The 141,666-nt window shown below is 37.9% G+C and overlaps 4 protein-coding genes and 3 non-coding genes across 9 annotated transcripts; 3 read left to right on the top strand and 4 right to left on the bottom strand.

The window, feature by feature from the left end:
• The first annotated feature begins 27,738 nt into the window (after nt 1–27,738).
• On the top strand, nt 27,739–98,228 carry LOC108680319 (lachesin). Of its 2 annotated transcripts, none has more exons than XM_047879858.1 (10): nt 27,739–27,966; nt 66,689–66,807; nt 67,506–67,713; nt 78,888–79,049; nt 86,144–86,272; nt 87,947–88,149; nt 88,668–88,749; nt 90,738–90,800; nt 91,256–91,495; nt 97,534–98,228. In XM_047879858.1, exons 1-10 carry the CDS (start codon nt 27,864–27,866, stop codon nt 97,641–97,643), a joined length of 1,419 nt encoding a protein of 472 aa, XP_047735814.1. In that variant the 5' UTR covers nt 27,739–27,863; the 3' UTR covers nt 97,644–98,228. The 2 variants fall into 2 exon arrangements, with proteins under 2 accessions (XP_047735814.1, XP_047735813.1); XM_047879857.1 differs by having other exon boundaries at nt 91,253–91,495.
• Nucleotides 81,573–81,645, top strand: Trnav-cac. The gene has a single exon. It is a non-coding gene; the product is annotated as a tRNA-Val (tRNA).
• On the bottom strand, nt 82,350–82,420 carry Trnag-gcc. Its single transcript has one exon. It is a non-coding gene; the product is annotated as a tRNA-Gly (tRNA).
• On the bottom strand, nt 84,115–84,185 carry Trnag-gcc. Its single transcript has one exon. It is a non-coding gene; the product is annotated as a tRNA-Gly (tRNA).
• Nucleotides 98,229–110,514: 12,286 nt separating the features above from the next.
• Nucleotides 110,515–121,394, bottom strand: LOC108680323 (activin receptor type-1). Of its 2 annotated transcripts, XM_047879856.1 has the most exons (13): nt 121,249–121,394; nt 118,946–119,046; nt 118,383–118,586; nt 117,905–118,115; nt 117,211–117,423; nt 116,827–116,897; nt 116,153–116,260; nt 115,455–115,564; nt 113,826–114,105; nt 113,317–113,489; nt 113,247–113,285; nt 112,586–112,811; nt 110,515–112,321 (listed from the first exon to the last, which is right to left on the bottom strand). In XM_047879856.1, exons 1-13 carry the CDS (start codon nt 121,313–121,315, stop codon nt 112,175–112,177), a joined length of 1,950 nt encoding a protein of 649 aa, XP_047735812.1. In that variant the 5' UTR covers nt 121,316–121,394; the 3' UTR covers nt 110,515–112,174. The 2 variants fall into 2 exon arrangements, with proteins under 2 accessions (XP_047735812.1, XP_018024616.1); XM_018169127.2 differs by lacking the exon at nt 113,247–113,285 and having other exon boundaries at nt 113,356–113,489.
• Nucleotides 121,395–128,790: 7,396 nt separating this feature from the next.
• On the top strand, nt 128,791–132,651 carry LOC108680321. Its single transcript, XM_018169125.2, has 2 exons — nt 128,791–129,020; nt 130,540–132,651. Exons 1-2 carry the CDS (start codon nt 128,850–128,852, stop codon nt 131,710–131,712), a joined length of 1,344 nt encoding a protein of 447 aa, XP_018024614.1. The 5' UTR covers nt 128,791–128,849; the 3' UTR covers nt 131,713–132,651.
• A 2,776-nt stretch (nt 132,652–135,427) lies between these two features.
• On the bottom strand, nt 135,428–139,644 carry LOC108680324 (N-alpha-acetyltransferase 30). Its single transcript, XM_018169128.2, has 4 exons — nt 138,356–139,644; nt 137,948–138,071; nt 137,224–137,365; nt 135,428–136,820 (listed from the first exon to the last, which is right to left on the bottom strand). The coding sequence occupies exons 1-4, from the start codon at nt 139,496–139,498 to the stop codon at nt 136,769–136,771; spliced, it is 1,461 nt and encodes a 486-aa protein (XP_018024617.1). The 5' UTR covers nt 139,499–139,644; the 3' UTR covers nt 135,428–136,768.
• Nucleotides 139,645–141,666: the final 2,022 nt, after the last annotated feature.

Raw genomic sequence — 141,666 nt, 5'->3', positions numbered from 1 at the left:
GGTCTTCATTTAAATTTGGCGCTCGGCAGCTGCAAGATCTGTTATAGTGCGGAAGCTGTGGCTCCCGCGGGGGTCGTTGACGCTCACGAAAAAAAAACACGAATTTGCGGAGTGCGCGACGAACGAAATGAGCGTCCGTGATCAAGTATATGCCATTAAATTATTCCTAAGTATCTTATGTATATTTGTCAAAGTTTGTATTAATAACACGCTGCGCATCCTAAATACGCAGCGTGACAGAGGGCCATGCAGATGGCAGAACATAGATAGCGTCAATACAAAGAAAGTCAGCATAACATACGAGGCCAATAATCAAAACACGCACTGTGAGTAGATTATTATTTACTATAAAGACATTTTAAGCAATACCACGTGGCATATGTTCCTCCATGCAGCCGCAAACGCAGTCACGTTTGCCTCGAGACGGCCGACGGTTATATGGAAACATCGGTATTACATGATAAATTTGAAATATGTTTGTCACCGCTTAGATAGGGATCGATGAAACGTATATATACGACTAGAAAGCCATCATTTTCACTGTGATCAGTAGAAATCTAAGGCTGAGGGTATGTATATGCAATAGCGATTTATTATGTTCAATTGTTTCGCCTAAATTTGAGCACCTGTGGTCCTGTACACAGAAGCAGGCTCAAGGAAAATTGTGTTTTAGCAGAGTTCGGTAGAGATGACGTAGAGCTAGCAAGTTTGGCAGCACTGCCTTGTGGCAGTGACAATAGACATGCACTGCAGAATACGAATGGACTATGTGAGCGACATCTGTGGTCTGACATTGAGAAACTCCTCGGAAAATACCGCTACTCTACAACACGCATAAATAACTCAGTCAGTGATGCATGACTTACATGGGAACAGGATTTTCTTTCGAGACAAGAATCAAGAAAAGGCAACGTTCATTCATTAAAATAAATTAATTTTTTTTTGTAAATAACTTGAACGTGTGGATACACTTTACCTAGTGAGCATTAACTCATATGTCTTGGAACTTGATGTGCCAATACCTTCTAAGATGTTCTCATAACTCTGGGAACGTAATAAAAAACATAAGTACGTTATTTCTATGTTTTATCTTTGATCTGATGTTGATACGCACTTGTGATCTTATTGTGTGAGACAGCGATTTTTTCTTATTTCTTCGATTTAGTTTGTTTAAATATTTTTTCAAATAATTGTACTTCTGCAAATGTAATAGATGAGACAAGTGTGCAGCCGCTAACGAAGAGAACGTTCGAATAGATAAGGACTTGCTTACAAAAGCATACAGTGGATATTTTACGCGCTCTATCGTCTTTACTCTCGAAATAAATTATTAATTGCCATTTGAACCTTACATTTCAGTGTTGTGAAATACATCATTGGTGAGTGTATCTTAGAGTTTATCGAAGATTAATCAATGAATTCAGCGAATTAATGGGGGAAAGTTTAATTGCTTGTAATTTACAGCCTACTACATTAAATCGTACATTACTACAACTAATGAATGAGATCTCTTGCTAATCTTACACCAAGGCGATGCTCAGGAACCTGCTGACACGCCATCTGGCTTTGCAATAGTTGATCATGAAATTAAACAACTGACGTGAAAGCGATGATTTATTTTGAGACGCACGGTGTCCTCATCGCTTCATTTCACAAAATGTGAACTTTTATAAGGTGTTTTCACCAGACATTGTCGTTTGACATACGCCATAGCTCAGAAGTCCTGATCGCCATTCTATCACGTGGTCGATCTCCAGCGTCTGAAAATAGATCTTTTGAATGACTGATTGTTTTTTATAATTGAATAATTTACCTAAATATCTATTATACATATATGTGATAGTAATCGTCTGTGTGCGTGTGTTTGTTTGATGCATCACGATCTAAGTGCAGTGCATATCATGAAACGATATTTATTTACTACTTTGGCTTAACGTCGATTCTACTATGTTTAAGAGATTGATTATAACATATATTCACGTCTTAAAATAGAACTGCTGTGACTTGATAAAATAGTAGTAGTGTTAAATGGAATACTGTTCTATTTTCATTCCCCTAATATGATTTCTATCTCTGAAGATCTCTCTGATGTACATGCTCGCTCACAGGGCAATTACAATCTATTGTTAAGGTTATTTTATTAATCGAAAAAAAATTATTGTTAAAATCAAGTTGACTGCAGCGGCACATGGCACTGTGCACGCGGGTAGTCACATGCAAGTTAGACACGCAAACATTTCTTCCATAAAATCATCGGGGGCGCAATCTTGTATGGAACATTTTCGAATTAAGGTTTTAATTGCTAAGAATACATCAACTACTAAAAACAAAACTACCCAAATTCCCCATTTTAATTTCAAATATCATGTTAATATAATAAAACACGCTTCCTCAACCTACCAAGTGTACACACAATGCGCGCTGTTGTTATTTCGAAAATGGTGAGATTTTTGCTGAATTTTGGAACACGATAAATAAATTATTAGCTGCATAATATATTGGTTATGACCGAAGTAATTGCTGAAATACTATAGCTATTCAATAGAAAGTTAATCAATTTATGCAAATGTTGTATATTAGATGTCCTATAAACGAAAAAAGATGAAAATTTGTATGGTTATTATATATTAGCCATCTAGGCGACTCGTAAGAATTTTTCCTTGTCGATTTATGCAGCGTAGCGACTAAATCCTGATACCGTGAGCTGGCTCGCTCACACTGTGTTCCTCTACAACGGCCAACGTTCATGTGTCATGGTGGCGCCGGTCAGTGTCGTTTGTAGACAAGCTCAGGTAGAACCTGTATATAGCTCGGTTGCGAGATGTGCATATGGAGTTGCTCCGTGTGCCGGCATCCGGCCGCGTGCACGACGGTACTGCCGCAATACTGCCGTGCTCAGCGAGTGATGACGGCAGCTAACGGCAGTATTGCGGCAGTGACGGCCCGAATTATCGTCGACGTGGATGGCAACTGTTAACAGGATGTGTTAGTCGATACCATATAATATAAAATAGGCTTATTTTTTACTCAGCAGTAGAAGATTGGGCGACCCATTAATTATCATAAATTCACTGTTGGTGATACAAAGCGTTAATTTATTCTTAATGAGCGAAACGTAACGTTATATTTTTTAAACTTAAAAGTCGGGCATTCGAAATTTATTCCGTCTTAGTGGTAGAATTTCTTTCTACTACTAGCATAGTATTTTTCATGTTACAAATGTACTTTCAAACGTATTTTTACAGTGATTTTGTTCTATTATAGCATTTAGTACTATTATAAACTGGGCTGCAATGCAATTTGTTTGTTCGTTTGCAATGACATTTTATTTTTAGGAATGACAGAAAGGGTCCACTTATCATAACACCCTTCTCGTCAATGCATGGTTGCGGTTAATTTCTTTGTAACATTATCTGAAGTACCAAATCTTGCCTGATTTTCAAAATTGAAATATGAAGCTTGTTTACTCGTACCTGTAATATTTTTATTGGAATAACTAAATTTAAAAAATTCCAGCTCTTCCCAGATTGAAATTATTTCGGGAATGAATTATTAGTTAAATTCAAATTCGATTTCGATTCAAAATATTAGTCATACTTATAGGAACTAAGCAAATGGTTCTAGCTAAAAAAATATTTCGTTAAGTAATTAGCAGTCGAAGTCGAGGAGAGCAATCTAATGTATTGTGTTCCGTGTGCAATTCCTCTGTGTTTGAGAAAATGAATCGCTTGTCTTGTTTTTGTCCCTTTTTTAACGCGTGCAACCGAATCTTTACGATTACGAAGGCTTTTGTGTAATGGTTGCCACGTGCAAACAGCGGCAGAGTGTGCGACACTACAATATATTCCACGAGTTCAAAAAAAAAAAATAAAAAATTTGCAATGCAACTCGATCATCCTTGCAAGAATACTTCTTCTCGCTTCGCGTCGCCGACATTTGGAACAGCCTCCCTTATTACATCGTTGACGCTCCGAGTATGTACGCGTTCAATAACAGACCAGAAAATGTCATGCATGAGCATATATATGTTCAGTCGTGAAATGCCTAGCACCTTACGGACCCTAATAAGTCTATAGTAGCTATCTCAAACCAAAGTCAGATCTGAAAATATCTGGTCAAAAGGCCGTTTTTAGATGTCTTGTGAATAGGTCACGACGAGTATAGGAATCGGCAACAGGCCATTTCTTCAGCGCCGACTATGTTTTGTTATATTAATATAATAATGAAATGCCGCGATACCATATTTATTTTTTTACAGTACTCAGAGGATATGAAAGTTTACTTTAAGAGCCAGTTTAACATAACTTATTACTTCTGAGTCATTGCGCGTCATGCAATTAAAAACGATGAATCTACATATAAACCTTGATGCAAATAAAATATGTACATTACACTTCGACAGGAAGAAATGACTGAAGGCCGGAAATTTTACCACAAATTCTCATTGCTAGTCATACGGACAGGGAGGTAAAAGATAAAAAACATGATAAATTTACAATTCAAGCAATCAACTGATCTTGATACTTTTAGAAAATCTGGTAAAAAATTGGGGAACTTGATACGCACGTTGGGTAACATGACATGACAATAGTAGAAAGTGATTTGTCTATTTTATAATATGCTTGCAAATTGCGCAATGTTGAACTTGAAATTGTGAAACTTGAATTTTAAAACGTAGCACGTAATTATGGTAAATGCTACGAATATTTTTGACCATAGATCCAGCAAGAGGATCGCTGGTACGCGCCTGCCACTTAAGGCAGCGGCGCGCGTGTTGCCTCACACAACACGGAGACGCCGGCTCTGCCCGCCGGCTGCGCGCACTTTCTCGCCTCCCTAAAAGCCACGAATGAATACCTAAAAGACTCATAACAAGAATCTTTGCCTTTGAGCTAAGATTTTCTCAGTGCCATTAAGTCTTTTATCTTAAACTGCACATAGTTTGCAGCAGGACATATTAAGTTTGAATCTTATCGATATCATATTTGCCTTTAACAAAAACATTTGATATTTGAATTCTCAAATTTTAAAGCATTCATTTCCTAGCTTTACTAGACAAGGTCATCATTCTATAGGTAGTAGTAGGATATTAAACTGTGCAACTGGAATCATCTTCGCATATTTTTTGGTTTATTATATTTACATTAATGAGATGACTAGGACAATTTTTGCAAGTTACATCGACACATTTCTTTTTGCAGTTATGTGCAGTTATAGATAGAAGACAGACTTTGCGAAGTAAAATTTGAAATGGTTCTTCAGTAATCCAGTTCTGTGTTCGTTTTGTTTGTGTTTGAGAAAAATATTAGAATATTTTTCTAATTCTAATATTTTCTTGAAATAAAAAAAAAATTATTTCAAGTGGAATTGTTTTAAATGATTATTCGAACTTCCTTTGAAATTCCTTTGTCTCAATAAATATTTAATAGAAAAACTGAAAAGGAAAATGCTGCAGTGTTCGGTACGTAGAACGATACTGATATCAAGGAAGCAGCTTATTTTTTTCATTTTATTCCGCGGAAGTCATTTCTTCAAAGAACTTTTGTCTCTCAAATTATGAATAAATTCTGAATGAATAACAAATTGATAACAAATGGCCTGTGGCCATCTGACGTTACAGTCTAGATTCTAATTTTCAATTTGTACATCAGACTAGAGTTTGTCGGGGACGTGTAGAGGCATCCAGCATTTGTATGCATTACGTGGCCAACATTAAATGCTACAGCGATCTCTCGTCCAACCCAGCAGGCCCCCACTATTGCACTCAACGATCACTCGTCCGACCCAACACTATTGCACTCAACGATCATTCATCCCACGACCCAACAGCTACCCACCTTTACACTCGAGGACCACTGTTCCGATCCAGCAGCCCTCATTATTGTACTCAATGATCACTCGTCTGATCCAGCAGCTACTTCCACTTAGCTACACCCAGCGATCATTCGTCCGATCCACCAGCCTCGCACTCGTACACTCAACGATCACTCGTCCGATCCACCAGCCTCACACTCGCACACTTAAGGATCACTCGTCCGATCCAGCTGCCTCTCACCCGCACACTCAGCGATCACTCGTCCGATCCACCAGCCTCACACTCGCACACTCAAGGATCACTCGTCCGATCCAGCTGCCCCTCACCCGCACACTCAAGGATCACTCGTCCGATCCAGCTGCCTCTCACCCGCACACTCAGCGATCACTCGTCCGATCCACCAGCCTCGCACTCGATCGTACACTCAACGATCACTCGCCGACCCAACTGGCACTCACTCTTGCACACATCGCTCAGTCGTCTGATGCAGCAAGGCTCTCAGTCTTGCCAACGAAGTGACCTCTTTTATGCAAGTCTGCGATATTCTTGTGAACTAAACAATCTTGACAATTGCCGCATAACAAACACGTTTCAATTTTTTCCCTGCTGTTATGTGTAACGGGACAACCGCTTCTAATTGAATGTTCCGTTAATAGGAATGGCAAATAAAAATACTGCTATAGCCTATTTGTTGTACATGCGGGAATATTTTATAAGGGATAATTCTCACAAAAATAGGTCAGAAGGTCCACAAATGCAGAGTTTTATAATTCTCATTGTTACGATATTCAAGTACCAGCAAACCTAAAGCCAGGTGTATTTCTGTGTTCAGAAGGAATTCTTTAAATAACTTGGAGTTTTTACACCTCATGCATGTGACGAAAATTACACTAAATATTGTATATGGTCTGTTGTTCGGTTATCACGTTAGTTCCTTTCTTTGAGTTGTGAGGCTGGAGATAAAGATTCAAAATAGAGTCAGATTGTGTTACCAAACTTTCCACCTTCAGGTAGCAAATGCTTAAATAAAGATATTTCTGCAAACAGATATAGCTCGAGTGATTCCATTCATACGTTATCCTATTATTGCTAGATCGAGCTATTAAAAAAGTCTCAGAGAACCTCGCAACCGATTCGCTGAATAGCTGTTTCGATCCAATCGGGGATTCTTCAGACTGCATATTGAACAAATATTGAATGTTATTGATTTGACAAAATATCTGATGACAAGATCGGCTAGAGGTCCGATTAAAAAAAAACTTTACAATTGATTAACAATTACCAAATGTTCATTTGCAATCACAAGAACGAATTTTTCCTCCTATTGATAGTATTTTTTCCGAAGTTTGTTCCTTGGGCGGAGTTTCACTTGCGTGGGCAAAATAGAGCCATACCTCCCCCGCAGCCACACATTGTTATGCTCAGGCCTCGGAGGCTGGCACCTAAAGCTCTCAAAGAGCCAAAGCGTCCCTTGAAGGCTTCCAGGACTTTGATCTGCGCCCAGAGGAAGGTGTAAGTGACACTGTAATATAGCGCCTCAAATGACTCCTTGTGCAAACGATCTCAGCCGCAAAACGGGAATCACGTTTATTACAATGCTATAGTGTTTGTTGCTGAATATTAAGAAGAGGATTTAAAGTTAATTCGTAAGTATATATTGAAAAAATTAGTAAAGTCTTTCCTAAATTAATATTTATTCTTTCTTAACTCCATATAATCCTGATAACTGGAGCTTACTTATCATAAGACACTTCCATATAGGTCTCTGACTTTATTAAAGATGCTCGGCCCTAAAATTGTTTTAAATTTCGAAGACTGCAACTCGCCTACCATGGAATTTGTTTGATAGGTGTTTTTATCAAAGATTTATCTTTTGTTCTTCTCCACGATGGTCATATTTGTTCCATTTCATATATTCATAAGTTTTAAGGGCTGAAGCACTAAGCACTGAACTGAAACTCTGCTATTAAAATAAAATCTTCATAGCTAGTGTGACTTAACTAAGTGATTTTGATAGCCTTCTTTTCTTTTATATATAAATAAGGTTGTTTTTTATTTATTATCAACCAAATTTAAATTTTTTGACAGATAATTAATGTTTCCTGACTATTAGACCCATAAACCGAACTATTTCCGCAACCCTCGCTTACCTCAGCATGTCCTGAGTCAATAGTTCTCGTGAAACCTTTTTTCATTTTATTCTTAATCCCTTGAGGAAAAAGTTGAAACTTTTAGCAATTTAATAACGGAAACTTTTGCCTTGTAAAACCTCAATAATCAATTTTAAAGCCATTATTCAATAATCAGTAAATGTTGAGTAACTACTAATAACTAATAATAATAACTAATGCTGGCACATGTGATTGCGTTTCATTGACGGTGCACTAGGTATATTTCACTGCTCGTGTAAATAACTATTTGTTGGCCTAATAAGCTGCATTGAATAAGATCTGATGCTGAAATCAAGTCTTTCACTTGATATCGCCATTATCAGAAACAAGATTTTTTCTATAATGATTTTTCTGGAATTTAGTATACAAGCTCTAAGTATGCTCATTTATTTTTGAATTTCAGTGTTCAGTTGGGACAGGTCATACTCGCTGTCAGCCGGGTTAGTGAGCTGAATTATGGTCATACTGAATGTCAGCCAAGTGATTGAACTTAATTATGGTCATGCTGACTGTCAGCCAAATGAGTGAGCTGAATTATGGTCATACTGAATGTCAGCCAAGTGATTGAACTTAATTATGGTCATGCTGACTGTCAGCCAAATGAGTGAGCTGAATTATGGCCATGCTGCCAGCATAGTTCGTCAACTGAACTATGATCATGCTAACTGTCAGCCAGATGCGTGAACTGAACCATGATCATGCTGACTGTCAGCCGTGTGAGTGAGCCGAATAAGCTGAATTAGGCACAGTCAGAGAGCTGAGTGAGCTGAACCGATGCCATGTGAGGGAGCTGAATTATGCACTGTGAGTGTCTAGGCCTCCACGCAGCATAGGTTCCAAGTGTCCGTCATAATTTGGCTCGAGTGGAGTACGGCTGCTTCGTTGAATTTTTTTTTTTTTTGAAGTGGAGGTCCTTTGTTGTTTTCCAAAATATTTCTTTGTCGAAAATCCTTCATACAGAAAAAAAGTTGTAACAAATACAATCGTTAAACTTACCAACGTGCTGCAAAATGTTCTATTGGTTTAATTTCATAATAATGTTATCCTGAGTTTTTCTAACCTTCAACAATGTTTTTAATGGATGAGACCTAATGGTTGAAATTTAGACGCAAAATACTCATTAAAGGCCGTCAGTAGACTATAAAAAATCACCTTGGAATTAATTTTGCACCCGCTTATCATCTTACAGACATTTATGCACCCGGTAACTTCTAAGACAATGTTTATACAGCAATTTTATGTGTAATCTGCTATTTCTTTTCGAATATATTGCACAAAAAAATTTGAGATGATATTGTCGATGAAGGATATACCGACGATTGTTGCACAAATAAATGATTTCAATACAGAAATTTCACTCAAAATGCATGCTCTCTACTCGAAGAAGAGGCAGCAGCGTGGGATGGAAAAGTACAACCTGAACGGCAGGGTTGCGGGTGTAGGGAAGCGCATCGATTAGGACTAGGAGGCTCGCTACACTCACAGCAACGGTCATGTGGAGCGGGGCTCGGAGGCGCCCTTGGGGCTCAAACAGGAAGCCAAATCAACGAAAAACTTAGCTCCTCCGCGACCATCTGCTCCTGCCAAGGTCTAGAGACGTCAGAGCTGGTCAAACGAGCCTTTGCACGTGAAATGTTCATGTTAAAGGTTTTGAAAATTCTAAATTCAGGTTTCATCTACGAAAGAATAATTCGGTTATTTTTTAGCTTGTACAATCGAAATTTCATTTAAATTCAATGTTTTTCACTGAAATTGTAGTAAGAATTCTGTAAAGTCATTGCATCTGCTGAATTTCCACAGCCGTGTTTAAGGTGGCACAAAAATGCTATTGTGCCACAACTGAAGTAATGAATGCTCAACCGTTTTCCTCGTAATATATTTCCTTATTTTAACACCGTTTTGGTGCGAACAACTGGAAAAATCTTTTGAATTTGCTTTTTCATTTTATACATGACTTATTTTCTTACTTTCCTATGAATTGAATTTCCTAACTTACTACTGCTCCACAGGTTTGGTTGGTTTTCAAATTTTGCCAGTTGTCAGGCCAAGTCATCTATATAAAACACACAGGGTTAGAACATATCAGAAAATACACCGAGACAAATGATCTTTCCATGTGAGTATCTCATTTTTAAAATTTGCTAAATCAATAGGATATTTTTTGAGGAGATATTTTCGAAGTAAATGTATATATGCGATTCCCTAAATTCTGACATAAAGCTCCGAAATTTCCTAACAATTAAAGTCGGCAATCGGACCCTAACTTGGCTAATGTGCTTACGAAATCAAGCAGGAATAATACAGCTCCCAAAGCGAGTCGATTGGCCTTGCCAAAAGCTTTTCAACGCTATCGAGTGAAAATTATAAATGCTAGCTTAGACTGACTCTTGTTAATTATCAACCTTTAACGAATATGTATCCAGTGAACTAATATTTGTATGGTTCACTGGATGCAATATCTTTAAAAGCTGAATATCTTTGGAGCAGAACTGGCTGCCAGAAGTGAAGTAGCGGTGGCGGTGCAGGTGGCCGGCGGTGCTCAGCTGGTGTTGAGGTGGTAATGGCCGTAGTGCAATTCTCCTCAGTTAATAGACGTCCAATTTAAGAGAGCAACTTAGAGTGAAGTACAACTGGCTGAGCGGTCCTGCATGGAGAGCTCTTGATGTCATTAAACTGAGTGACTTCCAGATACTGAGAACAGCAAAGAGAGGAAGAATGAGAAGTGTATCACAGGTGAGACCAGGGGAAGATTAAAGCAATGATTAAAAATTAAAAGATGATTTAAGTGAGCATTAAAGAGTAAGCGAGAGAGCGAGTTGAGAGAGATCAACGTGTACGGGAGATCATGCATTGTTATTTTAGAACGAAGAAAAAAAGATTGTTGATCGAGTTCAGTACACAGATGAAAACTTGATGTGACGAATATAAAAAATCTGTATAGAGCAAAGATGAGAAGTCAGTCAAAATTAAAAGATATGAAGTTTATTTTCAAACTATTTCTGTATTTTATGCTACGTTATTCTAATTTGACATTAATCTATCTTATCATAAGAATATCATAAGCACAGCATAATTCCTTTTTCAAAAAGGATTCATAACGGGCGTGAAGACCACAAAGCCAATCACAAGACGTTCATCACATTTTCGTCCAAGCATCTCGACTCTTGCAACAAAAATCAAAGAGCAGGCCGACTTTATTGCAATTAAGTGCATGCCGAGCGCAGCTCGAGACTCAATGAAGCCTCTAGATTTGAAGCTCAGAACAAAACAAGGTATCGCTGGTTCCAAAAAAATGTCATCGAGATGCACTCTATACATGTTCTTCACGTGGTAAATATCACAGAATGTATGCGGTACAGTTGGAATTATATGGTGGTAGATATAAGAGGAACAGTTCACGGTTATATCTACCAACATATTTTATGTGAGTCATCATTTTGCTAATTTAATGCTAAGTAGTATGTGAGTAATACGCATGAAAGTAGATGATTGCCGGATTTTCTAATATATTAAAGTAGAGTTTGAGTTTAAACAACAATGATAATTGATTGATTTTGAATATTCCTTGAATAAACTTCTCAACGGATAAATTAATTTAGTAGTCAAAGGTACGTAATAGCTAATTTTCAAAAAGGGTTACTAATAAATCATTTAACTTATAACTAAGAAATCATTATTACGTGATTCTTTGGATTTAACGATTTTCATGATAAAATTGTTCAAATAGGCATTTTCCATGCGGATCCAAACAGCTTTTGTACAAGTAATAACGATCTTGACTCGATATCAATAACTCCTGTAGAATATATTTCTTATTTGCCCTAATGAATCAGATGAATTACAGTTTCATGAATTACATTTTGAGATTCTGTTTCATGAGATTTATATTAACAAAGAGATCGGGGAAGGGAACAGATTAGGGCAGCAAGAAAACAAGTTAATTCACCAAGTGATACGGTGCTTCTAATTGAATATCCTAACTTCGACCTAATTACTCGACAAAAATGAACCAAGCTTCGGAATTTTTGACGAAATTCGCTATTGTGAATTGGACATCATGTAACACGAGACACGTTCCATTGAAAGCCAAGCAGAAACTTGTCCGATCTTCTTCATGCAAGGGAAGTTTAAATTGGAGCCGCAGCCTGCGTCCGTTTCCTTGCTTCGAATATTCAAACAGGAGCCGACAATGTGCGGACGGAAGATAATATTGCAATAAAATTTATAAATATCCTGATGACTTTCCGTAGCTAGGCAAATTGTAACTAAATATTAAAAAAATTTTGCAAACATGTTAATATCTGTCTCAATATTTTTTAAACAGTATTTCTCCGCTGTCACAGTAAAGGCAGATACGTATGATAACTCAAACCCGAGCATGTTTGAATTTTCTGAAACGTTTTTAGCTCATTTCCTCACTTATGGAAAAAATGCACTATTGTGCTCGCCATGTCCGTCTGTCTGTCTGTCTGTCCGTCCGTCTGTCCGTCCGTGACCTCAAGTTTTCGTCGACGAGAAAATGCGCTCTCTGTCACTCACTGCAGTGAGTACTGAATTATGTTTTTTATTGATAACGTAAGGTGCTTTCCGTGGAAGTGATTTAAAGTTGTCGCAGTGTCGAACGTCGCGAAACGCCAAGAGACGAAGCGCAGTGTCGATCACTTAGCACCATAAATAATGATGAATAACTGTGAATGCTGGTCTATTATCGCAGAAACCTTAACTCATTCTATATAAATTTGAAGTTCGATTCTATTTTGTTGCTTTCAATTTTTGGGGGATCAAAAAATTGGTTTATTTAAGAGATTTTTAATCAATTTAGGCATATTTATTTTCCCCTTATTGGGTACATATATTGGACGAGCGGCGAAAAAGAATTATTTAAACGATGCGACTGAAAACACAACTATGAGTCTCACGTTTTAAAAAGCACTTATATGAACACAGATTCTTTTTATATCTTAATCAAGTTTCAATATCACGACATTTCAGGTGGAATTTTATGACTGCTCTTCATTCCTCAAGAAGTCCGCTGGCTCCTGGCTCCTGACTCTGAATTCCTATAATAATGATATTAGATATCATCGGGATTATTAAATTTCTAACCTGAGATGAAATTGAGTCCATCGAATGTGAAAGAATCGCACGTTGATCTTGAGCAGTCCGTAGAAAACCTAATATCCGAAGAAGGATGATCTTCCAATCGCGTTATTCCGAATAATTTGGAACGAACGAAACGTGACAGTGAAGTGCAGCCGGCATGATTACTTGCCAGATATGAAATTCAATAACCAATCTCTACCAGGCAGGGCCTCAAATTCTTAGGTGCATATAAGCGTTTAAGATTTTAAACTTATTTTGACAGCAACTTGTAATATTCATTTTTACAATCTTCTACTTATATTGAGAAAAGTAGAAACGTAATTGAGTGCTAATCCAAAATTTCGCTCGCCTTCTGCAGCTTCAAAACCGGATTATGGATTTATTTGTATAATATTTAAAATTTTATAATAATATTGTAATGATTTTAATACCTAATAATAATCTAGGCGTAGTAATTTTGATTGGCTGTATTTTTCTGCTATGAAAAATCTCATCTCTAATTATTTTCTGGGTCACCAATGCGGGATACTTTCGACGAGTACAAACAAAAGGTTTTAAGATTTAAGATAGCTATACAGCTCGTAATGTTTACATTGATTGCGTGCAGCTGTAAGGCCGCTTATGAGCAGTATCAGCTAGAATACCTTACTGAAAGCACCTTCTACTGCTGAAGCAGAAGAGCGAGCGCCGGCATTAATATCAGACTGGGATAATTTGACAGCGTTCACGAGGGAAAAATTGGAGCGACCAAGCACAAAAGCGCCACAAAAATCTCTCTTCTGAGGAAATTTCACGCCTCGCCAACATGGAACCCAAAAATTACTATGGTGAGCTTTGAACCTTCAAGAAAAATTATCCACAACCTCTCAGGGCCTGCAAATTCAAAATAAATAAAATAAATGAACTAAAATTGTTACAGTAGGTAAATGAAACGAAGAAAGCAAACATGGAAGATCAATCGTGTCATGAGCTAAATCAGAGCCTTCAAGAAATTGCCATCATATTGTCATGAAAATACATATTGTCATCATTGCAAACCACCATAACTCTCTTCTGCGTGGTCTGCGGTATTAACATTTTAGTCCTTTTCTTTTTACACCTCTCATTAATGTGGTATATTGACCGTTAATTCTATTTTGTACATGATGTACAGTATAAACATTTCGGGAGCGCAGCCGTGCACCACCAATTTTGTGCACCAATAAGCCCTGAATCGAACGCCTTGGATATCTCCGTACATCCACCAATCCTCCCGGAAACCACTCGGCTTTGTCCTCCTCCAGCCTTGCATAAAACCTGCCGTGCACCACCAGGCCGCGGATTGAATGTGACTTCCAGGCATCGTTAAATTACGTAATTTTACGTTCACCGCATCTGAGGTTAGGATTCTGATAGCATAGTTCAGTTCCAAAATTTATCGTCCTTCGACGAGTGGCCGTTCGACCGAGGGCTGGTTCGACGCACGGCCTATATATGATTGTCCAGAAGTGTTGAAGGTTCCGTTCCGGAAGGCAAGAATCATGATGAACCATGACATCCAGGGCAGTGGTGGTCTTCGGCAGGCGACCCAACATTTCTGTACGTGGTGGCTTACTGATATTATTATCTCTCTTACAGTCTCCTACCACCTCCTCGCATCTTGACGGCCTGCAAGCTGAATTTTCTTTCCATAAGTGGTCAAAACCGACTACCTAATTAGTAATAATCTTTCTCAATTGGTGCGATCTACTCCGACTTTCTGTTTGTCCTTCTACTGCCTATAGTTATAATCTTCCACTTTTCTGTAGTCTGTCAATCGTTTATTTTTTATTTTCATTGGATATCTTTTTTCTTATTTCCACTTCGCGGGGTCTATGCTTATCAGCCACAAGACCCCATCTCCCTCAGCCGGTGTCGGTGCCAGCTCTGTGCCTTGTCTCCTTAATGCGGCGTATGCGGTCGTCCGCTCGTTTACGGCCGGAGCAGCCGGTCCGCACAGTGCTCCTCTCCGCGCCAAATGAAGTGCCCACTGACCGATAGATTCCTTCTGCTGAGTCCATGCAGATTGAACCTAACTGTGACTCGGGCCACCAGCGTCCAACTACTTTAAGGTTATAGTTGTTTATTTGCGAAATTATTAATATTTAATATTATACAACCTAATATATTCACATTAAATGCTGGATCCGCTCGGAAGTGCCATCACCGTAAAAGGATCGCCAGATTGATTTTTGTGGCGCTTTTATATTGATTAGCTCTTGCTAAAACTCTCATGTTATTTAACTTATTTTATCTTTAACACAACTTTAGCTCTAATAACTCATATATATATTCCATTATTCTGACTGATAATAGAAAAAAATGTGGTATTTGATTTCAAAGCAATAATTTCAGTTCATTAATTTTGTTCAGTTGATTGAACTCTAATGAACAGAAATCGATAATCTTACGGGATTATAATTCTTGCAATAAGAAATTTGCCTGTTATTTTTCTAAATACATGTGACTTAATCTGTTAGGGTCACATTTTAACGCGGCCGTTGAAGCTGCCTTAAACTTAAATTAAACGCAACTTAAATTAAAAAGAAACCCACACCAAATTGAGTGCCTACAAACTATATAATAATAATAGTTATACTAATAAAATTGGTCTTTAGTCACCATGTTTAATCCTGAATTGAAGTTCATCATAAATCTTATGCTTAATATAAATATTACTCGATCTTGTGTTTACAAAAGATAAGCGTTTTGTTTGCTGGCAAGAGTGTTGTATTTACAACTCTATTTTGTAAAATAAAATGTGGAGTAAGTATCCCCGATAATGGCCAACAAAGATATTTATATTAGATCTATTCAGAACATTTATCTTTTCGGAATATTATTTCAAATGCGTCTTAAGACTATTTAGCTGACCGAATTGGAAACATGTCATGAGGAATGCACAAAATTGAAGGAATGCACATGAGGAATGCGCAGGGAATGCACAAAAATAAACAGGATTTTTAAAATAATCGAGTTGCTCTCTACACTTAATATTTCAAGAAAATCGACGATTCTACCTCTATTTATGGTCTCCGATTTACGAACAATATTCTCATGAATTTTTCAATACCCTCGACCCATTAGAAGTACACAACAACGTGCGAATGAAGGCACACTCAAGCTTCAGAGCGTCGTAGTGACTGTAGCACAAATAAAAGCCCGCAGTGACAAATATGAGAGTCCCCCCGGCCTAGTTGTGGCACACTCCACACAGTTTTGGTCCCGAAACAAAAGCGTCATTGGGCCAGCGCAGCTGCGACCTCGTACGGCTGCCACATCTGCTCCTGCTGTTGCTATCTTTTCAGATGCACGAGTTACGGCTGCTGCAGCTACTGTTGTTGCCGTTATGGGTATTAAAGTTAAGGATGCTGTATTAATGTTGTTGTCGTTGTAGCAGCTCTAGTTACGGCAAATGTTGCTATATAGTGTAGTTGTCGTTGTGGCTTTAAGAGTCATGGTTGCTGATATAACTGTTGTTGTCATTACAGCATCTAGCGCTATCGCTACTGCTGCAGCTATTGTTGCCGTTGCAGCAACTGAAGTTATGGCTGCTGCATGAATTGTTGTCAATTCAGTAGCTGAATTCAGGTTGTTGTTGCATGTGTTGTTGTTGCAGCAGCTAGAGTTGCTGTAGGTGCTATACATACGTTCTTCTCGCTGCTGTACTTGCAGTTTTTGTTGTTGTTGCAGGTATTGCTGCTGAATCTGGAGTTGCGAATGTAGCTACAAACGTTATTGTCGCTACAGGGCCTGCAGTTATTGAATTGCTGTTGTAAGTATTGTTGCCACTGCAGAAAATGGACTTTCGGCTGATGTTGCGAATCTTGTCGTTTCTGTTTAATGCGTTGTCGTTGCAGTAGCAGGTATAGTTGTCATTGCAGCATCTTTTTTTACGGTTGCTGTTGCAGGTTTTTCCGTCACTGCAGCACATGTAGTTACGGCTGCTGCTACAAGTTTTTCTGCAGCAGCTCGAGTTACGGCTGCTACTACAATTGTTGTCTGCACGGTTCCTGACATAAACCGTCTTTCGTAAGCATGGCCGCCACCGTCTCATCGAAAGCCAAGCAGCATCTGGCAGTAAAGAGCCCACTTTGGTGGCGTCGAAGGACCAGTCATTGTTTTCTTGGGTAACTAGGGTAAAACTGTGCTTTGATAGCTAGGATAGCTAGGGTAAAACGGTGTTTTGATAACTAGAGTAAAACTTTGTTGAAATAACTGGGATAAAACTGTGCAGTTGTAACTAGGGTAAAACTTTGCCGTTGTAGCTAGGGCAAAACTGAGCTTTGGTAACTAGGGTAAACTGTGCAATGGTGACATATCGGTTTTAGTGAATCGGCTGGTCATTATTGGTAAGCCGAAGAAACAACTATAAATACTCTTTCTGTTTTATTCACGTTTAAGAATGTAGTATTAATTATATATTAAAAATATTCTTACATTAATGTTCATGATTGACGTTCGAATGTGCTTTTAATAATGCATTATTATCATTGGCTCTAATGGTAGGTCGCTGTAGAACCTTTGACGTTTCACGAAGGTTGGATTCATCACTCAGGAATAACAGTTCTTTTCAGAATAATTGCCTAAGATGCTTCGAAAAGCTCAGTCCACAAATACTAAAAGTGAAGTTATTAATTTCCAATCTATAGGGTTTAATTAATTAATTATATTATAAAAAGCGTTTTGTTCGTTTATCGAAAGTACCATAGCAAGTAATCGGACCCACTATAACGGCAGTTTTCACTGTCGATATCCGCGAGGAAGCATCTACTCTGAACTGCTGCAGAGACGTAAATGCATAGGCACCTTCAATGATGCATGTGTTTCACAACGTCGCCTGTAGGCATCATTTTCCCAAGAAGCTTCTTATTGTTTTCAGGGGCCATACTTTCAAAAATCGCTAAGTGAACGTAAGTACTTACGCTCTATTTTATTGTCTATAATTGGTGGATTTTGCTTGAAAGGCCGCCAATGATTGGCTGATGAACTTACGATCTCTTAACATTTTTTGAAAGTATAAGCCCTGGCAGAACTGTAAACTATACAAAATTTTTAACATTTTTGCAAGACTTCTCTTTAACTTCTCTTCTTGTTTGTTTGTTTGTTTGTTTGTTTGTTTGTCGGCTACAAACCTCAAATTCGATATTTGACCCAATTCTATCTGTCCAATCGACCTGAAATTTCGCACATTTGCGTGAAGTCGGAGACAATGCATGAATCTATTGACAGAATAAATAATTTAGAAAGCTAAAAAAAAATTCATGCATTAGAAAAAGTATTACATTTTTTTATATATTTAGTAATAAAAAGAAGAAATTCATTTTATAATAGTAACATCGGTGACACTGGCCTCTTTAGGAGTGTTTTCTATGAAAAGTAATTTTTAAACGCGTATAATTTACTTTGATATAAATATGACACCCATTCGGTTCGGAATTCATTTTATTCCTGCAACGAAACACTGAAATTGTATGCTATGTCAAATACGCGAGTAAAAATAATAATTCTACCCAAAAAACAGCATGCGATTGTTATATTGAAAAAATTTAACGTTCGCATGGCAAAATATACGTTAAAAGGCACACGAATCTTTAAACATATATTGCCTAGCACAAATAAAGCATGTGCTCTACCGAGTTTACGACGATATTGTATAGTTTAGGCCGTTGTATATTCTTGACACAGCGAAAGCAATGGCGTCACGTGCATGGAATATGTTATAAAATTCAGGCTATAATGGCTCACCTTCATCACTTGTCGCCAATCTGGCCTCATGGCTGCTTTAAAATGCAGCCCTTGCATTTCTTCTTAAAACCATAAATTCCCAACAACTGGCAATAGCTGTAAGCACGAATTTATGGACGATTTGAACGCGTCGATGACAGAACGGACGATCGCATCTGACATGGTTTGAACGAGCCTCGCCGGAGCAATGGACGATCCGATACCATGTTTCTTCCGATGAGAGCGCATCGTGGTGGTTACGAGCACCTGTTGCCTGTTGCTCTGAATTATTAGCAGGCATTTTCATAAGTTTTTATTGTTCTTCGAACGGTATTTGTTGAAACATGATCAAATTTTCATTTGATCGTTTATCTTACCCGATTAAGTTTCCATAGGAATTAACACAAAGATAGTGATAGTGCTAACTTAATGGTTCAAAATAATGAATGTAATAGTGCAAACTTAATGGTTCAAAATGTTTATTTTTTACGTATTTTCGTTTGAATATATAAGTTAAATTTAGAATTTTTAAAGTTTTAAATACCTAGCTCATATTTCCTGTTCTTTGCACAGTGTAGCAACTCGTGAAGAACTGTGTGACACTCAATTATTTTTTATAAATCCCAATTATGGTTGGTCATTGTTCCGGTGCAACTCTAACTGTCGCGTTAGGCCTATTGAACATATCACAGACCGAGTGCTCGGTCCGTTAGCCGGCTGAGGTCGCTGGTTTTTAACTTTAACAAAACCCTCCACGTTAATTACCTGACGCCATCTAAATGCAAATGACCTCTCACTTCGTCGCTCCTACTCCATCACCTCTTCCCTCCGCAGAGTCGATACACGCCTCGAATGACGTAAATCCGTGACGTCTTAAACTATAAGTCCATAGCATGTTATAACCAATTTCGGTCTATTTTCAGTCAAATTTCTTCTTTAAAAGTCACCGTTTCACATTTCAATGCATTTTAAAATCTAATATCTGAAACAAGGGATTTGTTCCACAATGTTGCTTAACATTCATTATGTTGATTTACTTCTATTCCATATCTCCCGTATCCATGACTATACTTTTACGTGAGAGAACATTAATTGCAAATCACGGCGGTTATCCGCCAAATTCTCTGTCTCTACATATCCCTCTCTACATATCCCTTATCATCACGCATCCAATACCTGTGCTCTTTATCTTTCCTTAATAATTTCTCTATCATTCATAGTTTTCCTCCTTATCCCTTCATTTACACATCGCCTCATCCCCTTGGGGTTTACCGACGCAACTCCTCAGCTTCACTCCCGCAGTCCCACTCGCTTACGAGCGTCCCTAATCGAAATTTACAGCGGAGCGATCGGCCGAACGTCCATAAAGTCCCAATATTAGCTCATCGCGGCTTTCACGTGGATTAGGCCCTGGGCTCCGCGGTTGCCGAGACGTCCTCTCCTTCAGACCATCTGTCCCGGCCGCTGCTTGTCTCTACGTCGTGATGTGTGAGGCTGGCCTTCAGATCTCGTGCTTGGTGACATTATTTGGAACTGATCTGATGTCATGTGTGGGATTAATTTACTACTAATTAATATGTTGAATTGAAAAAAAACGCCGGTAGACATGCACTTAATATACTGTTTGGAGATTACGATTTATGCCTCTTTATCTGGTTTTGTGTAATGATCAATCGCTGGAATGACAATTTTATGTTACATCAGATGCCAATCTACGTCAGTTATATTTATCTAATGTTGTATCCTGACTCAGTATAAATGTGCCGTTAAATTGCAGAAGGGCAAGACGACTTAACTGAAACGTGGCTTACCTGCTTCTCTATAAGATGCTATGAGAAAAAAATATGGAATCAATTAAATTAAATCATTCATTATGGTGAAATTAGAGATGATAAAGGAGTTCGTACTATTTTATTTTTATTGATTTGCTCCAGTGAGAACCTTTTGGCCCATATCTTGAATTTAATTGCGAAAGAATATGGATTGGTTGGAAAAATTTGTATGATCGTAAATTCTAAGTTTGAGTGCAAGACCGTGCAAAACATAGAATTAGATAGCTATTTTTTTCAAACCGTTCGTTTAATTGTGTAGAGGCAGAATGGAAGTTGCATTCATTGCGCGAAATTTCTTCTCATTCAACCATCGCCGGAAGAGATTTAATAATCAAAACGTGAACTCATTTTCTGTCATCAATAAATTTTTGTCGACAGTGCCAGTAATTTGAAGCATTGAGTTCATTTTCCTATTTGTATTAAATAATAAAAATTTACCATTGAGTCATTCATTTGTATTTCTTTTCTTCTTGTAATGTAATCATAGCTCGTAATGAATGATGATAATAACATTTTTTATAGCATTTCAAACTTTTCCTGTTCAAAGTGTTTCGCATTTTTCAGAGAGAAGACTACGTCAAAGTATGATAGCTATTGTTGCTGCTGGTGCACTCCGTCACTAAGTTTCTAAAGCCTCTTTGTCAACATTATTGATCAGCAACACGTACGCGTGTGACACGCATGACAGATGATGAGCAAGGGTCACGCTTGTGCGCGTTCGTTCGGTAGGATAACTGCCGTGCACTTCACTATCACCTCATTATGCCTGGGCTGTAACAGTAGAATTTGTCAATGTCAACTTGACGTTCATTTATTGTCTGCCGAACGTGATGCACTGTGGTGTGTATCACCACTACTAATGCAGTAATTTTACTCATGCTGCTGGTTTCATCATTGTTAAGTTATAATCATTTCTTGGAAGCCTTAAAATTTTTAAAACTTATATTCAGTCAAGTTAATTCTATATATTCCGACTAGTACTAGTAAAATTTTACCCTAAAACTGAACTATGAGATATAAAGATGCTAAACAAATTCGATCATCAACAATTGACGTTCACTGTTTTATGTCGCAAGTGATTGCGTTTCCATCTTCGTTTCAATTTTAGTCTTTTTTGCTTATCTCCATCGGTATTTTTTCTTTTGTCATATGGAGTGAAGAACTGGAAGGAAATCTGGATTTTTATTTATTGCAATGGAAAATTGGAGAGAGCACGGAATTCATCCCGGAAATCTACGGAGATTACTACCAAGATTTAATTTACTTTACTTCACTTTTACGATGGTTCAAAAATATTCAGCACTCAAAGAAGGCTTCTAACATGATTAGATTATTTATATTCTTGATTATTAAGAATATTATTTACTACAAAATCGCGGCAGCGTTGATATCTATAGTGAACTAAAACTTTTATACATGTCTGGGTTGACCATGAGTTCATTATAACAGCCGTAGTGAAAACGTGTAAGACTCATCTGGCAGACAGTTATCCTTTTTGGAACTTTGTACTGTTACTGTATGAATGCATAGATTTTAGAAGTGTGAAATCGTTTAAAGATACAAAGAAATTGACAAGAAGGACTTTACATGATGACTCGTGATGATAGGGCAGTATTTGGCCTATGTACCACTGTGATCTATGATAAAATATAAACTCAAGTTTTTCTATTAAACGCTTCACTCAAGGTAAAGCAACGTCAAGAACGAGTCGAATTCACCGCCCTTTAGTTTGGGACAAAGTATTGATATTGAGAAGTAAGCGCCCAAACAGATCTTTGGTAACCCCTACAGAAGCAGCCACCAGGGCGAAGAGTCCACTAAACGTCCTACGAATGCGTGCTAAGGTGCATCCCTTCGGCGCAGGTCTTTCACTTACAGCTCGCTCAATGAGCGCCGCTTAGCCGCGTCGTCGGAGCCGCTCCATCGCGTACTATTACTGCCGGCTGAGAAGTATAACTTCTGCTGAACGCTTCTACGGTCACCAGTCCATGATTTTTTAAAAATTGCAGGATCTCGTATAAAATATCATTTTTGGGTTCAAGGCTTCACTGTTGCTTCTCAGCAAAACATATTTTGATGCAATATTTACTTCGGATAATCGCATTGTATATCATGCATATTGACATTAACTTTTATTTTTACCATTGGACGCCATTCTAATGACCCAATCAATTTTTCAAATGATTTGGATACAAAATTTGTAGATCCAATGTTTTTTGTAATACAACCTAATTGATTTGATTTGACAAGAGAATGAACTTGCCAACATAACTTACAAAAAACTAAGCCAAATTTATTAATAATAATTACAAATTTTCAAACTGTAATACTTTTTGAACTGTTAAAAACCACCACATTATTTCTTTAACAATTCTCTAATAGATCTGAACTTAACGTGAATTTCGATAAGTATGCGCCAAGTTTAAGGCTATGCACGGAGGATGTCCGGTGAACAGCTCCTTGTTGAAGACGATTGGCGTTTTAGGAACCTTGGGCTGCGGCAATCCTGTTCCGTTATTGGCAATAAGGCGAGAGTGCAGAGATCGCCGTGTCGAGGGTGAAGAAGTTATTTCAAGTGCTTCTAGGGAGATCTTTGGGATCTTTGGACAAGGTCTTTAGACTTCACTTAGGTTAACACGAGTCGTAACGGTGCGGCCAAGCTTGTCTAACAGAGCGCTTTGCCCATGATGCTCATGCGAAAAACATTTCTCCTGCTCTTAGTGTTAGGTTAACTCGATTTGCACTATCACAATTTCTGAAAATTGTCATTGTTATCTAACTTTCTGGTTGTTAAGTTCACCCTAGAAATACCATGCCGGAACAAATCGTGCACATTATAACGGCTAATATGAAACGCCGCACATTATAACGCCAGGTGCGGCGTTTCAGTCACCTGCATTTTGAAATTACCTAAATGGTAGAAGAATACCACAATCTAGCGGCCGGTGGACTTAAAAAAACTGCTTATGTCAAGTTTCTTTTAGAAAGCAACTTTGGCTACCCATTACTACAATCACAATGCATAGTTACGAATATCTGAGCGTGAGTTAGGGATCGATAATTGGAATTCGTATAAGATGGAAATAAAATGAAATATGCTCAAGTCTAACCTAATGCCAAAAAAGTAATCGAACAATGATGCGTAAAAAAATGCATGTGCAAATCTGAAACAGCCTTCTTCGCGGAAACAGAAATAAATGGTTAGAACTTTGATAGGAACCTTTCAGTTCAGCCTTAGAACGCATGTTAAACATAGCGTCTGAATATAAAGCTTTTTAGTTTAAAGTTAATAATTCCCTCATGATTTGCCTTGGTTTTCAAGTTAGAAGTTTAATTGCAATAAGTTTTCACCGAATTGAAGTGCGGTTATCGTTACAATGGAATTTGTCACATTGAAACTCTCTTTAACTTGTGCTAACGATTTTCGGAAACCAATGTCATGCAATAACCATCGCATGTTGAGCGACATGATTCTGCGCCATGGAGCTCTGGATTTCTTGGCTTTGACCGACACCGCCACGCCAGTCGGCGCCGAGCCGTCGCGCGCGGTGGGTGGTTGTCATAGCACCCGTCACAATACGGCGCTAGAGGAGCGTTCAAACCGGCGTGAAATTTCCCTCAAGCCGGGCACAAACGACTGCTTGAGAAATTGTGCTCACTCTTGTTCTGGCTTGGAAATGGGGAGTAATCGCTGTTCGTAAGAAGCAAAACTTGAACCCAAACGTCGTATTTTCCTTAGCAGTAAAACGCGAGGAGTTTTACGGCTAAATTCCGTCCCGAAGCAAGTTACTGCTTGAGCTTGATTTATTTAATATAACTTTAATAAGTTTGACTAAAATCATATAATAAAAGCTCATTTCCAGAACCCACCAACGCTGAAAATTTTCCAGTTTGGGAAATAAATTTAAATCAATCGAATGAAATCAATCAATGTAATCAACTTTTTCCTCACGAGACAAACGCTCTAAGTCGGAATCGTAAATCGTGTCCCAAAAAGTCCGCGATTTTTCCATGTGTTTTTCTTGTAACGTTAATTGCTTTTTATATCGCTTCTTGGCGTCAGCACTCAGTCTCCATGGTTACCATTAATTTGGATATCGCAATTTGGCCTACAATTTCATTGATGGAGCGTCATCACCGCACACTAACTGGTGCTATGCATTCGTTATCCAATGAACTTCAACTGCATAAACGCACATGAACTGAACCGAACTTCATCTCATATTGAAGAAATTAGAGTTATGTGTCGAGCTGCTCCTTGAAGAAATGAGCGCCTCGTTAACAAGGAAAGTGACGAAACAGAAGTTAATACTCGTTGGAAACAACCAGACCTGGACAATTCACTACAATATCCAGTACAATATATTTATCATTGTCAAACTTTGAACTCCGTACGGCCGCAAATCGCAATCTCCAGGGACCACAATGCAATCGAAAGCGCGGAAAAGATTGATAGCCTCGGGTAACTCATACCGACCATATTATCCAGGTAAAAATGTTTGCCCTCAATGTATTGTGAAATTATTCAGCCATCCAAGCTGAACTTGCTCATGAACTTAACTGCCTTTAGTGTGCGTGGAAGATATAAAAAGATTTTCCAATTTTGTGAAGAAAAAGAGGCGTCACAAATATTCTCCGCCAACAACAATTCGGTGTCGTAAGAAATGTACTGTGTTTTTTTAAATTGAACTTATATTAATTTTTCTGCTAGAAGGATAGCGCAGAATGTAGTAAGTAGTAGCCACGTGGAGCCTCAACATGGCCGCCTCCAGCGACCTGAACTCGGCGCTGCTGTAGCCTGTGCTCACTTTGACTGCAGCGTGCAATCATGTTTGAGATCTTATTAAATTGTCTTAAAATCCAATTTATGATCATTCTAAACCGAAACGTTAAAATTCTTTCTGATAATGGCAAAAATTCCGAATCAATTTTATAATTGGTTGTAATATAATAAAAATTGCCTATTTACTGAATTTTTTAACCACCACCTTCGTTTGACTTCTTACTTAGTATCATAAATTTGTGGCATCGAGGTAAAAGGGGCAAAATTGGCTACAAATTTGTCAAGCAGTCTCGTAAATATTTTCCTCATTTAAAATAATATTCCTGTTCAGTGAGAGGTGATTCAATTTTGAATTTTTTGCTTACCAATTCTTGATTACCTTTCGCATTAAATAAACGTAAAATGCTCTTCTTATGACAGAGGAAGGTATTTGCCGCAAACTTTACTAAAATTCAACATTTTTGCCAGTCTGATTTTACTAAAATTTAACATTTTTCTAGTCGTTGACTCAAAATCACGACCACATGTCACCTATTTTTCTTAACAGATGAAATGAGAATTAGGATGCAGTATCCAAGTAAGCTGCAATTTACTGTGAGAATAATTTTGCCTCGACCAATGGCAGTGAAAAAATTTGGCAATCATTCCGAATAACAATAGTCAATAAAATCTAGAATACACCAACGCTGTAGCAGAATGGTTATCTTTAAACTATTGAAAGTATTTTTAAAATGATAAAAGCTTCCACTAAACTCCGATAACTAGTCAAAATATAAGACTTTTTGTTTTCTGTTCGAATTTTTGCCATCTGAAGTTTTACTTATCAAATATCAGTCCCTTCCTTGCCAGTAGTTCGATATTGAGTGTATAACTAAGTAAAATTGGCAGTTTTTGAAATGACCGTTAGAAACTGGCACAAAATTCTGTGCCCGCTAGCTGTGCAACGTGGCATCTCTTGCTCTCTTCACTTCGGAGGCGAAATTAAACGTCAAATCCTTCATTTCAATAACTCTACCCCAAACATCACTGTTATATGTTATTAAATGAATACCCTTGCTTAAAATACTATCAATTATACTCATGTTTTAAATTGAACTTTTCATTTAAATCCGATATTTCACTGCACATCACATGATGGATGTATTGAAAGCTTCATTGTGTTTCGGAAAAATATTTGTTCAAAGAGACACAAGCACCCTTTTGTCCAGCGATGCAGAATGTTGTTATAGAATTCTTCCGTTAAACTCCGAGGTCTTTCATGCGCAAAGTCGTGTGCTCCCCCAAGAAAATATAGATATTCAATTCGATGAATAGCAGCGAAGTTTCTGAAAAGACTCGCTCTTGATTGGCTCAAGCTCAAAAAGATGGCAATTGTTTGCGATATTTATGAAAATTCTTAGGGAGTAAAAAATCCCTTTTATTTAAGAAGCTACAGTTTTTCATCTTATATTTACGAGCTTCCATTTGACAACAAGGCTGTTGTAGCAAATGTCATTTACATAGTCTCCTCAGTCGCAGCTCGGAACGGCGTAGGGACACGGTCAAACTGCAAGATACATTTTAATCGAAAAATATTCGTTTTACTTAGAATTCTGGTGCATAATACTTAAATGGATAGATAAATTTAGATGAAGTAAAATTATAATCATTGTCAATTTTTATCATTCTCAATCTGCTATATCACTTGAGAGGATCATGAGAGTTCAAGTGTAAGTGGCAAGCCATGTTGAGCTTTTTTAACGTATCGGTAATTCTTGATCTCAAAATTAACAAAACATTAATATGCATCACAAGCCGCTAAAATATATATACCGATTTTCTAGGCTTCAGATTGGAATTAGTTGAACATTCATTTCGTCATTTCGATGATTCCTAACGTCATCCAATACAACATGCAACTCAATAAAATTTTGCACTGCAGATGAATTTATGGAGTCGTAATTTATTTGCCGGAACAACGTATTGCCGGAACAACATTGATCAGGACCTGCATTTTGGCACTACAGTATATGAACTTGTGGAATGTTCCGCTCGAATGACCTGTTGAATGTTGAAATATAGTATATCAAAGAGTTAAAAAGAAATTATTATACTATCGTTGAAAATCTTCGAATATTCTTAGCGTGGTTTTTTCTTGACTGATATGATACGCTGACTCCCGTTCCTTGCTTCCGACTGAACTAACATTCCATCTATGACATTTTTTGGGAAATTCATATCCACGATCCTTCTGATATTTGTCTATATTTGCTACACGCTATCACGAAAACTAAAAGAAAAACTGTGATTGGTTTGAAAATTTGAGATATGTAGAGTTTTTCTACTCGCAAATCTCGTGGAAGTAGAACGAGTTACCTTATCACTAGCAGCGCCGCTGGTTTAAGTCAGCAAGATTGCTAACGAACAATTGCAAGATGCAGCGCAGAGGCTCTCCGAATCTTTTCTTGCTTCTTTGGCTTCTAAGTTCGACAGCTTTTGGAACTGATGCAAAAGGAGTGACTTCTGCGTCTCCAAATGGTAAGTTTTGTTCTCATTAATATACTATATCTCATTTATTTTCTATTGATTGTTAAAGATTAGTGTTTGTTTCTTTATATAGGTCCGAAGTCTGTCAAATAATTAATTTTATATCCATTAATGAGCATAGAGAATTAATCCACGATGTTTCTTCTGTTTCATTGAAAAACAATTTGAAAAAAATTATTACTAAATTATTTCCGCAAATATTCTATTAACAAGCATGCCGTAAAAATGATCTCATATTTAATTATTCAGTAAATCTGGAAGAGAAAAAATTAGATCTGAGCCCTCTGCAGTGAGTGACAGAGAGCGCATTTTCTCGTCCGTCCGTGACGTGAAGTCACGGACGGACGGCATGACGAGCACAATAGAGCCTTTTTTACCATAAATGAGAAAATGCGCTAAAAATAAAGAAGTAATGAGAGAAAATGAATAAGTAATTCGATTAATTAACTGTACGCTTCATTCGAAGAGAAGTCATGCATTGGCTACAGTCAAAACATTATGCCCTTCATATAAACATGCAATATTTATGATATGAAGCTGGGCTTCATCGTGAAGAAGCAGAAAATATTAACTCGGTATCATCAAACTGCAAGTAAAATATCAGAAGAGTTCAAGACAGAGAGAGGATGCATCGTAAATTGCTCAGCGCAAGTGGCCGTGTCAAGCACAGAGAACATGGGACACTTTTGACACTGTAAGAATCGCTTACAGTTTCATCTAGAAAATCGATCGCGAAAAAAGTGAACAAAAACAAGAAATTCGTCGATAACTTGGATACACCAAACTGTGAAATAGAAAGAAAATTAATTCTTAATTTATAGCGTTCGATCGAGAATTTTTCATCATCATGACGCTCTTCACTGATTTGAAAATACGTAATCTTTTCTCTGTCCTTTAAGGAACTCTCATTATCAGTAGTATGTTATGTGAGCGTTTGTGTTATCGAGGATATTACGCGTTCATGTTTGGTTGAATAAAAACGTGAGATTTGTGTCAGTAAATAATATAAAATCACTCATTTATTGGGTTCCTAGTGTTAGGCTTACGTAATCGTTGTTCTTTTAGGCGATAAATAAATTACAGAGCCGTGAGCCGTTTTCGTTGAAGCTCGAAATACTACAATAGGACTGTTTGCTAATAACGTTTCGCAGCTGTCGTTTATATTTATTAAATCAATCAATCTGAAATAATAATGCACTTGTAAGAGCCTTTCATATATTTGATTCTAGCATCAATCGATTCTTGGTGTATCATCGAAAACAAGTGTATATTTAAAGAAAATGACTTGTAGTTCGTTCAGGTGGTTCAGAATGGATGCTCGTTTATTATTTATACAGATTTCTGGAAATAAAATAATTAACAACTGATTAAGTAGGTGAAATAACATTCGAAAATGTGTATAAAATATTTAAGAACCTAATCGAAGAGCAAGCAAAAGTGTATAAAGAAAATGTATGAAATAGCCAAACCATCTAGAGGTTGTGTCGCATACGGAATGAGTATATAAGAGCAGTTGCCTGCAGTTGCCCCCTTCATTTGCAGTTGCGGTCCAACCAAGAGGGTCTAAATTGTATGTTCACAAGGGAAGCATCCTTTAATAGAAAAATTTCTTCGTAGCTGTGCCGTTATTATTATAAAATGTATCAATCTATGTCTTCATTCTTGATTCCTATATCTTCCTCAGATTTTTTAAATAATTCATAAGACTAATCATTCCTTAATAGATGCTCAGGTTATATATAAGGAATAAGGTTACACCGAGACTAATTTTGACCACATGAAAAATATCAGAAATGCTATTTCATGTCGAATTGGCTCTAAATCAATAAAAGTAGAAGAAAAGTCGCATCGACCAGTGGTACAAAAATTGGCGATTCGGTGACAGACGAGCATGGCGATCAGTAGTCGTGTTTGGCGGTGCTAAAGAGGTCATAAAATCCTAAAGGGGCGTTGGGCCCCCGAAATATCGGCACATTGGCCTCTTTTAGAACGTATTGCCCGCTTAACTTGGTTAGGGCCTACGTAGTAAAATTGCTTTCCAAATGCCACAGAGTGTCGTAACTTCTCAAACTTGCGTCATAAGAACGCGTTGCTCGACGATTTTAGAAGTGCATTGCTGGAGAATTTTGCTGACATCGTGCTAAAATTGTACTTCCGTACACCTGCAGCGTATCAGTAACCGATCGTCTATATATGTACGTTTCCGTGAATCAATGTATTTTTGTCTTCTTTGTATTTATGGGCGACAAAGCTGCGCTTCGATGCACTGCAAAACATTAATCGCAGCCTATTTTATCTTGATGATCGATGACGAGCCATAAATACAGTAGGTGATGTCGCTCTCACCATACACTTGTATAAATACTTGTGTAGAAGTGTGCACTATTCAGCTCTGCGGGCATTATTCCCATTACATAACTCCTTGCAAATGAGCAGTGGTGTAAAAAAATGTGCTACGAATTGCCTTTCTTTGGTGAAAAAACTGGATCTATTGTTTTATATTATTTTTATTGCTATCAAAATTTCGGTATAATATTTCTTAGATCCGTGAATAAGGAGATGTATTATTGGTTATGAAAATTAATTAAAGCAGACTAATATCATACAAAATTCTACTTACACGCAATTAATATTCTATTTGCAATTGAGTGCAGTGCATTCAAGTGGCTATCAAACATCGAAAAATAAAAGTGATGATATCGTACATGCAGTATAATTATAGATTAAACTTGCTTGTGTGTCTCTTCATTTTTGTGAACGTATGGATAAATGTTTGTACGATAGTAGCAGTCGTGAACACATACTGTTAGGAGTGATAACGGGGGCGCTGGGTGTGAATAGACATACAAATATAGGGAAAGAGAGGGAAAAGGATGAGGGTTATGCCCCTATACGTTTGGTTGGGGTGTGAAAGGGACTCTAGAGCATCAGATGATTGAATGTGAGTGGGAGAGAAGGATGTGTTATAATGGACGTGACTCTGAACATGGGATATGTGAGTAATGACGTGAGGTTTTAGAGAACATGTGTGAACTGGATTACAGTGGACATGCGTTTGTCTTAAGGAGCAACTGTGGCTAGGATTGAAAAAGTGAAAAGATATTTGGAGAGCGCCGCTCGGAGGCCAAGAAAGTGGAGGACGACCTGAATTAACCTAATGATTTAGGACATGTAAAAAAACTATTAATGGAATACTAACTATTACGAATATCTAAACTTGTATTTGTATTTTCGCACGTTTTTACCTTTTTTGGTCATTTGGCTCCTAGTAAGTTAGCATTTCTTTAAAATCTTTAATAAAAATCCATATTATTCGTTAAGTATTATTCAGCCCTCTGAGAGGTGAGCTGACAATACTTTTTTATGCATGACAATGCGCTGCATGGCTGACCAATGCATAGGCCTGACCTGAGGTTTCCACGCCTCCCGATTCCAATTTGCTTGCTGGACGCTGCGATGATGTGCACCAGCAGGGCCTATACTTTCAAAACAAGTTAAGGGATCGTAAGTTCATCCGCCTATCGTTGACGGCCTTTCAAGCCAAATCCACCAATCATAGAAAAAATAGAGCGTAACTACTTACGTTCACTTAGCTAGTTTTGAAAGTATGGCCCAGGAAACTGAAACACGGCGAGCCACGCACAACAAAACCCTGGCACAGATCTGCCCAGTGCACCGCTGGTGCATCGTACGGTCAGGCGCGATGGCCGCGTGAGAACGGCGCAACATAAAGCGCTGGTGCCTCAACGTCCACACAGAGTCTCTGAGGGCGCTGATGGATGATGTGGATCCGTATTAATTACTTGAGAATAACAGCGCTTGCCTCGCCTGTTATTGAGCGCATACTCGAGCGGCAGCAGGCACAGTCGCCACCCTCGTAACAATAACCAACCTGCCGGCTCGCTGCCTGCCGGGGTTCGTTCCGATCATATACCAGCCAAAGTATTGACCACATGTAGCAGATAATTAAAAATAACAAAAAAAATAAAGAACTACATGTAGCAGATAGCTTCTTTTAAATAATAACTTGATGATTACCATGCCATACATTCAATACTAGAGAGGCAGCGGAAATATTATATACACTACATGATTGTCATGCAGTATTCTCTTTCGGCTGCTTGAGGGATCATTAACTAACACGCTTTTATCGTGATTATCGAGAGAGATAATCATTGTAACTTCGATATTTCGTTCTTCCCAATACCGTCATCCCAAATCCCAAACAATACAGTCAGCCCGAATTCAATGAATCATTTTACAATTTAAGTGCGAAAATTGATGTGAAGACCGTTCAAACTTACATTTAGCACGTATTGTGCTAAATGAGTAGCACAGTATATTATCATTCACATCATTGAGCACGTGTTGTGGCTTCTGGATCGATTAACCCTGGCTCTTAACTATCGAGCCAGTATTCAACATAAAATTACATATGTAAATAATTTTTGAACTATTATTTATTTTCTGGTAATATTTTTAGCGATGCAATAATTCGCCTTCGTTGTTTGTTAATCTTGTAGTTTATTATACTGAGCTTAGGCATCAAAAAAATATTCATAGTCGTGCGTATCTGAGAATGAGTTGTTCCAACACTTATTCAACCAAGACTCGTCGCATGGAAATCCTCTACAAATTTCTATGAAATAATAGTTATTATTATTCAGTAAACTTTCATACTATGATATGATCATAATTGCGTTAAATTCCTTATTTTAACCCCGTTTCAAAGAGCTCCAAGATGGAATACATGACATTGTGATGCACAACAACCAAATAAGTTTTTACGTTAGCTGCTCACAGAGGGCAGGGTAGAATGATTGACGCAGAAAAATAATTCGATCATATTGTTCAAATAGTGACACACTTTCTGCCCGTATCACTGATACGCCCACTTGCCGTCAAAACTGGGCCAGTAACCCAAACAATTTTGGGAAAGTAAGCGCATCGCTAATGGGATAAAGTTTACCTTCCGGGATAAAGCTTACCTTTTTTACCTTCCGTTTTTCAGAGTGAAACACGGAAGGTAAGCTTTCAACACACAAAAAACTAATGACATATCATTCAAAAATATATTAACAAATTTAGGATTCGAGAGATTATTCACTTTAAATTGTCAGCTTAATTAAAGAACTCACTTTTGGTTTTCATTCCATCTTACTTTTCACAGTTGATAATTTGCTAGTGGAAAAAAATACACAACAAGGACAACAGTTCTTTGCAGGAGTTGAAGAGTCGTGCGATGCACTGATAAATGTCACCAGAAAATCCCTGCTAACCATTTGCTACGTATGTCTGCGCAGGCTAAAAATATCAGGGACTCGGCAAGGTACCAATAATTTTCATTTAACGGTAGAAAATAAATCATGAATAGTTAATTTAATACCGGCTGATAATTTTTTTCTGAAATTACTCAGTAATTTATACTGATTTACACTTTTCAGCAGAATGCGTTTCTTGAATTTGATTTATGAAGCAGGCAAAGCTTATAATAAACTAAATAAACAAACCATATCCATGATCTGCCTATCCTCTCAATACATATTGCCTTTGAAATGACGTCATTCGATCGAACACAAGCGTTTGCTTCCAGGAGCTAACACACTACGATCGTAAGATCTGTCCGCATAATTGAAAATCTTTTCCATTCCAATATAAATGCGTCCTATTTCATTTCTAGAATAAGATCCATCTTTTTTCAATATTTACTCATTTTACTCCAGGTTGAACCACTCACAAGTTCGTTGCAGTAAAAACTGAAGAGAAGCCATGACACGGCTGCATTTCTTTGTCAACCAAACTTGAAGCCCGAAATTCTCGCTAACCTTCCGATTTCCAGTCACAGTCCTCCTTTTGGTGAAAATAACGGAAAATAAAGAACTTCACATCGAATGCAAGCAGCTCGTTTTAACAAACATTTGTGTCTGTGCTACAGGTGCCAGTTGAGAGCAACTGGTGTTCGAACTCAGGTTAAAAAGAGCCTCAGAAGGAAGAGCTTCTGTCGTCCTGCATCTGATAGCGTCCGCACAACCGACAGTTCGGCCTCCCCGCGCTCTGCACGTCGAGGCTGCAAGACGAAATTACGAAATGCTCTTCTGAAACTGCGAGAAGTTGTGATTGAAAATTTGGGAGATAAGATAGGCGTAAATAACCAATCGGTTTCTAGAATTCCCTGTGTACTATCATATCACGTGAAAATATATTATTAGGCCAAAGCACGTTATCAGTCTAAAAGTTTGCTTTTGTTTTAGTTGTCGTCGAGAAAATGTTGCTTCTGCGAGCGCATTGCTGGAGAATGGAAATGGTAAAAAGAATTAACCTCCAAGACCGACGAGGCTCTTAAAAGGAAAAATTTGTTTCGATATTAGTTGAGACCGTTAGACAGCAATAATATTAATCGTAACTACACGTGATTGTGCGTATATATTGAGTGAATATTTCTTGTCAGCGAGAGTGGTCGCTTACAAGTGGAGCGCTGCAGTTATATAATGTAGTATTCAACGAGATAAATTCAGTTTTAAGGGAACGGGGTGACAGATTATGTTTGAGGTTCTTTTGAAATGTGTGTTATAAGCGCAATATCAGCTACACATATAAGCGTAAAAATTACTCGCTAAACCTCTCACTCCACTTTTCCAAAAGCATAATTCCTGATTGCCTAATTAAAGCCTACAAATCCATTGATCTTCTTGCACTTCTGCATCTAGACTATCTCATGCCGTTTAATCATCTAATTTGATTTTACCTTTACCAGACTAGAGCTCCACACACTTTCATTATAAAGCCACCTCACTCCTTTCACTTCTTGATCTCCTCACACCTCCCCAACTAAACCTCCCTTCACTTGTGTTATTGCACCACTTCACTCCTTTATCTCCCCACATCTCCCCCATAACACCACTTCACTCCTCTCACTCCTTCATCTCCTAACACCTCCCCCAGTAGACCTCCCATCACTTGTGTTATTGCACCACTTCACTTCTTCATCTCCCGACATGTCCCCCATTACACCACTTCACTCCTCTCAGTCCTTGATCCCCTCACACCTCCCCACTAACACTCCCCGCTCTTCTGTTATTAGGCCTCCTCATTCCCCCAATCACTCGATCTCCTCACACCTCAGTCTTGAACACCGTGGCCCTCGCCCCTCTTCTGCCCTCTTCCCTCACGAGGTAATACCCTCGTTGAATATGCATAGGCCTGTGAAGGTGCTGCAGAGCCTCAGCCGACTAATTTCGGATGTGAATTGTTCCAAGTCAGGTTTACGAGGCGGCAAGCCAGTTTAGCACATCCTCAAACCTGCAATAGCTTCGCCGAATACGAATTTTAGGCCTTCCTCTTTGCGTACAGTACGGTTTCAAAACTTTTAAACGATTTGTGATTTCTTCCGTGATATTTTTAGCCTCTCTGCTTTTTTCATTGTAATTTGATTTTTTTATTCAATTCGTTTTACATGTGGAATAGAACTTAGCATAAATTTGGCAGTGCTGCTTTCAAAGTATATGTTTATGTAAATTTTAGTTCAGAAGTGATGCGGCAGTAAACGTACAGCAACCACATGAAAAGGTTCGAGGCTAGAACCTAGATTCGAATTCGAACATTGTCTGCACTTACATTCTTTCGTGGTGCTGATTGTGCAAATCCTCATTGATCAATTATCCGAATAGATCTGATGCAGATAGTGTAACATTGTAAGAAATTACAATGGTAGTGTTTCGTCTCGAAAATTCGCTTGCTTGCGGATCTTGGGTTATGAAGGGATTTTATTTCTGCTGGTCCTTGAAAAAATTATTGTCTCTCAATCAAAGATTGACAACCATACATACATCGCAGGATAAAGATCATTCGTTGCAAGACAATTAGAACATAGATACCAAGGACGTTCCTTTGAAATTAAAATATTAGTGTTAACATAATCTTCATGGAAACGTTTCATCGACGTTTCCATTCAAAAGTTGTTGAGAGAATTCAAATACAATCAGAAGTGAAAATCCAAATATGCACAGGAAAGAGAAAAACTTTAGTGACGAGAAAACAACGATAGAACATAAAAACTAATCGTTTAATAATTATCAGGGGATAAGTATTGTACTAGTTATTGAGACAAGGTTTCCGTGGGAAATATTTGCAGCAATTCTAAAATCCTTGAATCCGAACTATAAAAAGGTGGCACAGAGAATCGAGAAATCGCTCTCCGACTCATTTAAGTCGTAATGTTCAGCGTGGAGGAGCAGTGCAGAGTGAGAAGGCTTAAAAAGTAGTATGTTCGGAAAGCGCCTGCCGCGGTGTTCAGAAAACTGCATGTGAAAGTTATGCGACGTTATTTCGACGTAAGCTGATGCGCAGCGCGCACAGCAGTATTCACAAAACAGGTTAGACCGCCATGCAAATTCACCCTTTCTTCATTGAAATCGTTTCGGAGACCGGCTCCATTGTTAGCTTAGAAAAACTTAGACTAGAAGTACAATCAGCAGTGAAAATCTGAGTATACGCGAAAAAGACTAAAACCTAAGCAACGAAAAAAATGAATAATCGTTACATTCTATTCTCGGTGAATGGAAACTAGCGTAGCAATAAATTGGCACTTTTTTTGAAGTCGGCAGTACATACAAAAGTTGCGACTCTTCGGATCCTTCTGTGCCGACAACATAATAACGCTTGCATGAATAGTGAAGCCCAGAATTTTTTTTACCTGGTTGAAAACTGCGGTGCTGAAATTGAGTAACAACTGCTAGACTACTTCTACGCAATTCTTCAATTGTGGCTTCATTTATAATGCAGTTCACGTACATTGTAAACTCTGCTTTAATTCTGCAGTGCATTAAGGATGTAAAGCCTGCTTTCATTCAGCAGTGCATTTACTATAAAATGATTGCTCGCATTTAGCGGAGCATTAAGTGTTTGACACCTGCTTTCATTCTGCAAAGCATTAATAAGCATTTAGCTAATGCTTTGCATTTGGTATTGCATTAAGTATGTAACATCTGCTTATACTGTGCAGTGCATTATAACTCTTATTTGAACCTCGTAGAGCATAAATAGAGTAAGACAATCACGCCGTGCTGCACACTGCCTGCATCTGTCATGTAGTGCAAGTAAAACTTGATGTGAGCATGAATACTGAAGATGATTAGTTTTGATGATGTAATATGTCCTAAAATACGACCGCGCATTAGTTGTGAAATGCCTAATCCAAAATAACGGGAAAATTGAAACAAATGTTTGAATGTTGACGTCCAATAACATTATTATGACTGCCTGAAAATCAGGTATTAGAATGATGATACTCAGTCAATATGGCATATCAAACTTCTTTCGATAAATATGATGTCTGTATCTTTATTGTAATGGTTTACTTTTCACGGTGTTCGTTCTCGGGCAGAGATTTATCAAACAAAACACGCAAAGAGAGATAGGTTTGATTAATTAGAAATCATAAATTATTTCATCCAATATTTATTTTAGAAAATGGTGCTTAGTATTATAAAATCTAAGTAATTTCATGATAATTTCTAGTTGGAGTTTGTAGAAATGTGCATTGTATCATGAGAACAAACTGTTAAGCAGAGGAGAAACAATATTCTTAAGATCAAGTGTAGAACTCGACATCTAGAATCATAAAAGTTACACAGCACAGCAACCAATTTTTACAACAATAAATATTTCACTTCAAATGAATAATGTACTTCGCTGCATAATAATTAAGTTTTCACATTATATATCTCAATTACAACTGCATCAGTCCTCATTTACCGCTACGATGCATGAATGGCCGGTCTGACGGCGTCCATGAAACGCATCATCTATGAGTTTCTCACGCATCTGAGGCCGTACAATTACAAATAGTCAAGAGTTCGTAACTCCATTCACCAATTGCAGCCAAAAAATCGGCCGCTACGTACACTTAGGACACGACGTACCTAAGGGAATTATGATACACAGCGAATTTGATCCATGCCAGGTCATTACTTAGTGTACCTCAGAGGTAATTCATACATGTTATTACGGAGCTTGCTGCAAGACGTCAGCCTTGGTAGTAAATCGTTATAACAGCTTATCACGTGTCCACTGTAATTCAAGATGTATGTTTTGCAACCAAACTTGTCATAGACTAGAACCAAATTATTATGCACAGAGTATATATATTATACAGAGATTAATAAATTATACAGAGAAATGAAACTTGTCATCTAAATTTGTACTCTGACGACATTTTTCAGTGTATTTATTCAGTGTCATAGTACAAATTTATTTATTCACTTTTTCAGTGTATTTATTTTCAGCCAGTTCTATCCGTAATATATTCAGGTTGTCATCATATTCATGCCCGCTTTAAATACGTTTTTCTATTTGGTCAAATTATTCTACAGTAAGTTGAAATTATCGCATTATTCGAAAAAATGTTTCATCACTTTCTGTCGTTGCACTCAAATTTGGAAATCACAACACAAAAAATTCAGCACAATTTCATGTGTAAATGTTGCTTGCACGAGCTGTAAAAATTAAGAGGCTGAGTCTATTTATGCATTATTTTTCTATATCAAAAACAAAATTTCTCAAATTCCTACTCGTCTAAATAAAATATTTATCAATACGGATTAAATATGGATAAATTTTAAAGCAGTGCATTTTTACCCATTTTTCCGGTATTAAAGTCTAATTTTATGAATGTTTAACTCAGTCGCAGCGAGCACTGGCCGAAAATTTTTTCTTATCTCATCGCGAGCAAAGAATTACATTACTGTGTTCCTGATGAATATTTGATGATTAAAGACGAAGGAAAAGGCGCGGGCGCGTCTGCCTGGAAGCCTTAATGCACTTCTCCACGATATTGGAAAGCGCCACTCGAGACCACCGCCACGATCGCCTCTTTGAATGCTGGTGTCATTTGGCTAAAAGTAACTTGTTTCATTACATCAATGATAATATAATCTATTAAATATTCTTAAGCTATTATATCTTAGGATTCAAGAAAATAAATTTTATTTATGAAAGCAATACTCGTAATTCCAGGATAATAGTTTCAGCAATCATGCTCGGAATGCAATTTCCGTTTCAATTCCTGTAAAATGTAACATGTCGATTATCGCGTGCTATCAATAATCTGTATCAAGTTAAGTTTTAGTTTAGAGTAAAAATTATTCTGGAGATATATTCCGAAGATCGAATAATAACTCAAATCCTTCATGCCGGAAATTGGTGTACGTACATAAAACTAGTGCAATACATTTTTAGTTACAGCTTCATTAAAGTCATCGTCCTTATCATTGATACTTTTGATATAACACGAAATTAAGAGAGCGAAAAAATTCGTGACAATTCATTTTTCCTGCGTCTATCTATGAAGCTGTAAAATAATACATGCCCTAAAACTTAGCAACTGTATTGAGACTGGAAAAAATTGTATGAACAAAATAAATTCTTTCTCAGCACGAGTATAAATAAAGTTCACGTGTACAGAGCCTCTTCTCCGTACTCTCCTCCACTGTAACCGTATAGGAAGAAGACGTCTTGAAGTCTTCGCTTTTATATGAAGTTGAAAACAAGTTGAAGGCCGAGCGGCAAGCGCGGGCTCTCCGACTGCGAGGCATTCCTTGCCCAGGAATAGTTTATTACATTCCTGCTAACTTAGAATATGCGGCGAGCCCAAAGAAAAACGACTTCAAATATTTCCTTTGGAGCTAATATGAAGGGATGGAAAACAGGCGCTGATGTGGAGAAGGTCACTCCGAAGTTGGAATCGGAAGCAGATTTTGCCGCAATGGTTCGAGATTGGATCTACGGCTGAATATAACACTGTCAGCCTTGTTCTGCGCTATTGTTGATGAATATATCGCAACACACATATGATCAATATATTTTTATGATTAGTATATTTCTATGCAAAATTTCAGGGATGGTTTACCAGACCTGAAGACGGACTAAAATCTAAGCAAATGCTTGATCCATGATCAATTATATGAATTTAAGCTATTGGTACAGATCTTATATAAAATTTTATTATCCTTGTATTTATCATCGAAGCTTCTACGAATTATCTACATTAGTAAATCTACAAAAGTATTTATTTTATTCATTATTTTAATTTATTTAAAATTTAGAGCCCTAGCTAGTACATTTTTAGACAGAAGTTTAGTTTGAATATTGCCTCCAGTTCTTAATTAGATGAAACCGTCAATGCGTAGATAGGTCTGTTTGCTATGATGATTTCCCTGAAGCTAGTTTTTCATGTTGTTAATTAAAGTATTAATTTCCGCACTATTTAATTTCATTGTGCAAATTGAATGCGCTTGTATTTTTCTGTTACGAACTGAGGAGCGAGCTGGATTCAAAAAAATTTTTGACAATAATGTAACGAACTTTTGAGGCGTGTTCATGGCTTTAACTTCTAGTTGATTTAATCAAAGTAATCTACTCATTTAATAAGTAAATTCAAACAACGTTGATTAAAAACATAAAGTTTTTGTAAGTTTTTTTACCATGATTGAACTCATCGCTAATTACTATTCATTTCATGTGATCCTTTCTTAATAACAGCTGAAATGATTCAGTGAAATATTTACTTTTCGACCAACTCATTATGATTATGTTCGTTTCCTTCTGGCCCGAAAAAAATTCTCGACACAACAGAAAAATTTCTCGTCATCACTTATAGAAGCAGCCAAGCAGGGAAGAAAAGCCAACATCGCCGACTCTCTTTGTCGTCGATTCAATTTTCACGACAATTCCCATCAGCTGGTGTGTCAGCTGACGATTTTTCCCTGCAAAAGTCGAGGTAAAAGACAAAGACTTGAAACACTTCGTCTTTAGGCGGGCATACGCAGGTAGTTCATCAGGCGACTGTCGCAGGGTTTTTCAGAAGCACTAAGTCCCAATCTTCCTTCCGTGCTTTCGTCATGTATTAAGTGCAAGCAACGCTTCTTCTTCGATCTCTTGTAGTGAAACGGACTTACTGGCTTCGGTATACGTAATTTATCTACGATGATCATTACATCTTTCATAGATGAATGTCATTATTTGATCTGTTTGAAGACACTTTATTACAATTGTCAATCAGTTAGCCAGATTTTTAAAATCTTTAATTAATAGAATACGAATGTTTGATGTATGTTCAAGTTGAGGATTAAATTTGCACTTTCTCGTATGCGATGATCAAGTATCCTATTTTTGTTTCGCAGTTTCAAGATGCTTAAAATCACATATTTTAGACGCCCTTGATAATTTCTTTCTTACATGCGCGAAATTTTGTACCACTCTTAGTGCAAATCGAGCTGGATATATACTTTCATTACAACAGTTTCTCTATAAGCTTTGATGGTGTAGATCAAATTACCACCTATAGCAACTGCATGCTCGTATCACTCAGATAATAATGCAACGATATTATGCAATTTTTTAACCATCTCATTCGTGTAAATGGCAATTATTTCTAGTAGTATTTTTACTTCATACAGTTGCAATTCAGAAACCTACATTTTTCCAACTCAATTTTAACATGATTTGTCTAACGACATCAAATACTATTATCATTACTACTATGTTTTTTGTGCTCTATTTTTGTCTGAACTCGGAACACAAATCAAGCGTAGATTTATTTGGCCGTCGCAGCTTCATCTCGTTCTCAAGCCGCAGTGTGCGCTATTAATTCTTCATAATTTACGGATGTTAGAAACTCTTAAGCTTTTGGTCGGCCTTTGCGAGCCTCATTATGAATGATGGTGAGACTGGAGCGATGGAGGGATTGCCTTCCTCTGCTCCAATTAACCTCGGGACGGGATATTCGGACCAAACTTTTGGCCAATCACATATAATGTTTTAGAAAATTTCTGGGCTTTAAATTTCTTCACAAGATAATTCCGTATGTCCCAAATGTTGCCGTAGACGAAGAAGTTTAGTGTCGGGCTTCAATAAAGCTGAATCTTACTTTGCAATATTTGTAGCTCATTATTATGAAAAATTTTTATTTTGCAATAAAGTGGGAGAGTGTGATCGATAGCACATAAATAATTCACATTTAGATGACTTGGCATTGTAGCAAACTTGCCCTTGTGTTAAACATCTCTTTTACATGTCATTTCCGCTCATGTTGTCATTTATTAAAATGATAACATGAGCGGAAACCCCAGCCTAATCTCGTCTTTCGATTTAATGCATTGACGGATAAAATTTAGTACGCCCTTAGAAGACTCTTACTGAGAAGAGCATAAAGATGCGGATTTACTCTGAGCTCGATGACTCGTATCGAAAAATAGACGAATAAAACCATTCACGAAGCTGCATAAATTTTTATTCACCGCGCAAAATATTATAGATTGATTAATAAATGCATTCAACACCTGACAACTCGGAAATCGAAGAAAAGCGACTTGTTCGTGATCTAGGAGTGTTGATGAATACTCAGGTCAAATTTGGTGATCACGTAAGAGGTAGGCGACAGATGGGGTGGATCTGGCAGACGTTCAGAACAAGAGCAGCGGAACCGATGATCACACTCTTTGGAGCCCTTGTAATATCAATTCTTGAATACTGCTGCCAGCTCTGGACCCCGTTCACACTCGGCGCAGTGCGGCAACTGGAAGGTGTCCAGCGAACCTTCACTTGCAGGATCAGAGGGATGGAAGAGTTGAACTACTGGGAGAGGTTGAGACGCCTGGGTCTGTACTCACTGCAGAGGAGACGGGAGAGGTATGTAATTCTGTACACATGGAAAATGATAACCGGAATGGTGCCAAACTTCGAGTGCGAGACCTTCAGGATTGAGACATATCACAACGAGAGAAGGGGGAGACTGTGCAAGATCCCCCCACTACGTAACAGATCCGCAGTCAGATTTCAATCCCCGCTAAGGATCACTTTCCGTGGCATGGCCAAGGCTGTTTAACGTCCTACCAAAGGATCTAAGAGAGGGGGAGTTCCCCCTGGAGACCTTCAAGAGACAACTGGACGTTTTCCTGGGCACAATCCCAGATCGACCTCCCCTGCAACACTACCAGCGGCGATAAGCAAGCAACAGCATCGTGCATCAGGTGGCCCAAATGAGGGCGGATGAACGATAATCAGAGGCGGCGATCCATCGTGGCCTGAGACTGCTACGTCCCAAACAAGTACCAAGATTACCAAGTGACTTCAGAGGAGTTTTTTTTTTGCTACTCCTACTTATTCAGCTTGCAGGCTAATGCCACCTATTACCACTTAATCTGTACAGCTCAACTTCGTTGTATTATTCCCTATTGCAGCTCGTCCTTATTTGCTCACAGTCCTCAATGTGTAAATAAATGTGTAAATTGCTTACAAAAAGTGATAACAACATAATTATGATCGCTGACGTAATTATGATCGTGAACATAATTAATGATCGTGCTCATGAAATTTATATTTTTTCTTAATTCGTCATCTCTTTCCAGCTATTTTACTCATTAACCTTGATTATAGGCTCTCGTGATCAAAAATATGAACAAAATTTTTGTCATCCCGTTTGAACATTGCTCAGAACTTTGTCATGAGCTTTGACTTTTGCATTCACTAAGATTGCTCCTTGAATCAACATTAATGCATTAAACTCATGTGTTAACATGCAGGCAATCGACAAGACAGTGTGCATGGTGAAAATTTTAATGGTAGAAGGTGTTATCCGCATCCATTCACATCTCTACGCGGCCGCAATTCTGATGTATTTTATCAGGGATGAATAGCACATGCCCAGCGTCCAGACCGTGCCATCCCCACAACGATCACTGGAGCAAATGGACCGAGCTTCCTTCCGTCCGGCGTGCAGTCAAAACTAGAGACGCAGGGCCGCATTTTGGTCGGGCTGTCGGCGCTCAGGATGTCGGCTATTTGTCGTCCTCGGCCTGAGAAGCCTACATAGCCCGCCAGATGGGGTCTTATTACACCCTAGTGTACGAGGCTTAATTTTGGCTCGCTCCAGGCCCGTATTATTTGATATCCAGGCTTGCGTTTACCCAAAAGAGGAACGCTGTCTTTAAACCCTCAGAGCTGGAACTTATGATCAGGTAGAGATTCGCTAAAGTAAATTACGCTTATAGATTAGCTAATTAATAAGACAATTTATTTGATAAAAACATGTATTATTTTATTTTGCGGCTTATTCAACAATATTCAAGATGTTATTTTCTTGGTTTTATTATCTCATGTTTACTGAGCATTAAACCGTATGACTCAAATGTATTAGGTTCGGAGCAAATTCAAGTTGAAAGAAGTAAAGTTTAGATTTACGGCAAAATTTGGTTGCCCTCGCCGATGAGCCTCATAAATCAAATCTAATTTGACCAGGGATGTTAGGACAGCTTGTATGACAACTGAAGATTAATTATTAATAGTTAGGCAGAACTGTTGCGCTAAAATACAGTGATATGCGAACCTCGTGACTTTTTTAACGTAACTTTTTCATGGTCCTTATTTGGTATAGTTCAAAATTCAATCGTTAAAAATGAATTAAGTCTGTTAATCAAATTCATAGGAAGTAAAAGCTTTTTCAGGGTTCAATATATGTATGTTACTTTTTTGTATTTTTGTCGAGCAAAGGATTTAGCAAACGTCTGCATTTGTATTGTTTTTCATGCATCGAGAAAAAATTGAAAACCGCGTAAAGAATGCAACTGAAAAAGTAGTATACGGGTTAAAGCGTACAACGAAGAAAAAGGTTTTATGATAGAATGATAGAATTTTTCTGAAAACTTACTACTTATTAATAAAGCATATTGCAATGCTACCTGTTCTTAGAATTCGATATTATTTCCAAAAATTTTTTTGCGGTTTTCAGAAAAGATTTGGACAAGGCAGCCAAATGTGGCAACTTGGAAACGACAAACAAATTTATCGGTCAAATGTAATTTAAATTTCCTGAAGTGTACGTAGATGCGGCGAGTTTACGAATTTCTTCATGAATAACATTCAATAACAACTTCGCAAATAATTGATCTAAAGTAAATTATGGAATGTAAATTCACTCTTAATTCTTTTCTCTCTGTTTAAGCGTTTGCTGACATTTCATTCGCGCCAAATTTCAACTAAATCATTTACCTCTTCTATTAGCGTGCTTAGGGTGAGTTTCTAATTGAGTTGCAGAGTTAACCTACTGATGGCGCACTAAAGCAAAATTAGCCCTTGACGATGAAGGCTCCACTTGTCTGAAGTTGGAGGGCTTTGTTGAGTTGTTGCTTGGCTTGCGTTCCTCTGCTAGCCAACTTTACGAATTATCGAGCGGTTCCTAAGGCAATCTGCTGGATAGCAGACATGACATGGAGCTTGCTATTCACCGTGAACCCGTATATTGTTTACATTTTTTCGATACAGTATAACTTTTGCTTCCTTACTAAGTACTTATATTATCACGAAACACAATACAAATACAGAATGCATACTAGCTTGATCATTATGAAAACTACACCCTACACCCACATATATTTATTTTCCAATGACATATAATCACAGTCACGTACCTCAAATGATATACAGTTGTCCTCCGACCTGCTGGTGATGCCTTTCTTGAACGTGCCATTATCATGCAGCGTATCTGCTTACTATCTCTACAAATCAATTTTCATGCGTGCCATAAACCCTGATGACTACACAGCTTTTCGCCATCTGGTATACAGCTTTTCACCATCTGGTATACAGCTTTTCACCATCTGGTATACAGCTTTTCACCATCTGGTACACAGCTTTTCACCATCACCATAATATTCAAAACTATTTTTTGTCTCTCTTCCCACGAAGCGAGCGTGTGAAGTAATTAAATATTCTATTTATCTAATAAAATGAAGAAACTACACCTCACTGCTCTTGTAATCCATACCTTCCAGGGGAATGAAGAATGGATCCAACGTGGGCTTTATAGCTTAAAATAATAATCTTTTTTAATGGGGTCACGATCCTGCAGTATAATTAATCATTTTGAGGTTGACTGGAGGCATTGGCTTCACAAGCGTGACGTGCTACAAGACGCTCAAGAAGACGGACTGCCTCGAGCATCTGGCATAACGCGTCCTATTGGCACTCCTGATAATTTAGGAGCAATGCTATAGCGGCCAGGCCTGCCAACCGCGACACTTCTATTGGCAGCCCTGATAATTTAGCGACCGAGACCCGAGTTGAGGGAGTCTCTCACATGAGGCCGCGGAGGAATTATATCTCGAACTGGTGAGGAATCCGAAAAGGACTTTCGAGTTTAACTCCTCGTGGTATGGATTGTGCTTCATGATATTTTTCAGTATGAATCTCGCAATGACTAAGAAACCGTTTTCCTAGATGATTTCGCGAGTTTTTTTAATTAAGCTTAGCGTGCGATGCCGTTTCGGACCGTTGTCTCGCTAACTAAGGGAGACTATAAGATTAGTTTGTGCGTGCGCCACTGTCGGTGAAATTATTTATTAGTAAGCTAATTCAGAGATAATCTTTAGTCGTCAAAATTATGATGTTAGACGTTCCTTAACTATATGTTCAATCTAAATTTTCATCGACTCAACTTTACTTTTTCCTTTTAAACCAAAATTCTCAACGATTCCAGAGCAAGAACATTTTAGTTTCACTTTTTATTTAATAAATTTTAATATATATTAAACGGACTTTTGAACAGGAAACTGTAAGAGCAAGTAAAGCAGCAGAGGGAAGCCTATCAAGTGTGTTAGAGATGTGTAGCGTGGCGTCCCTTTAAGGTTATCTAGCGCCGCTGCAATATAACCTGCATAACGAGGGGACGCTACGAGGCCTCTTGGTCACTAGGGACGCTTGCTAGGGTATCGGAACGAGCCTTTAATGCCATCATTGGGTGCTTACAATTGGCGCTCTGCCTCGTCTGCCAAGCCGCGCTCGCGAGGGAAGGTGCGCTCCTGGAACTTGCTTCTTGACCTACACGTGTGCAGACATGTGGACCTACTGATGTGTATATGCTCCGTTTTGCAAACGTGGTTCCTAATCTGCACATGGTTCTTGATTTACACATGTTTCCCATGTACTCATGTTCGTGATTTACATATGGTTCCCGGTGTACTCATGTTCTTGATTTAAATATGGTTCCAGAATCCCAGTGTACTCGCATGTTCTTGATTTACGTATGGTTCCAGGTGTACTCATGTTCTTGATTTGAACAGGGTTACCATGTACTAATGTTCTTAATTTGCACTTCCTCCTTTAAGTACAGCGCCATTTTAATATACACTTGCTGCATGATATGCTGCTGCATCTTGATAAACGCCCGCGTCGTGATGCTCGTACCGCTTTGATATAGAGCTTCTTTTTTATGTACACATGGCTGCTGATGTTCACTTCCTTCTTGACATACGCTCGCGCCGTGATGCGTACCTGTTTTCAGATCAGATATGATTTTTGACGTAAACTCGCTTTTTCGCGTGCACTTTCTTAATCATGTACACTTGTTTCTTTACGAACACTTGCTATCAACGTGCACTTGCTACCAACGTGCACTTGCTACCAACGTGCACTTGCTACCAACGTGCACTTGCTACCAACGTGCACTTGCTCCCTATTGTCGTGCACCTGCTTGCGATGCGTACTTGCTTCTTCACGTGTGCTTGTTCCTTCACGTTCACTTGCTTCTCGTCTTGTCCCTGCGTTTGATTTCTTTCATCGTGATGAAACTCGCTTACAATATACACTTGATCCTTGGTGTACACTTGCATAATGTCGTTCATTCAGTTCTCGATATATACTTACTTCTTGATTTATACAGGTTTGATTGAAGACCAGAGCGTACTTTTTATTAACAATTTTCTTTTATTAACATATTCTTTTTTATTAACAATTAACAATTTCTTCTTGATGTTCACTTTCTTCTTGATGTGCAATAACAGCTTGGTGAAAACAGGCAACACAGGTATAGTCAGTTGAATTCATCTTGCCTCGTAATGTACGATTTTTAATCAACAATTGATTGTTTATCTTCACCGCATTCGTTCATTCTTTGAGGAGACGCAAGGAAAATAGAAAAAACTCTAAACAAAATGGGCTGTAGTTGGAAACCACGATATATATCCAATTCATATCTTTTCGTTATTATACTCCTTTTGCCCATTTTCAAACGACCATACAAACGATAAATTTCAATTACATTGAATTTTTTCACTGTAATTGAATTATGGGTTCAGAGAAACATGTTCGTGCAAATGTTCTAGGGAGAAGTGCTCAGCAGACCACTGGGCTTGGAGATGTTCAGGCGACCTAACATCGTCTCATGTTTACTGGCGCTTGAACGCGACATTCTCAATCCCAGGCAACTTGCTAACTGCCAGACGACCGACACACACAATGCAAACTTGAGCACAAATTGACTTCGTCGAGATCGCCAACACTGATATTTCGAGCATCCAACTTGGTAGGGTATTTACATTAGTATTTAGTTATGATCTGCAACGTTACTGCTTTCGATACAGTGAGCTGTGAACGAGTGTATTAGATGTCAGCAAAAATATAATAATTATGATTGTCTGAAAGTTTCAATTCCATTTTTCATTTTTTATTCTTGAAGTACCCGACTCAATTTACTTGCGTCCTATACATGCATAATATTTTTTTTTTCATCTTTTAAAAACCGGTTTGCAGTGCGTTGGTAACCAAGAGATTAAAAGTCAGCATTTTTCAGTGAATTTCTTAATATAATATGCACTAACTCCATTTATACTTTCGTGTGTGTCTATTTTTTCGTCGACATTACCCACAATTTTTTTCCGTGATGTGAATTTGATACATCAGCAGAACTTGATATATCATTCATGGAACTAGAATTCATCTCCACGTTCATTTTCTTTTGTCCATGCGAAAGACTCCTCAATTGTTTCCACATGTAGTATTCACGTAAAAGATTCCATTGAGTCAGACTTTTTGGCACGACAACCTGAGCTTTCCTCAGCCTCGTTGGCTCGCGCCAACTCGTCCATCCCATTGGGAAGCTTTGTGTGCTCGACCATGCATGTGGATGGCGCTTGTTAAATCAGCGTATCAAAAGTGGCGTAACCTGAGCATATCGCAACCAGAGATAATTGGCAAGCAGAGCTGCGGCCGAACAAGAGAGATACGGTCGCGAAGCGCCCCTCTATGCTCTCGGCTTGCATGGTATTTCGTTTCTTTTATGGCTCGATAAATGCAATTTCTGTACACAATATGTCAGTTGTAAGTAAATAAGCTAGCATATGTACATATGCACAATTAGTATTTTGTTGAGGCTTGACAATGAGTGTTTATCTTAACGTGTCTATACATTGATTGACACTTTTTTGCAGTATTCACGCGATAATTCCCTGGAAAACTTAGCAAAAGAATTGAAATTATTTTTCGAGTTCAACTGAGGAAATTTAATTCCTACTTTTGATTGATCCCTTCTGATAGCACTTAATTCTTTTATTGTAGCAAGCCGAATTAACGATGTACAACGACGTCTTGACCGACAAGAACTTGAAGAACTTGATAATAACGACGAATTTTCAACACGGAATAAAACGGGCATATATTAAATAACTTGAGAATAACACCATTGTAAAGCTGGATTTTCTGATCATAATCTACACTTAGGATGCTCCTGTAGTCTCATTGATGCACACTATTAAATAATTCTTATCAATTTTTCATTCAATGCTTTCAAATTCATTTATTTTGGCTTATCAAGCTTTGCGGTTGGAATTGGAATTTCTCATCATGTCACCGCAATGAGGGGTCATCTCTCTTTTAATAACCTTCATCCTCATGACAAATAAAGGAAAGGATGAAAGGATCACATAATGCCATTAAGTGCCACCTCCCCACAAACAACAGCGGGAGGTCGCTGTATATTTCACTGTTTTTGTATCACTTGTGTTGTCTCTTGAGGATACGACTAGGCAAGTAAAAATCATCGTACGATATTATGACCGAATTATTGGCGGTCAATACGTGCCCAGAGGCTGGCAAGCGCAGAATCGGGTATTATTCTCAATAGTGTGCGGTAACTGCGGGGCTTACGCTGCTCGCGTGCTGGTCGTAAATTGTAGGCAGCAGTTCACGCGACCGCAAATTAACTGAACACAACCCAAACACACCCCAAACATACCCCAAACACATCCCAAATGCTTCCCAAAGACACCTCAAACATACCCCAAACACATCCCAAATGCTTCCCAAACACACCTCAAACATAAACACACCCCAAACACACCCCAAACACACCCCAAACACACCCCAAACACACCCCAAACACACCCCAAACACACCCCAAACACATGAGGTGTATTTTGGTGGATTATGCAAGCAGATCTGAAAGGATCATCCTTCACTGATCACTCGGACAAAATTGTGTTCGCAGTGGTGCAGTGGTTGTGTGCAATCAGAAGTTATCAGAATAAGTTACTGAAAATCGCGTCAATAGATAAAGAATGTGCAATTGGCGAATATTATCGTGAAGCTTCTGCACTACTGCAAAGCATTACCAAATAAAACCTATGTATATTGTTTTTTTATTGTTGAAATTACATAGGCAAGGTTTGAAAAATGAATGGGTACAGAAATTCCAGTGAATTTGAGAATAAATTCCCATATCCTGCATTACCATCCTATTTTTCATGTGCTCATGAGTTCTTACATGTACTTCTCATGGAGTCACTGGCATTTATGGAGCCATTCTTTGCTGGTTAAGAACAAAGAATCCTCTTTGAAGTTCATATCCGTTAATATAAAGCAGTCATTTATCTGGGGAGTTTCTCGCTGCCCTCCCATAGTTTTGACAAGTTCCTGGCCCGACTTTACGGCTTACCAAGCTTCAGCGATGCTGTCTCCGCTACTCTAGCATTACTCTTATATAACTGACCGTGCGGTGGAAACCATCAAGTCTTCCATCAAGATTGAGGAGCAGAAAACGAAAAATTCAAACTTATATCGTTTATGAACCGTATAAAATTGAAGAGAATCTCACCAGGAGCTTTATATCTATAAAAATCTTTCATATGGCGTCCGGTCGAATAAATTATTCAGCATTTAATTGTGGCGTCCTATATTTTTATGGGGAAATAAAATGCCAGCAAAAAGAGATTTTATTGATCCAACTTGCTTCAGTGACGCCTTAGTATTGATGGTGGCTCCTATTTAACAGTAATTTTAATTTTTACTAATTCACTGGTCAAATCGAAAATTTATTCAAAGTACTTTTTCAAGAAAAATCTATCTCATTTTAAAGTTAAAAATATATATATTTTAATAGCTCAATCTTAGCCCCGCTTCAGGTTTCGATTACTTTTAATTATAACCAAACTACAAATACACATCCGTGTGCTTGCTTACAGGTCATCCGAATGCTCATTCTAATGCTGAGCAGCAACATGGCTTTGCACTGTCCTCTGCAGCATCAACGGGACCCATAATTCACTGCAAATGTGTGGGCTGTGGTCGCCAAAAGTGCCCTACCAGCTGATAAGAAACATCAATTCTCCCTTTGATGCCACCAAGAAAAACGCCGGTCGCGACAACGAAGGGACGCATGTGAATACAGTGTAAGCAAGCGCGTAGAAAAATGTAGGACAATATTTTATAGTCTTCGGTCCAGATGACCTCCTGTCTCTGATGTGTCACAAAATTTATCAAATTTAGACACGAGTGAGAAACGCGGTTCCTATCCACGCAATTCACGTGATTAATAAAATTTTCTTCAAGTGACTTAATTGGTGATTGTGGGCTGACGCCTCTAGATTGAAGCCTCATGCACCCAACACACGGTCAGTCATGACTGACTCAGTTACAGTATCTTAAAAATATTTGTCAAAGTTATGTGAGTAGGACTGTTGGTTGCTTGAAGCCTATCGCTAAAATGTATTGGTGCTATTTGTTTTATTGGTGCTAATATTTATTTGTGTCTGTATATTAGCTCCTTCTGAATTTTTTTCTTAGTGGGAGAATAGTTAGACATTGCAAAACTGGGAGGAAAGAATTGGGTCAAGAGTTAAAATATAAATTTTAAATTGGTATGTTTAAATGTGATTCTTAGCAAGGAAAATATTTTCCCTATTGTGAAATGAGAATCGATTGAGAATTCTACGTACGAATACGCTCCACGTGACATTTGGGATTGAATGGTTCCTTCTTTAATTAACACACATAAATTCTATGATTATTTACGGGATTCGTGATAACAGGATTCTAAAATTTCAGTAATTATCGAGCCAGGCAACGCTGAGCTAACCGGCAAGTAAGTAATAATTACTATTCTGATTTCTGGTTGTTGTTCAACCAAGAAATTTAGAAACGTTTTTTATTTTTTTTCATCCCGGCTTCTTCCCTTTTTTCATTTCCAGTAACGTGGTCTGTGTTGTAGTAAGCACCATGTCTTGGAAACTCCTGTAGCGTCGTGAAAATAATCGGCGCTGCAACGAGCATAAAATGCCTTTAGCCTGCTGCTCATGGTTCAGCTGTCGAGTGTGCAATGAGTTGGCAACACGGCTGAATAGTCAACTTTTGATTGGCAACAAGGCTGAGTAGCTGATAATGCGTTGGCAACACGGCTGAAGAGCATATATTGTGATGGCAGCAAGGCAGAGGAGCAGACATTACGTTGGTAATTCGGCTGAGAAGCCGACGTTGTGTTGTCAACACGGCTGTGGCACAGTGGCACAGTGGCACAGTGTCACGTGCTTTTTGAAGTAAACGAAGCGAACTAGAATGTCTTTTGAAGTGGAGACGACGAAATGTAGCAAAATTTGAGACATGCATGCGTGAGTACATGCACAGTTATTTACTGATGCATTTGTCGCGAAAATTAAGTTGAATTTGCTAGGAGTGTTATGAGTAAAACATAACCAAAGGTTACTAGAATACTCAGTACCTGATCACGACAGTGAAACAAGGACTTCTCTATAACATTAAATTAAAAAAATTACTTTCCGTGCAATTCATTGAAGTTATAATCTCTATCAAAGTTCACTAATCCTTAAGTTACTTCAGAAATATATGCACATCATCCGCATTGTCATTCAAATCTCGCGTAACCGAGCCTACATTCACCGTCAGAAGAGACCTCATTGCAATCTATATGCAGATTGTCCTTTAGCAAAAGACAGCCCCGAGGCTCCCGCAGGAATAACATTGCAACGTCTCACCAGAGAGCCTTCAGACGCATCAAAACTCTAATGCGGATCAGAACCGAAACACAAACTACGCACAGCCTTTGCGTGCGAGCATTTTTATAAGCACAAGAGAATTAGTTAGAGAAATTCTTCAAATTCCGTAATAATCGGGGAGCGGGTTCAGAATTTTTTTACTTAAGCAGCCTATTCGATGCATGAGTAGAATCAGTAAGAAAAATTTCCTTTTCAAATCACGAAAAGTAAATTTTTTCCAAGTTTCCTGATTTATTTGTATAGTGGCCCTTCGTTGAAAAAGGGTTTCCTTACCAAATAGAACAAAGTTGCAGATCTTGTTAAACTGATCTAAAGAAACACAATTGATAAGTAGGAAACACTAGATTCATCTAATCAACTAACAGATTTGCCAGGAAGCAATCCTTTAATCCCATAGAACTTCTATTTGACTCTCGTTTCTGAAAAAGAATAAATTACTTTGGGTCTTTTAAATTTAATTTATGAACAAAAATTTTGAAAAGAATTTCAATTTTTGGTCTCGTCCTTTCCTCCAGATGTTTCAATGTCTTGCAATTCTCTCACTTAGAATACATTTTCAGGCCCAGCCCCTATACGTATATATGCCCCTCAGCTCCGAACACACAAACTTTCACAAGTATAATGTAAGATAATTAGAATCCAAAATCGCGGCAGTGTATAATCCGATAAAATATAATCTATTTTTTCTATAATCCTCACAAAAGCTTTAATTATTTGATCAGAAATTTTTATTTAACCGAGTACTGTTCCCCGTTGCTTCAGGAAGACATTTATCTATCCGTCAAGCACTACCAAAGCACTCCATAAAATCATTCACGAACAACCTGCAAATTATTCATATTCTACCGCTGCCGCTTTGTGTCAATAAATTCAAACAATAACAAAAAATTCAATGCATTCAATGTTAATAAAAATTGGTATTCTGTGTCCAGTGATCGTTGTTTTAAAGCCAATAGAAGTCGATGGAACTTTTCTGGGACACGGAAGAAAAGTCAGGCCCTGACGACACCCTCTTGCCCTACGCTCCAGCAGCAACAGCTGGCGTCGCCTAATTTCCTGCTCCGTTTTCCCTTCAATTGTCACCTTCTCTTCCGGCCTTCGCTAATTCGAAAAAAATATATAACTCAGTACTCACTGCAGTGAGTGACAGAGAGCGCATTTTCTCGTCGACGAAAACGTGACGTCACGGACGGACAGGCGGACGGACGGATGGACGGACGGACGGACGAACATGGCGAGCATAATAGTGCATTTTTTCCATAAATGAGAAAATGAGCTAAAAAGACAGAAAATCTCCTTTTGGGCTTCATTCATTTGTATTCAAGCTAACGCATGAGATTATATTACATTCTAAACGCTAATGAACGATTTGATTTTATATTAAACTAATTTTGATATGCGTTTGAAATCAATGCTAGTTTAGGAACGAGAAGGCGATGTTCCCCTGATTTATAGAAATATTTTTTTCTTGTTTCTTTATACTTTTCTATTTACATAAAATATTTTGAAATAAATACAACGTTTTAACATTTTTATTCCATAATTAATATAACATGGATTTCCCTGGCCGAGGTTTGAAGACACGAGAACAAAGTGAGCATTTTTTTATGTAACACTTAGCATGCTTCCTGTAACACTTAGCATGCTTCCATAAACGATATTTAAAACAAATAACTCAGTACTCACTACAGTGAGTGACAGAGAGCGCATTTTCTCGTCGACGAAAACTTGAGGTCACGGACGGACAGACGGACGGGCGGACAGACAGACAGACGGACATTGCGAGCACAATAGTGCATTTTTTCCATAATTGAGAAAATGCACTAAAAACGGTTTATCAAAAATTGTTATTGTTGTTACCGTAGCGCTTCCATAAAAGATTGTCTAGCAAGCCATAATTAGTGAAGAATTTGACCGTTTTTAAGTAGATGAAAACTTAACATGTGGGGGTACAAAATCTTATTTAATGAAAGTTATGTATAATTGTATATTCTCCTGAAATAATTATCAATAAGTGTTTGATTAATTCTTTCTTCAATAGAATTTGATCAGACAGTAAGGAGAGTATGGAGTTTCTATTATCATTTTAGGAGCGATAAAACGTAACACTAAATTTTCACTACACTACTTGGGGCACCTAGCGAAAAATTTGCTTTTAGTTATTATTTTACTAATTGCCATTGAGTATCACTTCTGAAATTTTGATGCTAGATGAACAAGTGAGTATACTGTAGTTTGTTTTCATAATCTATTAATTGATGCGCTTGTGAGACATCTCAATTAATAAAGAATTTTTATGTTCATCAGGAATCTTAAAGATCATCTTACCGCAGCTATATCTACCTCGTTTTCAATACTATTGCAAATTTAAATGTGAATGCCCTACATAATCATACATCTATAAACAATTTAAACAACGATGCAATAGCATCCATTGTATCCGAATCAGAGGGACATAACCATAAGTTTGATGTTTATTTAACAATTTTCAAAGCAAGTGCTTCTGAACACCAAGCCTAGCAGGTGTAATCAGGGTTGAAATAATACATATTTTTTTAACCTTAATTCAACCATGGGTGTAATGTCCACACGTACGGCAGCTCGTATACACACTACAGACGCCCATGCATCACTACAACATCGACCCTTTAATTGCAGTGCCAGGGCACAAATTTACTACAGAACGTCGTAAATTGCTTGCGATGCGACGGCAGGACAATTGTGAGAAGGACGTGCGTTGTGGGACGCTTTCATGCGCAATAATTAGGGAGATATTATCGCAAGGCATTGCATGATGTGTTCTCCGTGGCCATTTTTGTTTTTGTTCATTTTTCGTGCTCTGTTTATGCTCTTCAAAAAAATTTACAGCAAGTTTATGCAAATATCTCATTCCTGGTTTATTGTTGATATAACCATGAAATTGAGCTTAAATCAAATCTTGGAGAGTATGGAGTTTTCTTCATTTCAGTTGTTATTACAAACTGAGGGAAATGGGTGGGTCTGGGTGAGCACTTAGATTAATCAACCACGTCCAAGTAGCGAAGCACTTTTTTGACCCGCTTACCACATTTGTGGGTCAGTATGACCCACAAGTGGCTCTTTAATTTCCAGTAATGACACACTTAATCTCAGCACCAAATCGCTTTTGGCGCCACAAGTGTGTCATGTCTGAAATTTAGAGGGCCAGTGTTTGGTCAGTGTTACCCACAAATGGGGCAAGTGAGTCAAAAAAGTGCATCGCTATTTGGACGCGGTTGACATATTAAACTGAGTCATGCATCCAGATTCACTCATTTCTCTCCGTGCACGCATGGGCTTTCATTGATTACTATATATAATAATATTTGGAAGCCTCTGTCGCTTAGGACGAATTCGAGGTTTCGTTGCATGAAACCAGACCCACCTTCCGGCATCTCAGATGAGAAAATTAGAAGAAACGTGTGACTCTTTCTGTAATTTTTTAAAAATCGTTGTTTCTCCTTTTACCCATAAAAACATATAAAAACATAATTTCTAGCCCCCGTTTAAATGTTTTAGAATACTTAAGGAATCGGACAACCAGCGCTCGGGTAACAGAAACATTGCTTACACCGCAGAAGAAGAAGGCGACAATATCCCATAAAGTTATAGCAGTGCAAATATATTCGAGTAAACGAAGCGAGGCGACATCAGGCTGAAATGCTGGGAATTACAGTTGTTGCGAACGCTAAAATCTATAGTCGACCAGGAATTTGAGCCGAGTCTGCTCTATGGGTCAAATGAAATCGATGATAAAGTGGCCTGGAAAAAGCGATGAAATAAAACAGCGGGTGCGTGTTGGGGAAACATCTTTAAGTGGTGAAGGCAAGGAGATATGACGTCAGGATGCATGATCAATATTATTTAACATGTGAAGCACTACACATTTATTCAGTATGGTCGCATTGACAGTGAATATTATTATGCGCTGCAAAAATAAAAAACAGTTTATAAATGAATTTGTTTAAAAAATGAATTGCATTTTCACTCCGTAAATTCAACTAACTTTTTTTTTTCTTTACAGACAGTGTTAGAGGAGGAATTAATTTAGATTTAAAACATGCAAGAGATATTGATGCCTTGTCTTTGAGTGCTTGAAAAATTATTCGTCTTTCTAATATTTTGCCGAAATTTTTTTATTCTATAATTGCAAATAACGATTAAGCTCGTTCATTATAAGCAGGGGATGGAGAAATTGAGCTATGGTCTTTGAAAACATTTATCACTGCAAAAGATGATGAAATCCAAACAATTTCTTACTATTAAAAATGCTCTGAAATTATCTCATTCATGCATGCTTAATTTTTTCGAAGTGTAATTCCGAAACTTCTCCCTAAATACTTATTAATAACATTTACTCTTTTACTACTTACCGTGATTATAACGGATGTGTAGTAACTGATATAAAATTACACCCAAGATAATCCGAATGATAAAAGGACTACCCGCGTTTTCATCTCATTCTTTGCGTGTTGGCTCACAACTGAGACGTCGACCTGACAGTGTGTGGTTAACTTGTCTCTGCTCCTGATTTGCCCTTACTATTTTGCTCATACGCAATGATTCAGTATCAATCATTTTACTTATTTCAACCTGATGGGTTTATCGTGTTCAGCTAGATTTCGATGTAGGACTAAGTAAAAAAATTCATTATACAATAATTCATTATTACTCACTCGTGAAAAAGTTAAAACCGCGCTTTCGAGCTACCGAGAATAACACCAATCATGGAAGTATAAACAAGGAGGGGCGGAGAAGCCGCGGCAGTTATCTACGCTCCTCAGGCTCGAAGAACTCTAGCGTCTCATGGACTATACGCAATAATTTGCTATAAACAATGATTCGCCATCTCATGCATACACACTAACCTCGAGTTTAAACGCCAGAAAAAGCATAACCAACCGGAAACAAAATTAAATTAAGGCACTTCGAATGACGAAAAGGAATGAATATTGTATCGTAGGTGAAAATTTCTAATTATTCTTTCAGTCAACAAAAAATTCCGAGAATTCAGTAATAACTTCATCCTGCAACTTGATTTCAACAAACCTTATCCATTTTATGCTGTTATTTATGGAACTAATCTATTACAACGTCAGACATACAACAACAAAAAAAAGAAAAACCATATAATGTATTTCCCAATTGCACTATTTCCCTACAACGCCGGTTTACGAAAAAAAATTATAACTAAAGCAATGAATGAGAACAACCGAAAAAAGTCATTTAATAGGCCCCAGAAACTTAGCCGATTGAAAATTAAGAGATTTGATTTGATTTTATTTAGATTGAATCAAATTAATTTAAAAATTTAAAATAAAATAAACAAATAAATTAGATTAAACCTGGAAAGCTCCACAGAAATTTAAGTAATTTTATTGAATATTTAAAACTCATTCACTTAATATAATGATAGATCAGCTCCCCATTTATAATGAAAAAGTCGTTATCAATATAATACATTGGCAATGTCGCTGCCAACACCCGAAAAATATTGACAGTTTCGGTCTGCTGTTGACTTTATGACACTCGCTTCCCATTTTATTATGTAAGCAACTTGACTTGGCTCTATTTGTCCGCTTGACTTGGTCACAGTTTGGCTGTCCACTTAACTTGGCTCTATTCATTCGCTTGACTTGGTGACAGTTTGGCTGTCCACTTGACTTGGTTCTATTTGTCCGCTTTGTAAGGATGTAAAATTAGGGATGTAAAATAAGTTCTAGAATTCACTGAATGGGAGGCGACAACAGTAGGGATCGACCGCGACATGTCAGTTGGAAGCCAGTAGTTATACAGTTAGCAACATATGTAACGGCACTGTCAACTTGCTGTAGCGCATCTTGGTGCCTTTAGTATATGTGATAGGCACTGCCTTTATCGGTGAGTTACACAACTAATTTATACTGCGAACATATGCAGTAGTGAATTAAATGATTGGTTTATAATTGTGCATAAATTAGGAATCAATTCAAATGTGATGGTCATTTCGTATTTAAGGAATACAGCAGGTCAGTCTTGCATTATTTTTCATTTCGCGTGTAGGGTTGCTGAGCTGGAGCCAGTGTCCTTCCGGGTTCTGGAGAGCAGGACGTAGACACTTGTTAGGAATGAACCCAAGGAAGCAACTAGTTTCATTACAATGGTGGCCAGTATTGTGCTAATGTTGTAAACTTAGTGTGAGATACTATATTGTGTGTAAATCTTGGTGACAGTTTGGCTGTCCACGTGACTTGACTCTATTCATCCGCTTGACTTGGTGACAGTTTGACTGTCACTTGACTTGGCTCTATTTGTCTGCTTGACTAGAGTGCCTTATAACAGCGTGCCATTTGTGAATTATTGTGGCGTGTAGCGAAATTATGAAAATTGTTCGTGAAGGAAACGTTGCTCCGAACACGCAATGAACCGAGACGTCGGATACTGATGGAGATTTGAATATTAAAAATTAGATATAAAGTAAATTACGAGTACAATTAATAACTGTAACGCTTCTAAAAATTTGAATATCATTTCAAGAAAATAAAACTCGAAATCTTCTATTAACTTTTCAGTGCTGTACTTATTATTAATTGATAAATTTATTACAAGATCTGGAAATCCTCATAATTCAAAGCTCATAAATTTGTCGTCAAAAATGCAATAATTCGCAAATCACGTCACATTGATGAATAACATTAAAAATATAAGCTCATAAGTAGGCTTCCTTCCGCAGTAAACTATTCTTTTCATTGAGTTCACTATATTTTCCTAATAAATCATACCTGTGAAAATTTTGATGACCAATTCAACAATTTTTTCTCAGTTCAAAATATTTCTATTCATTGTAGCCATACACTAAGTTCTAGGGTGTTATGAACGACAATCCGTTAGGCAGCTTGTCTTTCTTTTTCAAGCAATACAAAATAAACTACACTCTCCATCGTTTTCCCCTGAAATAATTTATTTGTGATATAGAAAAAAGTTCATACCAAAGATAAATTAACGTACTATTAGCAACAAATCAAACATTAACTCGTGGCCCCATTATCTTGAGAATTGCCGAGAAAAGTGGCCCGCTTGTTGTTGATAGTAGATGAGCAGGCCATTAACAGCATTAGAGGACGGTATGCTAACCTGGCTATCGATGGTCCCCCCTCATAAGGCATTCACACTGACTAATTGCCTTAGCGGCACCGATTATCGACGAGGATCCCGCTAGATGTTCATAACTACATGTCTTGTAAACTCATGGCGAGTGTTAAACAGGTATTTGTGTGTAAGTTGGTGACTAGTTGTTCAAGTAATTTATTTATCTCAAGCTATCCACTAGAACGTAGCAATCACATGTTTAACTATTCGAAAGAATTAGCCTGATCGTGAAATATATGCCAGCTCTATTTAGAAATAAAGTATTGTAACAAACCCTGGTTACGGAATGCCTGATTTAAAGCGAATGGCATGTCAATTCAAGTTTGTATGTCAAATTTCTCTAAGATATCTTTTCAAGATAAATAAAAAATTGATCATTATTGTATGCGCAGCATTTAGCGGCGGTTGTCTCCAGCCCTTAACTGAACGCTGAGCTCTTATGAAAGCACTGACTTAACCAGTTTTTACGTATGGCCTGCGTTAAGTTTTTGCCCTAACAAATTTGTTAATAGTTTATAACTTTAGTACTTAGGGATATAAAGGCACTGTATGAATATTTAAACTTGCATTGGTTATACCGAATTCACCCAGTTTGCTGCGATATGAGGTCTTTCATTTCATTTCCTACATTTTTCGTCTGCCCAACACGCGTACATTACCCTTAATATGTTTAAAACTTGTGGTGAACCTTTTGTATCATTGGATGCAAAGTTTTCTTTCCGTTCCATGTAATACGTTGTAATTATAACATATCACTCCCGGCATATTATCAATCCTCGTTCGTGCTTTATGTTCGCTTTGTTTCATCAAGTGCGGGAACAAATTAAACTGAGATGCCATGTCAAGTGACGACTGACAGACACCGACACTGCTGGCTCAGCTCCTCGAGATAAATCGTTGTGGGCTCTCAAGCTAAGCTTTCCAATGCTTTTTATGCCTTCTGTCCGATAAAAAAGTTTCATATGAAATACATGTAATGCGACTTATTTCTGTAACGTATGGGCAAAATCGAAGAATAATGTGTGAATGTTCATATGATGCACACCGCTGTAGTTTTCGCCAAGTATTTCAGTGAAAAAAAAATATTATTTTATTTTTAATCGCAACAATTTTATAAATCTTGCATCAATTATGTATAATTATCATTTATTATCCAATTATTATCTAACAATTATATTTCTTAAATTCATTGTGTAATTAATGTACAGTTAGAGGAGCCCTCGATAAACATTATTCTTACCGGCCTATTTTATGGCTAGTCGCTCTCCGTGAAATTCTAAGGACTGCATTTTTTACAGCTCATGTGATACTAAAAACATAAAACCTAAATCTTATTGTTACATTGCAATGGATGAAAAGGCGCACGTGAAGTGTTCAACAACCTAAACTGAACTGAACAACAGCCAACACTGCTCTCTGTAACTGCAAAACTTTATTGACCAAAAAACCGTTCATGGCGTTCACTGCAGTCAAGGCACTCTCTCAATAACCTAGATTAAAATTATGTAACACTTGCGTTGTTTTTCTTACTTATTATATCATTAGACATTTTATGATCGGATATATTCAACATCCAACCAAAAGTTACTCAAGCATGGGGTAAGAATTCCGTAGAGTTATCTAAAAATGTTCAAGTACTCGGATTTTTCAGATTAACCTTAGTAGACGTTGCAAAATTTGCGTACAATATAAGAATGATTATATTACAATTCGCGAATATTTTTTCACATTGAGAATTGGGACGAGTATCAATGAATTTTACTCCGCATTAACCGATACATAGAGAGAAATAAACAAACATTGAAGGAACAAATAATTAATAAGAAGGATATCCTGAAATTAAAGCACCAAGAAGAACCAATGAATAATGTTAAGGCTATGTGAGGAAACTCCACACGCAAGCCTCATCAAGCTATCGTAAGCTGTCAAGCTCACCTTTGTTTTCCTATCAGTTCACTATTTCTTTGATTGATTTATTTGCTTAATCGAGACTGAATATTTGAGAAGGTATCCTAGAACTATATTAATTAGAAATAGTTAGCTTCGAGAAGCATTAATTTTTCTTGTCTATGTCATCTTATTTTAAATTTTTACATGAAAATTGAGTAATTTTTTAGAAACAAATATGACGGAAAAACATATGTAAAAACTTTTCAAACTAAGTCGGAAAACAAATCTCACTTTTTCTACTTTCATCAGGTCAAGATTTTTCATTGATATATTATGGTATATTTAAATATTAATTCTGTGACATATTTCAATAAATTGAAATATACCATAGATCATGAAAAAATGATTCAATATCTATATATTTTAGCCCTGCTATGTTGACTTTGGGCCTATATTTTTGCCCTTATATAACTTTAGGCCCTTACATTGGCCATAGTTTAGTAAATTGATTCTTATTTTTCATCCATACCAAAGAGACTCAAAATCTAACGTTCAACTATACTTTAACACAAGACTGAAGTACTCGAAATTCCCCGTAAACTGCTCAACTTGCTAAAAATCTTTCAATTGACTTATAATATAACGTTTGGATCATTTGACGCAATTAACATTACCCTAACATTTCTAAAGTGTTTCCTCATGTGAAATTAATTGAATACTGTCGCAAATATCTACGTTGAATTAATTTATTATAAATATAACTAGCAATAAATCAAGTCTGACATTTCCCACTGATGGAGAATTAGAAGAAGAAGAATTAGAATCAGTCTAGTTAGAATTTAATAGAAGTAAAAATTATTGTAATTAGCAAAATAAAATTATTCCAGCCCGTACGAAAACAAATCAAATTTTCTGAATTATAGTTTCAGAAAAGAATTGTCATAATCATTAATACCATCCCAAAAATAACAATCAAGAAACTATTTATTCGATTAAATAGTGCAACTGTCTGAATTGAAATATAGTCAAATTTAGGGTTTTGTTGTTATGGAGAGCGTCCTTCCCTAGCCGGTTCCTTCCTGCATCGAGATTACACGGTCCAATTAGAAAGAGTGATTCTACCTAATTAGGAGATCAAGCAAATGATTTTTAGATTGAGCAGCTCCGATGAAGCATTAGATTTCTGATGCATCTTCTCCATGTGAGACCAGCAACTGATTGTAGGAAACGGTTAGACATTTTTCATAGATTTGCGATTGTTTAGAACTGTACATCTTTTGATTGTAGGGAGTCACAAGAAAATCCCGAACATTTAATGATCTGATTGTGTCGACTTCTATCAGTTACTACACGTTTTGTCAGGAATTTTGCAGGTACTGGTATCTTGGTACAAAGCATTTTTAAACTACTACTTTATCGTTCTGGTTTTCATTACATCATGAAGAAAAAAGATACTAGCATGAAGAATTGATTACTAAATGAATTATCATAATAGCAATGAATGAGTGTCTCACTATTTTTTACTTTTTCCCTGCCGTCTTCAATGAAAAGGTAATGATAGGAATGGTGAACACTACATTCTTTCCGCAATAAAATATAAGAAGAACACAATGGTCGACTATTCCGGCCAATTTTGGCCAAACCTTCCATCTTAGATTGGAGCAGTTTGTACCACGCTTGTGCTTTTTTTCTTGTCTCTCCAAGATTTGAGAAAATAAATAATTTCAGCCTCTGCCCATGTGATTTCTAATACATGATCTACGGAGAAGATACGAGAGATTTCGATGACTTTGAGAACTGATTTAGAATCGTATTACAAATATGGCATGGCAGGAAAAAATGTGTATTTGTTAATTCCTGAAGCACATTTTACAAAAAGATGTTGTGGAAACTGACCAATTTACCTAAACTTTTTCATCTATGGATAACTTTTGCTGACCCGTACGTTCTTCCGGTTGAAACCGGCATGGCAGCTGATAACTCATGCGGAAATCGATTTGGACATCGGTCTTACACTAATTTTATCTCCGATATCGTGAAAATACATCTTCACTTCATGAATTCAACATGACTCTATCAATGAAGTGTAATCTTGTTTTACGCAGGTAACAAAAGTCTGATGACATTCTGTTTGATGACGATAGTATTACTCTATGTAATAAAATGTATCTTTCAAGTAATATAAAGACGGGATTAGAACCAGTACAGCCAGCCTGCGTCGTGGAGGTTCCATTAGGCCGTCTTAAATCAACCATAAAAGTCGGTGGTTGGCTTGCCTTTCATGTGCCTCGTTGATAGCGCGTCAGTCTCGTTTGGTATTCTGAAACCATTTAGAAGTCACCGACTCTCATCGTGAACTCTTTTAAAACAGATTAGTAAAGTTAAGCGTGCACTTCTTGAGGACCTGGAGACTGACGTTCCCTGCTTTAGATGTCCCTCGAAAATTCATAAGTTTTGAGATGGTAGTCGACCTCATGGTTTCTCCGACAGGTCATAATTCGACTCTAAGAGCTTCTCTAACGTCATGAAGTGAATCATAAATATTCATGCAAGATCAACGGTTTAAGTTTATCTTGTCATCCTATGTTTATGGAGTTTATCGTTATAATATCATAAAAAATCCTTCTTAGTGTACATTCTAAATACAAACAGATATTTTCATCTGTGATTTGCTTGCTTGGTTCACTCAAAAAAATTAAAAAGTGATGAAATAAATCAGAAGATAGTCATTTGAATAGTCCAAGTCCTTTGAATTAGAAGGGCATGTTTTGAACTTAGTACACAGGCTGTAATTATTCATTTACATGATTAATTAGGGATCAAGTGAAACAAAGTTTTGAAGAGTGTCACGTTTGCAAATTTTCGATCCAATGATCCTCATCTAATAAAATATCCTGCCGACAACTCCGAGTAGAGGAATACTACGTCTGCACTGCAAAGTGGCCACGGACTCTCCATGATGCCATGAATGCGAATAAAAAATATAACTCAGTACGCACTGCAGTGAGTGACAGAGAGCGCATTTTCTCGTCGACGAAAACGTGGTCACGGACGGACAGACGGACATGGCGAGCACAATAGTGCATTTTTCCATAAATGAGAAATGCGCTAAAATTGTAAAAATAAGACGGACCACTTGATATTTGTGCGCATTAACACTTTGAACAGTGGAAAAAAATTCGCACGAGGGAACTTTCCGCTCCGATATTTTATTACCTATTGATGTCCTGCTGCACGCTAACTTCATTTTGATAGCTTCTAATTTAACTTATTCTGCAAAATATACCGTTGTTTCAAGCATTGAAGATTGCATGAACATAATTAACGAACATAGTTATTCGCGATTGTTAAATTACGTACACCTATTTGTGCACTACCAAAAAAATATAATGTTACGCCGAGACGTAATTAAGATTAGATATTCTTCCAATGTTACATTTTTTAAATCATACATACATGTTGATATTGCGCAAACATTTATTAAACATACATTTAGTTTCAAAATTGAATCAAATTTCGACCCCAAATTCGTATCTGATTTTCCTCGTTCGAATCCTGTCCCGAGTGATTCTGTTAAAATTCTGCCACATCTCTGAGATGAAAAAGTAGAAATTTAGTAATATTAGCTTGGCAATTTTCCGTCTACGAGTCGCCTGAGACGTCAAGACGGGAGCGAGAGCGCATCCAAAATTAAAGATGCTGCGTGCCATCAAAATTCAATATTAACGAAACCGTGGCTCGCAGAACCTCCGGGAAGCGCTGCTCAGATAGCGGCGCTCCAGCCAATACTCCAATACTCGGTGGAGCAGGACGAGCATCTGTCCATCTCCACTGACGCATTGCGCTCACGAGCGCTCATACATTTTCGTTTTCTGTGCAGTCATCCAGAGCTAGTAAAACTACCTGTAGAATCAATTCTGATGTTCCCGTAAAACTATCTGTAAGATCAATTTATTCTGATGTTCATGTAAAACTTCTGTAAGATCAATTTATTCTGATGTTCTTGTAATACTTTCTGTGGGATCAATTCTCCTGTACGCATTGATACTATCGGTACTTCAGTTTCTTTCCAAAATCGTTTAGCTATGCGTCCATTTTCCATCAAATTTTACGCTTATCCGTACCCTCCTGTCTTTACGCAAGTTTAATGTACATAATTAAAGTACATGTGTCCAATAAGTTCGTTCATAATCCACAAATCGTTGAATGTACTGCGCTGATGAAGCTGTAAGCTTTCAACAAACATTGAGTTTTGTGTTGACTGTTGAAACGATTTTAAAGGGGCAACTTTTATGTCTACTGTTCCTAAGCTCTGATGTTTATGAATCACCCATTTGTGCTGGCATCTTATTTATGTATAACTATATATCATATTTTAATATTTACTCCTATAATCCTAAATCATAATGATTAAAGTCTCTAAATTTGAGGATATATGCCTCTATAAGTTACCTATTAAAGCACCCATGTCACAAGATTGTAATATTACTTGGAGGAATTTTTGGTCCCCGTTACTAACCTTTTTGCCAATTTCCGTTCATAGCTCCAGGATTTTTATTGTGCAGATTACACGAGCTCGGCGCCGGGAACGCCACGCTTCGGGGAGCCCGTGGCGAATTTCACAGCCGCGGTGGGCAAGACAGCGCGCCTCTCATGCAAGGTCCTCAATAGCACCAAGTTCAAGGTACGGTAATTTTCATCGCTCAAGAGCACAACATAACGTTCAATTATTGACCGAGTTGATTACATGAGGCATGTGGAACTTAGAAGCAATGTGTATGGGAAGGAAAAATTAGTAGAAGTGGGTAAAACTTTGTGATGCCCTAGTAAAAACTTTTCTGATGCTCTCGTAAAACTTTCCGCAGCATCAATTCGTGGGACTAATAATATTATTTTGGACTAATATATAGTTGGACTAATAATAGGACTAACAATATTATTTTTGAAACATTCAATGCAAGTTCATTTTATAACTGTTCCAGTTAAAGAAAGCAATCCGGATAATGTTAATAATTGATTTTGAATTTTATTAGAACTATAATTTTATTAGAACTACGAACAAACAATAAACTGGGAATGCAATCGCTCTTTATATGGATTTTTTGGATCGCTAGTAAGTAACTGATGTGTTTCTCAAGGAAATCCTGGATTCCGGTGGGTAAATTAGTGACTGCAAGTGCAGGCACAGCTCCCTCGCCAGTAGTTTGTGCATACTTTTAACCTGTGAATGTAACATGTTAACCCATGATCAATAATTTAAATTCAATTTTCCTCTTTCAAATTTGACTAGAAACCTAATTCTCTTAACATGGGCTGAAGTACTTACGAAGTCAAATTATTCTGGGATGATCTGAATTATTTATGAATTATTCTGGACGCCAGGTTGCGTGGTTCCACATGGACAGGAAGATGCTGCTGACGATCCACGAGACGGTCGTGACGAGGATCCCGCGCTTCAGCGTCACGCAGGACGGCGACGACGTGTGGACGTTACACATCACGTCCGTTAATAAGGATGACCGCGGCCAATATATGTGTCAAGTGAACACAGAGCCAATAATCAGCCAAATTGGCTACCTCGATGTGGTTGGTGAGTGATTTAAATATTGTTCAAAGTATTAGAAACTTAAGCACGTACATGCTGGTCCTGGATAAATGATTGTATTTCTTTATGGTAGGACAGATGTAACGCATTTTTTCGGAAATGATAAGCTTCAAAATCTGGTTTGATCTTCGAAATTCATCAATATCGACTGAGAAACTTGTAAGCTAAAGCTTAGGAAACTTGTGAGGAAAAAAAACTGTTTTCGGCTCCGTACCAGTTGCAGGAAGTCAATATAAGTAATTTTTGCCTAGAAATTGCCTCGCTTCCGATTGCCAAAGTTTACTAACCTCTACCAAAGTTTACGTTAACCTCTAACCTATTCGAATCACTGACATTTGTTATTGATCTGAAACAATAATATTTTTCAGAACCCTATTCCAATTGGATGCTTATTTTGATAAAATTGCACACACAACTTCAAACAACTCTAGTTGAGGCGGTGGCTTGTGTGGGGACTCATTGCGAGTGAGAGTTGGGCTCTGCTCTTGGACCATATAGCGGAGCTCACTGCAGAAGAGCTATAGACTAACGCACATGACGTTTTTCAGGCATTATTTGTGCGTTTGGTGAGTGACTTTGATCGAAATTAAAATATTTACTGGCCAGAAAGGGAATAGCAGCGTACGGCAAATTCGAGGCCTCCTAAAGAATGCTCGTGGTTAATGGAACTAAATTACCAACCTCATACAAAGGTATTTATTACTTCATAATTAATATTCAAATAGCTGCGATCTGTGCTTTTATTTCATTTAATGGCTTCTTATTAACAGATATTTGTCATTATTTAATCAATCATAAAGGTAAATAATGTTTTTTAAGCAGCGTATATATGTTTTTGTTTTAACTATAAAAGTTCATAGCATAAATACATAAACTCCTCTTCCATATATTTGAACCGTCGATGTAACGTCCTTGCTGTAATATGAAGTTTCACTTAAGAATCCAGCTTATGAGATTCAGAATTTCCGCCAAATGCCCCAGCGTCACACATTCGAAGGTTGCATTCCGGTCACGGGACTGCCTGCTCGTCTTCATTACGAGCGCTGGCTGGCGCATCAGCTAAATTTTTCACCAGTTCAGCTATCAGAAAATTGGAGTGATCGAAATTGGGTTTTGAAGACATCGCCACTAAAACCCACCAGAAAACCGGTGAAGCGCACCGAGCATACTGAAGGCGGGCCGAACGTTAAAAGTTGTACCTTTCCTCGCATCGAGGCATGCGTGAGCTCTGTCATGTTATCTTACTAACAACATTTATTTTGTATACGCGTTTTTTAAGCTTCACCAGTAAATGTTGATGCATTTTCATTCCAAGGAAATGTCAAGACTTGTTTGTATTAGTCTTCAATGAAGTAAAAGAAGTTGATGCTCTCGTATTTGAGCGTCTAGTCTTAGATATTATTCATATAATTCTCGATTTAGTTACCCGCAACAGATATGAACAATTTCGATTATTATCTATTGCCTATTGCTGCTTCACAGTCCAATCGTTTAATTTTCCCTTGAACTTTTCAATCCTAAATTTCGGGAACAAGATTTGGCCTAAATATGGTATACGAACATCGAGTAAGCAATGGATTTCAAATTTTTTATCAACTCATCTGTAAACTTAAATAATAATCCCACATCACCTCAGTTCTCAAACTGATTAATAATTCATTCTGACAATTACTTAAGTAAAGCAAATTATCTCTTGGTATTAGTTGTGAACAAATCTCAGCATCCCTAACACTTCATGAGTTAAAATTTTACGAAAACTTCCTTTAACATTTACAAGGCTTGACGGACAGTCACTTCGCTTTGATCTCCAGCAACTGCTCCGCTCTCAGCCGATAATTGATATTAAACTCGCAGGAATATTGACTATGCGATGAATACCAAGCAGCAGCGTCCTACTTCCACATACATGGCGAATTGTTCATTGAAGACATTTTATAACCGACATTAAAGAGCTGGAATGGGATCAACTAATATTAAATCCAGTCGCAGCCTCGATCCTGCCATTTTGGTTTCGTATTAAAATTGACGTTACAAATCGATAGGCTTGTAGATCAAATATTACCCTACCAACGCACGAGAAATGTCTGTTTTGTTATTATTCATCTCTCAATCACAGAAAATTAAGGATTTGCCTTAAACTGTAGTCACTAATTAGCATATATAGTACATTGCTTAGAAACTAGTTCAGTTGGAACGCACTACATCATATATAATTTAAAATTTTGAATTTTTCTACCTTACTTTGATTTTTTGGCCGTCTTAAACTTTCTCAATTTTAAATTTATTTTCTCAACCGAGTTTAGATCGTGCTGTTGCGGGAGAGCTATCTACATATATAGGCTATCGCCGTCTATTAGGTTGGCGATAGTGAAAATGGATTAAAACCTGATTCGTTCAGAGTTGAGACTTGCAAGATTTTATTGCGTAGCTAAAATAAAGTCTATTAGGTGACCCGCTCACAAAAGTAATAATCTTATTACCAGTACAATCACAAAACAAGCAACACAAATAGCCTAATGTTAAACAAATACAATGGTCATGCTTGGCCGCTCTGGCGTCTCCTACGTAATCTCTTCTAGTCCATGAAGGTTCGCAACATGCCCGTCGAGAGAAGTGTGTCACAATGACATAGTAGACCTAAGCGCATCCGCTTCACAGTCATGGTTTGACGAAGTTTTGGGCTGCCAGTGTCCAATCCAGAAATTCAGCGATGATCACCGTTGCATTCACCAATGGAGAAAACTAGACACCCTTTCTTCTCATTCAGAGGAGGTCCGGGTACGTAGGTAGACTTAAAATAGAAAGCCCCCTCCCACCCGCCACTCAAAAAGAAATCGTGAGAGGTACAATGGTTGCAACAAATGAATAGACATAAAACAGGTAGTTGAGGCTAAAAAATTAACGACATTCAACTGAATACACGTTACGAAGCCTTGGCCACCACAACCGCAACCGCTGAGCGAATAAAATAACCGGGACTCAACGCAGCCGACTCTTCACAATGCCAGCGTGAACCTGGTAAACAAATGACGGAGAAATAGCGCAGCTACAGTGCTTAAGAATTCGTCGATTTTACTGCTCAGGATTGACAAGTAACCTCATAATTATTGCCAGCCCAGGACCTCAATTAAATTCTGTCTTCACGGCATGTCTTCATTTTGAAGGTTTCAATTTCCCTCTACTCAATAACATCATAAAAAGATATCACTAACTAGGCTATTTTGAATTCGATCGCATATATTCCAAAGGCGGTAAAGTTATTTTAGACATTTGCTTCCTTCTAGAAATGATAAGAAGCCACACGTTCGTTGCTTGAGCTGGCACATATAGTTGCTGCTGAGGCTGTCGTCCTCAGCTCCTTCAGTTTTCTGCCTTCGCCTCCACAGTCCACACCCTCTACCTGGGCCACAACCATCTCCTCCACACCCTCTACCTGCGCCTCAACCATCTCCTCCACACCCTCTACCTGCACCTCAACCATCTCCTCCACATTCCTCCACACCCTCTACCTGCGCCTCAACCATCTCCTCCACACCATCTACCTGCGCCTCAACCATCTCCTCCACACCCTCTACCTGCGCCTCAACTATCTCCTCCACACCCTCTATCTGCACCTCAACCATTGCGTCTACCATTCATGCCATCATGCCATCACCTCTGTCATTGTGTCTACCACCTCTGCCAACAATACTACCCTCAAAGACACTACTCCTACGAAGCCCATGATTTTACACTACTGCATCCATGCTGTAGCAACATTGCGACGCCCTCATCCATTCTTTGGCATCCGAGCCACAGCAGTTGCTACGATGCGTCATGCAACGTCGCCCATGTCAATGCGTCAGGGACCCTGCGGAGGGTCATATGAGTAATGCTATTGCTTTTTGCCACTGCATTTTGCCACTTATATCTCAAACAACTTTGACCTTCCATCGCATCCTATCACTGCGCCCTGCCACTACGTTCTGTCAATGCAGTCTTGCATCCCTGACAATCTCGACGACCGGCTCAGCGTATCGAATGCTAAAAGCTTAAGCTCGCAAAACTCATTGGTCGGACAGCAGTACATCGTGGACTGTATTTTTTTATATTCATGCATAACGACGATTCAATCATTTTTTGTCATCCACTGCACCGCCTCTCCCCTTGCTCCGTACATCGATGTGTCTGAACTGTATCGCTCCTCGCCATCCACAGACTGCAACTCATTGTTCCAAGTCTTGTGTTTCCTTCATGAAAAAAAAAGCGCAGTTCAAGTTTGGAACTCATAGAAATACGCAGTTTTGTCTCCCTTTGATGTGGATTACAAGATTAAAACTTGCTCCTTGTATCCGGCGTAACGAGTGTCCGGTTAAAACTGTGAGCAATTCTTGCGAAAGCGAAGTTCTTGAGGAAAATAGTGCCTGTGACGGTACATAGTTCGGCAAGAATATATGTCCCACACTAATATCATAGTGCCTTTGTAAAGTTTAAGTCGTATTTTGTATGATTTTTCCTCAGAAATTGAAAGTACTTGGTGTACTCGCCTGCCGTCGTTGGAGTTTATATTTTTTATTCATTTTTTGTTATAGAAGTGTTTTTGTGAAATTGTTCGGTTGCTCTCAGGTATTATTTGAAGTCGTTCTCCAAAATTACTTGACTTGCAATGCTGTCTTAGAATTCTTTCATGCTGAATCTTTCTTACTCGAATAAACTCAACACGCTTGTAACTTTTTGCATTCACAGGCTTATATATTCAAAATAATTATTCTCTAGGATTTTTATAAGTTTAAGCTTCAGTCGGAATAACAACTAAATTTAACAATCATTTATCAACTTAATGATCGCTTACGTATAAAACAAAAACTATTCTTCCTTGTTCAAAGCTTTTTTGCTGTAAAGTCTAACCATCTCCCCGAAAGCGAAAAATTTCCAGAGGCGGTTTGCTGGCGTCGTCCACGAAGCATGGCTGACACACAATCGCTCTTTTGTTGCATCTGCCGCACCAGCCGTGTTCACTGCTAACCGTTCCTCCTTTGATATAAATAGGTCGTTCTTTACGCTGTCAATCTGCATTTAGATGAGAAATTTCATCTTCAAATGAATCTCAAAGGAAACACCAAGTTCTTTTTGGGCACCTGGAGTAACGTCTAAAGTAGCTTGGCTCTCAGGCCTCGGGCAGTTTGCTTCCTCTCAGAAATGATGTGGTTCTAATTGCCCTCTCGCGACCTGCAAGCTTTTAGATATTTATACTCGTTTTTTGCGTGCACACCCATCTTTTTGAGAGCCAAGTAAAGGCCATGTTTTAGCGCCTTTGTATTTGCACGTTATTCAGTTTGTGCCCATGACATGGATGGGTTTCCTTCATGTCCCGAGGCGAGCCTTCTAGCAGCTCCGGCAGAAGAGACAATCGTACGCCACCCGAGTTTTTGGAGATCTTTCTTTGTCGTGTCTTCTTTTCTCCCTCAAACTTCGGCTGAGGTCTCATTTTTTGAAGAGTTCTTCTCAGGAACGAGCTCGGTCGTTTTGAAATCATTTTTATCGTGCTCAGGAATAACAATTATGAATGTGATCATTTCTCCGACAGTTCTTAATTCTAACCTGCCGAATGAAGGAACGTGCTTGGGACATTCGATTGTGGTTGAATTATTTAAGGACAGGAGTCGCATTTGAAGTGAATAACCGAATACGAGTTGTTAATGTTTTTTTTTTCTATTTTGCACTGAGATAGGCTTAAATAAACTCCTATCGTTTTACTAACAAAAATGTGAAATAATTCAAAAAGTCTGCTACATAGCAAAATGTATAGTAAACTTGAGAAATAATGATCCACTTTTATTGCTGTAATGAGATGCAAATAAAATTCCATTTTCAGATTTTGTCAATGTATTTGGCATCCAATGATATGATGATATCTACTCCAAAAGAAACGAATCGTGATCTCATCTCTTTGTTACCTGCTCATACCGCCGACGATCGAGCCGAAAAAGATTGACCCACTTTCAGTGTGGCATCCGCTTTCATTCAATTGCGTGCATCCTCAGACGAAATGCGTAATTTTCCGCCTCCTTTTACGATCAGAAGAAATTTAAGAGCCTCATTAAAATGGGGACACACGGAGGCAAGTTTCGAGGTAGTGCGTATGCGCCTCTGTTGAACACGGACATAAAGCTTGACGAACTGAGGTCGTTTCAGAAGACCACTCAAGGGTAATTTTTTACGTCACTTTCCTCTTTGTCATCGCTACGATCTAGGCAATTCTTGCCAGAAACCAATAGCTAGGATATAGATGCTTTTACCCAGCGCAAAACTACTGAATTGCATGAATTTCGAAATAGCTCTTCTTGATTTCTGTGACTTCAATTTACGTAAATTGTTACTGTAAACATTATTAATATTAGCCCAACTGGGAGAGATAAGGAAGTGCGTTTATTTGTTATTAGTGAATAACCAATTTCCTGTTGGCAGTATTTTCACTGTTCACAGAAGTTCAACCATTGTTCGTTATGGTTAAACGAAGTATCTTTCAGCAGCTGTTTACTCGAATATAGCAGCATGTTTAAATAAAATTGTTGATGGAACCATCACGGTGGTAGCACAAACGTTTGTCATTTGATGAAATTCATATTTGCAATACTTCAATTAATTTATTTAAAGGACACTACTGTCACGTCCTCTTTTATGGCTCAACGGTAGAGGCTTGGCTTCGCGTGTGGAAGAACGGAATTCGAATCTTACAGGGAGGGACTTCAAGTCGCTTTCTCGCGAGGGATGCGCATGGTACTCTGATAATTTGTTCCTGATACATGTCTGACATTGTTACTTGCACTGCCATGGTGGATTTGCATACGTAGCCCGCAGAATGGTGATTGCATGAAGCAATATCAGTTTATGCAAAGGCCTCGGATTTTAGACTAAAGGAAAAATTTGTATCGACTTCATTTTAAAGGTTGCCATCGGTGGCTCATCGATGTGCCACATGTGCCAATGCGTTGTTATTGGTGGAAGAAGAGCTTCACGGGTAGGGTGGCCATCGGCATGTTATAGGTGTGGGATAGGTTGCGCGCGCCACACTTAATTCACTATAAATCATAGTTGCTTCACCTATGGCACATAGGTGGAGCATAAAATATATAAACATATAAAACAGATGTGCTCCACTCTTTTAATTTTTATTTGGGTAAAAGGCGTGTCCCATGCTGTGTTTGACAAGACTGTATAACTAAGCCAATAGCCTAGTAGTTAGGTACTCGCTTATTCACAATCTCAGTGATTGTTTTTAGCTCACCAGCTGACTGCGGAAACGACTGACTTCAGCTGACAATTTATCAGCGTTTCTGAAACCTGACCTTTCTCTACACTAGTTGGCATTAGCTGACTGAAACAAGGCCAGTCGGCATCAGCTGGCTAAGGCAAAGTTAGTTGGCATTAACTGACCAAAGTAAAGCTAGTTGGCATTAGCTGACGAAAGCAAATACAGTTGGTATCAGCTAGCCAAAGGAAAGCCAGTTGGCATCAGCTATCCTAAGTAAAGCCAGTTGGCATCAGCTGGCCAAAGGAAAGCCAGTTGGCATCAGCTATCCTAAGTAAAGCCAGTTGATATTAGCTGGTCAAAGAAAAGCCAGTCGACATCAGCTGGCCTAAACAAAGCCAGTTGGCATCAGCTGGCCTAAACAAAGCCAGTTGGCATCAGCTGGCCTAAGGAAAATCCGTTGGCATCATCTGGCCTAAGCAAAGCCAGTTGGCATCAGCTATCCTAAGCTAAGCCATGCAGTTGGCATCTGCTGACTTAAGCAGGGCCAGTTGGCATCAGCTTGCCAAAGCAAAGCCAGTTGACGTCAGCTGACCAAAGGAAAGCCAGTTGCCATCAGCTGGCCTAAGGAAAGCCAGTTGACATCAGCTGACCAAAGTAAAGCCAGTTGTCATCAGCTGGCCTAAGGAAAATCAGTTGGCATCAGCTGACCAAAACAAAGCCAGTTTGACATCAGCTGGCCTAAGTAAAGCCAGTTGGCATAAGCTGACCAAAGAAAAGCCAGCTGGCATCAGCTGACTAAAGCAAAGCCAGTAGACATCAGCTAGCCTAAGCAAAGCTTGTCGTGCGGCCTCATGCAGCGTTTCCATCCCAAGCTCTGCTCGGACGCTTCCAATATCGCGTTGGGCTTCGTGTCACAGATGTTATCCAGAGGCGGTCAGAGAGCCAAGAATGAGTCGCCCCTTGGCAGTTGTAGAGCAGTTTTATGGTCGCCATATTGTGCTGATATGCGCTGTTTATTGCCGCACAGACTCTGCTGCAGCTGTCGAGCCCGAAACCAACGCTCTTAATTGATGCTCATCCGCACTTGTGGCTCCGCAAGTAGGCACGGAACTCCAGCCGCTGCATTACGCTTGACGATTGTGTTAAATTTTTATTGGAATCCGGGTTTGGTGTGTGGGTTTGGGATGAGGATGGGGATCTCGTGTTATGACGTGTAAGGAAATTCAGAATGCATAGGTTCTCTTATATGATCTTATTGTGTCAAATATTTAGGTGCTGATCTGACCTCCCCAATTGTTTCATAATTAAAGGGTTCATTGTTATTGAGTGTCGGTTAGCATCCGGAAAAATAAAGCAAACCCTGTTAATATCACATTAGGAAGATAAGGCGAACTTAATATCCCGAGCTCATCTCAAGATCATTTTGCACTTATACGCTCGTTTGCTCTACAAAATATAACATAACATTTTCAGGTCGGAAGTTCACCGCCATCCGGCTTCGCTTCTGTTTATTTATTATATTTGCGTCAATTTTATCTTTTATTTTGTCAGTTTGCATTCTCTTACATACGTACTTTTCTGTACATTTCACTCCACGCGTTAGTTTCTTGCATTAACTTGGGAAGCGAGTTATCTTTCATCGCCTTAATATAGGTTCAACTTCACTTTCATTTTCCCGGACGATTCATTGTGGCTTATTTTACTCCGAAAACATCTCTGTTAGCTTGCATTTTACAGGAAATATTTTTTTAATGTATGTACAGCGTTGGTCTCTCGAGACAAAGCAATGCGTTTGATAGAAGATAAGCGGAAGTTTATCGCTGCAGCAGACCGAGTCTCTGGTCGCAGAGCTGAGCTATTGTATTGGTGCGTCCTCGTGTTTACGGGGCGCATTGTATGCTTGGACTGCGCTTATTTTGCTTTTGAAACCGACAACTAAATGTACGTAATTTAGGCCCAATCGTATCGTTTGACCTACATTCTTCTCTTAGGTTACTTAAGATAAACCTTTCTGTCTATTGAAGATTTATTGCATGGTACTTGAGAAATGAATTTTTAGGAGCTATTATTTGAAACACCTATTCTACATTTTAATGACAAACTGTTCATGGTAAGAACAATGTACAGAACATAAAGAGACACCTACAGCACTGAGAAATCTTTACATTTTATTACTATAGCTAAAAATATGCCAAGTGTTAGTTTTCATGTTTAGTCAAAAGCTACACGCATGAGCTACATACAAAAATGCTAGGTGTTGGTTTCCCTCTTTATTCATAGGCTACACGCTACGAAGAGAATATGAGCTACGTACAAATATTCTCTTGCGAAATGTGCGGCTGTTGGGGTCAAAATATTTTAATGTTGTTTCCATGAGTGTTGTATGCTTGTTGCCTGCGTCGCCGCTTGAGCACGAACACAACTTGTTAATTTGGGCAAGTTGGGATTGTATTTTGGCCATTAGGGTTTCATAAAAAACGTGGCGGCAAAATAAAATAATTAATTTTCAAAGAAATAATATTTGATTTCAGGGTTGAAATTCGACTTTATAGTTTCGATATATTGCTTATATTTATGCCTGCCGAGACTCGAGATGCATTAACAATGATAACAATTTGTCGGTTAATAATCTAATAGATAAATACGAATGGAAATACCCTCGAAAAATGCCAATAAATAACATCATTAATGATCAGGTTGGATTGTGATTTGTGGTTATATGTTCCAATTTTTGTAAAATTCATTATTTTCAGATCCTACCTTGTGTTATCTTTGAATGACATTCGTGAGTTAGTTATTTTATTCATACGGCCTGAGCCATAAAATTTTGGTTCATATTCGCATTTTTTTAGAATAACAACAACAAATTAGAAACGAATGGTTTACAGTTTGGCCTTTTTTGAAATATATAGATTAGGGAGTTTTTATAAGGAATTACTGTACAACTTTTTTATATAACTTCAATTATTCGTGGGAAGAGGAACACAATAACCGCGCATAATATTTATATGGTGAGCACTTAGAAAATTTTAATTTCAGATATTTGCATTTACTCAAAAATTTGAGGAAATGCATTTATATATGTCCATTCCGCAGAGCTGATATGGAACTCTAACTTGCATTACAATCCTGCCTAAAATATATTATAATAACGCAGCGAATGTACTTTTCTCATACGATGGAATTTTAACTTGCACAGGAAGAGTTGCAACAGAATCCCTGTGAGTAATTTCTATACTCAGGTTATTTACTCATTTGTTGGCGCTACGTGGCTATATCGACTGTGAGATCTTATAAGTTATAGTGGTTAATGTCACAACGTAGCTACATCGATAATATAAGATCTAGTATTAGGGTCACAACGTGGCCTTATATATTTACATTAAAAATCATGGTGTTTGGCGGCGCAATGTAGCTATATTGATAATAAATTTCCAACATGAAGTCGTACAACGTAATCGAACTCAACAACGCACATGAAGTAAAAACATTCATGAATTCAACAGTGTGCAAGAAGTTAACAACATGAGTGAATTCGACAAAATTCAATAAATTTGCAACATTCAATCAGATAAATTAAATGAATTATTAATTGGCTGCACTCCTGCACTAGCATGTCGTTACTTGAATTAATGGCTGTAACTTTAAACATATTTTATTCCATATTATTGTGATGAGTTGTACGACTTCTTATCTGTAGGTTGATTTTAATGTTTTGCTCACAATTTTGTTCTGTTATAGTAATTTTTTTCCATGTGACTTCAGGCGAAGGTCGTCATTAGTGGCTTGTGGCCTCAGCCGTTTTGTATGAGTACTGTTAATATTCGCAATAATAAAAGTGCGTTCTTTGTTCCATGTCAATTTATAATTATTTCAATAAATAATCAATATCAAGATGATAATTAATGTAATGCATGTACATCAGTTCCCCCAGAGATCCTAGACAGCAGCAGCAGCACGAGCAGCGTCGTGGTGCAGGAGAACGGCAACGCCACCCTCAGCTGCCACGCCACGGGCAACCCGCCTCCACACATCAGCTGGGTCAGAGAGGACCAGAAGCACATCACCATCGACAAGAGGAAGAAAGGTAAGGCCCTTTGATGAGGGTCAGGGTGGGTCAGGGCCATTGATGAGGGTCAGGGTGGGTCAGGCCATTGATGAGGGTCAGAGTGGGTCAGGCCATTGATGTTGGTCAGGGTGGGTCAGGCCATTGATGTTGGTATGCAGGGTGGGTCAGGCCCATTACAGTGAATAATTTGGAGTAAATACAGTCTTATTGCTGTGTTTAAGAAAGAAGTTTGCCCATTACATCATAATCAGTGAGGATATGGCAATTTTAATATTCATGAGTTTAAAGGTTGTTATAGGGTAGGGTTATAGGGTAATTATAAACTGCATTATATGTAAGAGGTTATGACTATGTTTGATTGAAGTAATTTTAATTGAAACCTTATCAGGTACCAAGGCTTTTTAAATTGTGACTTAAAGTGGACCCAAATTTTATCATTAAAAACACATTATTACAGCAAGCTATTCTAACTTGTGTAAATCGGAAGAATCTTTTTATTAAAGTCCTCTATTTTATCTGTACAGAATATCGCTGAAATAGAATTTTTTCTTTGCCCACGATGACACATGCAAGCTTTGATTAGAAATTCTGACAGGAGCCTCCATCCCTATTTTTTAAAGGATTAATATAGAATTGATGAAGTCGTCATACTATAGTTCTCTATAATTTAAGAGAGACTATGTTATTCTATAGAATTATTTGTTATTGGATTGAAGCTGAAAAGCAACACGGTATTTCACATATAAAAATGGAGACTTTTTAGGTTTAATTTCTGCACGTATAACTTGGTTCCGAAAGTAGTTTCGCTCCGATTAACATACTTTTCTTCAATATATTGTCGGAAATGTTTGTTTACTTTTTATTTGCATTAAATGTTCATATTATAAACCTTGCACACGCTCTCCTAATGACACCTATATATATGGGCTTTCGCCTCGATCTCATCGGAGAGGCTCCGTACCTTTTTTTCCTCCAGGATACATATATTAGTGTTAGTTTCCGAATGAAATCGATTTATTTTACTCATTCTTATCTTATTTAAAGGAAGAAATAAAAGACATGAACGTGCACTTCAGCTATAGAATTAAATTCACAAGTCACTCGGATATTTTAACTCGTACAAACACTTATGCGTAAAAATTGTTATGAATTGCATATTTTCACTTCTGTCGGATACTTGTCCAGTTGGATACTTGTCTAGTCTCGACGAAATTTTTCGATTACTTTTCCCAACCATTAATTTCTGGTCAATATATTTCTGTGGTATGTGAAACATTCAGCACGAACATACGTGTAGGCCGCACTCCGCATAGAACTTCTCGCTGCGCGGTCACGCGTCGTGATCATTATTGCTCTGACTTGTTGGACGGCAGCCAGAAGCGCGGCGCGGTTTCCTGCGCAGATTTGGGCACGAGTGTCGTGAAATTTTGACGAGGTTTGTTATAATAAATCTTCCGGGCTTTTGTATCTGGTGCCCGTCATTCAGTTCTGGAGAAGGTCGTGTTTCCTGTATGGTTTTCGTACACAGATGGCGCGTTATGCTACCAAATGTTGGACATTATTGTATAAGGGGCGAAATTTCTGTAATAGACTTTGTCTTCCGTCTCGTCACTTACCTTAGTGCTGGGTATTGTGAATAAAGTTGTTTATCCAGAACATCCAGAATGAGCAGGTGAGAAGCTTGGAATAATGAAATTTTTAAACTTCTGTGCTTCTTGATATCACTAATAACTAAAAACAGCTTAGCGGTGCATATTTTCACAGATATTAATTTAGGCTTTAAATCTTTGACAGGTCAGCTCCGTATGACTGAATCTCGTCCAACAAACTAAATTTTATTGTCAGTTTCAGTCTCCTTCCTTTCAGTTCAGTCTCCTTCCTTTCAGTTCAGTCTCCTGCATTACCATGTTTTTGTATATAACGTTGCTTCTAATTGATTGAATAATACTCCGCCTTGTTTTGCGTACCTCCCCAAATTATCAATTTCTATTTTTATTTTTTTCATGTGGATGAAGTTGATGATATATTACAATGTCATGAAGTGTCTCCTGAAAATATGGCCTTATAAATTGAAACAATCAATCGGGTGCGAAACAATAGCTTCGAAATTGATCAGTCGAAAAAATTTACCCGTTTAGTAGGAACAATGCTGGTTTTTATATCAAATTAAAATTAAGTTGTGCTTCAAATATTTTCAGTAAATAAGCTTTCATCACACACTGAAAATTATTAGACAAATATACTATTTATCTTTATTATTAAAATACGTGCTCTCTTTGTTAATAGTTAATATACTTAGGAATTTTTGAAAGAAGTTTGACTATTACTTCAGGACATGAACTACCGTCCATATTTTTTAATTCCATTCAAAGTGATAGTTTCATCAATATTGTTGTGAAAATTAAATGCTTTCGTGTCCTCTAACTACAATTTTTGAGGCCTAAAATTTTTACTCCCTGAAACCCGAAAGAATATTCCACGATAGGTCAGGCTTTAAATTCTGTTAACATGGATAGTATCAGCGGGTTTAATCTTTCATGGGTTTCCGTAGTGTAGTGGTTATCACGTGCGCCTCACACGCGCAAGGTCCCCGGTTCGATCCCGGGCGGAAACAATATATTTTATCCGTGGCAATTCATACAAAAAACATTAGCTGCATTATGCCCAAGTGGCAGAAAATGCGTTAGATCAATAATTATATTAAATAAACATCTGCCACTATAAGGTGTCCTGCTCTGGCTTATATATTTCAAGTTTCAACATTGGCATTTCAAATTGTTTGCTAATAAATTACTCTAGTCTGATCCAGGACTGTACCATTATAAACATTTCCATTCTATGGGAGCGCAGCCGTGGGTAACAAAATTGACTAGTAAACCGGCCCTGGGCCCAACGCCGACCATCAGCATGCAATATCTACACATAGCCTCAGATCAATGAGCTGTGGGTAACTCCGGCTAACAGTAAATCCGCTTTGCACAACACAACCACTGCTCCACAGCGCCGGAGCACAACTGGCCGGAGCGCAACAGGCCCTACCGCAACAGGCGGCGCATGTTAAGTTAGGTTAGGTTACGTTAGGAGTAGCTGTTGCGGTAGGGCCTGCTGCGCTCCGGCCAGTTGTGCTCCGGCCTGTCTGCGCTCCGGCCTGTATGCGCTCCGGCCTGTGGCTGAAATGCGCTGTTGTGGTTGGTACTTTGTGTTAAAAGCCGTGAAGATGCCCGGCTGCATTACGCTCGGGAAGGTATCTGAATCGCACTGTGGACTTGGGCTATGCTGACCTCTAGCTATCCACCCCCATTCTATTATCTAAAAGTATGCATCGGCCGGGAATTGAACCCGGGCCTCCCGCGTGGCAGGCGAGAATTCTACCACTGAACCACCGATGCTCCGTCGTTAAGTATGTCCTATCTTTGAGTTTATGACCATTTCTATTTCCGCAATTACTTAGTTTCAATTGAACTCTGTTAACTTTCGTTCTACACGAATCATTATGCGCATACTAAAACGATTAATAGATATGAAATCGTTTTATACATAGCATTAACAATTCCATGAGGAGTTTAGGTAGGTTCTTAAAGTGGTTCAATGTTTTTAGGTAAATTGTTATTAAAATAAAAAACTTTATGGTGAAAAATTATCTACCTGAATTCATATTGACAATATAAAAAGGTCTTAACGTGTGTATGATCCAAGGTTCTGGTCATTTGTTCTGTTGAGCCCAAAAATTATTTCACCCTAAGTTGCTGCGTGTAGGTAACTTCTACATCCGTGTCTCAACACCATGTGCACGGCAGGAGTTATCGTTCCAACTTCCAACCTGCCAGTCTCCAGACCTTCACACTCTGCTGTGTGCCTTCTTGCTAAACAGTGCGACCTGACTGTCTGAGAGTGATTTCAAGATACTCGGCTCCGCCTCTCTGGTTTCAGATTTAAGGATTTCAGAACCGGTGCATATTTTAATATGGGACCCTTGTCTTAATTAAACGTCCATTTCTTCTTGAAATTGCAATCCGACAGATTTTTATGTTTCGTTTATCGTTTTATCGTTACTTAGGTTTTGGTATCCATTCATGTCTATTTTTATTTTCACTACTAATTGTACTGATTGCAGTATTTAAAGTTATTGAACTGATTATGAATCTGTTCTCCCAAACATTTTCATTGGAATTTGTGGATTTACTTGGTGTTTTCTTTGCTTTTAAATTCTTGGTTAACACTGAGCCCTATACACCACCGTATCGCAATGACCATCGTATGACGCAAATAACCAATATTCTGTTGATATTGTTCCTATAAGTCTACCCCGTCCCTATACACCCTTTGCGTCGAATCATCCCACGATCGAACGACCACTCGTTGATGGACGATAGATTTTGGAATCAAACTTTACTAATCTGACACCTAACCTCAGTTACTGCGAAATAAAAATTACTCAATTGTGACGGAAGTCATGTTCGAGCCGCGGCTTGGTGGTGCACGGCAGGTTTCATGCAATTCCCCTGGCGAGCTAGGCCGAATGGTCGCAGTCCATTGTTCGCTTGTTACAGTTCGAGCTATAGTCATGGTGTGAAGTAATGTTTCGATGTATAGTTAGTTCATTGGTGGACGATCGTTATACTCTAGGGTCTAGGGCTAGGCTATTCGCTATCGTATATGGTGGTGTAAACATCTTTAAATCTCAAACAAGATGATGTCATGGGCTGGCTAGTGATGGCAGGCTTAATCCGCGGCTAATTGGTGGCCTTACGGAAATATGCTATGCATTTCATTCAAAGCTGATTGGCAAGCTGCGCTCCCGAGAATATGATGCATAAACGTAATGTTTAAAGTCGTTAATTCTGTTTTTATCTGTAGTTGAATTTTGCCTGTTACGCGTTAGGCTCGATGCGGTTCGAACACTGTCCGATTGCAGATTCTACTAATTTCATAGATAACAATAGAGATGTAATCTACGAGTTCTCTCAAATGAGCCCTGCAATTGACATGACGTAATTATTCTATAGAGATCATTTTTATGTAATTAACTTATTATTTTCCGTGGCAATATTTTTTCCTCCATTATGAGGCCGTTGAAAATGTATGCATCGGCCGGGAATCGAACCCGGGCCTCCCGCGTGGCAGGCGAGAATTCTACCACTGAACCACCGATGCGACTATTTTTGAGGTATCCTAATTTCCAGCTGATATGCAAAACTATTTGATGTTTGTTCCATTTATTTATATGTTAGGTCAAAATTTTAAGCTTCATTTTCAGTTCAAACATTGACTCTTTTGGCAACTTTTACGCTATATTCTAATTGTTATATTATTGCATTCCGCGTTCGTCGCCAGCTTTGGATCGTATTATTTCCATCAGTCAAGCTCAGCTTGATGCTGTCACGTGTGTGATAAGATAAATAATGGAGTGCGTGCGAGGATCGACAATACTGCCCATATTTTATTATGCGAGTATATACCAGCTTATGGGTCATAAAAAGGGTCCATCGAACGCACATTTGACCAGGTCAACCCAAATATAAACTCATTTGAATAAGGCCCTTGTCGATCAATGGGCAAGCAGATCCATCATTGCTGCTGTTGAATCTCATCGACAGCTTGTCTGTTGAAGTTTGTGAAAAAACTATTAATGTGGAAGAATATATATATTAAGACATTTTTGTACCTTTGTGGAAAAAATTTTAGGTAGAAACATTGTTCTGGAATTATGCCTTCAAGAAAATCAAATCTTTTTCCCTTTGTGTTTTGGATAATGTTTTTCACTATAATGGTTTATTCTAACAATTCAAGAAGTTTAAATTTCTTTTCAGAGGTAAAGTTGGAATCTATAGCGTGAAATTATTTTTATTAATTAAAGAAATATGCCGTATGCACTAACTTAAATTATTATTAATAATATCATTCTGTTTTTTTTTATTTTTGGAAGGGAGGGTTCAAATGATAAATGATTTGTTCCAATTATCGAACGAATTCTATAAGATTTTGACTTTAAATTAGTTTTCCTCTAATTGTTCCTCAATATTTCGCTATAGTGGTAATCATTCCCGAAATCAATAAATGCTCACGGTCGTATATATAGTGCTGGTCAGGTCTGCTTCAAAGCTCGCGTACGCTCACTAGTTTCTGAGATTTTAGTTAGAGCACGAGCCTCTGTGGGATGTTTTCAAAGTGTCCTAAAAAAATAAACGAAGAAGTTGCCAAATTGGGTCTGACTTCCGAAGTAAATTTATAGCGTATTTTTACGCAAAATCATAACTTTACTTTTGAAGAGGTGTTATCTCGTTATCTCGTAACTTTATTAGATAATTATAATCCAGCTATGACGCTCAACTTTATATTAACGAGTCAAAATGATGTAGATCACAGACGCGTGACTTGCTTATCATTTCCTATTTCAAAAGTTAATAAAATATTTGAGCACATTCTTTAAACACATTCTGTTAACAATGTAAACAACAGCAGAAATTATCATCAGGCTCTCATTACCAAACTTCTAACATTGTTCTTCGTGCGCTAATCCCTCTCATAATGGGCTAGCTTAATCCGCCATGCCTCCGCTAAAATGGCTTGGGGTTCCCTTCATTATTACCTGTATGTGTATCACAAAGATCGCCAAACCATATAAAATGTGGACGATATTTTTTGATATGAAATTACGTTTAAAAGTAGTAATCTATATTTCGATCTCAGGTGGATTGCCCGATGAACCTCAACGACCGAGGCCGTATCTATTTTAATATCAAGTTTGATATTTCTTTCACGTGATTTCACATTTAGCTCAGATTTTAATATCAGCATCCAATTCTCCATGAGCTCAAATCAAAAACTGTACCTCGCGTCTGCAGGCGAGAATCCTACATCTGAATAACAAATGCATGACATGATTTTTGTTGAGTATCTCCACCTTTCCTGGCAATTCCTAAATTATATCCACTTTATTCATCCATATAGTATGACTTGAGTATTATAACTGTTAATGATGTCTATTACCGCTAAACTATTATATTATATTATATTATATTATATTATATTATATTATATTATATTTATATTATCATACCTATATTACCACTAAACTATAATAAATCTCTTGATGCGGTTGGTATGCGCAGTGACTCGCTACGAAGGCACCTCACTGCACCTGCGCTCTGTCACGAGATCAGACATGGGCGCGTACCTCTGCATCGCCAGCAACGGTGTGCCGCCCACCGTCTCCAAGCGCACCGAGCTCTCCGTGCAATGTGGGTCACAGCGACCCACTCTCTCCTGACTCGGATCATAGTTATTGATTACTTTAATTGTAGATAACATATGAATTATAATTCAAATTGAGTATTTAGTTTCCGTGCTTATACGAATGGTAAATTATTTTTTAGTATGGTGCTCAAATTACAGAAATAGTATACTAGGACTATCAATACAGTAATAGTGCAATACTATTCCACATCAATTTTTAATAATCACTCGAGTGTCGTTTTATTCAAGAACTAACAGAAAAATTTCCAGAACTGCTCACATCTTCATCGATCATTTCGTGTGACGTCGCACGGTTTCCAAAAGCTGGTGTATTTCTTTCAGCTTTTTCAGTTGTTTATTTTGAAGCGACTATAGAATATTATTTCAAATCATTAGTTGTCGTACGTGAAAGTTAGTTTCTGATGATATTTTACCGAAAATAAGTTTCTATGAATATCGAAGTGTTTTCTTCTTTGTTTTGTAGTCGTTTCGTAATTAATAATTAATTGAAATTTATTAATTAATTATTAAATATTTTAAAATATTTTATTCAATTAAAAATTACCTATTTTTAGAAGCTGCATTAAAATAATAGAATTAAATTTATCTTGTTTTATGATATTCATTTCAATTGATTTAGCTATGGGTTGATTTAGAACTTAATAGCTTATAAATAAGCAAATTGATCTTGTTTAAAAATAATTGACCTTATTCTTCTACAAATTTCATGCTACTGGCATTATCGATGATAAAGAAATGAAGTAACTTTCTTAAATTATAAGTGAAACCGAAAGAACGAGGTTTAGAGTTTGACTAAATTAAAAATAATAACTTTCAGTAAATCAGCATCTGCAAAGTAGACTGAGTTCTAAAACTAGCGAATTGATAACATAATAATTCCTCTTTCCCCTGCTGTATGACTCCTAATAACAATTGTGTAATATCATCACTTGAATTTGTTGATGAAGCCTGAAAATCTCGCATTTGACGATGCCAGCTGAAGCTTTAACACGACCTGATGGGGCCAAAATTTACGTGCTCCCTTATTGAATTTCGTGAAGCAATTTATGCTCCCTGTCGAACCCACCCCACCAACGTCCCCTCCCTCGCCCCCCTTCTCTTCCCACTCACCGGTCATAAATCAAAAAAATTCATAAGTGCTGATTGCCAACCTTACTGGATTTTCATATCTTCCGTCGCTTTTGGCTTACAAGCGAGGAGGCTCTGTTTTTACCAGCGCAGTATCAACAAATTTGACTTATTTTTGCGGGCATTCATTGGTCTGTCCGCACAAGCCGGAAAACATCAGCATTCGACAAAGTTGCTAGAATAATAGTTTGCTTGGAATATTTGAATTGTTCTTATAATATCGCTCCTTTTTCGACCGATGATATCAAGATCGCCAATCAATTTCGTTACGTGAACATTTTTGCATGTTATCTCGCATGCTTATCGATTTATATGATAAATCGTCAAAATATTAATTTATTTTCTACTTTCAATGAAGTATCAATTTTCGTGCATTTACGTGAAAGTTCAAAAATGCGTAATTTTTCCAAACAAAGTAGTTTATCAATTCATTTCATTAACTATACTATTTAACATCACTAGGTGTCTATCCATGAGTATATTAATTGGCCATATATTTATGTAATAAATATAAATGTTTTTTGCTACAGTTTCCCCGACAGTGGTGGTCCCAAATCAGCTCATGTCGGCACCACTCGGCACCTCAGTAACTCTACGGTGCCGCACAGAAGCTTTCCCTAAAGCCGTGACGTATTGGCGGTATCAAGGCAACATGATCATGTCCAATGAGAAGTACAGCCTCACTGAAGAACAGGAACACTACAGGACCACTGTAATGCTAACTGTTAACCACGTGAGTATGTGCTCATAAAGCATATCACTGTCTCGCAGCATTCACTTTTTTTCACAAAAGTAGCCTCTGCATTCACTTTTTTTTTTCAATGTAAAACGATTTGTCTGCATAACATTGTTATGAATGTTATTGTTATCTTGTAATGCAAGGAGGAGGCACTGCAATATTTTAGTAATGCGTTACGATACCTAATGCGGTATTGTGTTCCAGAAGGCACTGATGTTGTACAAAATTCAAATTATCTGTACACCACCGAAGATTAAGGTTCATATATTATCATCATAATTAATTTCTCACTTCCAATCAGGTATAATAATATGATTTTATTATGGTATGAAATTCATTTCCTCTCTGAACATAGTACCAAAAAATTCTACTGGAAATATACTTCCATCACCTTTAACAAAGTAGAGATGCATATTTTTCTGTCTTAATTAACACCACGTAAACAAATACTAAATATTTCATCTAATTTAAAATGACTTTCAATCTGTACAATACATGATACTCGTGTGCAGTTGACCCCAGATGACTTCGGTCAATACAAGTGCAGCTCCCGCAACTCGTTCGGTGAGACAGCAGACACGGTACAGCTGCACGGTAAGCATTTTTATGATATATATTTTGCTTTCTTTTCAAGTTTCCGCGCTGTGTGGCCTTACTTATTATTGATTATATATACTGTGTGTACATGTCCGATAAGCTCAGACTCGTTCACTTATTTCTTTACGTTTAATTCCTTCCTTCTTTATGTTGTTCTCCGAAATGAATCGTTTACTGTATTAAATTACCATGTAGTGCTCCTACTATAGATTCCCGCACCTAACGTAATTTTGAGGTTAGTATTTATTTTTATTGCAGTTGCTGATTTGGGGGAAAAACGATCGAAATTTGTCTAACACCATGAAAAATTGTTTCCTCTGTATAGTGTGAATATTTTAAAATTTTCAACCATTCTGTTTTCATGGAAAAAGAACCACAAAAACGGTTATTATAAACAATTGTTCACTTATGCTTTATTTGTGATGAAAATTTGATTTTTCCGTATGATGGGGGAATATTTGTATTCTGAAACTCTTATTTACATGTCTAGCCCGATCAATATCTTGACCTATTGATAATTGTTGGGACTAAGTCACCTTTAAAGTGCACAGCCCATATTACTAACAAATGTAACTTCTCAGCAACCCTAAAAGGGTATTATTTTTTCTCCTTTGCTCATCCATGAATATTACAGTGTTTTTCTTTATGATACGCATTTAATGTAGGGAATCAAATGTTATTCTTTAGGTTGAAGTCTGGTGCTCTAGGTTTCATTTTTCTCGTGTTATTCTTTATATGCAGAAACTGGCCTGCAATCAAATGTTTATATTTGGGCTGAAATTTGGTGTTCAATTTTATGTTGTGAAGGAGCTTTTGAAAAAGTTATTTATTGTGAAGGAGCTTTTGAAAATGGTTATTTTTATCGAAAACTGCAAGCTTAAATGCCGTGTTGAAAAAGAAGGCAGAAGATAAAATATGCGCCTAGACTAAAATTCGCTTTCCACCAACCGTGTTGGAGTCCATGGAGAAAATTTGCGTGATTTTAGAGAGAATGTCAACAAGCTTCGCTATGAGGGACTTTTGATGTCGGGTCAGGAAGAGCTGCCGATTCTTCACAGTTCTTCGCATTTGCAAATATCCTGCGAAGCTTCCTCTCGGCTACTTTTTATTAACAACTTTGAAATGAACTTCATGGAGGCAATGCCTATTTAGATATTCCTTCTTCTAAAGGAGATGTGAGATATGTTGTTTCTTTGACATAACCTGCGCCTTGCCAAAAGCTTGAACTAATGTGAAGAAAACTGCTGCTTCATGCTCTAATTTGTTTTTTTAATAATGGTTTAAATTTTTTTCATTAAATGAATTATATATTAGTTTTAATGGGAGTCAATTAGTTTTGAGCGACTGAGCTGCGTTTTGAATTCTGATAACACTATATGAGAACCCATACATTTTATTTGGCGTTCTCTATTGCACATTTCAGGTGAATTTCCCGCATTTATTATTTCCATTATTTATTATTCATTCCTAACTACAAAGAAAAAGTCATTCAAGTTTCTCTAACGTAGTCCATTGGAGCTTCCGTTAAAAAATATTTAGCAGAAGATTTTGGCGCATATTCACATCGGTCTCGAATCTCCGCTTGAATGCTTTTCGCTGTCCCAAACGTTGCCGAGTTTTCAAGGCTTCCTCTCCTTCATTTCGTTCCTGTTGTTGCATCGCTCAGTTCAGTCGGTTTTATACCTACCCCCCGATGACTTGAATTTGCTTCTTCCATGTCTTAATAATAGTTTGTTCTATACAGGTACCTACGAGTTAATTCGACACCTAAATTTGTTATTTTCAAACAGTTGACTAACGATATGAAATTAAATGATAAAAGCAAAGTTATTAACAATATTTCGTTATTGTCGTTAATTCCAGAGAGTGTTTTTATTTCAGTCATCGAGGTCCTCGTTGAATCGAAGAACTGGAAGTGCACGATGTATTATTTATTGTTGGTTCTTTTTACGGAGCAACCTTAATACGCAACAATCTTTTTTCAGAGCTGAAAGTTCAAGTCACTGAACCTCAAAGAGAAGAATACATCAAAGGTACCGACTCACGAGGTTTGTTTTGAATATTTATAATACATGTTGATACAGATTATTGGCAGTGAAAATGGCTTATATTGAAACCCATTAGTAGTACAAATTTCTATTGTTGAAACCTATTAGCAGCACAGATGGCTCCGTTAAAAGCTATTAATAAGACAAGTGGTTCTTTTAAGGATGATTATTACCTCCGCATGAACTTTTTTTATCTAAAGCGATTTATCTGCATAACATTGCTATGAATGTGTGTAGCCAGTTACCTCGAGTCATCAAAGCTTTGTACTGAATATGTATTCTGAATATAGATTGTTGCTTTCTTATACTTAGGTTAGGGCATTAATTTCATAATTTTCTATGGCTTCTGTCAACATTTGCAAAATGTAAAATCTTCATAGAGTGATATTTTTTATTAGTTTAATCTGGGAATTGCTCATCATACTTTTAATCATTTCATAATCCTAATTAAGCAGAATACGGGGTGAACGACGTCGAGGTGTACAGTCCCCGCAAAGAGGAGTCATACGGGGAACCTCTGCCCCCCACGGACTACGACAGTGGCAGCGTGTCAGGGGGCTACGGTGGGGTGTTGGGCAACAGGGACTCTCATCCTCCCCGTAACCAGCAGGGCAGTCCAGGCAACTACGGCAGCCGTGGCAGCGATGGCAGTCGCTCCCCCCAGAACATATATTCACTTTTCGGGATGAGTGCAGGTAAATAGCAAACATTTTAATTTAGATATAAAAATATACTATAGTAAAAATTACAATAAAAATAATCCAAAAAATCATATTAGCATAGAAAAAATATGGTTTGAATCGGGGTTAATAAGTTCTTTGGAGATCCGGATAAGAAAAAAACGCGAAGTTGAGAATTAAAATAAACCCTTTTTTTAAATATAAAGAAACTAGAATTCCAGTAGCAACGAGATGTCGAATTACCCACAATGTACATTGCGGGTAATTTAAATGGCGCTGGTCAACTTAAGCAGGTAACCACGAAAGAAGTGACGGCTCTAGTGCATCCAGGCGAGTCTAAAACTATTAGGGTAACGTGGGGCAGCGCGCCCCCCACTTTTTTTAAACTAAATTTTTGATGAAGTTTTAATTGATACGAGGTGGTTCTTTGTTTTGTTTAAAGGTGCAACTAATGAGGAATGTATGATGTGAATTAGACGCCTATAGAGTTATTCAATTTTTAATGAAACACTATTTTGTATGAGAACACGGGCCAATATCTGCCATACTTAGCGAGAAACCCGCTATGGGCCCGTGACCCGCAGTGGGCTCGCTGCCCCATGTTACCCTATAATGAAATCAATATAAATTTGCAATTCCGCTAAATGGACAAATGTTCAATGTGAGTAATACTGTCCAAGAGTAGCGTTGCTTGTTAATTGTTTCTTTTCACAACAACCATACTTTTTTATGGGCATCATCATGGAACACAGGAGGTCAAGAGGTTAAATGATCCTTTCCCAAAAATCCGTTAGGTGACGGTGATATTTGATGTGAATTTTAATTATTGCACAATCAGGACATTTAACAAATCACATGAATCAGAAGGTACATGTTTTCAAGCTCCTGCTTTACTGCAATTTGCCAAAAAGCTAACTTTTAATCTTTAATTATTACAAAATATAATTAAGTTCTTAAATGATTGACCGGCAGTGGCATTATTTCGAGGTATAATCGTTGCGTTCCGTTATCCCTCCCGATTTTCTTGGTTGAATTTTAAAAGGCCTAAAAAATAATCTTATTTTTGTTCAGAATTAGCGGCAAGAATAATATTTGAAACCTTCATGCTTACAGTAAATTGATGCTTTGAGTTTATCAGTAATTTTGTTAAACATAAGCAGCACAATTTACAAAAAAATTATTTTATGTAAACCTAAATTATTCGAGCACCACGATCCTGCAGCCACGAGTATTCGTTCTCTGGAGTCGGCGATTTACTTGGCATCGTCAATCATTTTTACGCAGCCTGGGGCATGTGGCTTCTAGAAAACTTTATCGCAACTCCCAAGGTTTCTTCTTTCACGTGAAAAATCAGATGCCTCGTTTGGCTGGCCATTATTTTCGTACCGATCACAGCTGGAAAAAACGCATACTTCACCTGACTGTTATTGGCTTTCGGCTTGTGGTTTCTCGGCTCACAATCGATGGCTTGGATAAATTCATGCTCAGGTCGAAGTTTTACATTTTCTCCAACTTTTTATGTTGGTTAAACTTTTGTATTGTATCTAAAAAACGTATAGTCGAAATTATAAATAGATGTGCATTAGAACAACCGTCACTTTGTCAAGAAATACGGCTTGAAATGAATCATTCAGATCGATTTTTTTAATGACTACAGTCACGTGCATTTATTGTATCATCTTTCAGACAAATGTATTAAATAAAGGAGAGATATGCCAAAGAAAATATTATCGCAATGCGCTGCGCCACCGGCCTCATTTAATTGCCTAACTTGATCTCAAAGAAGCTCTTCGTAATAACAAGAGGTTCATCAGGGCCGTTAATTATCAAGTATTAAGGCTAAGAATACCTACAGATTTTGTCGAGCATTTCAAGGAAAAATAAGAGAACCGCTGGCCAATTATGGCCAAAACTTTAGTGCCTTGCGCAAAGTCCATGAATTTTTTATCCCCACAGGCAATCAATAATTTCGTATCACAAAAGTTCTTGATGCATTTCCTAGCAAGTCAATGTAAGAAAATTGTAACATTACATCCATACTTATGTTTATTGAAGTGGAAATAAATAAAGTTGTTGAGCGTACAAGTATTTTTTCTTAGCATTCAAAATGTCACGGAATTTATCCCAGATATTTCCACGATAAAATTCAAACACTAATTAGCATTGATACATTTCCCTCGTGTTCTGTGAATAAAATTTCAATAAGCATCCTAATTGATGTCTGTAAAATAAATGAACATTATCAATATAACTTTTTCTTCTTTTCGTCATTCTAGTAATTTCCATTTCCAGTGAGAAAATCATTGGGAGACTAGATTTGTGTTTTTTGAATAATTAAAAACGTAATTAAGAATAATTACAAATTTTTGCCACTGAAACAGTAGCCCAAAATACGCCATCAAACGTCGGGTGTAAAAAAGACCTTATCGGCTCGCCACTTCGTCTTTGTATTATTATTGAATGTATTATTATTATTTAATTATTGAAGGAAAGTGCGGCAACACGTTCCTTTGACGAGCTCACGCATGGAAACTAATCGGATGAACAATTGCAAATTCTCTTTGTTGTTTGTTTGCAAAAGCGCCGAGTCGAAGGCACTGTTGAGAGCCGTGCTTAGCCAGTGAATGCTAAAAAATTTATTTGTACCCATTTTTGATGGTTCTTTAGATGTAAATAAGTTGTGTACATTGTTATTAGATTTACAGGGCATTAAACTGCTCAGGTTAAAAATGCTAATCTAAGAACGTCTGCTAAGTTTGGTTAATTATAATAAATATTCGGTAACTATTATTCGAACATGAAAACAATCGCGTATTAGTAACGCAAGTATACCTCTACACCGTAAAATATTTGTTTATTTTTCATGTTCCACAGGAATTTAAAGTTCTATTCTAGAGTTTCTCGTGACCTTGGCTGCTCGATTCCTGATTTAATGGCCCACTTAAAAATAAATTCGATAGAAAGCTAATGATACAATTGATAATCTTCATGAGTTAGAGATTATCTATTAGTAATGCCTATGTTTTACTACACGCAAGCGTTAGTACCTTTTCATTTATTTCTAGTTGTAATTGTTTCTATAAATACTATCGTGGTTTCCATCATTTTACTTGCTTATCAACCTATAAAAGATATCTATACCTTTGGCAGGAAGGGAGGTATATATAGGGTGGATTTGCTCAAGCTATTTCATTTTCCTAAGTTTTTCGTTCAAGTGCATAAATAATATGCTTTCAAGAGATCATCTTTTGAGAAGAAATAAAGCAGTACTATTTTATTTCTAGATGCAACATTTCCTGCAAATAAATTGGGGACTTTCAAAAAAATTTGCAAAAAGATGCCGGGTGAACTCTTACCTAGTCATTGTTAGAGAACTTTTGAAAAAGTACGAGACCAGGCACGCCAATATTCGTTCCTTGCGTCGTCTGAAGCCAAACTTTGGCCAATACAGAGTCGCAGGATATTTTTCCTATCGAAATTATTAACAAAAGAATCACGAATATAAACCCGCTCAAGTTCCACCCTCCACGCAAGTCCTCCAGATCCAGGAATTCTTCTACATCAAAATTTACGATCATACAAGGGAATAAAATGCAATCAAGCGTCCCATGTTCCTACTTTAGTTAAGAAATTTCAAAGAACGCGAATAGAACTGTTCAGACGACGGGCAGCAATTGAGATGATTATTTAACAATCAATTCATTTATTATTTTGCAGGGAGAAGTTCAATAATTCTCAAGGCACAATGCAAATGTCAAATGTTTGCAGCGCATTCATCAGACGACACTGTTTTCCTAATGCCGCATCAAATATTAACTAACAGTTATGTTCTGATAATAAATTATGATAATAAATGTGATGAAATATGAGGCAACGGATACAATGCTTAATCTAATCTGCTTATGGGAATCATTGATGCTGACTCAATACTCGAATTAACTTATAAAGTTAAACTCAGTTATACTCTCAAAGTTATAAAAATTACTCAGAACATGACTTCATATCATCGTTGAGTGGTCTTAGGCTAACATGATAAATTCCACGTTAGGTATCTGCATGCGTCGTTTATATGTACAGGTTTTTTTCATGAGGCTCAGGAGGCCTACTGAGGCAAGCTTCTAATGGAGACCACGCAAAGCTGGCACAAAATGCCTCCACTGAAGGCCTGTCTCAGTCTCGCTAGTCTCTTTGAAGGCCGATATGCACCAGCAAATTCCTACATCATATTCGGCTTGAAGAGTATAGTGAGTGGCCGTACCAAGTCCGCTCCAGCACTAATGCAGTATCAGCGACCTCACATGATGCGATTTTCTAGCAAGGTGAAGATCTCTCACACTTTCTTCAGAATATGTAATGATGGTTCGGGGATGTGTTCAGCTCAACGACGAACAATACCTGACTTTTGGCAGAACTGCTTTACGAGTGATTCATGACTTCAATGTTTTCAAGAATATTTATCTTTCAGTTGAATTACTTCCCGTTAAAATAAGTGCAACTCAGAGAACATCTTGAGCTCATGTGATGCATATTACACCCAGATCGCATTTTAATTTTCCTGCTAAAAAATTATCGTTGGGTCATGCAATATTGAATCGGATTCAAGATTCAGTAAATTGAAAAACCTCTGATCCTTATACAGGCATTCTAAAGGTTGTATACAGTGAAGCAAAAATAATATTAAGAGAGTATACGTGATGATCGGAAGTTTGTTCATCAATACGTGATCAAAATCAGCAGATGAATCAATCGTGGGATTACACTCAACCTTTTTTTATCATCCAGGCATTTATAAACGAATCACGCGCTGTCTTTTTCATACTATGTCGTAGAGCTGAAAATCTTTACTGTACTTTGTGCTTAGTTTTCCGTTCACCGGTAATTCCGTTCCACGTGTACGATTAGCAGGTTCAGCTCTAATCTTAATTATAATTTGCTTCCTTGTTGCGAATAATTGAAAATATAAATAAATTGCTAACTTAAGTAATTTTGAGTATTTTAGAATCAGGCGCCATCAATTCGGATAATACCTGCACGTTTGATTAGCGTTTCGTAGCCATTGAATGTGATTCGAAAACTAAAGTTTTAAAATAATAATGTTTTGTTATCCGAATGACATGAATTAATTACATTATATTTCGTGCGGTACATAAAATTTATTTATGTAACACACATCTATTTCGAAACATTTTAATGGGAACCTGGTAAGTGCAAGTGCTTCCAATAGATAGATCACAATATTTCGGGTTGAAATCTTTCAAATGGTCTTCATCACTGTTTGAAAAATGGTCTCGAGTAATTTTTATACAATGTAAATTAGCTCATTGTATGAATTTATAAAAATCTCGCTTGTCATCTAATCTAAAAGACATTGTAATGCTGAGAGATGGAGAGTAGTAAATGCCCTCCTGGAATTTTGAAGGGTTTAGTTGCGTTATTGATTCATGTATTCGTGTTGATGAAAAGAGATAGAACTCTCGAGTATTAGTCTACCACAAATTGAAGACTCCAAGCAACAGCGAATATCGGGAATTATTCAGAATAATTCGTTTACGAATTAAACTTCTTTGAAAGATGGCGTGGGCGGAATTAGTAACCAGAATCGCAGCTGAGAGGCAATAAGGCTGCATTAGGTTGGCATCAAATGTCAGATGAGGCAAAGAAGTTGAAAAACGACACTCATCCTTGCTGGCAACATCACAATACGCCGTCTAAGTGCAATGGCCTTAACAGCTTCGTTATATAGAGACTGACTGCTGCCTCTATATCAAAAGCTGTGAACGATGTTGACCGTATTCTGACTGCCTGTTTCTTATAGAATAAGCAAGCAGTCAGAATACGATTGTTGTATAACTAATTGCTACGATCATCTACATGTCATTAGTTTCTCCCGAAAATTGACCGGATAGTTCATGAGTCAAAATCGATATTAATGATAAATATTTTAATGCAAATTCTTTTCCCTCATTTTCACTGCATTAGGCAACTATAAACTAATGACCTGTCCTCAATTTTGACGAAGCTAATCATAATCTAACTTTGAATTTCGTGCGCAGGGACTTGCTTTCGTTCGTATGGAGTCATGACGGCGCTGGCGCTGGCTCCCACGCTGCTGCTGTGGCCGCGCGTCTTGGTCGCCTTGTATACCCTCGACGCTCACAGATGAAGTTTCGGCCCCCATTCAACTGCAAATTCAATCGTGAATGATGTAAAAAGTATGAATCATGAGCTATTCGAAAATATATTATTCTGAAAATTTTTTTAATGAACTCAACAGACAAAGTAAAACACAAATATCTTCAATTGTTTTTAAATAAAAAGTGGAGGCAAGGTCATAGCTTGGTGACTTACATAGAAAGTGTTGAAACTGGAATAAAATGAACAACCAGAGAAAGGAAATCATTGAGTGTTCGGAGAAAAAACTTTTTATGCATATTTTGTGTTAAGTCATTGAATTAAAGCACGAGATTTTGAGGTGAAACTTTAAGCGAATGCCAGCAATGACCGCCCTGAGCATTTTAAAATTATAGTTTGCAATATAAATATAAACATAACTACTGCAATTCAATTATACAGAGACCACCGTAACTACGTGTTAACATTATAGTTAATAATGTGAACTAAAGTAAAACGAATTGAAATGCAGTTTAGCAGAGGACTTCAAAGGAAAGTAGTACACGTGGAAAAATGGGTTATTTAGATAAACTGTAACCTTGATCTTATAATAAAAATAATATACGTTTAAAAACTACTTTTTAAAGACAACACTTCCAAAGAATCCAGTATCTCCAATCTTGCAGATGTACAATGAATTTCTCATCTAATTTTCAAAAATTAAAAAATTACATTTTCAATTTTTTGAATATATATAAATTTTTTTTCAAAATTATTTATTCTGTTAATTGATTCGTGCATTGCCTCTGATTTCCCACCAGTGTGCAAAATTTCAGATCAATTGGACAGGTAAAAGTGTGTCATATATCAGTTATAAGATTTGGAGCTGACAAAATTATTTTTTCAATTTTTTTATTATTGAAAAAAAAATTTTTAATTTCTAAAATCATTTATTTTGACATTTGATTCATGCATTGTCTCCAACTTTACACAAGTGGGCAAAATTTCAGATCGATAGGATAAGTAGAAGTGTATTAAATTTTGATTACAATATTTGTAGCAGACAGACAGACAAACAAGAAGTGAAGTTAAAGAGAAGTGTTGTAATAATTACAAGCAATTTTTTAACATGCTTGGCGTTATCAACACCGAGTTCTTGGCTCGGTAAGACAGAAATATTCTCAAGTGAAGAAGATATTGTTTAATTCTTCCTGATTGTTTGGCATGTATAATAATATGAAGAACGACTCAATGAAAGTAAGTGTACGTCTTGTCTACTTTTGTAGTATGGATGTGAAAAGTATTAAAACATGAATTACTTATAAAATATTTCAAAAAAAGATGATTAATCAATTCAAGTTGCTTAAGATAAATCTTATTGCTAAGTTGGATAATGATTCCAAAGCACGACTTTATAAAAACGATTAGCAGTTTTGATGGTTGAATAATAATAAGAATGAAATCAAATTACAGTGCGGACCGAATAGTTTGAAAATGTACTACCCTCTCATTCATTCCTTAATTAATGTCAATCATAATAAAGAACCAATACATAGCACGCAGTACATTTTCAATGCAATTAAGAATGTTACCATCTGCCAAGTTTTCATTGGTCGTGTAAATAAACGTGCTATACGTGCTTATTAATCCGTGTAAATAAATTGATTACTTGTACATATATAAGGCTTGATATAAGTAAGTGTAATAAATCGTCGTTTTGAGCGTACAACGATGTCACATTCCATTGCTAGTGTGAAACGTCCGATGCGTTCTTAATATTAGACTTCCTTATCCCAAAACATCGCAAGGCCAACTTTGATTTTCAGAAAATAAATTTTCATCCAGAAAATCCTTTATGGAATCATAATTGAACTTCAAGGTTTAGTGGCCACTAACTGACTAGCTTTATTTATATTTTCTTTCGCGCTAATGTGATTTAGTAATAAAAGTAATTAATAAATCAATGTAAATCGTTTTCCTGCACTGTAAAGATACTTAAATTATTCAAATTCGCTTGTATGATGTAATATATCCTTAGATTAAAAATATGTGAATTAATAAACTTGAATGGAACGTCGTGTCGTATTTAATTGATCATCATACGATTAATTCTCTCGCAACCTCAATGTAAGAAGATTTATTCATAGTTCTACAAGATTCTGTGTTCAGTTACAGAAAATAAGAAAAATTTTTACTTTAGAGATAATATTGAAACCCGCCTTACTTACACTGCACGGCCACACCTCAAAATTGGTCTTATCTTTACGTACATGGTAAGAGCGCGAAGACGAATGTTGTTATGATTATAAAAGACACTGATAGGCTCATCTTGACAGAGATATTTACACAATGTACCTCAATATAAGAAACAAATTTTCCCATACTGAAGTTCCATGTGAGATGTTTCTGTTGTAGAATATATTTCCAGAAATTCATACCCATAATGTAGACGACAATTCACTTCGAGAGTCCTTCGCAATATAATGGACGAAATTACGACAAGCAGTATTTTGCAAAAAAAATCAAAAGAGCAATGAATTATCGTTCACGCGACGAAAAAAGATTCAACGAGAAGATTTGAAAATCATTGAGGTGCGAGAGTTTTGAATACAACTCACATATGAAGAATAGCAAAGAACACCCATATATGCCTGGAATTATTTTGCTTATTTCGACTACGGCATACCAATATTTAAAAGCTTCATTGAAGCAAATTCTAACCTCATTATTCCTACCACTATTACAATATTTAAGCTAGGTATTTCAAATTCATGTAATGAGAGTAATTTCTCTGTTATAGCTCGTATTCAAATCGATTCCCGCAGGAACATCTTGTTTATTATATTTGTATAAGTAATTATAACGTGTAAGTGAGACAAATTTTAGTCTCATTTTGAATTTAAAAACGATCAGCGCTGCCCACTTTCTCGCGGCATCCAACTTTGTTCTCATCATAAGCACGAGGACGCAAATTCTCATAAAAAACGTTATTCTGCAAATTAATGGACCATAAAGGCTAACGCAGATGCCACGACAAGCGCGAGTATCTTGGAGGTGGTCTGAGCGCATCCTAAGATAAATAAATGAATAGAAATTCGACAACAAAAACATTTACGATTAGGACTCACACGTTTCTATACAAACAGAATTGAGGTTAATTACACCATGAGAATGCCTTCTCACTACGATCGATGTTTAGAAGTTTAGTTCTGGTCGATAGGCTTATATAGTATGTCACTACAGCGCACTTAATTGCGGCTGTCTGTATTCATCCGCAAATATAGTCATTTCTCGACGAAAATTTGTATATTCTAATGTAAAACCGCTTTCTAAAATACAGACTTTTATAAAACGAACAAGCCTCACATAATAATTAACAGAACCTATTTATACTTAATTCAGGTATTTAATTTCACAACACACTGCAAAGCAATCGTTTAATAGAGTAATGATGTAAACACGCCTGCAATTTGTTAACTCCTGGTCTATACGGATCATATTTATTTTCCTGTTTTTTTTCTTCCTGCTTAAAGAACACGAGCTAGTCACCGCCATGAGACTGAATGTTAAATGACATATCGATATATTTTAGTCGAAAATTATTCAAAAGTCATAACCTGGAATATCAATTGTCTCCCAAGTAATATAGATATTTGAAGTATGTCCATCAAAACTAGAGCTTAAATATAGTGTGTAGCCATAAAGTTTTATCCAAGTACTTGATGGTCCTATCCTATAATTCTTGAATTGGATTCCTAAAGCTCGAACTATGATCACGATTACATCAAACTTTCCAGCATCAAAATTTTTGCTGCACTGCAACCACGTCTTTCACATGGCTGAACCCAAACTAAATTCCAACTGAAAGATTACGATCGTCGCACAACTAAAGATTATGGTTGATCAATGAGCATTGTGAAGTGGTTATATTGCACGGTATCCTAGAAACTAGACATACCATTGAGCTATTGTGGCCTCGGTGAGTCAAAAATTGAAATAATTTAAACGGACCGATCTGGGGTTTTTCATTTGTTTTGTTTACGTTTTGTTTGGCATAAACGTAATTGAATCACTAGCATTGTCCTGCGCAGGGAAAACGTCACATGCAATTCGCATCCGGCAAATGTGTGAAGCTGAGATACACAAGAAAATCATATACAAACTTTATTAAAGTAATTTTAATCAAAATATGCATTAAAACTCACCGGACAATCAGTGCAAATTGCAAATCGTTTGTAATCCAGCATCAAAGTCCTTCCGTACTTGAAACAAATTGAAAAAGTGACCGTTTTTGAAAAAACGGTTACTTTTTAGATATGAGGGAAATTTCATCTAAATATATATGATTCATAAACACCAAACGATTCCCCACATTGTTTCTTCAAAAATATATAACGGCAAGAGGCTTGCCCAGGAGCGTCGAATTTCTTGCCTCCTCCTCTGAACAATGTTATCAATAACGTCAATTAATACGTGATCCAAAGCCGAAGAGCCTCTTTCACTCCACGCTGCCTCCCTGCCACTTTCTACGACGACACCGCTCGTGTCGGAGCCTTGCATCTGATATCAGAAAAGAATATAGCAACGCGTTATTTTAAGAGATCTTATAAAGAATATTTCCTGAAGTATACGAACAAAATACCATGGTATGAATTCATTTGGTTGAAAGTGCAAGACCAAAACTAAATTCCATGTAATGTTAGAAATTAAGAACACCATTCAGTATCTCAAAACCGTAATATTTTCTAAAATTTAAATTTTCCTGATGTTTCGAGCGAAGCCGAAGAATGGCCGTTTACAGCAGCACGAACGCCGATCTGATGTATGTAAATCGGGCGGCTACAGGTGCGCCTTATGGTTGTTTCCTCGACGAAGAAAAAGAGGGGAGCAGGGGTGAGGAAAAAATATCGAACATGACGGAGTAGTGCTGACGAACGAGCAGCTTCAAGGCTCCGAAAAATTTCCCCCTTTTTTGCAGTGGTAACCTGCGAGCAACAACTTCTGTGGAAACCTTTCACTATATTACAGCTACAATGACAAAGCGCATCTCAAAACTAATAAATTATACGATTTAAGAACACACGATTGGATAGATGTAAAGTCGATATTTCAGTCGATGGCATGTTATTCAATAAATTTCAAACATTGAATGCTAGTTTGAACTGTATTCATTGAAACTCCAATGCCTCGAACAATCGGACCTCGACCTCGAAAATGACATTGAATGGAGCGCAGTAATTTTAATTGATTTTATTTAAGTATGCTGTATGCATTTCGAAACGAGATTCGCGGCTTGATTTTACTTTAATCAATATTTGAACGTTTGTTGGTCAAATTTTCATCGAGTGTTAGTCATGCATAATTTAAAAAGCTGCAACTTTCAAATTTATTAATCATCTTCATGTTAATTCAAAACTAATAGAGCGTCGATAAGAGATTCGATCTTAATATTTAATTAATATCGAATGTGTGTACAAATCGACGCCTGGAGACAGTATCCGGTGCCATATGGGCATGTCTTGTACAGGAACGAAGAAAGAAAGCTAGGTATCAGAATGGCTTGAAAATGCTTACCGGCGCTAATTTCATATTATGGAGTATATAAAGGGGATGCCAAACATCTGCAGCACTTTGCAAGTTTTAAACATTAAAGGAACTAGAACGCTTGCAGAGAGGGTTCCGTCAGAACCGATTTATGCGGAGCAACGGATGTCCTTTATCCGCACTACAGTCATTTTCTTCACGTTAGGATGAGCTCTTGTTTCTAAATAAAATTTGGAATTTTTGAATGAGTTTTTCTTGGTAGCCCTCTCTTTTTACTGTTATGGCCGAGTCCTGTTTGCAGGTATCATAGGAAAGCCTTTGACGCTAAACAAACGATAATAAATAAGTGGAGAGATAAACGTCATAAACAATTTTAACGACTTTCATACGAAACAACTTTAATATAAATTTCAGATATGCTTTACTCCAAAATTGATTACGCTAAAAATTTGATTTCTAGTAGCATGACTAATGGCAATCGGGCTACCTCAAATCTATTAGAAATTTAATTGATAGAGATTTTAAAAATTAAATGTTAAAATTTATATTTAAAATTTCCATCTTTCTTAAAGTGAAGAAAGAGTTTACGTCGCTCTCTACCTTTAATCTAGTAACAAGAAAAGGGGAGCCTTGACTGCCGCTGGTTTCGCCAGCGAGTTTTCCCTTAAATTTCCTCTCTTTCATAAACATGATTCATTTGCATACCATTCACTTGTTCACTTGATTGGTCCAGTTTGCTCAAATTAAATCTTAAGTTGCTTCTCAGCAACTATTATTAATTCTAATTAACCGCATGCATTAATTTATACTGTCACTGGGCTAATCCTTCTCACTAACTTTAACTCGGCGCTTAACTTGGCTTCAGCCTCTTAATTGGATATTTCATTTAAGGTAATTATCTTCTCATTTGACTATTGAATTATTTCCAATTATATCTTGATTATTTCTCGACTTAGTTACTTATATTTCTTTGTCAGCAGCAATTCAAGCGTATTTTATTATTAACAACCAAGCGTATTTATTTACAATCCCGTCATCAGAACAACCTGGGGCGACGGGGCATATCTTACGTGCGATTCACGTATATACGCAGACTACTCTGCAGCGGCCTCTGTTGCTTTTTATTGAAGACGTAACCAAGGACCAAAACCTTGTCCACACCTTTCAACTAGTAGCAAGAAACACAGTTGACTGCAAATTTGATCCGTAAATTTCCTTTAAAATAAAAGCTGAAGAAATATCTAATGAGCTGCAGTTTTTTTTATATCCATTACCAAAGGTAAACTTATTAGGATGAGGAGTTACCTATAGGTTAAATGAGAAATACGTTATAAATTGCTCAAAATAATCTATTGTGAAGCTAAACTTTTTATACAGAGAGATATATTTGTATTTATATATATGATGAATAGGAGCATTTTTTTATTGCCGATGAATAATAAAATGAAATGAAACACTGTAAAAACTAAAAAAAAATAACGGACAATTTTCTCCCGCTCGTGAAGTTTTGCAAGAAGGCTTAAGAAAGTATTTTGAGTAGGCAATTTTAGGAAGCCGAGGCGAAACAATTTCGGTTGCTAATTAATGCTGAGAATTTACGCGCTTCATCACGCGCCTCTCGTTAGTCTGTGATGTGAAGTTAGGACCTCTGTACCAACCTTTGGTTTTGAGCGTAGAATTTGGTGAGCAGGATTCGTGTGCGATGGCATATGGTGGTGAAATAAAGAAAGTGAAGGGAAACATTGCTGAAAAATATACGAATTGTTGCACAAAATATGAAATCCTACTACTGGTGAATGACTGGGACATTCCACATCTCTGTACAGTAATTAGTTAAAACAATATTTTGAGATTTCATTGAGCAGACATAAAAACACTGATATTCAATTAGCTTCAATTATGTGGTTATGCCTGACGTTGATCCTCCGTACCACCGATATCTGATGAGGTTCGCCGTTCTTTCGCCCTATTAGACCATGGCACGAGTTCCCTATGTTTTGATGATAATGAGGATAAATTTGGCGGCCCACCGATGATGCACTTGGAAAATACGACTGATTTCTTTTTGCACTTGAAATTCTTTTGCAAGTCATCACTTTCAAAGAGGAATTATTCAGTTAATAATCGATCCTAAACCCGTGACCTCACCGGGAATCGGGTGGTCACCTGGGTGCATTATACGACTTTAGAGCAGGCAACTACCGATAATAAGAACCCAGTTGATGAGAGTACGCTTCATGACGTATACATCGTTGCTATTGCTGTCATAAGCAGGTTAAAAACATTTTCGAGGGGGAGGAAACCCCCTCTGAGAAATGGGTGAGCTGAGACTAATTTGTGAACGAGGTCCGAACAAACAGGCCTCCTAATCTTCTTTACAAGTTCAAAAGCCCAGTAATTTCAATGCATATTATCGACAGTGTGTTTTCATGAAACTTAGAAGTTTGTGCTAATTGCTAACTCTAGCAATAAATCCAATAATGACGAGTGGTCATTCATAAACCAGAGTCTAACACTCTAAACTGTCCAAGTTTATTTTGTTTGTGGTGCCTACCTCAGTTGTTTGTGGTACCCATTTGCCGGTCTACATATATTGCGTAGATATGATTGATACAATCCTATGTTTCTCTTAACTATAACATAGCATGATAGCATAGTTAAGTCGGCGCTGAAGAATAGGCCTGATGTGGCCTGTCGCCGATTCTTGTACTTTTCGTGACTATATGAGATTTAAAAATAGGTCCTTCTGCTTGTTCCGGATCATTTCCAAATTGTCGATAGTTTGAAATATTTACTAAACTTCCACTGGGTTCGATATGGTGCTAGGCATTTTAAGTCTGAACACGTATTTCTCCATAGTTTTATCTAGTCCATTCTTGAACGCGTTTATACTTGGAGCGTCAACGATGGGGGCAGCCGTATGCCACAAATTTTACTCTTAAATAAGCCCTGGAGCCAACGCCTAGGTTCACATGCATGCATTAACTTTACTCAGCCTCAGAACTAGAAGCCGCAGACTACGCTTGAACTCCGTAATCCAGACAAGCGACATACTGCCGAAAGATAATAGCGCCGTAGGTCTTCAGCCACTGCTTAAGCATGCTCGCTCATAAACAGGCAGTTCCCCATCCGGCTGTACCTACTCCGGCCTAACCTATTCTGACCTAACCTATTCACGCTGTCCCGGCTCACAACCTTCTTGCAGCCAATGACTGGCTCTACCAGCACACTTGGACCGCCTTTCCAACTTCTTGAGCCAATGAGGTTAGGTTAGGTCCGCTCAGGTTTGTTTTGGATGAAGAACAGTTGCAGCTCGTATAGGTTATGCCTGAGGAGGTTAGGCCAGATGCAGTATGGCCATGTTTACCTTTGGCAAGCTTATTTTGTGGCTGTGGACATCCGGCGCTATGGCTTTGAGCATTCGAATTCATAGGTCGTTGTGCACTCTAGCGTTCTTACCTATGGAAACGAATATGAACCAAGTGTAAAGTATGGCAAAGCTGGCCTCCGGCATGCGCCCCCAACGATGTAATTGTGGAGGCTGTTCAAAAATAGGTCTAGCCGTATGTTTTTCTTTCATTGCGTTAAACTTTTTAGTACTGTGATTCTTTTATGCGATATTACTTCTGGTTCCCCTCTGATAATGCTTTTAATCAATGTTTCATTTGTCTCGGACTCTAGGCTACTTACACTCCGCGTACGAGTACCGTATACCTAATTGTGAGCATCCTGGTGCGGCTCGTGTCGTGGGGGTTTATAACACCAATTTTGTACAAGCAGCCCTGAGTGGAACGCCTAGCATATTTCCGTAAGGCCAACAATCATAAATGTTGGAGACTGTTCTTGAGAGGAGGGATCATTCGAAGCAGGGCAGTTCACACAGGCATCCCAACTATCGCTACTCATCGAATATTCTCCCGGACATGGGAAAATCTAAACAACATTAGTTCAGAGCCAAGTAACTGTGTGTAGAGTTGATGTTCACAACTCTCGTCCAAACCTTTACGTGCCTCCGGAAGCTATGTACATGATAGCAACACGTCGCGTTAGTATCAGTTTAATCGGCAACAGACTATTCATCCAGATCTTGCTCTCTGTGTGTTGTCAGTATACGTGTCGTGTTCCCCAATTGTTCACTACCAACTGGGTCCCGTCAGGTTACTCGTTCAAACTGAGTTGTAAAAATTCTTACATAATTGTTACGGTTAGTGTTAACTTGCACGGAGATGAAAATTAATATACTATCAAGCTTAGTGTTGTGGCCACATGTTTACTAGCTCTTCAGCCATTTAGTTGTTATCTCGCACCGGAGGTCAGGAATCAGGATGAACATCTACAAAGAGGTGTAAGGTCTCAATATATCGAAAGTTTTTAAAATCAAAAAATTTTCATCACTCACAAGGGCGGAAGGTCTCGCATGTCCAACCCGCTGGATCGAAAGAAGCAGCGTAACATCTCAAAGAGACGAAGTGTCAACAAGGAGGGACAGGGGAAAAGCAACAGAAACGAAGACACTCGAACAAATGGTCGCTTACACGGGACGTCGGCCGCCCGCACGAGAGACAGAGAAGGGAAATGTAAGGAATCCTACCTACATAATAACTTAACCCCACAACTGAGGCGCGCAGTAAAACACAGCGAGTTCAGCGGTGGGCGCTCAGGTACAATCCCGCTGACTGCGCGAAATCCCATAGGACTTCTGACGAGCATTGACACCCGTCTGAATTCCATCCTAGGGGGAATAAACCATCAAGTTTCTTTAGTTCGTGGCCTCGTAATATCGTCTGAACCTAAAAGGTTTATTGATGAGATTCATAGATGGATCAATTACATTAGTACGCACTGGTAGGAAGTAAAATAGAGGCCAGTACCAACTGTAAACCGAGTATACGTTTACTCAAAACGCCTCTGCTTCCACTCTGTAGCCAGGGGATACAAACGACGCAATTCTTGTTCATAAAGAAAACAAGTCTGCGATGTTTCTTATGTGCGATGCTGCAGTAAAGACCAGATCAGGTGCCGAGGACACCATTGAGTGCTAATCCAGAGAAAACGTTGTAAATGATGCAATAGATTGCTGTAAACTTGCAAGGTAGCGATTAGATTTACAAGAATGCCTCAATAAGAAACGAATACAGTTTACAGGTAAAGGAAACAAAAACATCAATGAAAATGCATTTATTGGCAAGGCGAGTAATAAATCAAGAGCGATATCACAATATTATTTACAGTTCATTGCACACAGAAGCATCTACGACATTAAGCGCTCAACTTCCATCACACGTTCCTGAACTATATATACTTAAATAATCGGATTTGCCAAAGATGATAGGTCTTGTAAACGCTGGCCTTACCCAATTCAATTATTAGAGCTCAATAGTAAATTTTATGGGGGTAATAGTCCTGGAATAATTCCTTCAGACTTTTCAAAGCCTTTATTCTTACCGAGTATTCGGAGTGAAAGAGGCCCTGCTAGTGTTTGAACTTGATGTCACATAAACTTTCCAACGTGAAAAAGTTTTAACCTAAGAAAATAAACAGAGAATAATTTGGTATACAAACTTGGAGTACCAAAGTTCAGTCAACAACAAATTTTAAAAATACAGGATATTTAAAGCAAATATGGCACGATCAATGGCAGAAGAACACAAGAGGACGTATTCGAGATCCAAGACAAGGAGCAATCGCAAGCGATATTCCCGTGATCAACCCACCTTATTAACCAATAACACTTACCACACCAAGCCAGTCAAATACCAGAATATTGGATTATTTGATATAAATGGTTGTCTCAAAATTTCCAGGAGAGTATGAATTTTCAATTTTATGTCCTTATTATTATGATAGCCGGACTAGTTGCCCAGTACCAAAGGATCTAAGATAGGGGCAGTTCACCCTGGAGACCCTCAAGAAACGACTGGACGTGTTCCTGGGCACAATCCCTGATCGTCCGCCCCTGCACCACTACCAGCGGCGAGAAGCAAGCAACAGCATCGTTCATCAGGTGGCCCAAATGAGGCCGGATGCGCGATGGTCAGAGGCGGCGATCCATCGTAGCCTGGAACTACTAGTACGTCCGAAACAAATACAAAGTTCAGCTTAGCGAACAACTGATTTTCCCATCAAGAGCTGAAAATGTCGCCTAGTAACAACCTGCAGATACATCACATCAAAATTATAGTTGAACCTAATCGTATAATAAACATTTTTGAAGTAAGTAGGATATCTTCGAGATAAAATAGGAAAAGTAGTGGTTAGTTCTTAAAATCTATGATATTGCCTGATATGACTATTGAAAAGTTGGTACGATTAACTTAACATGACATTAGTTTTGACTAAAATATTCAGATCCCCTATTGCTTCTGTACAAAAATCTTGTCACATACAACTAGCACACGTACAACCAACAAGCGACATGTCGACTGTGACGGCAAGAAATTGTCAAAAATACTTTCATTTCATACTGAATGATATTATAATAGCAATTTAATGTCATCATTTTATTGTCAGTGAATCAAATTGGCTTCAACAAAGCAACGCGCAAGTTTGAAGAAATGTCCTGACTCAATTCCCAGAAAATTAATTTAGTCATCATGTATAATTAGATTTAAAATTTTGCCAGAGTAAAATGGCAGAATTCAAAGGATTAGAAATTAATGCTAAGGAAACAAACAATTCCTTAACATTAGAATTTTAAAGAAAAAAGGTAATTGAAAGGCTAACAAATACTTAATAATCAACTAAATGGCAAAATATGGCAAGATCAACACATGAAAACCAATAAAAGAAAGTCCCATCATTACATCTATGAGACAATGTATAATTAAAGTGCTCGCTGAAATCTATTAAGACAGAGCGCGAGGTCCTAGTCGCATCAGAAACAAGTCTCAATTAACGCATAATATTTAAAAGCTAAATTACCTCGAATAAATTCCGTAATGAATCATCAGTAGACCGTTCAGTCACAAAATCGAAAAGTTCGCAGGATGTCCAAAATTGAGTAGTTTTGTACAGAACATTAACCGGACAGAACTTTATGTATTCTATCAGCACTTATATCTAAGTTACGAATCACCACACAACACTGATAGTACATGTAAAGTGTCCAGTTATCTTCATTAGTAGAATAGTCACGCAAAGCCTTAAACTAACGTAGCAGTGAACTTAACAATGAAAGCTCAAGTCACACAAAAGGAATTTCTAAGCCTAAACTAAGACTCAATGAAGTTTTTATCACTCTATTTCTTGATAATTTTAAACATAAAGTAGCAGCGCAAAATCTTTCAGGCATTAAAGTATTTATATGGCACATGATCCGTTGAACGGCCTCTGATACAAAGATGCCAGGGAATTAAGGATTCCCAAACCCGAAAATTCTCAAAAAAAAATCAAAATCCTTTTACAATAATCGCTGCAAGTATGTTCTACAATTAAAAAATAGAGTTCGTCACGAGAATGTCGGGCATTAAATGTAAAAGATAAAAAATATAATACGCAGTTAAAGATAAAAATGACATTGGGCGGCAAACGTTGAATCTAATCTAACGTCTTGGACGTTCAAAAGGCACTTGATGGCTAAACATTCCCGACACAAACGAACAATGACACACACTGGGCCGTTCTCGCGCTCCCGTCAGACGCGTACACAACCAAAGACAACACGGAAGTTCTGATGCCACCACACATGAAGATACATAAACAAGTTGTTAGGTATTGTTACAAATTAAGAGGAACAGCCATCTCGCACATACAAAATATAGGAAAATACATTATTAAATTGGCAGCGTAGCGCAACTAAATTGAAATAATCGAGAGAAAATGAATGTTGGTTCTAATCTGAATTATAGATCGATATTGTAACGAATTATTAATCACAACATCGCCAAGCTGGAGAGGACGATTACAGGATTGAGTGGAACTTTGAAGAACAAGTTAAATCTAATCAATAGCTCTTTAATTGTTTCATTTAATGAGGGCAAGCGTGCACACTCAGGTGATGAACACATTCACATATTAGCCACACGCACGCAAGAACACAATTAAGCAAGCTATTAGAAATATAAGAACATTCTTAATACATTAATAGATAAGCACCAAATAAAATTATGACATGAAATGATAGGTACGGTATTCTTGGATTCAAGACATAAAACTATTCAATATGTTTTAATTGCTCTGATATGGATTTGATCAGTCGAGAGACAAAGAGTTTGAAATTTGTGCACACATTATTCAGTAAATTTATGCATACATTATTCAGGAAATTTATGCATACATTATTCAGGAAATTTATGCATACATTATTCAGGGAATTTATGCATACATTATTCAAGAAATTTATGCATACATTATTCAGGGAATTTATGCATACATTATTCGGGTAGCTACCAAGCCAATTTACTGGCAGGCTTGACCCTTATTCGCAATAACGTTAAAATAAAATGTGATCAGCAAATGATAATGATGGAGATGGGTTTGAACGACAACACCCTTGTGCAGTGACACATTTGTAACACCAGCGCATCCTCAACCAAAAATATAGCTTAGAATGAAAGAGTTGATTTTGGACATCTACGAGATTGTGAAATAGGAATAGAAACAACTTCGAACATGCAATCATTGTTCACAAATACAAGTTTACTACGTAGCTTTTCGTTGTATTTCTTTCAAGATTTCTGTCAAAAGGACAAATTGCACAAATCATTTTGAGTTCTCAATTCAAATCCAATCAAAAAGAAATAAAAAAATTAAATCTGTTGAAAAAGATGATATTAGAAGAATGAAGACTATGATAAAACTTGGCAGATCATATAGTTGATAATTTGTTTCGCATCAGACAATCAGAGTCGACCAGGCGGCACGAGAAGTTTGTTTGAAAATTGTAAATAGAGAAATGGTGAGCTGAGCTAGCGAAGAGTTCAGTCAGACAGGAGTGAGGCTGGCTCAGTCAGACAGGAGTGAGGCGTGAGGCTGGCTCAGTCAGACAGGAGTGAGGTGTGAGGCTGGCTCAGTCCGACAGGAGTGAGGCGTGAGACTGGCTCAGTCAGACAGGAGTGAGGCGTGAGGCAGGCTGTGGTGGCGCTCTGCCAGCTTCAAGATCGTCTTCTTGACCCTGAGGGCGCTGAGACGAACAGACGCGTTGGCGTGCCAGCACTCGCGGGCTACGTCAGCCACGCCCCACACGAGCTGCCGTGCAATTATATATCAATAATGAGGGAAAATATTAATGACTATACTTATCATTTTTTTGAAGTCATAATGCTTCAGAATACCTTGAAATCAAGCACATGTCTCTATTGAATGTACAAACTTGAATTAATGAATACTGCTCAGCGAAATGGCAAAGAAAATACACCGGATTCAAATTCTCGATCATTTGCTTAAGAAGCACTAGCACTGTAATTCTAGTCAAACTACTAGACTTCAAATGCAACTAGCCTAGAACAGCACCTGATCAGCAGCCCAGCGTGGGGGCAGCTCTGGTCTCCGCTGCTCTGTCACGACAATTTCGATCATCTCCTCGAACGAAGGATCGTGCGGCGCCAGGTCGCCGTATGGCGGATAATAAACTTCCGCTCGCCCGTTGCTCAGGCATCGGAGCAACACTTCCCACAGGACGAGGCCGAGCGCATACATGTCGGCGCGCCGGAAACTCTCAAACTGACTCGGGTCGAAGCTGAAAACAATTATATACATGGACTATTGACAACAGGGAAACTTGTAATTTACATTCTGATTTGAGGCCAAACAGAAAACAATTTAAATATACGAGTTTAACGGTAGTGAGAAACGTTAAACTGCATAAATTTATGTTGAATAATAATTACGTGCATTTTTCTACCGACTCAATAACTCTCAAGATGAAAAAATTTCGCTTCATTCTTCGCAATGTACATAGTTACTAATGTAACATAGGCCAAGATATTTGGAATGATATTCCAATCTGTAGCCAACGTTATGCGTCAAATGTAAATAGAGAAAATTCTATTCTGAATCACAATTAATTGAAGGAATAATTTAATCTGAAAAGTGAATAAGTTTTCTGTGGACAGCCAGAGCCTTGATGGCTCATTTCTTAGTTCGGTCGGCAGTTGAGCAGGAATGAACGCACCTCTCAGTTAATACTTCAGGACTCGTGTATCTCACGCACCTTTCAGTTAATACTTCAGGTTCTCACGCACCTCTCAGTTAATACTTCAGGACTCGTGTATCTCACGCACCTCTCAGTTAATACTTCAGGGCTCATGTATCTCTTGGTGCCGACGCGGTGGTTGTCGCCGATGTTGATCTCGTTCGCGGCTTGTGAATGCAGCACCGCCAGGCCGAAGTCGGCAATGCAGCAAGTTCCGTCATTCTACATGAAATTCATTAGAATTATAACTTTTCTGGAGCCAATCAATTATTGCTTATCGGTTAGTTATAATATCAAACGTATTGCAAGCAATGATGAATCACTTTGCTCTATATTAAAAATAAATGGCACGTTTTTATTGAACATGAAGCGTTTCCATATCATCGAATTATACATAATGCAATTATTCACTTTATTACTGAAGCCTTCTTAATTTGCAAACAATCGCTCAAGGATAAGATTCCATTCATCAGATACCGCGGTTATCAGTCTCAATATTCTGTGTGAACGAAAACGCCCCAAAATTCAAAATTTTCTTCATTACATTACTTTGCATACCTTGACAAGTATATTTTTAGACTTGATGTCCCTGTGAGCGATGGCAGGCTTGCCCTGGGTGCCGAATATCTCCGTGTGGAGATGGTTGATGCCGTTGACGGTGGAGAGCACAATGTTGATCATGGCAGCGTGCGTGAGGGGCGGTCCAGTGCTCAGCTGGTCGAAGAGCGACCCCAGCGGGTGGTAGTGTGTGACCAACCACAGCTGCGTGCATGAGCCTACAGACGTCACGTCTGAACCGTAGTAGCCGAGCACGTTCTCGTGACGTAACAACACCGTGCTGTAAAGAGGCCTTCATTACCATACGTATTCCTTACAGCAGTAACACCGTGCTGTAAAAAGGCCTTCATTACCATACATATTCCTTACAGCAGCAACACCGTGCTGTAAGCATGCCTTCATTACCATACATATTCCTTACAGCAGCACCACTGTGCTGCAGCAACATTATCATTACCTCTTATATTTATGGCCAAAATAGAGCTACCTGCGAGTCGAAACAAATATACGAGTTGAAATTTTTTTTCAGCTGATATAAAGCTTTTTTGACACTTGATTGGAGAAGAAGCTCCAGTTCTACTTTCAAGATCGGACTGAAGAAAGTAGGTACTAATCACAATGGTGCTAATTGAATATTCTAGAGTGGAAAAAACATTTCAGCTTTAGCGCGACATGATGATATTTATATGTATATATAATATACATATTCCAGGAAATATGCATGTAATACTAGTTGAAATGTTTCCTTCAGTCAGAGTGAGATAAACTCATGAACCATGTTGGATGCACATATTTTATTTTATGCTGTGACTAAATGCCACCATAAGCATGATGCAGGTCAACAAATGCGGTCTCAACATTTCATGGTCAACAGAGACTTGCCATTAATACAGACTGAAGATAACTCTCGGTCCTGGACGGGAATTCAATTTCTATCCTTAGTACAAAAATTTCTCCTTTCAGTGTTCACTATCATCCGGAAAATCCATGTCGTATTTGTGCTTGAGTTCCAATATAAAGGCTTTAAGATATTTCCAAAACAATGCTTTACAAACGGCAATCGAATTCCAGAGAGCGCATAAAATCCAGGCGACCAAAATACTCGCAGCGTAGCAACAATACTTGACGCCAGACACTTGATGAAGTCATGTACATTCTCATCGCCGAAAGTGTCAACATTTTAATGTCGCTGACAAAAAATCGAGCGATGTGAGGTCCACGTAATGGATTCGGCTGGGCGCATTGGAACGAAATACATAGAAAAAAGATATTCCGGGCCATCATTGGTACCTGATGTCAACAAGCAGTCACTGGTTATGAGATACGCGAGTCTTTAATTTTTTTCCGTGGCTTCTTTTACATAAATTAGTTTTAAAATAGTGCGTCATTATATGAAGTTTTGCAACAAGTTGTTAAATTGGAGATAGAAACCCATTGGATTTTAGGTTTCGGGTGCAAAATTCCCATAATGGAATAACTTAGTACCTCAATGGATGACAAATGCGTTGTCTTCGCCCCACTGGACAGCGGTGCATACAAGCTCACAACTTGGACAGTTACATGCACATCATCAGAATATTCAAAGCAAATGTTAATAGATTATTTTTATTTATTCATATTAAGCCTGACCTGTAGACCTCAGTTTCTCTGTCCCACGAAAGTTCGTCCCGGGAGAAGAATATTTTGACAGCGACGCTCTCGCCCTGCCACACGCCTCGCCACACCTCCCCGTAGCGGCCCTATAATACAAACAGTTAATATAGAACTTCCTTAACTCGTGTAGTGGTAGTGACGAAAAATTAATAATTCAGGACACATGAACATGACGAAGGAAAATATCCTGGAAATTCTTAAAATTTAATCAAAATCGATTATCTGCAATCTTCGCTAATATACAAAAGGACAGATTAACATGAACAATCCGAGAAGGTAATCGCCTTTAAAAAATAAGGAGCTAACTTGATTCAGTCCATCCAATCTTAATCAACCTTTGACGGGTAGATTTCCGTCAGATAGAGGAGACAATTTCTAATGAAATCTATTATAACAATTAAGATAAATCTGGATAATCAACTCATTATTTCATTTCAATCATATACTAAACTTGATTTTTTCTTAACATAACGGCAATATTTAATGGAAAATGTATTAAAAATGTGTATCATTATGACAAGGTGCTTCTGATTGATGGTCAGTAGACCGACAGTTTCAAGACGTGTTGGATAAAAAAAATGCAAAATTAATCCTCATGCTAAATGTTATAACAGTAATTCTCATGCTAAATGTTATAGCAGTAATCCTCATGCTATATGTTATAGCCTGCTTACCTTGCCAACAATTTCAGACAAACAAATCTGCTTGGCGAGCGTCCGCTGAACAAACAGAGGAAGACCTGAGCCAGATCCTGATGTCATGCTGGCTTCTTGCAGCAAGTCCTGACCAGGGAGATGGTAAATAAATGTTAATTATTCCTGAGTCTATACATAAATGGGAAAATTATGATGGCAACATTCCAGTCAACCCGAGACCAAAATATTATGCGGCCAGCAGTCAAACTGCAATAGGAACTTGCATAAAATTCATGAGCTACAAATGTATCAGGATGAGACATATATAATTTTTGGAATATATCCCCAATAGGAGGGTATAATAATACTACAGAAACGAGATGCTTTCCTAAAAAGCATAGGGTCATGCTCGACGCACGACATGATTTCATATGAAAATGGTGTCCGTCTAGATTTGATAAACTTTTCTTCTGCTTCGTCCATTTATGTTAAGCAGGGTTAGTTTAAACTTTTTAACGAGCAGGAGCTGCACTCGAAAAAATAGTCAAGAGTTCATAAATCTGTCAGCCAATCACTGATAGCTTTTCGGTGTAAACCAACCAATCACGGACGAGATACCTGCCGCTACACGCAATTAAAGGAGTTTTTACAGCACAGCCCCTGGATGTAGGGACGGAACTACTGCCCTACTGAGGCCCTGACAGTGACCAGACCTTGAGGGAGGCGTCGCCGGTAGGAGCTGGCCCCTTCCTGTATTGCATAGGCAGCACCAAGCCTCCACTGCCTGCAAACATCACAATTAAGCTATTGATCGAGTAGCATGAGGCTTCCTATGACAAGTCTGAGCATGGCAGAGGTTGAATTCATCATTAATTCAGGTCTTTCTAGTGCTCAATCAGTAGGTTGCTTCATAACATGAACGAAATATTTAAATCAGTTTGAATTATCAAAAAATAACTGTATTAATAACAAATTTTAATAAATACGCCTTAATTAAGCTGCTTATTTACACAAATCAGGAAAATCGATCGAAATTGAGGACATGAAATAGAGTTTAATAACATCTCTGGCCAATATATCACGAAACACACACCTACCTGAAGTACCACCGTTGACTGAGGAGCCACTGTCGAGTACGTTAGCTGTCACGGAGGTGACAAGAAGGCCCTTGGGATAACGCCGCTTGATGCGCTGCCACAAGAGGCGCGCAGCCCCGGCCACGGCACAGCTGATCAGCACACATGACACCACCATCACCGTCACCACCACCGCGTTCACGAGGCCATTCTCAGACCAGACATCTGCAGTCACTGTCAACATGAGTATATATTAAATGCTGAACAATCTTCAAGAAACCGTAATGAAACTGGCTGCCACTTATTTAAGTTGCCTACTTAACAACATCCTTAATTTTTATATCAAGTAATTTTGGTTTTGCTACATACAATTGTAAATCTTCCTTCAGAAGTTAGTTAGAAATCTTTTTCACAAAGAGTAAATGAATATTAAAACTATAACATATTGGCATGCAAATAAGTAATGTCAGGTGCAAAATATGAGATCAAAATGAATGGCAATCAAGGCGAGGTACCGGTAACAGAAAATATTGGTTCTAATAACAAAAAGTAAATGAATCTCAGTCATGAACGGTTTTAAAAGCCTGTTGAAATTGCGTGACAACAAATATTAATAACACAACACTATAATGGCATCAATGACATTGTCATAAGGTCTAAATTGGTGTAAATTAACAAATCAGATCAACTTTTAATTTTTTGAGGATGCACCTACCAATATTATGTGGCAGAGAGGGAAAGTCGCCATCATTGCATAGCTCGCCCTCACAACACTGCACCACGTAGGCCGCATTGATGGCATTCTCCTGGGTTTGTGAAGGACTGAAGGCAGAGGAGCAGAAGAGCGGCACATGACGCGTCTCGCCGATGCATCCCCGAGACACTGACGCACTATCAGTCTTGCCTCCAGTCCGAGATTTGAAGCACTGTTTGCAGTGAAACGTTGATAATTGGTTATGTTAATTAAACACTCAATGCATTATGGTACCGTACAATGTAAGCCATATGCTATCACCATTTACAGGTGTAAAAATTCGTACAAAAAATAATGTTAGAGTGACGAGAAAAATCTAGAGAAATTTGGGAGCAGATCTAATACAGCTAAGAAAAAAAATACACCACACACATAGTGAGCCAATACTAACACCATGAAATGATCCAAAAAGTTCCAAACCCTTTAGCATTTGATTTACCTTGATGGCACTATAGCAAATTTTTTCATTGCGACAGTCTGGCGGATCACAAGCATGACAGGAGAACTTGGGGAGAGAAGGACTGTCAGGTTTTGAGGCAATATTTGGGCTCAGAGGTTGAGTTAGGTTCATCATACTCTTGTTCTGCAGCAAAGCCAGCAGATCAGCATTTGTCTCATCCAGAGATGAGTTGCCAGTTGTTACCTGTATAAAATATTCTTCAGCCAATTATATCAGGATAAATAAAGAAGCATTAGATGCTAGCCAGCATTAATGAAACCATGAAAAGTACACATAGTAAATTGAAGACTACATTATCATCTATATATATATATGGTATTCAAATTATACACTCAATACACAAAGTAAACAGAGACTAAAATTTTATTGAAAGAAGTATATAATCTCGACAATAATCAAATAAAAAATTTCCTACGTCATAACAGACATAGCTGATACACAAATTTTCTTAACAGAAACTGAGAAATTATACAGACATTAAAAGCTTGTCACATTATTTTCAAGATTTGCATGGTCTGTTGAATAGTGGTGTTGGCATTTACCTTGAAACCATCCTTACTGACATCATTGAGCTTATAATTTGCATCCTGTCCACTGCCATCTACTCTTCTCAGGGCAGCAACCATACTCCCATTTAAAAAATCTGAAAAAATAATATATGTGAGCTCAGAAGTTGTAAAAAGTAATTGTTTTCCATAACAAGAGATCAATTTCTATGAAAATCTGAGGATAAAATGCACAAGTGAATAAGAGAACAGTGATTACTGCCTCCATATGTTACAGAAAAACTGTCACAAATGGAACAAGATAACACTCATGATAACACTTGCGAACATGATACAAGGCATATAACAATTGCACAACAGCTAAATTAAAAAAAAAAACAATCACATATATTGTATTTGGTTTCCTAAATAATTCTTTATTCAGAGAACTACAAGAAATTCCGAACTGTTTAAGCTACCAGAGTCCAAACAGGATTACAGTGGCTTTAAAATTATACATGGTTCATGATGGTTGGTCTAAATTATAGACCCAATTTAAATATTTCATCAATTGACTGGTTATTGCCAGATATTTTTTACAGACTCTTGGTTTTAATATCGTATAGAATCCATCAGTAATAAGGAATTTGTATAAAGGATTCTCAACATTGTGAGACGCCAGCTGCTAAGCTGGCGGTGAGACGCCAGCTGCTAAGCTGGCGGTGAGACGCCAGCTGCTAAGCAAACAAGCAAAGTGCTTAAATGCATTTTTCATGATTTGCTTTATTATTGCATTTAGCCAAACCATGTAAATCACTAAATGTAAGGTGTGAACTTCCCTTTAGAAAAATTTCACCAGGCCTGAGTAAAAATAATTGATAATTGAATATTTTGCACACCTTAATAAAGCCAAGGCTGCCAACGGCCCAACAGTGCCAAATTAAGTTAGATAACTGAGACAAGAGTTCAGAATGTAGAATCAAGTCAAAGCTAGTCTGGAAAAGTCCTATTTTTGTCTGAAATATCGCGGCTCTAATATCATATAATTTCAGTAGGTATGAAATCTCGCGGCTCGAATGTCATAAATTTTTGTTTGATTAAAAAATCGCGGTTTGCACTTCGTCATAGAAATGGAATCACGGCTGGCAAATCCATAAAACCACGGCTCGAAAAATTCAGTCGCGGCTCGCCAAGTAGATATATTCCATACTAGACTGTCAAAGCCACTCAAATCACCAGGCAGTCACCACTGCCCACTTGCCACTCTGCCACTTATCACTAATCACCATTCAGTCATTCACCAGTGACCACTGACCACAGAGGACTTTTACCACTGGCTTCAGCCTCAGGCTTTACAACAGTCAACAGCAATTATGAATTTATAAATAAATTTATTAATAAGTTAATAACTTATAGAATCAGCTTAAAAACGATTGTTCTAAGTTCTTCTGACGCAGACTGACGGTTAACGACCGGATTGTTGTGCAAGGGGATTGGTGGTGAGTGGTGACGAAGTGATTGCTAATCAAGGGGTGATTGAAAATCTGACCAGACCACTGAGACCAGTGACCACTGAGGCTGCGTGAGGCATGGTGGCAGGGAATTATTGTGAGTACTTGTGCGTTTGCAAGAGCATCGCCCGGTCCGGCTCAGCGGGGGGGGGGGGTAGTTGTATACTATACAGTCGAATGAGTCGATAGGATTTCAAGTGGATGCATTCAAATTCAAATTCGGTCCACCACGCCCCACGGCCAGTGTAGCTCATAGTGGCAAAGCAGAGAGTTTTTTAGATTCTCTCTCAAGTTCATATGTGAGTCCTATAAGTAGACCAGTGAAGTATCCTGGATACCAGCAGTATCATACATAAGGAATTGATTTAAATCTTGGGTAAATGAGGAAATTAAAAATGAACTGATTCTAAAAAAGCTGTGGTTTGCCACTATGGTGTAGCTGTCAGCTGTCTTTCTTCAGAAGTGCAAAAGCTTTTGCCGGTGAAGGTGTTTTACGATCGGTCCGTAAAGAAGCGTTCATCGGTTCAAAATGACATAAGAACAGGTTCTTTTGAATAACCTATGGATTGCCACCATGGCCGCCGTGAGGCACTGACTAGGTAGGTAGTAATATATGGATTAAAAAGTGGGTGGCATGTGGAGTTGAGACTGGAGAGATAGGTGCCAAACTCAGTTAAGACTGTCTAATGCCATCAGATTGATAGCAATTCCATTTCATCAGCCCAACTTAGGCTAGGCAACTATGAACTAAAAAAAAATACGCACACGGTATGCATGAGCAGCATGAACAGAACTATGAGGATTTCTTCAAGGTATGTTCAAAAGTTCAAATAAATGTTAAAACTATACCTGCTTTAATATGCTGGGTGCAAACAGTGGCTATAATCCATGATAATACGAGCTTAAATATTTTCATCGTTAATTGAGCCTTTTCAGTTCGTCATCAGGCTCGAGCAGTTCCAGTTTACTATCGACACAGTGCAGCGCACTTGGTAAACAAAGCGTTCTGCATTCAACACAAAATATTATTGTACCCTGTCGGCTGTTTTAATAGATTTTCGATATTTGTAACAATGTAGAGAAATATACATAATATTCATGGAATCAATTTATTTAGAGGCTTCTATAAGCTGTTTGGCTATGAATAAAATCGTCATATATCAATAATAACTATGCCGCAGTTGTAATAAAATCATCGTAAGTCAAGAGATTTAGCAGAAATCTACGTAATTCATCGATGTAAATATTCCCTAAAACTCATTTTTTACGCAAATTCAAGAAAAATCCTAATAGACAAAATGAGTAGTAATATTGCGTTCTTATGAAAAACACGTTATGGACTAATGTTATGATAGGCATGTTCAGAGCTGGGCAGCGCTACTTGGAAATGTAGCGGCCGCTACCGCTACCGCTACATGCTCTAAATGTAGCGGACTCTACCGCTACCGCTACACCCACTAGAAGACTAGATTGTAGCGAGCGCTACCGCTACCGCTACATGCTCTAAATGTAGCGGACTCTACCGCTACCGCTACACCCACTAGAAGACTAGATTGTAGCGAGCGCTACCGCTACCGCTACAGTAAAATGTAGCGCCGACATTAGCCGCTACAATGGCCAAAATTATTGGAAATCTCTAAATATTTATTGTTCTGCTATTGGGATTTAGTCATAAATATTTAATAATAATGAAACATTTTCAAAACATATCAATGCAACTTTATTGCAATTAACCTAACCGAACTAGTACGGGTTAGATACAGTAAATAAAAGTTACAGTTATTTTTATGTTTTACCTTCCCTACATGGATGTCTACTTTAATCTACCAATCTAAAAAATTATCCATATATACATATAAAAAATCAGTCTTTTATTTGCATATATGTGTGGATTATTTTTGAGATTGGTAGATTAAAGTAGACATCCATGTAGGGAAGGTGAAACATAAAAATAACTGTGTGAAAATAACTGTAAGCAAACTGAAACATGAAAAATACCTGTAAGTGGTAACTGGTAACAACTTAACAAGTAACAACTAACATGTTGACACTAGTAACAGGCTGAGGTTGAAAACATTACACCGAAATCTTTCGTACAGTTTTATTCAGTATTTTATATTATGTATGTATCATGCTGGTTTTTAAATAATATTCAATACTATTAATTAAAATCTAATGGCTTAATCTATAAATGTAGCGTTAGCGCTGTAGCGGCAAAACCTCGTAGCGCTACTTAAATATGTAGCGGGCGCTACCGCTACCACCACATTGCTTAAAATGTAGCGCCGCTACCGCTACCGCTACTGAAAATGTAGCGGCCGCTAAATGTAGCGCGCTACTGCCACCTCTGGGCATGTTCTACAGGTATATGTTTATGTCTACTTAAACGTCTACTTATTCACAATTACCATGTTTACTTATTCATAATTACTGATAATGACAAATGGTATCGTATTTACATGGTTGGAGCATCTCACTTGAATCTACAGCATTTCCTTGGTTGTGAAGATTAATAGGCACAACATCAGCCGTATTAAGTAAAATTCATTGTAGCAGTGTCACCTTCTTTTTTAACACGTTTTTCTTAGCTTAGCTTCGCGTTTGTTTGTTTGTTTGTTTATTTGTTTGTTTGTTTGTTTGTTGTTAAAATTGACAACGAAAATTAGCCCACTTCTGATTGTTCTAGAGATCTGAAATTTGGCATGCAGGCTATTTTCGCCTAACAATTTCAGATACAATCATAAAAACTAGTAATTAGAGACCGAAATTAGTTTAATTGAGTAAAGTATATATATAGTATATATATAGTATGACGTGCGGGCGCTCACGTTATAGACGAGCAGGCGCGTATCATCGATACGTACGTCAAGTCATACTTAATCAAGTCTTAATCGTTTTTATTGTGGACTAAAAAGTAGAAAATAAAATACTTAAAAAAAAACTTTTTAAAATAACACGTTTTTCTGGTGGACTAAAAAGTAGAAAATAAATTATGGTTCGCCCCAAAAAAACGTGGGTCGTGCTGTACGTTCACCATCAAATTTCCCAAATTTAAGTGTTGTGTGCTTTTCGCTTTAATCATAAATCTGCACGACACACGTTTTTTTGGGGCGAACCATAATTTATTTTCTACTTTTTAGTCCACCAGAAAAACGTGTTATTTTAAAAAGTTTTTTTTAAGTATTTTATTTTAGTTATTTACATGGCCAAATGTTCATTGATATGAAACATTTTATCCTGATAAGAAATTAAACCAAATAATGACATAGTTCATGTATGTTCTTTAATGAAGTTTAAAGTTTAATTTTTAATGGTTTAGTTATTCCCTGCCATGTCTTATTGTGCAGGAAACTTAAGCGCCTAATTACCAAATTTTGAGGGCTTCGTGATTGTTTCCCTACAATCTGTCATAAATTTTTATAGTGAGGCCTCATGCGAAGTTGCAGCGGATCACTATACTCGATTAATGGAGGAGAAATTTATTCGCGAGCTAGATCAGTTTAGCCCGTGGTTGTCAGAGTAGGCGAGTGTTCAAAGTTCCAGAGAGCCAATACCGAAATAATGAGTTACTGGTTTAAAAATGGTTGAACTATAATTATTAGTTCAACCATGGGTTTGAACTAAGGTTGCTATAACATTAATTTTTAATTAGACATTCGCGATAAGGTCAGGGGGGTTAGGAACGGCAAGATTAAAGTAGTAAGTGGCAGGTTCTAAGCCTCCGATAGCTGTGAATATTCTGACAGGTTCTGAATCAGCGACAGTCCAGATTTAGCTAAATTAACACTGATATCTCTCTCTTACTATAGAGTTCACATTTGTCAACTCGTAAATCTTTGCTTGCTCTGAAAGGTTTTCCAATGATCAAACATGCCATGTAAGAAAATACTGTATGTTATTCGCTTCGTTTGCGAACCTAGGTTCGCTAACGATGATCAATTTCATCTCTTTTAGCGGTTTCAGCGTTTATTAAATAGGCCGGAGGCCTGTCGCCGATTCTTTACATTGCAGAACATCCACAGCTTGTTGCGGGCTTGAACTCGCAACTCACTGCTTCAATTTTGCTTTGCTTAACCGCCCGGCCTCCTTGCCGATTCTGACCAGAAACTGGCGCACAGAGCTGGGATCGAGCCCGCACCTCTCTGAGCCAATCTTGGTACTCTGAACGTTAACCACTGGGCCACCCTGCACAGAACGTTATATATTCATTGTGAACGTTATATATTCTTACTGTAGAGTAGCAATCATGGTACTTGCAAGTCTTTTTGAAACCCCCCTTGAACTCTAAGATCGGGATTTAATTCTTGGTACTTTCATTCTGGTTTGACTTTGCACGTGATTTACATGAATCAATTCACATTTTGTGTTATGAATTAATTAATTAATTTAATTAATTAATTAATTGTGTTATGAATTTTGTGTTATGAATTCGTTTCGAGGTGTAAGCTATAAATCGTTGGCAGAATTTTATTTCCCATAGAGCAACCTCTGATGCTCTCTTGGCTGTTTATATGGCACATTCTCAATTTTTTATCAAAAAAGGATGTTCAGAACGATGAAGGGAGAGATGTGAAGTGCTGAACTTTTATGACAGCAGCTGGTTGCGGTGGACTGTAACGTCATTACGAAAATCTCTAAAAGCCAATAAATGGAACATTACTGTCCGGTTCAGATGCGCTCAGCCGGCTGAGGTTCTTGAATGAGACTAACTCCTGATCACTTATCAACACTCCCGGCATTTTACCGCAACCATCCTGACTCACAATCACGATCAAATATTCTGGCCAACTCCTTGGCGTGGTTGGCCTCCCCAGGTGTGGTGAGTGCCCCAGGTTTGGTTGGTGGCTCCAGGTGCAACTGGTGCCTTCAGGTATGGTAGGTGTTCCCAGCTGTGGGTAATACACAGTGCAGCTCCACACCTGGATTGATGACATCTTCTCTGACGCGGTCTCCACCCTAGAGTGGTCTCGGCTCTTGCGTGGTCCACATCCTGGTGTTGTAATACATAAGTCTACTCCTTGTCGTAGTCTCCTGCTTGTCGTGATCTCCTGCTTGTCGTGGTCTACTGCTTGTCGTGGTCTACTGCTTGTCGTGGCCTCCTGATTGTCGTGATCTCCTGATTGTCGTGATCTCCTGCTTGTCGTGGTCTCCTGCTTGTCGTGGTCTACTGCTTGTCGTGGTCTCCTGATTGTCGTGATCTCCTGCTTGTCGTGGTCTACTGCTAGTCGTGGTCTCCTGATTGTCGTGATCTCCTGCTTGTCGTGGTCTCCTGATTGTCGTGATCTCCTGCTTGTCGTGGTCTCCTGATTGTCGTGATCTCCTGCTTGTCGTGGTTTCTTACATGTCGTGGTCCCCTGCTTGTCGTGGTCTCCTGCTTGTCGTGGTCTCCTGCTTGTCGTGGTCTCCTTTTTGTCGTGGTCTCCTGCTTGTCGTGGTCTCCTGCTTGTCGTGGTCTCCTGCTTGTCGTGGTCTACTGCATGGCGTGATATCTTGCTTGGCGTTTTGGTATCTTGACTACACCTTGGTGTGCTTTCATCCATTCTGATGGCTCAACCAAAGTCGGTCACATTAAGTCCCTTAAGTTGCTCAACAGTCTGTCACTCTGACGTGCGATACCACTCCTGACGAATTCTGTATCACATGTAGAATACCTGCAGAAACTTCATGTGTGGCACAATCTACAGCCTATGCTGTCTGAGGGCATATTAAAGAAATTGTGTAGTTTTCTTCGTTGCATAGAAGTCGTTTCCAGTGTTTCTAATTCACAATCTCATTGAGGGACGATTTAATGCAGGGTGATATTGTGTATTATGCGTTGTTGCCTCGCAGCCATTTTGGTGTTTTGATCAAGCATTGTATTCTTGAACTTGGCAGCTGCTTCCCTATTTACACATTCTGGCAGCTGTAATCGCTAACAGACTCCTTGGGGCTTCAATTGTTTACTCAATTCGAGGCCTAAGGATTGAGTACGCGTCTTGCGTACCAGTCCGACGACCTAGCTGTACGCGTCTTGTGGACTGGTATGCGTCTTGCGTACCAGTCCGACGACCTGTACGCGTCTTGTGGACTGGTATGCGTCTTGCGTACCAGTCCGTATATTATATTGTATTATATTAACCCTTTTAAATTTCCTTGCTACCAGCTTCATTTTCCCAGAATAAAAAATGTTTTCGCTTCTACGCTGTGTTGACAACATGCACCCTTACGTAGTGGTAGCAACATGCACCCTACGTTGTGTTGATAGCACTCGCCCCTACGTAGTGTTGCTAAAATGCACCCCTACGTGGTGTTGATATCATGCGCCCTTACCTAGTGCTGACAACATGCACCCATACGTGGCGTTGATAACATGCACACGAGCACACCTACTTGGTGTTGAAAACATACACCCCTACCGGGCCCTACGTGGTATTTACAAGTTCACAACATGCACGGTGCACCCATGACGGACCCATCATACGTAGTGTTGACAAAATGCACCCCCACCGTCCGGAAAATTGTCTTTGATGTGCAATCCCAGTTATTATTAGCCTTTTTAACAATACCAATATGAAAGTTATTCTAAAGCTAAAATAGCTAACCACACCTTTGCGTCAAATTCATGCACAGAAGATCTAATGTAGTCTTGTCTAATAATAGTTTCTGATACAATTTTCTTTTTCAGAGAAAATGTTTTCTAGTCGGAGCGCCTCAGCATGACGCTGTCTCCTAGACTTCTACACTGATTCTACTAAGAAAGTCAGTTTGAACAGGTAGATTGACTTCGTATGAAAGTTATCCACCCTATTTTGATTTACGATCACATACCTGAATTTTTGAATGAAAACGACAGCAAAATTGTTTGCTTCTTTGGAATTGTTAAATTGAATATATATCGAGTGAAATCATTTCTGCCAAAAAAAAATCTCGTTCCATATGATAGTATTTCCACAATAAAAAAAACAGTTGATAATCCATATCAACTTGGAAAGGTGTGATATTTCGCATTGTTATTACGAATTAATGTATCGTATGAACGATCAACACGTCGCAATAGCTCTTTTAAACGCGTTACAAACCTGCGTTTCGTTCGATGCGCAGCATGCGCTGGCGCCTGGCCGCAGGGCCGCTGCTAATTCAGTGTGAGAGAGCTCTCATGACGTGAAGACATGGAAAATAAGTGTGGTGCAATCAATGAGTCTCTGTATCCTAAATAGACATCTTCATAAGCAACTTAGCAAGTGTAACTGAACAGTCGATATGAAGATAGTATTGAAATGAAACAAATATAACTTGATGCATCATAAGGATTGAGTGAGCCGAAAATGTTTTCGGTTCTCTATCTTCTTTGTTGTTAACGAATTGCCGCCGGAGCCACATAGTAGACATAACCTTAGAATTAGATGATACCTACTAACCTACCTAGGTACTTTAATATTTAGGCAGAAAGTCACTAACGAGTGCTTGAATTTTCAAAATGTTATTAAAAATGTATGATAAGTTAAATTTATTTCGTCAGCAGAACATTTAGCTCGTTTGATTTTAGTGAAATGGAGAGTCGAGTGTGAATTACGGTTAGGCTATGTCAATTTTGAGCCTGAGGCTGAGTGGCCCACGGTGACGGGTGAAAACAATAGGTTTAGGACTTTAGGTGCTGTGTTTTTTTTTATTGATTGACGACAGTATTTGATATCACACGGATGACCGCGATGTTTTTATAAATTCATAACTAATCCAAAATCCAAATTTTTTCAAAATTTGAGAAAGAAGAAAAAATCAAAGGCCCGTTAACCATGTTAACAGTTAATGGAATTCTTCCGGTAAAGCTTCTAAGCTGAAACAGGGCTGAGTTTGAAGGTAATTCCCACAATTTATTTACATTTAGCAGCGGTGGATTAGGTTGTGCATTTATGCTTGTATAAGCGATATTTTTCTGAAAACCGTTTTCCGAGTAAATCCCGATTCCCGAGTAGATAAAAGAATGAAGCAAATTGTAACTAATTTTTCTTATTTTGGGAAAAGTTGTTCATATGATTTGGAAAGAAGCACAAGCACGCAGGTAGAAAAAACAGTGCACTCACATCTACGAAGGCTACTTTTTTCCAATTATAAATGAATATAATGTACAATTAAAATATGATTCGACGTTAAAATATTAAAAAATTTATTTGTCAACTGAAAACGGCTGTGAACAAAACACATTCGTAGAAAACAAAACACCGACGTACGAATTGTATTTATAATTGGCAACGCACATGTTTCCGTTCAAGACGTTGAAAACGTCTCAACATGCATGCTTACTTCCTAATTCTTTGGGATATCATGCAGCAATCAATTACGTTGTACAATCAATATTCTTTACGTTTTGCATCACTTTTATGTAATATTGTATTTCCTCTTTGACATTTTTAGAGATACGCGGCTTTGAAACCGATAAAATTTTCTGCACCTCGTAAAATATTAAATTAAAAATGGTAAGACGAACTAGTTTTCAAACTGTGCAACCTTTAGACAACCCTAGTTATACTGATCTCGATGAAATTAGCCGCTGCGTTCATTTCGACGACTTCGAAGAAGCTACGCGCAAGCAAGCTCTTGTGCCACAGAGGCTCTCCAACAGCCACACGAGACTGCGACAACAGGTACGTATTCTCATATAGTCTTTTAATCGTCAGGTATAACCTCTTAACAATTATCGTCAACTGCCGCCGTTATATTACAAAAGGCACTATATAACGAAAACTAAGCGCATGGGGTCAAAGATGGCATTGAAATACAGTTGATTGTGGCTAATTTTATTTCGTTTATATCATAAAGTAAATCATTGGTAGGCCGGTATAGCATGAATGGGCCGGGAGAATGCGCATGGTCGGATATGAACCCAACCACCTCGTGAGTCGTGACGTGATCGCCCCGCGGCCAATGAACCCATGCAGTTCCGTTCAGTGCTGCAAATACAGTTAAGAGATATCTATTAGACTAGGAAGGTATCTTATAATCAATTGGGATAGAATTCTAGCATAAATTTATTCAAATTATCATTTTATCTATTGCTAATTTAGAATCTACCTAGTTAAATCCATTTATAAATCTATTATCGATCAATATATCTATTTATCAACTATCAATTCAAATTATAGCTTTGGGCACAGCCCGTCTATCTCTTAAAATACACTGCATGCTAGCATGCCGTTAAAACTAAATGATATTCAAATATTCTCATATATAGAAATAGAAGACTAATATGTAGAGCACCTTTATTTCAGTAGGTCAAGGGGAAGAGTAATGCTAGGTCAGCTGCCGAAACAGTCTGGCACGCACTCCCTCGACAAAGTGATACCGCGGACTTACGTCTCGTATGAAGCTGAAGCTGGAGCTTATGGCAGAAGATGGTGGGTGCTCACGACCGTGGCTCGGGAGATCATGCGGGGAAGCTAAGGGACTAGCCCTTCATGACTGAAGTCCAAAGGCGGCGAATAATCAACGAAGTCCGATCATGGCCTCTCAACGTATAGGTTGCAGAAAATGAGGCTGACCCGAGGAGTTGGTCACTGCAGGAAAGGCTACGGCGACTGCGCATAATTAGTCGCGGAACTTGCAATTCTCATATCTCTAGAGGAAATGCCGAGAGCGCAAGCCCGCTATCCCACAAAGTCGCTAGAATGGGTGCCAGGCTATTCGATTAATTACGTATTGAAATAAATGAAAATAATTTTAAGGCTAATTATACTAATGGCTCAAGATTGCAGTTAACGCTTAAATTTGAAAGACAATGATTCCTTAAAACTGTACTATTTTCGACACTATAAATAAGTTTAATAGTTATTTTCTGCTCTGAAAATTTAAGCATAATTTCACTTGGAATAAATATTTGTTTAAGAATTGAATGCAGCTGTAATTATGCAATTTTGTGCAATTGCACTTGTGCAATTTTTTCACTGTGCAGTTCATAGTCGATTATATTCGGAAACAGCTGGGTGAGAATTTTTTCAACTATTATATCCTGAAACTGAATTTTCCTTCTTGACAAAATCGTTCATGATATACATCAATTTTATTTGATATATATCTATTTGTTCTCAATGTTCCCAAAAGCGTTTCCTTATTATGCGATCTAAGTTGTTCATGGTTTAACCTCAGTTGTGATTCAATTTTTTTCAGGTTCTGTGGTTCGCGCCATCTAACTCTAGTTACGAGCACAATTTCTACGGCAACGTTAGCTTCACCATCAAGTGGGAAACCGTGCTGCATAAACTAGGCCCTAACCTTTACCTTATCGACCAGGCCATTTACAACTCGAGGAGTTACACTCGAGTTGTGTTCACAGCAAATAATTATGATGGTACGCTTAAAAAAGTTGACTTGGATTCGAACGATTCACCAATGACAAAATCTTGGTCTGGTTTCCGTTACGCGTCGTACTGTAAGAACAAAGTTAAACGGGGCCCTCATGAGCTCCAGATCGCCATAGAAGTAGACGATGCTGATATCAAGTGGCTTTATCTGAACTGTAGAGCAGTTGCCAACAATCATTCCGACGCAAACACTCCTAGCTATGGAGAACACCGCAGGAGGGATGGAAAAGAATCGAATTTCCAGTCCTACAAATGTTTCAAGTTCAATACTGCCCAAAACCGCGAGTGTCCCTACCAATGGACTCAAGATGAATGCGAGGAGAAAATCAAGATGGTGTTGAAGACCGCTGTTCCAGCGAGCAGTCTTTGCCGCAAGAGGCTCGTTTCAGATTCAGCACCGAAAAATCATGTTCGCGGCCTTCCAAATAATGTTCAATCTCCACAAATTACATCAATGTTGAAGAGAGATCTCGGAGAAAAATCAGACTGGGACTCTATTGTTCAGCAACTTGTAATTAATCCTTCGTCTCGAAAACTGAACCCGATAAATGACTCATCTCCAACGCGGAAACAGTTATCAAATAGTGGAGTAGTAGCCGCGACGACTGCAAACGTTAGTCCATTAAAACCACCAGCACCAGTCGCTCCAACTACTCGACCAAAGAGTGCCGTTCAACGCAATCGTACCACTGTAGAGCAATTACCTGCAAGCCTCCAGAGCCAACCCAGATACACGCATCAAGTAATTCCTCCCGAACGAGGAACCCCACGCCGACCGGCACCGAGCAGGCCTGTAACTGATCAACCGATGCTAAGGTCTGATATTGGAATTAATTATCCAATTGCTTCGATTTATATACCTAATGACTTCGCTGCTCGGCGTGGCGGAACACAACCGTCGACCAACGAATCCAGATCTCGATTCCGGATCTTCCTGGACTTGATTTGCTGCAGCAAGCAGCGGGTAGATTCTGCCTAAATACATCCAGAGGACCGCAGAGCGCAGGTAGATTACAGGCATACTCTTTACATTCATCTTAATATAAGTTGCTATACGGTTTCGGTTGTCTGTATACATTTCTACAAGTTGATATTAACCTGTTGATTTGAGTCATGTTTATTCGAGCTTGAGATGTTTATCATGCTTCATCATCAGAATTTTTCACCAACAAAACAATCTAATGATGAATGGATGAAGTTGTACGTTGAACGAATATTACTTGGTGGTATTATTAACGTTTTTATTTCTCATATACTATAAGTTTTATGATGTATAGTATATATAATTATCACATGGAAACTTCATTTATGATACGATAACACCTGTGATACGATACCACCTCGCTCGGCTCAAGAATTGTGCGCTATCTGATGCCGCAAGAGACGTGTTTGATTTTACCAGTTCGTGCTTCATGAAGACACTTACTGATTTTTAGAATTAAACTCTTATTTAAAGTTTCATCAAATTTCTTGTTGTAACGCCATAACTTTCTATCATAGGCTAGAATATGAAATGTGGCATGCTTAGGTATGGTGTTCAGTAAAGTCCTGCAAGCCCTGCGAGTTCATCGTTCCCAGAATATAAATCCGTTGAGTGTTAAATGAGGAAACCAGCTATATATACACGTCACAAATTCAAATCATCGTTTCTCGAATCGATGCAGAAATTAAGAATATCATCTCATGCAGTTTCTCATGCAAAAATTAAGAATATTTATACATTGGAATACTCTGTGATAGAACCGGTATTAGCCTTCTCTACAAATTATTGATAATTCAAATTTTATTAGGCCAAACTTGAATTAAATTATTCGTGATCGCTCCTAAGTTGCGCTTGTGTGTTGTTAAGAAACTTATCTACGCCCATTTAATATACAAATATATGTTTCATCCCGTGTTCTCTGTCAGTCAAATACAATTTTAAAATGTTTCAGCGTTCCATTCACCTTCGTTTAATATTGTTCCTTAAATTCACATGAAAGTTGTACAAAGCGGAAGCACACAGATTCAATTAAACGGAGTTTCTTCCCTTATAGAACTCCTAACACAATCCTTGATCTGAGTACTCGAATACTAACCTCTGTTATCAGCTGTTAGTTTGGAATCATAATTATTTTATATGTACAGATGCACGTATAAATACAATAAAACACTACTAGTATTTCCAGGCATGTATGTTAAACGACACACACAATTAAAAATGAATTTATTTACAATACGAGCAAAACGTGACAGCGGAACGCCGGCAGAAGGCGTACGATATACTTTACTACATACTTTAGAAGCTGTAATCTGATTGCACAGAAAAACTAATGGTTCGTGGTCGGTGGTCGCTTAAATATTAGAGTAACATGCATGTGCGACTCTCGTAGAGCATTTGAATCGAGAATATAAATTCTCAAGTACATTTTTTATATTAATGTTTATAGTTTTACGTGGGAATATAGTAGACCACAAAGAAAAATATCCGTGGCGATTCGAATGAAAAAAAAAAAAAGATAATTGTAACGTAATTTTCGCCGTATTCTTCAGCGAATTTTGAGACTTTTTGAGTAATAAATAGAAATTTAAAGTCAGTTTACTCCTCGCGAGTAAGAGATCGGTTTAATTAAATAAGCGCTGTCTGCGCGCGCATAAAAGGTCTCAATGCTTTCAAGTTGAATGGAGAAGTGAAAGATCGGATAGCAAATGTCGCAAGTAAATCAAGTTCGCAAGTTTAATTAGCCTTTGCGCCTCTACCTAAGTTCTTCGGGCCAGCGAGGTAGCTTAATATAGGTTTTTATATTTTATATATATATATATTGGAGTAACACGCGTGTCCTAGCCGAAGCAATTCTTTCCTAAGTTATATATTCACGCCTATAAAACATTTCTACAAGCTGCAATTTGTATATGCGAAATGAATATGCACTTAGGTTTATTCTTCGGAAGAAGTTTACGAGTTGAGACTAAAGTAAAGTAAATTTCGACCTAGTTGATTCGCAGTTTATCTTGAGTAGGTAATATGAGATCTATTCTGTCGATCAATAGAATGTCAAAAAATGAACGTTCAATCTAAAAGTAGTAACCTTCATAGTCATCCGAAGTTAAACTTTCTGCAAATCGTTTGATGTGAGCACGAACTATTCATTTGATTTTACTCACGCTCTTGTTTGCTGACGGTCGAACTGTTTATGCTGACAAAGACGCAGTTGCTCGCAGTGTTTGACAACAGCTGGAGGTTTAATCCTTCGTTTAATGTCGGCAACAAGACTGATTTAGTGTCCATTGATACACAGAATTAACAATTGTACTTGAATCGGGTAAGTCCAAATTCATTATTAAAGTGCATAACCTGACAGCAGTGGTATAATCCAACGTGATATAATGAGCAGCATCTATTTATCCGGGTAGTTAAGGAACAGCGCAAGATTAGATAGAAGCAAATCGGAAAGCTATACGAGCATGAACAGTCCTCATACATAGAATATGTGAATGGGCAGTCTGTACAGCGATCTCGAGACTCATACATCTCAGTGCTCAGAAGTTGCAAGGCAAAATATAGATAAATAGACGACAATTAGACTCCATTCTCACAGAACAGTATTTTGATTTAGTTGGAGCCGCTCGATCCCATTCAGTTGGTAGATCTGACACAACGATTACAATCAGCTGTCATCATGATCTTCGCATCAACATTTTTTTCTCAAGAAATACACGTCCTGCTATACCATTGTGAAAAAATTACTACTTTTGAAACTCTTCCGGATAGACGTTGATTCTGCGACTGAAAGACATTAGTTTTAAATTTATTAGGCTGGTAAATGTCCAACAATAATAATGCCACTGATAAATTTGGTGTAAAATAATTTGTGATATTAATGGAAATTCTTTTAAGCCAGTTAATGACAAAACACTTGTACCAATACCGGGAATGGATCTCGCCGGCAGCTAACAGGAACGACTTGACATTTTCTCTACGCTTCAAGGCACAAAGATAAACGGCAAAGAATTAGAACATTACATTATCCTAACACGGATAATGTTTCTGGCTATTTCACCATTCAAAGGGTTAATTTTACTAACATTCGACCGCATGAATTTGAAGTCGACACCAACGTTGTTCTAATGTCAAAACCCGTACTACGAAGTTGTTCCCAATAACAGCCTATTGTTCTCAAAAACAGGGTTGTGTTCGAACCTTTTGTCCCTTGCACCAACAATTGTGTGCTTATATATTATGTGCCAAGTTTGAAAACAGCTGATACATTGGTTTTAAGCGACATTAATAATTCAGAAACGCATATAAAGATAACGAATTAAAATGGTTAAGACATTAATGCAAACCCACTATAGAGCATGAATGCTAGCGAACAGTTAGGATATGAATAGTCACGAAATGGAGTACTGAACAGAAGCCAAAGCGCGAAAAAAAATTCCAGAACTAATCTCAAAGTACCAAAATGTTTTCTCATGCACCAAATGAAAAAATATAAGTTACATTAGTGATCATATGTGTGGCCATTATTTATCGCATCTTATCATCAACAAATCGATGGCTCAAGACTATGAAGAAAAGTGTTGGTAAAGTGGCTTAAATAATCCAAACAAGATTGGTAGCATTCCAAATGATCAATCTACAACGCTAACGCTCCTGTAGCAGCAGCGCAATTTAATAGAAAGTGAGGTTCAAACTGATAAAAAACAAAACAAAATTGAGGATAATAATGTATATTTACACAATAAAAAGAAACGTTGGAGTTTTAGACAAACGCACCATCATGAAGGAAATTATTTCTCATAAAAATTATAGGGTTATATTGAATATGAAAAAAATGTCAGCGTCAGAATGACTTCTGATTACTCCGTATGTGCGTTCGAAGTTGCAGCAAAAGAAATAATTCGAAATTAATTCGAGCCGAGGGCATTGATTCTTGAAAGATTAGGCAGCGTGCAGCACTATTTTCCAACAAAGTAATTCACGAGCGATGACGATACCTGGGGATCAAATATCACCTAACTTCTTCATAAAAAATATTGCAATATGACCAACTCCAAAAATAAAAAATAATAATAATTAAAACACACGTGATAATTTTGGATTTTTCAACGACAAGTTAAATATTCAAGAAAAACTGAAATGTTTCAACTAAGAATTAATGAAAACACTAAAAACCACCTCAATTCGCTGAAAATGCAATAGTGACATATAACAGAAACTGAAATCGTAAGTAGAAAGAATTTTGATATATCTTTAAACTCTCCCGTGCTTAGGTCAGTAATTCTAAGGAGGACAAGAGAGACGTTAGAAAGCGCTATCTATTCGTCACCGCATGTCACAGAAGGTACTTCATTCCACACATGGCCAACGGCGTCTCAAAGACTAGCTTATCAAGCATGGCTATAGAATAGGCGGGTAATTCGACAATTTGTTATGGAAACAATGGAAAATTCGGAATAAATAATTACGATACTTGCTACTTTCTGCATATAATTAACACAATTCTATGGATTTAGACAGCCAAATTCTAGGAATTGCAGACGGCATAACTCATGAGTTAAATCGAAAAGGTAACTCACCAACAAATAATTGTGCCAGAATTGGAGACTTGCTAGTAGGAAGCTAGATACTCGCCTCACTTAAACGGCACTCGCACAACACTTACAGTATAATAAGATGGATACAGAAATCATTCAGAAGACGGAAATCTTATGCAGAATGAGTAACTGTCATGGTCCATAATTCATCAAGTTACTTTAATTTCTCAACAACTTTAGTGTCAGTCATTAATAACATGTGAAATAAAAACCTGCTCATTGATGATAAACCGTTCCCTGAATGATATTTGAAGCCACTTTTAAAGGAAGAGTGAAGCTAAATTTCTCTTGGTGCATGGCGTTCCAAAGTACGTAGTAAGAGCGCTGATCTACAAGGAGCGGCATAAATTCTAATGTAGCTTAAAGATTAGATGGTTAGTCAATAGGCATACGTTGTTGCTGACAGTGCAGAGGAACGTTCATTGCATGACCTCCAGGAAACGACTTAGCCTCAGCTTTTATCTGAGCCATAATTTTAAACGTAGTGCGTCAACACCATTCAAGTAGTATCTGCACAAGCAAATATCAATTACTTCAGGGAAACTAATTTTGCACGTCATCCACATTAATATAGTGGAAGAACCAACAAGAAGCATTGCAATCTCAACACAAATATATTGTCTCTTATATCATTAATCTGCTTAAATTGCATCTGCATCAAGAATTTAATAGTAGAGAAAACGCTGTGTAAATTCACCACATCTTTATGAAAGCAATTTACAGACTGGCTTCATCAATAGTTTATACTTGGATTTTCACTGCTGATTGCACCAGTATTCTCTAGAAAATTTTTAACCAATAATGGCGCCATCCCAAAATATTTTCGCAAAGATATGGTGAATTTCCTTGCGGTTTTCTCCGAGTTTAAAATATATTGTTGCAAAAGCTGCAGTGATGTGTTCCCACTTCTGACCTAAAGAGACGCTTATCTCGAACAAAGCCCAAGGCTTGATAGAGGCGCAGTGCAGGCTGGTTGGTTATTTCAGTCTCCAGCACCACTTCATCAGCATCATCTGCAGCCATTGCCCTCATAGCCAGCTGCACTAAATTGGAACCTGCACACAACATACAGTTTCAACCTGAAACCTTCATTTGAAATTTTATGTTTGCAAATAAATAGAAATTTTATAGAAACTAGTTCTTTTGACTACAAAATAACTACATCCTTTAATAGAATGAAATTTCTAGGTGTGCGTCAAGTAACTGGATCAAATTATTGTTAAGAAAAATAATAAAATTCTGATTTACAAATGAATGTGTTATTTGGATGAAAAAATTTGAAGAAATTAAAAGTTTCAAAATAAATTAATAAGCTAAGGTTTTTTGAATCCACAACTCCTATTACAGTTCAATCTTCATCACACAATCTCTCCCATTTAATAGTTGGTATTATTTGGACCAAAGATGATTTAACTGCATTTCATAAAACTATAATACCTAAAATAAATCAGTTACTACTTACTAATGGTACCAAAGAAGAATCATAAATTATACAAATTTTTTAACAATTCCAACTTCTGGGGAACCATTTCAAATTTACTACATGAATTTCTAACATGCAATTACTACTAGTCTTATGGAGGTTGATGAACATGACATGCACTTACATCATACCAAAACATGAACTGATATCATACCTATTTTTCTTTTGCGGTATCTTTGGTCTACAGCAAGCATAGCTATATAGCCTCTGACAGTGCCCTTCTTGTGCATGTCAAGCTTGCACACGACTGCACCAATGATCTCCTTGTTGACCAATGCCTGAAAAAAATAGAAGAACTTAAATCACTTGGAAAACAATTTACATTATAGAAAATAGTCATTTGTACATGTTAATACAATAAAAAATATAAATCTAGGAATGAAATCAGTAGAAATAAAAAAGTTTATATGTACAAAAAAGTAATCCAATTGTACAATGTTGATGCACATCCAAAATTTTTAAAACAAATGATCTGATATTCTTGATTGGCTAAAATATTATTACATTGTCTAGCAATTTTATAAGATACCTAATTATATAAATCTCAAACAAATGCACTCACCAGAAAGCACAAATGTGGCCAATTATGGATAAAATATCTATATGTGTAAATAGAATATGGCTCAGATAAATCTTTTTGGATGAGGGCCATAATTGCAGCCATCTGAGTCTCATTCTCATAGTTAGCATATTCCAACTGAAGATCATCATGGTTGGGCAATGGGCTGACATTTATTTCAGGTGTTTTAAGTATTACGTCACTTGCAAGGCTGAGATCAAGGTCGCTCCGAGGCTGGGTACTTTGACTTGAGCTGTTAGATGTGTGTCTGGTTCTTGCACGAGCACCAGAGTATGACGAGTCTGTTGACCTCTCTGAACTTATTGAAAATTCAGAACTAGCAGCAATGCTGGTATTGCTTGTTGCCTCAGAAACTGTGTGGCCATTGCAGACGCCTGTTCCACCATCTTGACTTGACTTAGAAGAACAAGGACTGTCTGCTCCAATGGCTCTAGATGCAACAGATTTTATGTAAGGATATCCACCAGGTTCTTCACATGGAGGAGGAGGGGGTGGTTCATGAGGTGGGCTAAGTGGGGGTATATCTTGAAATGAGGGAGGAGGGGGAGGAGGAGTAGTGAGGTTAGGACTAGAATTTGTTTCATTAGCACTGTTGGCTATTATAGTAGAATTTGCTATATTACTAAGGGGATTTGGAGGAAGAAATTTAGATCTAACAGACACAGAGCTTGTGTGGGAGGGAACTATATTTCCATGTGAAGTTGAGTTGCTGGCACAGTTTGATGAGGAAGCAATTCCTGAGTGGTGAACTTCAGCATCAGTAGTGCCCATTTTAATTCCATTCAATACACCATTAGTATTTCTAAAGTTCAATTTATCCCGAAAATCACTCGATATCTCTGATAATCCCGCATTTTGTTTCTTCCTAAGAAGTGCGGGAGATGCTATTGATGACGGAATAACTTCAGTCATTACAGATGGCGAATTAGTCAGAGCAGATTGTTTTTTAGATTCCATGACGTAGGTGGTTGAGTTTTGGTCATGAAGAGAATGTATTAGAGAATTATTGATGTGAACTGGAGCGATTTCACCTGTTTTTTGCGACGAACCACTGCGACAAGAAGCATGGTGACCAAGTATTTTGGACGGTTCATTTGAACATTTAGAACGCTTAACGGAGTCCATGACAAGGAATTGATGGATAAATAATACTATAATTCATGCTCACAAAGTCTGAAAGTCTTATGAAGTAATTTGACACTCGAATTTCCTAATCGGGAACTCCCATTGTCGTGACGATGCGAATGTCACCTGGCACTACTCCACCATTGAACAACTCGTTTTAGAAGACTTCTACAAAACTTTTGGTTCCAGCAATATTGCAGATGTCAGCAGTCAGCACTCACAATGCAGCACGACCTCTTTTTTTAGATTTTCAACATAGGAACATATGAAAAAACTCGACGAAAGAAATACATTTGAAATTTATCCAATTGAAGAGATTTATGGAATGAATAACCAAATTTGGTGAAAAATCACATATTATCAACGATCGGTAATTGGCTATTTATATCCTTTCGAAACTCCTTACTCTGACTACAAAAAATTTAAATCACACAAATAGAAATAAATTATCTACTTGTCATTACTTCGAGGTATTCGATTGACCATGTGCCTTCAGTATTCAGTTTTTACTTTACCTTACAATACATCGGGAGGAATGTCTCAATTACCATTCATCATTATTATGGTTTTAAATAAAACGGAAGAAAGGAAGTGGGAATCGTTCAGTGAGAATGAAATAGAAATCTTATAAGACTTCCAATTAGGAATCTTCCGATATGCACATCATTTAGAACTCAGCATTTATTCCTTTTTCGCCGTAAGGAACGCAATCTCAATTTTATTCGTCCGCTGGGACTCAATCGACAATTCTACGGACACGACTGCGAACTCGCGCAACTGGGACACTCATAATTCCTTCAATACTTAACGGATCTGTATGAATTTTTGAATGTGAGTATAAATTATCGATACGCTGCCGCAGGAATTATTACAGATTTTTACATGAGTTATTTTTTGATTAAAACCAATAAACGTATTTTTTAAGCAACTGGGACACTCATAATTCCTTCAATGCTTAACGGATCCGTATGAATTTTTAAATGGGGGTATTAATTATTGATACGCTGTCGCAGGAATTATTACAGATTTTTACATGAATTATTTTTTAATTAAAACTAATAAACGTATTTTTTAAGCAACTGGGACACTCATAATTCCTTCAATATTCAACGGATCTGTATGAAACGGATCTGTACGCGTCTTCCGTACGGGTACGCAGCCGTGAACCACCAAATTTGTGCATCAATCAGCCTTGAAAGGAACGCCTAGCATATTTCCGGATGACCACAAATCAGCCGCGTATTAAGCCATCCGTCGGTAACCAGCCCGTGACATCATCTTGCTTTATATATTAGGAACTTCACGCCACCACATTCTGAAGCGAATAGCCCAGAGAGTAATGGTTATGCACCACTGAAGGTTGCATCGAATCATCACTTCATACCCTGACTTTACTTCGAACTGTAACTTGCGGACAACGGACTGCGACCAACCAGCCCAGCCCGCCAGTGGAACTGCATGCATCCTGCCGTGCACGGGTGGATAGCTAGAGGTGAGCATAGCCCAAGTCCACAGTGCGATTCATATACCTTCCCGTGCGTAACGCAGCCGGGCATCTTCACGGCTTTTGACACAAAGCGCCCACCACAACAGCGCCGTTCAGTCACAGGCCGAAGCGCATACAGGCCGGAGCACAACTGGCCGGAGCGCAACAGGCCCTACCGCAACAGCTACTCCTAACGTAGCCTAACCTAACCTGCGCCGCCTGTTGCGGTAGGGCCTGTTGCGCTCCGGCCAGTTGTGCTCCGGCTCTGTGAAGCAGTGGCTGTGTTGTACAAAGCGGATTTACTGTTAGCTGGAGTTACCCACAGCTCATTGATCTGAGGCTATGTGACGCGCCTTGTTCGCATTTCACCGCGTTAATTTTCAGGCCGTCGTGGGTGAAACGCGTGAACAAGGCACGCATGTCTTTCATCGTCGTCTGATGCTACCAGGATGTCGTCGATGTAGTTGAAGAAGGTGACTGGACGGGAACCTCCTTCGCTTGTTGGCGCTGATAAGTCACGAAGAGCTTCATCCAAGAAACGCTGAAATGTTTGACTGGCAGAGCAGAGTCCGAAGTTCATCGTGATATATTCGTAGGAACCAAACTATGTTACTACTGTTTTTTTTTTTTTGGAATGTCGTCGGGGTGAATTGGCACATTGTATATAATGACGTTTTGTACA

This window comes from Hyalella azteca, unplaced genomic scaffold (assembly GCF_000764305.2).
Source record: "Hyalella azteca isolate HAZT.00-mixed unplaced genomic scaffold, Hazt_2.0.2 contig4003, whole genome shotgun sequence".
Lineage (NCBI taxonomy): Eukaryota > Metazoa > Arthropoda > Malacostraca > Amphipoda > Hyalellidae > Hyalella > Hyalella azteca.
The sequence above is the reverse complement of the archived record's forward strand: the minus strand, read 5'-3'. Positions and strand labels throughout refer to the sequence as shown.

Bases quoted from the DNA above. Each gene is read 5' to 3' on its own strand.
- LOC108680321 (XM_018169125.2), top strand. From the start codon at position 128,850: ATGGTAAGACGAACTAGTTTTCAAACTGTGCAACCTTTAGACAACCCT. The intron at 129,021-130,539 runs GTACGTATTCTC...AATTTTTTTCAG, and splicing joins ACACGAGACTGCGACAACAG to GTTCTGTGGTTCGCGCCATC.
- LOC108680319 (XM_047879857.1), top strand. From the start codon at position 27,864: ATGCAGCGCAGAGGCTCTCCGAATCTTTTCTTGCTTCTTTGGCTTCTA. The intron at 90,801-91,252 runs GTTTGTTTTGAA...ATCCTAATTAAG, and splicing joins CAAAGGTACCGACTCACGAG to CAGAATACGGGGTGAACGAC. The intron at 91,496-97,533 runs GTAAATAGCAAA...TTTCGTGCGCAG, and splicing joins ACTTTTCGGGATGAGTGCAG to GGACTTGCTTTCGTTCGTAT.
- LOC108680324 (XM_018169128.2), bottom strand. From the start codon at position 139,498: ATGGACTCCGTTAAGCGTTCTAAATGTTCAAATGAACCGTCCAAAATA. The intron at 138,072-138,355 runs GTGAGTGCATTT...TATTTTTTTCAG, and splicing joins GGCCACATTTGTGCTTTCTG to GCATTGGTCAACAAGGAGAT. The intron at 137,366-137,947 runs GTATGATATCAG...TGTTGTGTGCAG, and splicing joins ATACCGCAAAAGAAAAATAG to GTTCCAATTTAGTGCAGCTG.
- LOC108680323 (XM_047879856.1), bottom strand. From the start codon at position 121,315: ATGAAAATATTTAAGCTCGTATTATCATGGATTATAGCCACTGTTTGC. The intron at 117,424-117,904 runs GTAGGTGCATCC...TCATGTTGACAG, and splicing joins CTCTCTGCCACATAATATTG to TGACTGCAGATGTCTGGTCT. The intron at 112,812-113,246 runs GTGCGTTCATTC...AATTGTTTTCAG, and splicing joins CCTGAAGTATTAACTGAGAG to CTTCGACCCGAGTCAGTTTG.